At 49.8% G+C, this 140,184-nt stretch overlaps 5 protein-coding genes and 3 pseudogenes across 6 annotated transcripts; 6 read left to right on the top strand and 2 right to left on the bottom strand.

Annotated features, from left to right (window-relative positions):
* Positions 1-2,174, top strand: part of LOC101616568 — a 17,885-nt pseudogene extending 15,711 nt beyond the window's left edge.
* An 18,636-nt stretch (positions 2,175-20,810) lies between these two features.
* Positions 20,811-30,846, top strand: LOC101616564 (keratin, type II cytoskeletal 75). Its single transcript, XM_004649854.3, has 9 exons — positions 20,811-21,311; positions 21,751-21,965; positions 22,994-23,054; positions 23,605-23,700; positions 24,312-24,476; positions 26,431-26,556; positions 26,691-26,911; positions 28,110-28,144; positions 30,608-30,846. The coding sequence occupies exons 1-9, from the start codon at positions 20,811-20,813 to the stop codon at positions 30,844-30,846; spliced, it is 1,659 nt and encodes a 552-aa protein (XP_004649911.1).
* A 2,328-nt stretch (positions 30,847-33,174) lies between these two features.
* Positions 33,175-44,763, top strand: LOC101616871 (keratin, type II cytoskeletal 5-like). The gene is made up of 9 exons (XM_004649855.2): positions 33,175-33,633; positions 35,281-35,489; positions 36,471-36,531; positions 37,288-37,383; positions 39,909-40,073; positions 40,829-40,954; positions 41,459-41,679; positions 42,395-42,429; positions 44,032-44,763. The coding sequence occupies exons 1-9, from the start codon at positions 33,175-33,177 to the stop codon at positions 44,256-44,258; spliced, it is 1,599 nt and encodes a 532-aa protein (XP_004649912.1). The 3' UTR covers positions 44,259-44,763.
* A 5,579-nt stretch (positions 44,764-50,342) lies between these two features.
* Krt82 (keratin 82) lies at positions 50,343-63,045 on the top strand. The gene is made up of 9 exons (XM_004649856.2): positions 50,343-50,747; positions 53,019-53,227; positions 56,280-56,340; positions 56,942-57,037; positions 57,317-57,481; positions 60,878-61,003; positions 61,997-62,217; positions 62,386-62,417; positions 62,810-63,045. The coding sequence occupies exons 1-9, from the start codon at positions 50,343-50,345 to the stop codon at positions 63,043-63,045; spliced, it is 1,551 nt and encodes a 516-aa protein (XP_004649913.1).
* A 13,101-nt stretch (positions 63,046-76,146) lies between these two features.
* On the top strand, positions 76,147-83,749 carry Krt84 (keratin 84). Its single transcript, XM_004649857.2, has 9 exons — positions 76,147-76,698; positions 77,967-78,175; positions 78,997-79,057; positions 79,488-79,583; positions 80,528-80,692; positions 80,804-80,929; positions 81,561-81,781; positions 82,253-82,284; positions 83,412-83,749. Exons 1-9 carry the CDS (start codon positions 76,147-76,149, stop codon positions 83,747-83,749), a joined length of 1,800 nt encoding a protein of 599 aa, XP_004649914.2.
* A 16,179-nt stretch (positions 83,750-99,928) lies between these two features.
* On the top strand, positions 99,929-108,086 carry LOC101617737 (keratin, type II cuticular Hb5). Of its 2 annotated transcripts, none has more exons than XM_004649858.2 (9): positions 99,929-100,348; positions 102,607-102,815; positions 103,369-103,429; positions 103,551-103,646; positions 104,278-104,442; positions 104,684-104,809; positions 105,188-105,408; positions 106,827-106,858; positions 107,240-108,086. In XM_004649858.2, the coding sequence occupies exons 1-9, from the start codon at positions 99,929-99,931 to the stop codon at positions 107,431-107,433; spliced, it is 1,524 nt and encodes a 507-aa protein (XP_004649915.1). In that variant the 3' UTR covers positions 107,434-108,086. The 2 variants fall into 2 exon arrangements, with proteins under 2 accessions (XP_004649915.1, XP_045009240.1); XM_045153305.1 differs by having other exon boundaries at positions 106,827-106,862; positions 107,247-108,086.
* Positions 108,087-116,354: 8,268 nt separating this feature from the next.
* LOC101616265 lies at positions 116,355-135,858 on the bottom strand (annotated as a pseudogene).
* LOC101618043 lies at positions 119,608-120,490 on the bottom strand (annotated as a pseudogene).
* Positions 135,859-140,184: the final 4,326 nt, after the last annotated feature.

Below are 140,184 nucleotides of genomic sequence, written 5' to 3'. Positions count from 1 at the left end.
ACTACTGTATGAGGGGCTCCAGGAGACAGCGGGCAGGCATGGGGGCGACCTGGGCAACACCAAGCAGGAGACTGCAGAGATGAACCACACTATCTGGAGGCCAAGGTCACAGATCAATCAGGGCAAGAAGCTGCTATGTTGGGGACAGTGGTGAAAGAAAGCTTCGTGTCCTTGCTTGAGCACCAGACAGTCAGCAGCCACCAGGGGATGAGTGTTAGAGAAGAAAGAAACCCCAGAGAGACTCAGGCATGCAGTTCCTTAGGGAACACACTGGTCAGCAAGATGGTTCCAACTAGTTCACGCTTCCATCCCGCAGACCGAACCAGTCCCAGTTGCTCAAAGCTGCCTAATTATCAAGTTGTGCTTTTCTACAGTCTGCTCAAGGAGGTGTGAGGACTGAGGACTCACACAGGAGCCAGAGGCAAGTAAGAGACCAGGCCAGAAAACATGAAGAAGACTGTCACAAGTCTGCAGGAGGTGTGGGTGACAAGATGATGGAGCAAGAGGGGGGGACAAGGGAAGGTGGGAGCCAGGGCTGCGATAGCTTCTGAGGTGACAGGAGAGCAGGGTCTTGGGGTCTCCCGGGAGTGCTCATCTCACGTGGGGGGATCTGAGGAAAGCTAGTTCAGAATCCACATGTGGTCGTTATAAATGGACTTCAGGTGGCTTCGGAGACGGCACTCAACGCAGGCACATGGCTCCCTTCCTTTTGCTGTCCCTGGACTATTGCTCAGTACAGTGGGTCCTACATTAACCCTCTCCTCATGCACGCTGGTAAACTGAGATAAGCTCTTGTCAGGTTGTTGCAGAAATGAAAAGTTTTGGGGAGAATAAGAAGAGACATCATGATCCTGAGTTCATTCTCTGTTCTTCAGGCTGTCTGGAAAGCTCGACAGGAAAAACGAAATTATGGAGACCCACACTGCAAGGCCATTGTCTGTTGCATGTGTATGTGGGGGGAGAGGGCTGCATGCATGGATGCATGTTCATCTGTGCGCTGTGCATAGGTGTGTGTATGAAAGAAAGAGGTTGATGTTAGGTCTCTTTTTCAATTGTAGTCCATCTAATTTTTGAGACAAGGTCTCTTACTGAACCTGGAGCTCTCTGATTCGCCTACATTAGCTAGCCAGCTCCTTTCTCCTGTCTCTATATGCACCCTCTCCCCACAGTGCTGGCAGGACTGACAATCACCATGTTTAGCTTTTACATGGGTGGGTGCTGGGGATCTCAATGTAGTCTTCACAATTAGACCGCAAGCGTTTTGCCAATAGGGATATCGCTCAACCCCTGCAAGTCCACAGTGCTTGCTTTCCCCACCTACGGTGCCAGCCTGCAGTCTGCCATCACTGATGTGGAGCAGCGTGGGGAGATGGCCCTCAAGGATGCCAGGGGCAAGCTGGAAGGACTGGAAGACGCCCTGCAGAAGGCCAAGCAGGACATGGCCAGGATGCTGAAGGAGTACCAGGAGCTCATGAATGTCAAGCTGGCCCTGGATGTGGAGATCGCCACCTACAGGAAGCTGCTGGAGGGCGAGGAGTGCAGGTGGGTACCCACAGGCCCTCCACCCTGAGGGCATCGCCAGGATGTCAGGCAGTGAGCACATATGATCTATGGTCATAGTGGCTACTCAGGAGCACTGCCAGGTGGCTCTTAGTGAACTGTCCCAATTCAGACTCCCCACGGGGAAGTGGTGATGGCTCCCCAGGTCTCACCTGCTGTGTTCCTCTTCTAGGCTGAACGGTGAAGGCGTTGGACCAGTCAACATCTGTAAGTATTGAGTCTGCTTGTCTCCCTGCCCAGCCCTTGTGAGCTGGCTCAGCATTTGAGAAGTGGCTCAGGAGCTCACTGTGTTGTGTCCTTGTCCCTCCTCCACAGCTGTGGTGCAGTCCACCATGTCCAGCGGCTATGGCAGTGCCAGTGGTGCCGGCAGTGGCTCGGGCCTGGGTGGGGACAGCAGTTACTCCTACAATTTGTATTCTCTATTTCTCCTTATTCTGCTCTTCTTCTCAAACTGCCTTCATAGAGTTGTTCACCTTCAGAAAATCAGCAGTCATTATCGCATAGACCTAGAGACACCATTTTGTGGTTCTCATCTATATAAATCTGCCATAATTCTGAGAAGCTATCATATTCTCTCTTTAAGGAGCAAAGATATGTGTGATAGCACCCTGTAATGGATAGAGTCTATGGTTCTGTACTATTCATATCTGATCTGTTATATCAAGTATAATTAAAGTATAGAAGGAAACATTATTAAGTTTATTGCTCTATATTGGTTCAGACACTCTCTCATCCCTCATGTTGCTCATCATCCTTTCTTGGTCCCCATTTTCTCTTTCCTGCCATCAGTCAGCTTCATGTGATGTAGGAACACTGTGAATGCATGATCACTCATGACTCAGCCCTCTGAATTCAATGCTCTGCTCCAGTGAAGAGATGTCTAAAAAGCACTAGGCCAGGAAAGGAAGCTCTGCCCTTGTGGTAGTTTGAATGTGTGTCCCCCACAGACTCAGATGTTTTACTAAAGCTTGTAACTTGGGTCTCCAGCTTCCTATCACAGAGGAGGTGTTACAGGGAGGATCCTGGGGTCCAACCCAAAGGTGTATTTGGGAAAGGATCTGACTTCCAGTCCAAAGGTGTCCAGAGAAACTTGAGCTCTGGCTCAATGGGTCCATCCTTTGTAGAAAGGTGAGTTTCTTGGAGGCAATAAATTGAATGATCCTGCTTTTTAACCCAGTCTGCAAACCTATGTCTTTTGGTTGAGGCATTGAGGCCATTGATATTAAGAGATATTATTGAAAGGTGTGTATTTATTTTTGCCATTTTTTGTAGTTCTTCCAGTTTTTCCTTTGCTCTCTTGTATTAACTAGTTTTTGAGTATGGTTTGTTTTTTCTAGGTTCCTCATACGTGTGTTTTTCTTTTTCTTCAGCATGGAGGATTCTTTCAAGCATTTTCTGTAGAGCTGTTTTTGTCTTCAAATATTCCTTTAGCCTGCTTTTGTTGTAGAATGTCTGTATTCCTCTGTCTATTTGAATGGATAGCTTTGCAGGATAAAGTAACCTTGGTTGACAGTTGTTATCTTTCAGAACTTGGAATACATCACTCCAAGCCCTTCCAGCTTTTAAAGTTTGTGTTGAGTAATCTGCTGTGATCCTGATGGGCTTGCCTTTGTATGTGACTTGATTTTTCTCTCTAACTGCTTTTAATATATTTTCTTTAGTTTGTGTGTTTTGTAGTTTAATTATAATATGTTGGTGAGAGATACTTTCCAGGTTTTGTTTGTTTGGTGTTCTAAAGGATTCCTGTATCTGCATTGGCATCTCTTTCCCAATTTGGGAAAAGTTTTCTTCTGTGATTTTGTTAAAAATGCCTGCTATGCCTTTAGAGTGAAATTCTTCTCCGTCTACTATAACTTCAATTCTTATGTTTGGTCTTTTCATAGCATCCCAAATATCTTGAAATTCCTATTCATACTTCCTATTAGTTTGTCTTTCACTTTGTTGGACAGTATTAGATCTGCCACCTGGTCTTCTAGTTTATATAGTCTGTCCTCTCCTTCGTCTATTCTACTGGTGAGATTTTTCTACAGAGTTTTTTATTTCATTAACTGTGTTCTTCATTACTAGTAATTCTGAGTGGTTTTTTCTTTATTATTTCAATTTCCTTATTTATGTCTTGTATTGACCTCTTTATTTCATTAAATTTGTTTGAAGACTTTTATTCCTTTGATTGCCTTTTTCATTCCTTTGATTTTCTCTTTGGCTTCTTTGAACATATTTATAATCATTCTTTTTTTTTTTTGTTTTTTTGTTTTTTTGAGGTAGGCCTCGAACTCATGGCAATCCTCCTCCCTGTGCCTCCCAAGTGCTGGGATTAAAGGTGTGCACCACCATGCCTGGCTATAATCATTCTTTTGGAGTCTTTCTCGGTCATTTCTTCTAAATCATTCTCACTGGAGGTCATTTCTGATGCATTATTACTTTTTGGTGGATTTATATTGTCTTGATTTTTGGTTTTTCTTGTATTATAATGTACATATTTTTGCATCTTGGATCAATTTAATGCTTGGACTTTTCTAATTAGCTGCAGTATTATTAGATGTATCAATCAATCAGATGTTACATATCTTCAGGGTAGGAGCTTAATATGCTAGGTGTGGCTCTTAAGACTCTCAGAGTATCTACAAAAGTGACCCTAGATGTTGGGTTTGCCTGCTATGAGAGTATTCAAGTAGGCTGAGTGGAACAAAATACAGACAGATTGTAAAATTTAACTAAACAATGTACACATTCAATGAAAAACAGTACAGAGTATTTATGCAAGAGTAGGTATTATGACAACCAGATCCTGTAACAAAGTCACAGTCCCTTAGGGTGTGGGGAAACATACCCTTAATCCTGTCAACTAGGAGGCTAAGATTTCTGGTCTGTTGAGGGTTCCAAGTCAGCTTGTGACCAAGTGAGATGCTTCCCTAATAAACAACAGAAGAGGAAATAAAACCACTCTAAATCAGAAAGCAACAAATGACAAGCCAAAAATATAGCTTATTTAAGAATGACAAATCTGACCAGCCATCAGATTTAACAAATAATTTATCCTGACATGAAAGGTGCAATTAGCACTTTTGATTCAAGCCTATATACCAGGCTTATTTGGTGGGTACTGACCTGGAGTAATCTCAGTTACCTTTTGGGATTGTTTTGGTCTCAGTTATACTGCATTCCCACTTGGGTACCTCTTTGGTGCACTGTGGGTTCAAGTAGGCTGGCCTGGTCATTGGATCGCTGCTCTGGTCGCTGGTGCTGGGTGCTGTGAGCTCCCTTCCCCAGGTCTCTGGTGCTTGCTGGCACTTGTGCTGGAGGTATGGGAGGGGAGGCTGTGGATGGTGGCTCTAGTTCTCACGCTGGTCCAGATGACCCTCTACCTCATGAGCTGTGCTCCGCTGGTTGCTGCAGTCCTCCCTTCATGTTTCTTAAATTTGCGAGGAGCTCCAGTGTGAGTGGGGAGTCTCCTCACCTGCTTTTCCTGCAGCTCAGGCTGAGCCTTGTGGCTGGAGTCACGGACCCGTGACGCTGCTGCTGGAGCCGCTTCTGCCTGCCTATGTGGGCTCCGGGTGCTCTGGATCTCTCCTACTTCTCTGCTGCCATTGGTGATTTCTTATACACCTTACTTTTTAGTAAACGAGTGTATTCTGCTCTGCTAGTTTTTTTTTGTTGTTGTTGTTGTTGTTTTTTTTTTTTTTTTCTCCCATAGGTGCTTTGGCATGGTTCCTATGCCACCATCTTAACCAGAAGTGTTGAAAAAATTCTTAGAAAAGAAAGAAACATCCATCACAATAAAAACAGCCAAATAGCATAAGGACAGTGCCAGTTTGTAGCTGCAGCACAGACCCCTCACTGGGTCCCTAATTGAGTTGAGGTTTACCCTATTCCCATGAGTGTCCACAAGTTGGCAAGGGACTTGCTGCTGAAGGTTAGTAAGCAGAAACTTCGGAGCTAGGAGAGATTTCAGGGTTCAGTGACCAACCTCTCTGCCTATCATTGTAGCAAATCCCAAAACTCTAGGGAAATTTTCAATGTGCCTCTTGAGCATGTAAAGCCCCTGGGTCCCCTCACCTGATGAATACCCAGTCGTGAAGAGGCAGACTCGATGCCAGGTGCTTTGATGGCTTGGAGCAGGCCCACCCTATCTTGCACCTATGTGCAAGGTAGTTCTAGACAAAATAGAGGGGACCTAGTTACAACTAAATTTCAGATAAGCAACAAAAATGTAATATGTCTCCAATATGGCATGGGACACACTTTGTTGTTCATCTGCCATCTGTTTGGAGGTCCCATCCTGTACGTGTAAGTGCTGAGCTCCACGCAAGGGCAGCATTGTCGTGCTGTCGTTCTGGGCCTCTACTGACGGTGCAGACGCTAGGTCAGAACCAAACCTAAGCCCCTTTCCTGCTGTGGTCGGAGTAAAGAACACATAGAGATTATACAAGGGCATTTGTAGATTGGTTTGCATATCAGGACCTGGGTAGTTTAACAATGGTTGTCTGCATCCTGGAGGGGCAAAGAATGTGGTAGCTGCCCAATCAAAGAAGCCAGGCATGTCAGTTGTCCCAATCGGGCCCTGAAGTTTCAGAGGCTCCCCTGGGAGTCACTGATACTGAGTCCCTGTTGAAAGGCTGAAGAATGTAGCTGGGCATGGTGGCACACGCCTTTAATCCCAGCACTCAGGAGGCAGAGGTAGGAGGATCGCTGTGAGTTGGAGGCCACCCTGAAACTACATAGTGAATTCCAGGTCAGCCTGGACTAGAGTGAGATGCTGCCTTGAAAAAAAGAAGAAAAGAATGTGGCAGCAGACAATGGCAGCAACTGCTCACACACTCGGTGAAAGATCTTCCAGGCACTCACATACTGTCTTCCTCCAACTTCCTCCCATTCACAGGCCGCCGCATGGTGCTGTCCACATTCATTCAGGGAAGGTCTTTCTCCCAAGTTGCTGTCCCACAATTCCATCCTCTCTGTAAATGCTCTCAGAGACACAGAGGTGCCTTTCAGTAGTCCAACACCAGCCTTGGTCTGGTCTAACAGGGCAGTCCTAAGCTCTGCTCCACCGTCCTTGGACCTCAACCATGAACTGAAATGACAGGCAGAGGGGGATGTCAGTGGTCCCTGAAGTTAACAACCCAAACCAGCCACAAGGCTGAAGTCACACTCCTGCCTGAACACCTATCAGCTCAAAGTAGCCAGGAGCAGCTTTACATGTTCCCCTTAGTTCTTTCCATGTGTTCCCGTAATTTCTCAGGACTGACCTTACAGGACACAGGCAGCCATACCAGCTTGGCAAGAGCTGAGCTGTGGGTTACTCCAGAGGACATGGCATGCATTAATTATACTTACAAGATATTAAGAGGTCTGGGCTGGAGAGATGGCTTAGCAGTTAAGACACTTGCCTGCAAAGCCAAAGGACCTCAGTTCAATTCCCCAGGACCCATGTTAGCCAGATGCACAAGGGGGCGCATGTGTCTAGAGTTCATTGCCAGTGGCTGGAGGCCCTGGCATGCCTATTCTCTCTCTGCCTCTTTCTTTCTCTCTCTCTCTCAAATAAACAAATAAAAATAAAGTTTTTAAAAAATTTAGGTTGGTTCCATTTCCCAGCTATTGTGAATTGAGCAGCAATAAACATGGTTGAGCAAGTATTTCTAAGGTAATGAGATGAGTCCTTAGGATATAGCCTAGGAGTGCTATAGCTGGATCATATGGTAGATCTATTTTTAGCTGTCTTAGCAACCTCCACACTGATTTCCACAATGGCTGGACCAGATTGCATTCCCACCAACAGTGTAGAAGGGTTCCTCTTTTTCCATATCCTTGCCAGCGTTTATGGTCATTTGTTTTCGTGTGGTAGCCAAGCTGACAGGAATGAGATGGAATCTCAATGCGGTTTCAATCTGCATTTCCCTTATGACTAGGAATGTAGAACATTTGTTTAGATGCTTATATGCCATCCGTATTTCTTCTTTGGGAACTCTCTATTTAGTCCCATAACCCATTTTTCACTTGGCTTGTTTGATTTCTTATTATTTAATTTTTTGAGTTTTTTGTATATCCTAGATATTAATTCTCTATCAGATGTATAGCTGGCAAAGAGTTTTTTTTTTTCCCCCCCATTCTGTAAGTTGCCTCTTTGCTTTATTCATAGTGTCCTTTGCAGGACAAAATCTTTGTAGTTTCATGAAGTCCCAATGGTTAATCTGTGTTTTTATTGCTTGAGCAACTGGGGTTATGTTCAGACAGTCTTTGCCAAAACCAATATGTTGAAGGGTTTCCCCTACTTTTTCCTCTAGCAGTTTCAGAGTTTCAGGTCTGATGTTAAGGTCTTTAATCCATTTGGACTTAATTCTTGTGCATGGCGAGAGAGAAGAATCTATTTTTATCCTTCTACAGAAACATATCCAGTTTTCCCAACACCGTTTGCTGAGAGGCTGTCTTTTCTCCAATGAGTACTTTTGGCGTTTTGTCAAATATCAGGTGGCTATAGCTACCTGGACTTGCACCTGGGTCCTCTATTCAGTTCCACTGATCTACATGCCTGCTTTTGTGCCAGTACCATGCTGTTTTTGTTACTATGGCTCTGTAGTATAGGTTAAAATCAGGTATGGTGATACCACCAGCCTTATTTTTGTTGCTCAATATTGTTTTAGATATTCAATTTTTTTGTGTGCTTCCAAATGAATTTTTGGATTGTTTTTTTCTATTTCCATGAAGAATGCCATTGAAATTTTGATGGGGATTACATTAAATGTGTAGATTGCTTTTGGTAAGATTGCCATTTCTACAACATTGATTCTTCTGATCCAAGAACAAGGGGTGTCTTTCCATTTCCTAGTGTCTTCTGCAATTTCTCACTTGAGTGTTTTAAAGTTTTCATTGCAGAGATCCTTCACTTCCTTAGTTAGGTTTATCCTAAGGTACTTTTTAAAAATTTTATATGCAATTGTGAATGGGAATGCTTCTCTGATTTCTTCCTCTGTGTGTTTGTTGTTAGTATATAGGAAGGCTACTGATTTCCGTGTGTTTATTTTGTATCCTGCAACATGGCTATACGTGTTTATCAGCTCTAACAATTTGCTGGTAGAGTCTTTAGGGTGCTTTATGTATAGAATCATGTCAACTGCAAATAATGATAACTTGATCTCTTCCTTTCCAATTTGTATCCCTTTTATGTGTGTGTCTTGCCTTATTGCTATGGCTAAGACTTCTAGTACTATATTAAATAAAAGTGGGACTGTCCCTCAACTGACAAGTGGATAATGAAGATATGACACATTTATACAATGGAATTCTACTCAGCAATAAAGAAAAATGAAGTTATGAAATTTTCAGGGAAATGGATGGATCTGGAAAGGATTATACTAAGTGAGGTAACCCAGACCCAGAAAGCCAAATGTCACATGTTCTCTCTCATATGTGGATCCTAGCTACAGATGATTGGACTTCTGTGTGAGTAGGAAGAAAACTCAGTAGCAAAGGCCAGTAAGCTAGAAAAGAGATATAAAGGGAATAGAAAGGAAGTGAGGGGGTTACTTAATAGGATGGCATTGTATATATGTAAGAAGAAGAATAGATTAATGGGGGTGAAAAGGCTCAAGTGAGGTCAGGGGAAGTGTTTGAGTAAAGGAAAGGTGGAGGGAGGGCTAATCAAAATCTAAAAGCATATAAATAAATTATATGGAAACCTCCTTTTTTTGATAATTGAACACTCAGGGGCCATAGATTGTTACTGAAAAATATTCAGTGCCAGGGATGTGATAACTTCCAGTGAGTTGTTGGCTAGGGAGATTCCTGATGACCCCAAAACATTATAGGCCATTGCTGAGGCCCTTGGTTTCCCACCAGGAATAGATGGTAAGACTCTATTGCTGAAGACTCCACATTCTTGGGCTGTAAGGCCACTGAGAAATCCTGCTGGAACTGAGCTGATAACCTCCTCCATGTAGACCACTGACAGAAAGCTGGAAGAAGCCATTCTGCACGCATTTCAATGGGAGAGAGAGAAATCAGCAGTGAAGATACTCAACAGTGGACACTGCAAGTCTTAAATTTTGCCAGCCATGCTAAATGAGCCAATGGGTGCAATAGTGGCACATCTGTCATGGTGGAAACCAACTGCCCTCTAATTGGACTGGAGGCCCACTTCATGGAAGGGAATACATCCCTAACACTGAAAACTTAAAACAGGGGTAGTCATGAGCCCTAGGGTTGTAGTGTCTGCTGCTGAATGGCTAAATATATATACTATGCTTATCTACCTGCCCAGTAAGAACTTCTCTTAAAGTTCATAGCCACATATTAATGCTACTCTCACTTTTGGTAGAGAACCTTCTCTTTTCAGATGGCAGTGACCTTGGGATGACTCAGAAGGCACCATGGTGCTGGAAGGAAGTGACAGGAGAGCTCAGTACTGCAATATCTCTATCATACCTTCCAAGGCTCAGGGTCTATTATGGAAGAGGTGGCGGAAAGAATGTAAGAGCCAAAGGAAGGGTAGAACTCCTTACAACATGCTCCCCCCAGAAACAGAATGGCCTTAATATCCATAACTTCACAGTGCCTGACACTATCTACACAAGGCCATCATAATAGGAGGAAAAGGTCATGACATCAAATAAAAAAGAGATTGATTGAAAGGGGGGAGGGGATATGATGGAGAATAGAGTTTCAAAGGGGAAAGTGGGGGGAGGGAAGGCATTACTATGGGATATTGTTTACAATCATGGAAGTTGTAAATAAATTTTTTAAAAAAGATATTAAGAGATCTTAGCAAGGAAAATGGATTAAAATAACTAGGTCTAAATATTAATGGGCATTATTTTTCAGGTGTGAGAATGTTGGTGATTGTTATTTTCCTTTTCATACTTTTCTGCCAAATAATGATGAAGATCCTATATCTATCCATCCCATTGAAAAGCCACTTTTTTGTTATTGATGTTTTTGTTTTTCAAGGCAGGGTCTCACTCTAGCTTAGGCTGACCTGGAATTCATTATGTATTCTCAGGTTGGCCTTGAACTCTCAGCGATCCTCCCCTACCTCTGCCTCCCTAGTGCTGGGATTAAAGGCCTGCATTACCATGCCTGGCTTGAAAAACCAGTTTTATTGGCTCTGGAATTCACAGGGTTTTCTCTTTGGTTCCACTGAGCTTTTTGGTCTCACTGGTGTTCTCACCAAAGTTTCTCTTGCAGGTTGGTTTCCATACACTCCTTACTTATTTACTTTCAATGTTTGTTTTCTGGTTATGCTCTTATTGTTACATATTCCTATCCATTTTACCGCTTTTTGTATTGTGAGATTGAACCCTTTTTTTCATCATTATTTTTTTCCTTAAAGGTAGTACCTGAAAATACTGATTTCTATACGTGGATGTTGTACCCAACCATCTTGTTAAAGTTCATTCCTTCTTAAAGATGAGAACAACTACCAAAAACAACAACAACAACAACAAAACAAGCAAGGTTTAGCAGGGCATGGGCTGAGGTAGGAGGATCGCCATGAGTTCAAGAACAGCCTGAGAATACAGGGTGAATTCCAGGTCAGCCTGAGCTAGAGTGAGACCCTACCTTGAAAATAAAAAACAAAACAAGGCTTACAAAAGAGGGGGGCGGCTATGACAAGTAAGGGGCAGGGCAGAACCTGTGCTCTTTCCCTCTGCTGGGGAGGTCTGATCTCGCTCACACTCAACTCCATCTCCCTTGCTGGCTATGGGAAGGGCCACGCCTATGTCCTCCCCTCCACTCCACCCAGCCCTCCTTGCCTTGCTTGCCCTCTGGTGGAGATACAGCCGCGCTGGGGTGACAGAACGGATGCAGGAGTGGGGTTCCTTGCCTAAGTGGGGCAACGCTAGGTGATGACATCAGCTGGTAAAGTACACAGAGATGGCAAGTGCCAGACACTGTTTCCCCTGTCTCTTGGGAACCTCAGCCCACACAAAGAGGAAGAGAAATGAGTGCTGTTTCCCAGGCTGACTCTGTTACCATTCTTTTCTCTTGCAGCTCTGGATTCTAGCCAAGCTTTATTGTGTCTTCCTTCTTTCTGAGGGTTCGTCTCTGCCGCTGAGACCTTCTATCCCCTACTATGACTGCTCATTTATCCCCTGCTGACAAGGAATGAGATGTTACCAACATCAACATGAAAAGCGATCTTTAGAAACACTGTACCTTCATATGCACTCAGTAGCCCAACAATGACTCAAGAACGCAATCGAAGGCTGCCTGTGGCTCCGCAGGGTACTGCCCACTGAAGAACGATTTCAAGAAATGGAGGTGCATTAGTAAATGTGTGTGGAACTCAAGTGATTTTTTTTTCTACCTTTGAACAATCCTTCTCACTTGGAAAAGCCAGAACTACACACACACACACACACACACACACACACACACACACACACACACCCCACAGAGCAGGAAGCAAGGACAGCGGGCACAAATGTGCAGCTGGTGTATGAGCAGTGGCTGACCCAACTTCAGAGAGGTGAACTGGGTAGCAGCTCTCTAAGGGGAAATTTTGAAGATTTAGGGACATTCTGCTCTAGTATCAAATCTAAAATTGTACGATGCCTAAATAATATTATTAGGGTAGAGAACTAGATGTGTTTATCTTGTCGAAGCATAAAAAGCTCACAGAAAAGCAAAAGCACAGTACAAGTCCTACCCCCATTTAGTTCAGAACCATATCCCTTCAGTCATTCTGGAAGTCTTTGCAACTTCATGGAGAGAATATTTCCCTCTTTAGCGTTAGACCAAAGACTGAAACGGAACAGTATCCTTCTTAGTGAAGGTCTAGTATTTTCCCTGGTGGTCACAGCAACAGTAACAAGAAAACAACATATTGGTCTCCTACTGTGACTTTTTCCCCCTTTCTTCACACCTGCAATTTCCCAATTCAGTCATTTGTCATTTTCCTGAGTCTGGCCTCACTCCAGGTCGGCCAACTCTTGCTTAATAAATTTTGTTCAGGGTAAATGAAAGGCACTGTCCACCATTTTCGTCAAGGGAAATTCATCTTTCTCCAGAGCAGATGGGAGCCCGGCCACAATATGCACGGGGTAGCAGTGTCACGCAGAGGACGCTGGGACATCTGCCTTTGAGACCGTGGGCCACTTTGCTCTTTCCAAAGAAGGGAGGGGAGGTCAGCGTCCTGGAGGCTCAGGTGTGACCCTGCGTGCTCACTGGACACCATTTTTCCCATCAGAGTGCAGCAGCAAGTTTGGTTTCATACCCCCTGTGTTTCATGGCAATCGGTGGCACTTTGCACATCAGGAGAGCTGACTCATTGAAAAGCCCTCAACCAAGTCCATCTTTAAAGAGACTAATCCTCTTGTAACAATGAGTCATGACCCCAATTTTCCACTCTTCTGCATCTGTGCCTTTGGGTTTTTATACCTTTGAAAACAGAAGAGAGAGGGAGATGTTTCCGTGCTCTAGGTACTGTCAGTCACTTATTTCTAGCTCGATGGCTTTTTGTTTTTCAGTGTCATCATTGTCAAGGCCCCTATCTTTATGACCATGATGTGCAAATTTGGGCATCTGGTAGTTTGTTGGGAGGCAGGAACTTCTAGGCCAACACTGGGAGCCCCATGGAACCCAAGAACTATGAAGACACAGCCCTGCATCCAGAGGCCCCTGACCTTGGAAGCACCCAGATAAACAATACACCACATAGGAGTCTAGGTGTCACATAGGAGAGCAGCTGCCACAGACAAGATGGGTGCCCATGCAGCTAATAAACATATCCTCACCTCAAGCGTCTGGGGCTGGACTAACTACAACTTACTCTTGATGTAAGCCAAGCTAGGCTCTCTTAGCCTCAAGCCTATGCTCAGGATCTGCTTTCTGCTAGGCATCTGGAGCCAACAGGGTGATCAAGGCTCATCCGAAGTCCTCAAGGACCATGAAGAAACTGACCAGACTACTCACTGCCTGAATTTCATATGTTCTAATTTTGTCATATGTCATACATGATGGTTGCTTTCTATATGTCTTTTCTTTTTCTTCCTTGCATCCTAGAGAGCTCCAAGAGGGTAAGATCCACGGAGGGCATTTAACTCCCATCTTGGCACACAGGGTATCTGTATGCCATGGAAGCAAAACGCCGTGCAGGGTGAGGGGACCAGAGACAATAGTTATTGTTTCAGATCTACTCTCAGCTCACCACAGAATGGTGGGAGTCACTCTCCTCATTCATAAAACACCAGACCTCTATAATGCACTTTAGCCACAGTGAATAGCAAAGGTCTACATGCTGACCACACCTTGTTCACCAAGGGCAGGAGCTCCCTGGGTGTACCCCTAAAGCGACATCCTACCACTGAGGTCCACTGGGATGACCATGCCTCCTCCAATACATACCAGTGCCCAGTATATATGGTAGGTCCCCAACTAATGTGTCTTGAAAGAATAAACAAATGAGCAAATACCACTAGTTTGAAGGCTCAAGTCAGAAGCGACTCTCTAAGGTAAATGGAGGAGAAGGACACTAGGAAGCATGAAGGAGGAACCAGTTTTCATGATGTCTGAGTTCATGGACACCCAGGCAAGTGCCAGCCCGACAACTGCTTCCAGAGCTTCCACCCCAGCTGGTGACACACAGCCCAGGCTCAACAGCCACCTCCACACCAGTCGCAAGCCAATGAGGTGGTGTCAACAGCGTCCCTCAGTGTGCCAGTATCACCCAGCCCACCCAGTCTGTGCCCACAGGCCGTGGCTCCCTGCCAGGGTTCATCACACTGGGTTGCTAGGCACTGTGCTCCCTGCTCCCTTCAGAATGCTGCTGAGGAAGAGCCAGAGGTCTTCATGGGGAGCTCCAAGATCTCTGGGAGGGCTCCTCTCCTTTGAGATCAAGGTGTAGTCGCCCATGGCCGTGTGGTCGGCACATAGGCCTTTGCTGTTCAGAGGGGCTCTGGCAAAGTTCCTAAATCTCCTCATTATGGAGGTCATGGAGAGTGATGTCCCCCCACCTCTGAGGAAGAGCTGGAGAAGATCTCATTTCTTCTCCACTTTCCTCTCTCACCATTTCCTTCTGGTACTCTTCCTTTGCAGAAGTCAATGGATAGATTTGGGGGATAAAGCACCCCCATCCTGGGGACAAGGGAGGTCACTGAAGTGGTTGGAGGTTGATGGCCCAAGATGCACCTGGAATAGACTCATCTCAATCCACCTTTGAAACAATGGCATCTTCCCCTCTGCCAACCATGAGCTAGGGCTCCAGCTGAGTGTCACCTATCTGGGATCTACAAGGGAAGCTGGGGGTGGGGGGAATGTGACGCAGCAGGAAGAACAGGAAGAAGAAAGGAACAAGCCCAAGTGGCCATGTGGCTATCTAGAGATCTGTGCCCTCTCCAACGCATGATTCCTCATCTTCTCCAGGCGTCACAGCTCCAGGCAGGCCATGAAGCTCCTCCAAGCTTCTTTATTTTTCTTGGTGGATGTCCCCCAGTTGCCATCACACTCCTGGAGACTCTCATTGCATCAGTGCTCTTAAGATGTGTGTGTCTGTGCTGAACTTTGCCTCTGCTTGGTGGGCCTGACATGCTCGACCACGGAGGAAAGAGCCAGCTCTATCTTGTTTCCCGTAAACATGAACTTGGATAGAAAGAGCGCACCATTTTGCTACCAAAACTCTCTAGAAAGACTTGTTACTCATCCGTCCATCTGGGCCAAGCGAAAGCCCAGAGGAAGGAGAAGACTAGCTAAGTCTTGTCGCACATAAGCGCACATCCCAAGTGTTGAACTATGTCAGAACAACGAAGTCAACGGACACAGATAGCGCCCTTCAGAAAGTGAGTATCATTGCTAGACACAGGAGCAAACAGGACGCGGAGGGCCGAGCTCCTTAGAGGCAGGTTAGTGGTGTCCAGTAGACATGACAAAGGCTGGGAAAGTATGGCTGCTGTTGTGTAGAGTCAAGCTGGAAAAGTGCTTCTGGCCTGGCTGTCCAACACGCCTCTACAGCAGCAGCACGCTGTCCACACTCAGCCCTGAGGAGTGTGCCAGCTTGGAGACCCAGTGTGACTGTGCCCCCCAACTGCCCTAGCTCCCCTTCGTCGTCCAGTATGAGCTCCGAGAGGAAAGGGGTTTCTGTCCACTTGGCCTGAGATGTCGGCAAGCAGAAAGCTAAGAGGGTTCTAATGCGTTGGGCTGTGTCCTGGGTCCTTTGATGCTGTGCCCTGGGAATGGCCTACTCTAGGGAGGAAGTGCCCTCTGTCCCATGGCATTCCACCAGCCTCTTCTTCCCCCCTGGCCTGGTTGGAGGACAAAACAACTCCTCACCTTGAGAGGCCTTTCTTTGCTCTTCTCTCATCTTCCTCCGCTCAGCCCCTTGGCCACTCAATGCCACATCTTTAGGACCAACATTCCATCAAGGACCTCATGTCCCTCTGAGGACAGCAGTGAACACCCTGAGCAGGAGGGGCAGGCATCAGTGACGGGGCCCAGCTTATAGCACCAGAACACACCATGCCCTTGGACCCACCCGTCCTGCAAACATCAAGAGCACCTCTCCCAGGCAGGCCCAGAAACACATGGTCAGAGAGGTTGGAGGATACGCAAAGAGCAGAAAGGAATCTAAAGCTCTTGCTTTATGTTAGAAACATGTCACAATAAACCCCTCCCACTGCCGCTCTCGTTAGGGAGCTTGGCAGCCACATCTAGGGGAATAAGTACCCCAACCCTTGGAGACAGATTCATACCCAAGCCACCAGAAAGCCAGCACACTGATGTTCAGCTGACCCAAGGAATGGGTGGGAAGGGGCTAACACTGGAACTCAGTTTACTAAGCAAGTTTCTTGAGGGTAAGTTTTATTTTTTTTAATATTTTATTTATTTATTTATTTGAGAGAGAGAGGCAGGTCGAGAGAAGGAGAATGGGTGCACCAGGGCCTTCAGCCCCTGCAAATGAATTCCAGACGCATGCATCCCCTTGTGCATCTGGTTTACATGGGTCCTATGGAATCAAACTGGGGTCCCTAGGCTTCGCAGGCAAACTCCTTAACCGCTAAGCCATTTCACAAGCCCCTTGAGGGTAAGTTTTAAGCAGAATTACAAAGGAGGGGTTAAAAGCACCAAGAATCCTTAATAGCAGAAAGCAAAAAAAAAAAAAAAAAGATGTACATTTTGAGATTTTTATGAGACTGACACATTGCCTACTGTGCCTATCATTTTGAGATTTTTTAATGTATTTTATTTATTTGTTTGAGAAAGAGAGAATGGGCACGCCAGGGCCTTTAGCCACTGCAAACGAACTCCAGATGCATGTTCCCCCTTGTGCATCTGGCTTACGTGGGTATGGGGAAATTGAACCTGGGTCCTTAAGCCTCACAGGCAAATGCCTTAACTGCTAAGCCATCTCTCCAGCCACTAATTTTGAGATTTTTAAAGGGGATAGGATGAGCACGTATGAGATCCTGGCTTTGGGTCCCTAACATCACAAAAATAAGAAAAATACAAACTAAAGGAGTGGTGACGCTTGTCTGATGGGGATGTGTGGCATCCTAGGTACTAGATACTAGGTACTCCTTGCCTATTAGGACATGTGAATGGTCCCTGAAGAGGCAATGAAGGAGGAAGGCAGGGGAAAGATTTCTCCAAGCCATTGTAGCTCTCCAACAACGTGAGTGAGACAATCTGGCTTGGGCAATCGCCATCTTGGTAAAAAAAAAAAAAAAAAACTAGAAAGAGAAGGGGGGGAAAGGTGTACGTGAATGACCCTAGAGAGGTCACAGCTGTGGGCAAGAGGAATGCAAACAATGAGATGACAGTGAGAGGAAACGGGGTGTGGGGAGGTGTGGGAAAAGAAGACATGGCAAGCAGAAAGGCAGCCTGGAACAGCCACCCATAACCAGCTTGGAAGGAGGGAGCCAAGCCATCAACCTTCATTCTTCCTGCCCACCCCCAGCACACGCACACACTCACACCCCTGCGATGGGTGTGCCCCTGAATGGCTCCTGGGCCCTGCCTCACACTAGCCTTTGTTCTGCAGAAAGTTCCGCAGTTTATTCACTCTGCTCGAGAAACAAACGAGCGTCCTTGAGAGGCAGCTTATCATATAACCGGAGCGAGGAGCACAAAGGTGTTTATTCTTTCCGCTGGTGAGGACAAGCACGCACTGCCCCACCAGGACTTGGGTACACTAGCAACCTGATTGGAGAACTGTGCTTTGCTTTGCCTGTGTCAACAAAACCTGTGATTCACAAGCTTCCCTGTGGAAACAAGAGGAGTCTCGGGCAACTCCAGCTTGGAGAAGAGCCCCAGCCACAGGGAGGAGACGCCTCCAAGGACAGGAACCAGTGCTCCAAGTGCCCAGATGCCATTCCAGACAGGTGAGAGTGTCAGCCAGCCACGCGCAGAAGGACCGTGGTACCTAGCGCTGCTTCTCACCTGCTGTGTCTTGTCAGCCTGTCTCTGAATTAATCGTTGTGGGACTTGTTTCCTCATCCACACGATGAGGACGGAACCCTTCTCTCACAGTCTTGTCCTTCAAAACCACAGCAAGAAGCAGAGAAGGCAGGAAGATCAAAGAAGACCGAGCCATTTCCCTGTCAGATGCCCCATGGTAGAGATGAGGAGAGAGGGTGTACAAGAAGAGAAGCTGAGGAGCACTGTTCACTCCCTGTTGGCCCATGCTGTGGTGGGGGATATGGGGTACAGTCAAAAACATAGATTAGAAAGCTGGGCGTGGTGGTTCACACTTTTAATCCCAGCACTCGGGAGGCAGAGGTAGGAAGAACACCGTGAGTTCGAGGCCACCCTGAGAATACGTAGTGAATTCCAGGTCAGCCTGGGCTAGAGTGAGACCCTACCTCGAAAAACCAAAACAAAAATAATATGAATTAGGCTGGAGTTTTCCACTAGATGAAAACTTGGAGCTGTTCTGATAAGGGATGGAAGAGCTGGGGATCCCGGAGTTCAGAAAGGCAGTCAGTATAGGAGTCACCAGGGGGAGGCAGCTTCAAAGACAGCTTGACCATACCACCGTGCTCAAAAGTTATATCGTGGGCTGGAGAGATGGCTTAGTGGTTAAGCGCTTGCCTGTGAAGCCTCAGGACCCCGGTTCGAGGCTCGGTTCCCCAGGTCCCACGTTAGCCAGATGCACAAGGGGGCGCACGCGTCTGGAGTTCGTTTGCAGAGGCTGGAAGCCCTGGCGCGCTCATTCTCTCTCTCTCCCTCTATCTGTCTTTCTCTCTGTGTCTGTCGCTCTCAAATAAATAAATAAATAAATAAGTTATATCGTGTAGGTAGGGTCAGCCATCATAATAGGAGGAAAAGATCATGACATCAAAATAAGAGAGAGACTGATTGAGACGGGGAGGGGATATGATGGAGAGTGGAGTTTCAAAGGGGAAAGTGGAGGGGAGGGAGGGAGGGAACTACCATGAGATATTGTTTACAATCATGGAAGTTGTTAATTATAAAAAGTTAAAAAACTTAAGTTATATCATATGCTTCAGTTTTGTCTTCCCAACAAGACCACGAACTTGTTATTAAAAGAAAAGAATATGCATATGGTTCTTTCCATGATGGATATGTGGCTGGCCTTTCATCAATACTTGTATGCATCTAGGGGAGAACGATGTGAGGGGCTTTTACTTTACTTTCAACTTAAATAGGTGAGGAACTATTACAAGAAATGTCATCACAATCCCCAAATGATAGACACACATTAAAGCACAGAAAAGTTGTCTGATGAAACAGATTCAATCCCAGGTCTTTCTGTTCATACTACTTCTTTCCACGGAAGCAAAATGCCAGCTGGCCTCGATCATTACAAGAGATTGGCACATAAATGACAAGCATTGTTAGCCATGGTGGCGCACGCCTTTAATCCCAGCACTCAGGAGGCACAGGTAGGACGATCACTGTGTCTGAGACTACATTGTGAATTCCAAGTCAGCCTGGGCTAGAGCAAGACCCTACCTCAAAATACTAAAAAGGGGGCTGGAGAGACGGCTTAGTGCTTAAGGTGCTTGCCTGCAAAGCCTAAGGACCCAGGTTCAATGCCCCAGGACCCACATAAGCTAGATGCACAAAGTGACACATACATCTGGAGTTTGTTTGCAGTGGCTAGAGGCCCTGATGCACCCATTCTCTCTCTCAAATAAATAAGAAAGTTTTTTCCTCAAAGGCTGGAGAGATGGATTAGCAGTTGAGGTGAAGGCTATGCACCCATGTTCAACTCTTCAGATCCCACGTAAGCCAGACATACAAAGATGATGCAAGCACAAGGTTGCACATGCCTATTATGTGGCACAAGTATCTGGAGTTTGATTGCAGTGGCTGAGGTCCTGGCACACCAATTCTCTCTCTCTCTCTAAAATAAAATTTTAAAAAGTTTTCTTTAAGAAATGTCAGGCTGGAGATATGGCTTAGTGGTTAAGGCGCATGCCTGCCAGGTTCAATTCTCCAGGTCCCGTGTAAGCCAGATACACATGGTAGCACATGCATCTGGAGTTCGTTTGCAGTGGCTAGAGGCGCTGGTGTGCCCATTCTCTCTCTCTCTCTTTCCCTCCCTCTCTCTCTCTTTCTCTCTGTCTCAAATAAATAAATAAAAATAAATCTAAAAACAGAAAAAAAGAAAGAGAAACGTCATGCAAGTATGTGCACACAAACACACACACACACTCATGCTCCAGAAAATCACATGTGATCTGTCCAACAGCGCCTGGCTGCTTCTAGCAAAAGAGACGGGCCATCCACTGGGTAGAAATCTGAGGAAGATGAGCATCAACCTGGAGGACCAGCCTGATGGGATGAGAGCAGCTGGGCAGTAGCTCCTGAGAAAATTCTCAGGCACAGGAAATACACTACAAAAACAGGAAACAGCGAATTGCCGTCGCTGGTGTTGGCACAAGAAGGGAGTTGGTCCCAGGCCTAAGAAAGCGGTTCCGTAATGAGGCCGTGTTTTCTGAGGCCATTAGAAGAGGCATGATTAGGACATGACTGAAAGCAATTAACTTGCTTCTCACTGGTCTGCTGATCAAGTTGCAACTGGAAAGAAGTTTCCACGTGGAGGAGGGGGCGGGGAACCAACCAACCAGTGGCTTTTTTTTTTTTTTAACCATTTCCCGCAGGGTGCTGAGGGTGAGCTCAGGGTTGGCAGATGCCTAGGGGATGCCATCAGCAGCCCCCCCCCCTTCATTAGTCCTGCCCCACCCTTCGTGGAAGCCCATAAAAGCCCAGGGGCTTGCAGCGGCCCAGCTGCCTGGCTTCTCCATCCTTCGCGCACCCACCTCAGAGGCTCCTCTCACCCGCCCGTGTCGCCCACCATGTCCCGGCAGTCCACCATCACCTGGCACAGCGGCGGCCGCAGGGCCTTCAGCACCACCTCGGCCAGCACCCCGGTGGCCGGCCGTCCCCGCTTCAGCTCCATCTCGGTGGCTCGACCCGCTGGGAGCAGTGGGGGTCCTGGCAGGATGGGGGGCGCCGGCGCTGCCTTTGGAAGCCGGAGCCTCTACAACCTGGGGGGCACCAAGCGGCTGTCCATCGGGGGGTGCTCTGGCGGCGGCTTCCGAGGTGGCTTTGGCGGCAGGGCTAGCGGTGGGTATGGGGTCAGCAGTGCCTTTTCCCATGCGGGTGGTATTGGAGGAAGCCATGGTGGTCCCGGTTTCCCTGCCTGCCCGTCGGGAGGCATCCAAGAGGTCACCGTCAACCAGAGCCTCCTGACCCCTCTCAACCTGCAAATCGACCCCACCATCCAAAGGGTGCGGACCGAGGAGCGGGAGCAGATCAAGACCCTCAACAACAAGTTCGCCTCCTTCATCGACAAGGTGGGGGCTGGTGCCTGGCGCCTCCAGCTCGGAAGAGACTGCGGCCATTCAGGGTCCCCAGGGGAAAAGCCCCCATCAGAGAGAACCAGCCATGGACAGGGGCATTTCCAGATGGCCCACAGGACCTTGTAGAAATGACCCCCTGGTTCCCGTGTGGGAATCACCATCCGAGAGGAGCACCTCCCCTGTGCCAACTACCCTAGCCTAGAGCAACAGTGTTGAGAAACTGCCCAGGCACCCGATCTCCCCCATCGGGGCTCTGTCTCCCCCACAATGTCTATTCATTGAAACCCCTTGTCTTTGAGCGATTTCCTGGGCTTTCTCACTTAGCGATGGAGCTGGCTGCTGGTCATGGGGTGAAAGTCATCTTTTTCTGTGTCTGGGTCTGACTCTGCCTCGCCAGCTTCTCAAGCGAGGTTCATTCTCTCTGTCCCTCTAGGTGCGCTTCCTGGAGCAGCAGAACAAGGTCCTGGAGACCAAATGGAACCTTCTGCAGGAGCAGGGCTCCAGGACCGTGAGGCAGAGCCTGGAGCCCTTCTTTGACACCTACGTCAATGACCTCCGCAGACAGCTGGATGGCATCACTGCCGAGAGGGGAAGGCTGGACGCAGAGCTGAGGAACATGCAGGAGGTGGTGGAAGACTTCAAAGCCAGGTGAGGGAAAGACAGGCTCCTGGTGACGCAACCAATCCCAAAGCTCCTTTTTCTGAGAACTAAAGTGCAAAAGAATGAATGCCTTAACCGCTAAGCCGTTTCCCAAAGGGGAAAATGTGTGTGTGTGTGGGGGAAGGGTATTACCATGGGATATTTTTATAATCATGGAAGTTGTTAATAAAAAAAAATTGAAAAGGAAAAAAAAAGAATGATTGCCAGCTCAGCGAGGAGCACTGGAACATGCAGCCATGGCCCAGGAGGCAAAAATAGCAAGGGACCTTTATTCAGCATCGTTATTAATGGAGAGCCCGTTCTTACCTGTGTGCATGCCTGCAGAGGGAAGCCGACCTCATCCTCTAACAGAACACTGCAGATCATTCTGCAGGAAGCATTACTTCGCCTTTAGGGCACTGGCTGCACTGGACACAAGTTCAGTGAGTGAGGTGGCCTGCATTTCCAAGAAGGCATGGGCTCAGGAGTAAAGAGCAGTGGGAAGAAAAGGGGCATTCAAGAAGGCAGTCTGATTTCCCTCAGGAAGCACATATTGGCTTGTTCATCATTTGGACTGCTGTGGAGGAAGTAGTAGGGGACAGCAATGTCCTCTTAGCTGGCTTGAGCTCCACCTAACTACAAAAGAAGCCTGTTCAGTGGGCCCCCTGTGGCCCAGGGAGAATATGTCAAAAGGAGCTTGCCCCGCAGATTCAGGAGACACGTTGGGCACCATATATTTTTGACGATTAGGACTGTGCACCTATAAAGAGATGGAATTCCCCAAGGGCATAGTTCTATTCCCATAAGTCCATACTCATCTTCTAGCCTTATAAAAAGAAACTTAAAAACCAGCAGAAGAAATGATCTGTCTTTTATAGAGGATGAAATAGAGGTGATGTGAATCACCCCGAGTCATGCACAGGTCAGTGGAATCACTGGAACGGCCTTGAGGTCTCTTAATTCTTGCTCCAGCAGTTGGAGAAGAGTTAAGAGGAAGCCTTGCTCAATAGTACGCCCCCTCGCTCCCCTCTTTACAGGTATGAAGAGGAAATTAACAAGCGCGCAGCTGCAGAGAATGAGTTTGTGGCCCTGAAGAAGGCAAGTAGGAATGTCTCTCAAAAGAGATCCATCCCTGAGCTGACCGTCGCAGCACCAGGAGGAGGTGGAAATGGGAGGGCTATGCGTTTGAAACCAGACTGGGCTGCATAGGAAAACCCTGTCTCAGATAAACAGGGCACTGGTATAGCTCCATGGTGGAGCTCTCCCAGCACGTGCAAGGTCGGTTTGGTCTCCAGCAGCGAGAAGGAGGGAGTGGGGAAGAAGAAAGAGAGGAAGAAGGAGAAGAAAAGGCTCCACACTGAATTTTAGAATGGGGGCTGGTCTGACTCTGGGCTAACCAAGAACTATCACATCGATGCCAAGACTGTGTGGAGCGCTCAGACCTTTCAGAATGCCCCCCTGTGTTGAGGTTCTGCACTGCCATTACTTGGGTTAGCTCAGACAGCACAAGAAGCAGTCTCAGAGATCTCCCATCACCAGTCCCCAGACCCAGAGTTCTCTAAAATCCAGGCTGAATTGGGCCCAGCTTGTTTTGACTTCCTCTTCAGAGTTGGGGATCTCAGGGAAGCCTCCTGGGTTGTCTTTCCAGGACGTGGATGGAGCCTACATGAACAAGGTGGAGCTGGAAGCCAAAGTTGACTCCATGACTGACCAGATCAGCTTCCATCGGATGATCTTTGAGGCAGTAAGAGTCTGCAAGCATTCTTACTGCCCGGGTACCAGAACCTAGAAAGTAGAGGATGCTGCAGTGTTAGTCACTTAGCGTGTTGACCCAGCCTCTTGCCCCAGGCACCCCAAGCTGGGGCCTGGAGGAGGAAGAGGCCCAGAGAGAACAGAAGGGGACTTTAGCACGTAAAACTACCTCAACCCTGAGGCTTGTTTTCCCAGCACACATCATGGCAGGAGAAGCCTAGCAAGGCAGGATTACTGATTCCCAAAGCCTAGGGATGAAGTCGTAAAAGTTCAGAGGCCAACTGTGCCCCCACCAACTTGCTGGCCAAATGGCTTCTTGCCTTCTGAAGATAGCTCATCTTGTGCCTTACTCTATAGGTCTGTGGAAAAGGAGATAGAGGAAGGAAGTGATGAAGTCACATTGTTATGGGGAGGGCATGGTTCTAAGCATCATCCAGAGATAGGATGGGATCCCCTATATGTCTGGGAGCGCCCAGGAGACAGCTGGAAGGATCGCTAAGAGGGATACCAGAGAAAGGATTCTTAACCTAGGTGGTTAGTCACCTTGGAGATTCAAGATCCCTTCATCTTGCTCCCGGCTGACACTGAGTTGATGTCCTGTAGGAGCTGTCCCAGATGCAAAACCAGGTCAGTGACACCTCTGTGGTCCTGTCCATGGACAACAACCGCAGCCTGGACCTGGACAGCATCATCGCCGAGGTCAAGGCGCAGTATGAGGACATTGCCAACCGCAGCAGGGCGGAGGCGGAGTCCTGGTACCAGACCAAGGTGAGGTGGGCGTCTTCACGATAGGCCCGGAGTCGGTGTTCTCTGACACTCCACTCGCTTCCTTGCTTCTCTCGGGAAATGGCAGCACTTTCTTTCTTTCTTAAAACTTAGCAAAAGTAGCATTGATAGCGGGAAAATCTAGTTGAAATACTCAGGGAAACCTAACCATACATCTGTATGTTGCCTGAGCAATGCTAGGTGCTCAGAAGGGCCTTCATTGTCCCCACATCTCTCGTGATTGGAGGAGACTTGGAAAAACTCCAGATCACCAAGATGTAGTCATCAGGCAGGTCCTAAAGGGATGATTAATTCCATACATACGCTCTGACAGGAATGGCTTCAGGCTGTAAATAGCTAAATTGCAAACAGAGAATTCAGTCTGGAAAGCCATGAAATGGAGGGGGCGAGCACAGATGGTAAAAGGACAGCATTAACAACAACAAGAGTTTAGAGTTCAGGGAGATTCAAGTCTTCCATCCAATAGGGAAGCAGTGAAAGACAAAAGAGTGGAAAAGATTAGGAAAATAGTTACGTTTGAGCAAGCAGCCGGAGCACACACACACGTCTAGAAGAAGGAGGTGGAGATGACCATAGAGCACTGTCTGAAGGCTCAGATGGCCAGGAGTTTTAACCTGTAAGGATGCAATAGACCTGTGTGGTCAGCTCCCTGCCAACCCCAGGCCCTGTACACAGGCAACTGCTTGCTCACCTAACTCTGATTCCCACCCCTTTGTACTGCTGTAGTACTTTCTGGTTAGAAGTGTGGTAGGAAAGGAGGAGGTGGGGCTGGAGAGATGGTTTAGTGGTGAAGGCACTTGCCTGTGAAGACTAAGGACCCAAGTTTGATTCCCCGGTACCTACATAAGCCAGATGCACAAGGTAGCTCATGCATCTGAATAACGTGGCTAGAAGCCCTGGGGAGCCCACTCTTATTCTCTCTCATGAATAAATAAATAAATATTTTTTAATTTAATGGAAAAACTAGAAAAGAAGGAGGTGGCATGGGTCCACAGTGCAGCTCATTGACAGTGATCAGAGGCAGAGTGCACTTAAGCCCGCGAGGAAGTGGTTGAAATCGTCAGCAGACAACTCTCTGCGCTGTTGGGCTGTTGCCTCTTTGGGTCATGAGTATCCAGAGGCAGAGGAAGCTAAGCTGTCCACCACTTTCCGAACTGGACAGATGTTGACTCAGGCAGGAGCTCTCCCAATGGAGAAGGCGGTTTCCACGCCCGTCTGCTGGAGGAGGCAAGGCATAACTGCCCCTCCTGAGTGAGCGTGCGCTGGGCCCACACCTTCATGCCGAGAGCCACCGAGACTAGGGACTCCATCACATCAGAACTGGGTGGGTGTAGCCTCTGCCCCATGCAGCACGGTTTCCCTACCTCTACTCCCTGATTCTGTGTTGGTGTCTGCAGGGCTGCTAAAATTCATGGACACAGTCAGTCTGGGTGCGTGTTCAAAGCCTAGGAACCTTCCGGTGACAGTGACTGAGCTACTTCCTTGCTCCTAGAACTCACCACCACCACACTTCTGCCCTGGGGTCATCTCACAGGCTCTTTCCTCCATGTGGAATGTTCTCTCCCCAAGATGGCTACCTCCAGCCCTCTTTCCCATCCTTCAGACCACAGTCTGAGCAGATTTCCTTGCCCCATCTCCCCGCTTCCAAATCTCAGCCATGTTCCTTTGTAGCCTCTCAAGGGCCTTGTTCATTTCCTCCATGGCACTGACATCTCTTTGGAATATAAAATTGAAAAGATACCGGTTTGCTTAGCGTCTGTCTCCTCAGAAGCAGCTTGGGACGCAGAGGTCTATTTATGCTCCTGGGTCCCGCAAGCATCTCAAGAAATACCATGTGAAATGAATGAGGGAAGGAGAGTGAGACCAGTGAATGCGTGTCCTGCTCATGGTGCACAGGAATGGGACTAGCTGACTGTGTCTGCTCTGGTCCCATCAGTACGAAGAGCTCCAGGTCACTGCAGGCCGGCATGGCGATGACCTCCGTAATACCAAGCAAGAAATCTCGGAGATGAACCGTATGATCCAGAGACTGAGGTCCGAGATCGACAACGTCAAGAAGCAGGTAGAGCTCTGGCCGCGAGCTCCAGAGCATCCGTTTCTTCTGGGTCATCCTGCCATCTCCGAGGACTGCTAATCCACGGATCCTCACTGCCCAGAGCTGTCCGCAGGGCTCTTGATGTTCGCTTCTCTTTCCAGTGTACCAGTCTGCAAACGGCTATCGCTGACGCTGAGCAGCGTGGGGAACTGGCCCTCAAGGATGCACGGGCCAAGCTGGTGGACCTGGAGGAGGCCCTGCAGAAGGCCAAGCAGGACATGGCCCGGCTGCTGCGTGAGTACCAGGAGCTGATGAACGTCAAGCTGGCCCTGGACATGGAGATCGCCACCTACAGGAAGCTGCTGGAGGGCGAGGAGTGCAGGTAAAGGCAGGGCGCACCAGTCTTGTCGCAAAGCAAGTGAAGTCGCCCCAGCTACCCAGACAGTCCTAGGGGCTGAGGATGCTGTGGCCCCCTTCTCTACTAGAAAAGAGTGAAATGCAGGTGGGATTGGGCTGTGACAATATAGGTATAATTTTTCTCCCAGGTTTCTAACTCATCTGAAATATAAGTACACTTGGCGCCCGCCCCATAGACATCTAAGAGCTGAGGAACTAGCTCTAAGCAATCACGTTCTGCCAAAGGGTCATATGGCACATGTAAGAATGTGGTATGAAAAGGCTTGAACTTACAGACCCTCCACTCACTAGGTAACATTGGGAAAGTTGGTTCCCTCCTCTCGTCCTTTGGCAGGATGAAGGGACCATTGGACAATTAGGTGAAAGCTCACGGGAACGTGGTGTTCTGCTTGATGCCAGGGCAAGTCATTAACCTTCCCAAGACTCAGGGTTCCCACCAGTGAAATGGAATGATGGTCCTGGCCTGGCGTATAGGTTAAAGAGGACTGTGCATGGAGCTGTCAAGGCAATGCATGGTGTGCAAGCAGAGTTCAGACATGCCAGCTCTCCTTCAGCTCAGTGGCAAAGACACCGGCCTTGGACTCAAGTGAAGATGGCTTCAAGCCCAGCTTTGTGACATAGCAAGTTAATGAGCCTCTCTGGGCTTCAGTTTCCCCACCGTAAAACTGAGATAATAATACCGACCTAATAGGATTGTTGAGAGAAGTAAGTGGTGTGACATAGGTCCTCAGTAAATGCTAGTTCTATGTATGTGTCTAGGAACGGATGCCAGTTGCTAGGACAATAATGGACTGCTTGTTGCTATCATTGCTTTTATGACTCATATGATTCTCCACAGCACAACCTCAGTGCATGAGAAGAGTCCCTTGTTGAGAGAGAAGTTTTGTTATAGGAAACGTCCTGCCTTTCCACTGTTAGCAGTGTAATAAACCAAGGCGGTGTTTCTGAGATGATGTGTTTTCCTCCTGTGATCCTCAAACTCCCCATTACTCCATTCATTAGATTGTTGCCATTTTTAGAATTTCAACCTGCACTTCCTCTGCAATTGAAATAACACAAGGGTTTTCAATGCCCTTTTATAAAACAGTTGCCAAAAATGTCTTTGCAAATGCCTGCAAGATATTGGCCACAAGAGTGACCTTCCTTCTCTTAATCCCAATCAGGCTGAGCGGAGAGGGAGTTGCTCCAGTGAACATCTGTGAGTATGACACCCTTCCTGTGTCACTTGGGAGCGCATGTGTGTGGGGGAGAAGAAACAGACATGAGGCTTTAGAACAAGGGCATCCAACATTTGGCATCTTTGGACCACATTGGGAATGTCACAGGCAGGGTCCATTTTGAGTAGCATCGAGGTCTTAAGTCTGTTGGAAAGAATCCATGTTCGGCAAGAAAGAGTTTTGTTGTTGTTTTGAGATGGATCTCATGTAGCCCAGGCAGGCCTCAAATCCTCATCTACCTCTGCTTCCCAAGTTCTAGAAGAGACTTGAAGTTCACTATTCTTACCTCTTTGGGTATAACAGTGCCGCAGTACAGACCAGGTGATGGGAGGCTTGCCATAATTGTCCTGCATGGATTTAAAAAGCCCCAGCCAATGCTGGGCGTGGTGGCACATGCCTTTAATCCCAGCATTCAAGAGGCAGAGGTAGGAGGATCACTCTGAGTTATTGGCCATCCTGAGACTACATAGTTAATTCCAGGTCAGCCTGAGCCAGAGTGAGACCCTACCAAGAAAAAAAAAAAAAATCCCCAGGCATAATTCCCATCTCCATGATCCTGTACAGTCTCTCTGAGACTATGAATCTAACTTAGAGGAGACCACAGAAAGGAGCAATGGATGCAGACAGGAGTTCTGGAAATACAAGGTCTTCTTGGATGTTTGGAGTGAGCCTTCATGACAGGCACTAGGACAAGGCCAGTGGGATGGCCCCACCTCCTGAGAACAGTTTGCCAAGAGACTGCTGCTTGGCTCAGCTCTGCGGAGCATAGCTTCAGATACATGTCAGAACTCTTCAGGGCAGCCAGGCTGTATGGAACATGATAGTCACTTTATCTGTTCCAAAGCCCTGGTGACCTGTGTTATGCCTGAAAGAGTGGGCATCGCTCACAAAGTTCGGTGTTGACATTGTAGACCAGCATGAGTGACTGCAACTCACATCCTACAAGTGAGTTTGCATTTTTTTTTTTTATTTTGGTTTTTTCAAGGTAGGGTCTCACTCTAGCCCAGGCTGACCTAGAATTCACTATGTCATCTCAGGTGGCCTGGAACTCACTGTGATTCTCCTACCTCCACCTCTTGAGTGCTGGGATTAAAGGTGTATTCCAGCATGCCTGGCTTGAGTTTGCATTTCTTGATGAAGGATTTATAAAAGCCACATACAAAAAGGACTTATGGAGCTGGAGAGATGGCTTAGCGGTTAAGCACTTGCCTGTGAAGCCTAAGGACCCCGGTTCGAGGCTTGATTCCCCAGGACCCATGTTAGCCAGATGCACAGGGGGCGTACATATCTGGGGTTCGTTTGCAATGGCTGGAGGCCCTGGCACACCCATTCTCTCTCTCTCTCTCTCTATCTATCTATCTATCTATCTATCTTTCTCCCTTCTCTGTCTCTCTCTGCCACTCTCAAATAAATAAATAAAAATACTAAAAAAAATTTTTTAAGGATGTATATGAGCCAGTAGCTGCAGATGGCAGAGCTCTCTGAAATATCCTTTCTTTCCTAGTGTCTTCTGTCAAGTGATCTATAGACCTGTAAAGCTAACTTTGGGGGCCCGAGGCATACCTTAAGGTTACCTTTCTCTTGGATGCATCTAGAGGACTGTGTTGATTTCCTTCAGCTATTGCAATACAGTGCCACAAACTTAGATGCTTGTCTCCTGGTTCTGGAGGCTACGGGTCCAGTCAACGTGTCAGCAGGGTCCAGCTCCCTCTGAACCCCTTCCCCTGTCTCCTAGCTTCCGGCAGTGGTCACCGGTCCTTGGTCTAGGCTTGCAGCTGCCTCCCTTCAGTGTGTGTCCCTGTGACATGTGACCTTGCTTCTGGGTCTTTCACAAGGACACCTTCCCTCTTTCTCTCAGATCCTGTTTCCAAAAAGTGGAATTTCCTAGGTACTTGGGGTACTTGGGGTCAGGGGGTCAAGGCGGCACTTGGGAGACTACAACTCACCCTATGGCAGAGGCCAGCTTCTAGCTCAGTTATCTTTGTGCTGAGCCCACAGTCAGGTACTGATTATAGAGTGTTTATGGTGCTGTTTAAATTAGTAGGACAGGTTACTGGGAGAAAAAAAGAGGCAGAGTTGACTGGCCAATGGATTCATCTTTGTTGTATCCAGAATATTCCAGCAGCCGTCTGGGATTAGAATATCAATGTTGGAGGACACCAAGGAAAGAGCATACCTTCTGGGCTTCCAGAAGGAAGAAGATTCCAGAGCCAGGCTCAAGAGAGGAGACAGGCTCAGACGGAGCCGCGTGGAGACAGTGGCAGGGTCATGGGGAATCAGAAATGCCAGAGCTAGAGGAGAAGGGCAGAATTTCACTAAGCAGGGAGGGAGGAGAGAGGCCAGCAACCACCTATGAGGCCACCCCTCCCACCCCGAGGACTGCAGGGACAGCCCGTGCTTTCTCCCCCGCCAGTGACTGTGACGCTGTCCCCTCTCTCCCACAGCTGTGGTTACCTCCACTGTTTCCAGTGGCTATGGCGGTGGCAGCAGCATTGGAGGTGGAAGCCTGGGTCTTGGTGGGGGCAGCAGCTACTCCTTCACCACCAGCGGTGGGCACAGCCTGGGCACAGGCCTGGGAGGTTCTGGCTTCACCACCAGTAGCAGCCGGGGCCCAGGGGGCAGTGGCTCCAGTGTCAAGTTCCTCTCCACCACATCCTGCAGCAGGAAGAGCTACAAACACTAAGCTGGCCAGCCGCTGGCTTCCCAGCCCCCTGCCTTGAGATCCCTTTGCACTTGCACCTGGATGCCTTGTCCCTTCTGCCATCTCTCCTGCACCAGGACCCTGGGCTGCTGGGCAGCCTGGCACCCTGGTTAAGCCCATTTGTTGGAGGCTCCTGAGCGGTGAGCCCACCCTGTCTTTCCAGGCAGCCCCCGGCTGTTTGTGTTATTCATGCAAACCTGTTCTCTTCTCAAGTTCACACTCAGCGGGGCCTGCTGGGCTGCAAATGTTCCCCATAGCCTCACCCTCCATCCCAGAGGCAGTGATGGGGGCATCTGTCGCCTAGGCCATCTCAATGTTAGGCTGTCCTTGCTTGCCAGCGTCTGGCTACTTATAAGTTGCCAGCTGGAGTGAATACTTCTCTGTGCCCTCCCCGGAATGTGTCTATTAAAAGCATGTGTAATGTGTATGGCATTGCCTCTCTGTGTGCCACAGTCATGAGCCCAAAGCAGTTCTCCCCTGCTCCATCCAAACAGTGACTGGGGTGGCGTCAGCTCTTGCCCTCTCCCTGGAGCTGAGAGGGGCATGGGGGGAGCGCTGCCCGCCTCGCCCCCTCCAGCATCACCTGCTCCCACGACTCCTTGGGTCACTTTGTTTTGGAAACACCAACCTCAGGGCAGAAGCCCTGCCCATCCTCCTCCTCAAGACGTCATACAGGGCGATGCCACCCTCGCCCCAAACTAGCCTATGTTCTCAGACATCGCTGACCTGGGGCGGGTGGCTCCAGCCTCCACCAGCAAAGGGCCTGATTGTTTCCCTGACAACTTCCAACTTGCAAACCTGAGGAGAGAAATAACAGGCCAGGAGAGGAGTTAAAAGTCAGCCCCGGGGCCAGGTTGAGGAGCCAGTGAGCTCGTTAATGGTGGCTGGAATTGCAGGCGGCAGGGAGACACCCAGGAAGCACCCACATTCCTGAGTTTATGAGTCTCCTGGACCCCTCCCATTAGGCCTGGGCTGAGGTGTGCTCGGACTGAGTGGGCTCAGCACTCAGGAACCATTGTGGAAACGATGGGAACTGTGGACAGGGTTATGGGAATTCCTTATGCTGGGGCAGGAGCAGGGAAGGGAAAGACCATGAGTTAGTTAGAAGAGAGATTCATGTAAAAAAAAAAAAGTTGGGGGCTACAGGGATGGCTTAGTGGTTAAGGTGCTGCCCTGCAAAGTCAGAGGACCCAGGTTCAACTCCCCAGGACCCATGTTAGCCAAATGCACAAAGGGGTGCACGCATCTGGAGTTTGTTTGCAGTGGCTGGCACACCCATTCTCTCTCTTGCTCTCTTCCTTTCTCTCCAATTCTAATAAATAACTAAAAATATTTTTAAAAAATTTAAAAAGGGGCCCCCGCCGAGGATTGCAAGACAGAAAGAAATGACCCTGAGAGAAAATCACTGAATGTTCTGGTTTCCAGGAAGGGCTGACTAAGGTCATGGAGGACAGCAATGGAGAGACAGGAATGGGAGTGATGGCAAGGCTGTTGCTTCCCTAAGACAGGAATCCTCTCTGGTCATCTAAAGGTGTGACTTTGACAACTGTATGGAGCATGATGATTGCAGACATGTCACCCTGAGTTCTAACACTGGCCTGACATTTACCAGCCATATGATCTTCGCCAGGTTACCTGGCCACTCTGCTCTCCAATCGCTTTGCATGCATGCCAGGAACAAAACTGGCCATTGCTGAAGTGAGGGGAAGGGTAGCTCTCCATGGTATCTGCTCAAAAAGCACTGGCAATTGCTCCTCTTATTATCTTCCCACCCTCACAAAGTTGCAAGAATGAAAATCTAAAAAAATACTTGTGGCAGACCTGACATGTGATATGCATACAAACAATCCTCAATAAGTGGGTTTTTTTTTTTTAAAGGAAAAGAAAAAAGTGACTAGGATTGAACAGGCAAAGGCAGTTGCTTGGATCCAGAGGCCAGGAGAGGAGACTCGAGGAGACAGGGGCACGCAGCAGTGCGGGGTGGTGCGGGGGCAGCGTCTGCAGCCCGCACCTGGGAACCTGGGTTAACAGGGGGCTCGGAAACCAGCTTTCCCTTGGGCTGGACTCCCCAGGTCTGGTCCTGCCCAGGGCAGGGTGTTCCCCATGATGATTAGCAGCTAGGAAGATGGGCTGTGGCCAGACATGCCATCGAGATGAACTCAACAGAGTGGTCTTTGATCTCCTGGGGCCAAGCCCAGTTCCTGAAAGGAATAAAAGTCCAGGAGGGTCCCGGAGAGCTAGACTTTGAGCACTCTCCACTCCTTTGACATTTCCGCTCTTCTGCTCTACTGTCCGGCACCAGCTCCCACCATGACCCAGCGATCTTCTGTGACCATCAAGTCCGGGGGCACAAGGAACTTCAGCGCGGCCTCGGCCAGCCTCCTCCCAGCCTGCCGGCCTGGCTTCAGCTCTTTCTCAGTGTCCCAGAGTGGGAAGAGTTTGGGTGGTGGTTTTGGAACCAGAAGCCTCCATAGCTTCGGGGGTAGCAAGAGAATCTCTGGCTACCGTTCTAGCCGGGCCAGTTTTGGAGGTGCCGCCTGTGGGCTGGGTATTGGCAGCATGGGGTACAGAGTTGGGGGTGCCTTCGGTGGGTATGGATTTGGGGGTGGGATGGCGCCTGGAGCTGGGGGCATCCATGAAGTCACCGTCAACCAGAGCTTGCTGACCCCCCTGCACCTGGAAATTGACCCTTCTCTCCAGCGGGTGCGCAAGGAAGAGAGAGAGCAGATCAAGACCCTCAACAACAAGTTCGCCTCCTTTATTGACAAGGTAAGGGGTAGCTGGGGTGCCACCAGGAAAAGCAGCTGTTGTTAAGCTCTTTGGTTTCTGGGCTTTTCATGCGATTAGCTGTGTGCCTTCCCAAGAGCTGTGCATCTGATGGCAGGGCAGGAGCGCAACATCTCCAGACCCCAGAGCACCCTGACCCACAATAAAGACAGCGTTCCTTTCAGCGTTCCAGTGATCACGGCCTTGGCCAGACAGCACAAGGGAGGGGTTCAGTTTTGAGGAAAGTAGATGGAGGAGCAATGGTACCAAGTTCAAGAAAACGGGCTGGGTCCCTGACTCTTGCCTAGTTAGCACTAATGTCCTCCTGAGGCAGGGGCCTTTCCCTGGAGAGAGGGTACACCTAGAAAGCTCAGTGGGCAGTGAAGGGGCGCTCCGAGCCTTCAGCGAGTTTCCTTTGGTGATAGGAAATGAGTGTGTTCTGCTTCAGTCCAACCTACTGCATGACTGGTATCTTTAGGGTCTTTGGTATGGCAGAGAGCCCCACAGGACACAGCTCCGACAGGCAACTCAGTTGGACATTATTGGCTGGGAAGAGCAAAGAACTACTTAGACTTCATTCCTGGCACGTGAAAGGAGTACTACCCCAAGAGGCAGCCAGCTCGAGCTCCAATTTGAGCTCTTGCTGCTGGGAGAGTTAGCTTTCCTCTCAGGTCCCAGTTGGGCTGAGCAGATGACGGCTGGGGTTCCTGTGCAATGACCAATGCCTCATCTTGGGCAGCAGATCATTGCAAGAGTAGACATAATCAAAGACATCTTGGAGGCACCTGTTCTTGAATTTGTCCCCATGTCACCCTACCTGGCCTGGGTTATACCAACCGAAGTGTGGATCCCAGGAGCTGAGAAGGGCTTAGTTTTACCCTGGTTCTTCTGGAGGGGATGTAGGGCGTGACGGGATGGCACCAGAGAGGGACTTGGAGCCTGGGCATTCTTCCCCCAGCAGTGGGAGAGAGAAGAATGCATTTGCTAATGACCCCTGTGGAGATATTACCATCTCGGAAGTCGTGCCGACACTGCCACTCATTTATTCCCAGAGTGGCATTCCAGTTCCATTTTGTTGAAGTGGGGGGGTGGGGGTGGATTTAGGCATATTTCCCAGAATGAGGAAGAGATGGGATTAAATCAAGAAACCCAAAGGAGCAGCCCAAGATCACAAGGGACTGGAAGGAGCAGAGAGAGGAAGGGGATTGTTCTAGGCCACACGACTTAGTAAGAGACATGGCCGGCATTGTACTCAGGTCATGTCAACAGAAGTCCACAGTGAGCCATGCATGCTTTTCTGGAGTATGCAGGAAACTGAGTGCAGATTCGACATCCTCACAAACCTAGCCAGAAAGAACAGGCACAGATGAATTCCCTGCCATAATGTTCCTACTTATTTAATAGGAAATAGCGGGGCTTCTGTTAGGTATGCTTTTCCTAAGTCCCCACGTGATGACATGGTCAATAGAGCCAGACGGCTTCCAGCCTCTCCGGCCCTCCCCATTTTTTCCAAACCCAACCCTCTGCCCATCTCCCAAGCCTACTGCAATCCACAGCCCAGCCCCTATACTATGTGGGGTCCCACCTCCCAGAACATCTGGGGGACTACAACAAGGAAGCCGCCATGGTTTCCACCTCTGTCTGGCGCAGGTACGGTTCCTAGAGCAGCAGAACAAAGTGCTGGAGACCAAATGGAGCCTCCTGCAAGAATACAAAACCACCCGGACCAACCTCGAGCCCATGTTTGAAGCCTACATCACCAACCTGAGGCGGCAGCTGGACTGCCTGGGAGGAGAGCGGGGCAGGCTGGAGACAGAGCTGAAGAGCATGCAGGATGTGGTGGAGGACTTCAAAAACAAGTGAGTGAGCTCTCAGCCACTCCGGCTCCGAGCTGTGCTGCGGGGATCTGTGCAGACCTGAGCGGTCTCTGGGGAGGCTGGGAATGGGAAACAGGCTCTGACTTCCATAACTGTCCTATCCCATTGGACACATACTTGGGGCATGGGCTGGAATCCAATAACATAAAGGTAGAAAGAGATCCCAGGGGCCCTGTGGGCCAAAATGTTGCATCTTTGGCAAGCAGGGGCTGGAGTTACACCTGATATTGACTGCCATGGTCCCAAAGAGCTGGACATACTGCATATCCTTTAACCTCCACAGAACCCTCCCTCATTCCTCCTGTAGCATCTTCTTCTTTATTTTTATTTATTTATTTGACAGAGAAAAAGGGAGAGAGACAGAGAGTGAGAGAATGGGCGCTCCAAGGCCTCCAGCCACTGCAAACGAATTCCAGACGCGTGCGCCCCCTTGTGCATGTGGCTAACGTGGGTCCTGGGGAATCAAACCTGGGTCCTTTGGCTTTACAGGCAAACACCTTAACCGCTAAGCCATCCCTCCAGGCCTTGTGGCATCTTCTTATACGACTGCCTAGGACAAGGTTCAGCATGGCTGAAAACATTGAGGGACAAGGCGGGGGATTCAAGGTGCAGGAGCCAGGCTAGAACAGGGGCTACCAGCCAAGAAGGAAGAGGAACGGGAGAGGAGAAGGGGGGAAGGGGGGCAGGCGGGGACTGCAGTGTGCTCCTTCAGAGGACCCAGGCTGCGAGAGAAGATGCCACAGGAAGAATGAACGCTGGTTCCACTGTGCTGGTGCTTTCAACTTGAGTTTTCTGCGGATTAAAGTGGGGGTGTTTTTGATTTGGGATTTGGGGGCATCTAGGCACAAGGAGAGCTGCACTATATAGGCTATTTTCCAAGTTGTGCCCTCCCACAATTCCGACCTCCCTCCCAGGCCTCCCTGCACACCAACGGCCCCCCTTCTCTCTCCACCCTGCCCACAGGTATGAAGAGGAGATCCACAAGCGCACAGCGGCCGAGAACGAGTTCGTGGTGCTCAAGAAGGTGAAGGGCTCCCCCTGACTACCAACCCCTGGGGCGCAGTGCTTCCGCCACGGACGCGGGTCCTTTCCGTGCCGCCTTACTGAGCTTGTGCGACAAATGCTAGAAAGGAGCTCCACCTGGAAACTAAGGAAACTGAGGCCCGGGGGAGGTTTGCTTTGTTTTCTAGGGGTTACCTAGGCAGTTAGAAGCAGGTCAAAAATCCAGGACTCCCAAATCTGAGCTGTGGCTCAGGGTACCAGCCCTCCCCATCATCAAGGAGTCCAGTGCGCAACAGGGGAAGCCAAGCCGGCCTTGCCCTGAGCTTAGGATCCCGGACACTGAGGAAGGCTCTAGGGAGGGTCCTTGCAGGGATCAGGTCACAGAGTTGGGACATCCCGGCCCGAGGGATGGCAGAGGGAGGAAGAACAACTTGGGGAGCAGCAGCCTGGGAGACCGCACAGAGATGTGAGGACGGGTAACTATGTAGGATTGGGGGAGAGAGCCTTAGAGCACTCAGAGGCAGTAGGAGCCCCCAGAGTCCAGGATGGGGTCTTCTCATTGTGAGAGGTGACATAGGAGCCCCTTCCACGTAGTACCAACTGATGAGCAAGTGGGCATCTCTGAAGGCCCATTGACCTCCCCACTCCACAGCATGGGTCGCAGTCATGCCCTCTCACAGGAGCTAAAGCTGTCCCACTAGCTCAGGAGCTGACTGCCCAGAGCCATGGCTAACCCAAGGAGGATAGGCCCCGGATGATGGTCTGTTCTGTTGCCCAGGATGTGGATGCTGCCTACATGAACAAAGTGGAGCTGGAGGCCAAGATGGATGCCTTGATGGATGAGATCAACTTCCTAAGAGCCTTCTATGAGGCGGTGAGAGGCCCCTGCTCCCAGTCAGGAAGGCTGGGCGCTCCAGCTGGGCATAGAGGTTGCTGGCTCCTTCTGTAGCCTTCTTCCTGCTCCTTATTACATCTGCAAGATGTTGTTCATGGGGCAGAGGCTGGTGCTCTTGAAAAGGGAGAAAGGGGGCTTCTCCAGAATAGATGACACGTTCTAGAGGTAGAAAACTCAGCCTTGGGCAGACAGAACAACTGATGGTCACTAAATGTACAGGATTTCCTAAAGAACTGTCTCTCAGCCATGTGGCTCACCCAGCCCCGCCCAGCCCAGCCCCACTGCTGGACTTCCAAGCGCTGCAGATTGATGCAATTACACAAACCATTAGCAATCAACCAACCTGCAGGTGCTCCTGGAAGTGTGTAACACGATCCCCACTTCTCCTGAAGACATGATTCTGTAGTGCACCCCTGTACGCAAAATACTCGTCTCCTGGCTGCAGGGACAGCGTTGAACAAACATGACCGGTCCTTTCATTCCTTAGGTCTCAGGCGATAGTTGGAGAGACAGGCAAAAGGGAGAAGACAGAAAACGACTCCATACGGGATCGGTGGGGCAATAAGGAAAAATGCACTATGGAGTAAAGATGGGCAGGCATGGAGGAATTGAGGGCATGAGCCAGGAAGACAGAGTGGGACAGTGTACAGGATCACAAAGGACCCGGGATCTGGTGTGGATAGAGCAGAGGGCAGGTCGGGTTGAGGTGGAGTGGTGGCCTCCAGATGGCGTCGCTGATATGGCCAGCAGAAACGTGCCAAGAAGACCCAGAAGCAGGAGTGGCTGCTCCATGTTCGGTTGGGCACAGCCCACACGCCACAAAGACTCTTTCCTTCCTTTGCCCTGCTTATTCTCTTCTGGTTTCTAATTCTGAACAGGTCCACTGCCCTATAAGCCCAGGCAGTGAGACCCTCCGAGGAGGTCCCGAGCAGGAGACGTTATTTAGGAAAAGCAGCCTGCAGCCCAAGAGCTGCCATGTAACAGCCTGCTGAAGTGGGGGAATGTATGACCTGTCAGGAATAAAGAGGGGGTGATTTGGCTTTGGTGGGTGTCTTGGAATTCTCTGGCAAGCCTTGTTAGCCTGATGGGGACTCAGGAAGTCTGCAGTAGATAGGTACTTTCTAGCTGAGTTCCCAGAACTACTTTGGTGGTTGTGAAAACAGGTCACTGGCAGATTCACTGTGGAGTCACTATCCAAAACCATCTTCTTTTTCTTTTTTCTTTTTTATTTCTTTATTTGAGACAGACAGAGGGAGAGAGAGAGATACAGAGAATGAGAATGGGTATGCCAGGGCCTCTAGCCACTGCAAAGGAACTCCCAATGCATGTGCCACCATGTGCATCTGGCTTACATGGGACCTGGAGAATTGAACCTGGGTCCTTAGGCTTCGCAGGCATACACCTTAACCGCTAAGCCATCTCTCCAGCCCGCTTTTTAAAACAATTTTGAGTGTGTGTAGCATGTGTGGCACTGTGCGTGAGTGGTGTACGCACGTGTGTATGTGTCAGTGCAGTGCCCCATGCGCTTGCCTGTGAAGGCTGGAGGAAAACATGGGGTGTCTCCCTCCATCACTTCCCCACTTGTTTTTCCTTGCAACCGAGTCGCTTACTGACTCTGAGTTTGCTGTTCCCAAGCAAGCAGTTTTCCAGTCTCCACTCCCCACAGGAATAGGGTTACAGATGTGAGTGGTCATACCCCGCTGTTTACATGGGTGCTGGGGATTTGAACTCATGGTTTTGGACCCTCATGCTTGAGCAGGGAGCACACAACCACTGAGCAATCTCTCCAGCCCCTTAAAGCTATCTTCTGTGGGTATTACTGAATCAGCAGAGCGGAGCCTTAGACTTCTCTCTAGGGTCCTTTCTTTTTTTTTTGGTTTTTCGAGGTAGGGTCTCACACTAGCCCAGGCTGACTTGGAATTCGCTATGGAGTCTCAGGGTGGCCTCAAACTCACGGCGATCCTCCTACCTCTGCCTCCCAAGTGCTAGGATTAAGGCATGCACCACCACGCCCGGCTTCTAGGGTCCTTTCTATAGTTCCCAGCTCATTTCCATTTCCCATCCCCGAAGACCATAAAGCAATGCAGTTGGGAACCAGATGGGACCGACAGAGCTGGCCGCTTCTGACTCTGGCTTCTTTGCCGAGGGGAGGTTTCTGCTGAGTGTGAAGGGCTGGGCTTTCTCAGGGTGTGAGGCAGCTGAGCACTGGCAGCCAGCAGGCATGCTTCCTTGGCAACAGCAGTGGCTTCTGGAGAATTCCATCTAGAGTTACCTGTGCCACTGCAGAGCAGCCAGTGGTAAGGAGTCCTGTAAATTCAGTTGTATCCCCGATGTCCTTCTGAACCCTTCCAGAGCCAGCAGCTATCTAAGGAGGATTACCATCTCAAACACACATCTATGCACTCATGCAGACATCTGCACACTTGTACAAGAACACATGCACACACACACGTACGTGCACATGAATGCTCTGCCTCACCTCGCCCCTTTGGCTCCCATCACAGGAGCTGGCTCAGCTTCATGCTCAGATCTCCGAGACGTCCGTGGTGCTGTCCATGGACAACAACCGCAGCCTGGACCTGGACAGCATCATCGCTGAGGTCAAGGCGCAGTACGAGGACATTGCCAACCGCAGCCGGGCAGAGGCAGAGTCTTGGTACCAGACTAAGGTGAGGTGTCAAGGTCAAGTCAACTAGATAGGCATGGGGACCAGAGGTTTCACAAGCAAATAAAGTAAGAGCCTGTCCTCTCTAGGGTCCGAGTCTGGTAGGGTCCAAGAGGTCTGAGTTCGACTAGTCCTCACCTGTGTTTTGAGCACTACTCAAAGACAGCACCATCAAGAGCTAAGGGGGTAGCCAAACACGGGCAGAAGATGGTCAGAAGGCATCTCCTGTGTTCTGTGTCAGAGAAACAGGCACAAGTGGGCAATGTGAGCCATCAATGCCAACAAGAGGAAGATGGGGACGGTGGGATCACGAGGAAGGTTTAGCATCTTTTGGAGGAGAGAGATGGAGCTGGCTTGATCCAAAGCTCCCAGGCAAAGGCTTGACATGGGTGACAGAATGGGATTTCCCAGGAAGCAACCATGCGAGGTGAGATAGGGTGTCGAGACCAACGTGGAGGAAGGAGCTTCATGATCAGAAAGCTCTGTGCCGTGCTGATCTGGAAGGGGTAGCTGCACGGAGTCGGAAGGAGAGGAAAGAGGGGCCAGGCACATCTGTGGGTGGAAATGCGTACACCGGGGAGCGAGAGGGGGACAAAAGAAGATGCAGAGGGATTGGACAGACAGGGGCGATGCCCGGACTGCGCGAGCAGTGCATTGAAAGCCCACAGGGTGATGGGAGCCACAGCCCTCTCCCCTCCAGTCCCAGCGCCCATGGGCTGTGCACATCGCTAACCTGGAGTCTGTTCTCCTTCTGCCCAGTATGAGGAACTGCAGCGGTCCGCTGGGCGTCATGGGGATGACCTCCGAACCACTAAGATGGAGATCTCCGAGCTGAATAGAGCCATGCAGAGGCTCCGTTCAGAGATTGACAACCTGAAGAAGCAGGTTAGGGCTGAATCCCCCCGTCATTTCATCCTTGTCCCTGGCTCAGGGCACATGTGGCTCTGGGCTTAGTTCAGCCCAGGCACAGAGAAGTCTGTCAAGGGCCTCCCAGGAATGTAAACACATTCACCCAGAACCGGTCCTTCTACCTGAAGCCACACACGGCCAAGTCTGCCTTGTTTTATAAACCCGCTGTCCTGAGGGAACCATCTCTCACCTTGGCAAGGTCTTAATTCCCCATAGAGACAGAGAGTAATCATCATCATCATTATTCTTATGGTTTTTCGAGGTAGGGTCTCACTCTAGCTCAGGCTGACCTGAATTCACTATGTAGTCTCAGGGTGGCCTCGAGCTCACGGTGATCCTCCTACCTCTGCCTCCCGAGTGCTGGGATTAAAGGTGTGCGTCACCACGCCTGGCTTAAAGAAGTCTCCCTATTTTTAACCTAACCCACATCTCACTGCGCACTCTGGGAATGGTGTCCCAAACTCCTGTCTCTGCTGGCAGTGCGCCAGCCTCCAGGCCTCCATCGCCGACGCTGAGCAGCGTGGGGAGCTGGCCCTCAAGGATGCCAAGAACAAGCTGGCCGAGCTGGAGGAGGCCCTGCAGAAGGCCAAGCAGGACATGGCCCGGCAGCTGAGGGAGTACCAGGAGCTCATGAATGTCAAGCTGGCCCTGGACATTGAGATTGCCACCTACAGGAAGCTGCTGGAGGGCGAGGAGTGCAGGTAAGCCACTTTCTGCTCCCACCATGGCCCAAACAGATGCCACCAGAGTTATGACAGCATGCTACAGAAGCCACATGAGTCTCCCCAGTGCCAGGCCTCCAGATAGAAAACCTAAGATCAGAAACAGGGTAAAAATACAACTGTTGCCAGGAGTGGTGGAGCACGCCTTTAATCCCAACACTCAGGAGGTGGAGGTAGGAGGATTGCCGTGAGTTTGAGGCCACCCTGAGAATACAGAGTGAATTCCAGGTCAGCCTGGGCTAGAGTGAGATCCTACCTCCAAAATCCAATTTAAAATACACCAACCTCCCTCCCCCCAAAAGAAGCAACTGTACTTTCAGAAGTTCCCTCTAACTTCTGCTGAGTCCAAGCAAGGCCAATGCTGAAGCTGTGAGGAACAGGCTGTGACCACCCGGAAGGCCACAGTCAGGGTCACTGCTACCCAGGCCTATACCAGACACAGCCACCCTCAGGGTCAACTTCAAAGGCTCCACATGCTCTCAGAAGTGGCCTGCACTCAGACTGCCCTTCTCCACCTCCCTGACACAAGTCCCTCCTCCCGTATCGCTCCTTGCTCAGATGCAAGCCCTCCTCCAGGTTTCCCTTGCACAGTTGCATTAGCCTCCTGGAGGTCACGAGGTGAATGTAGTTGTTAACCACCGGGCTCTCTGGAACTTCTCAGCCATAACAAGTCTTCTCTCCCCAACTGCCACAGGCTGACTGGAGAAGGTGTCGGGGCCGTGAACATCTGTGAGTACATGCCTTGGGAAGCTAGGAAGGTGGGAGGCAAGATAGAATCCGCTAGTACCACCAACTGGGATTTGCTAAGTAGAAAATGAACTGGGCATGGATGCCATTAAGCCCCCCAACCAGGAGCTCTGTAGAGACCTCTCTGCTCTTTGTCCCTTCATCCTACTGAGTTCAAGAAAATGGAGATCAGAGAGAGAAGTGATCCTGTGGTTTTCTCTCATCCTGGGATAAGTCCCCCAGATACTGCAGGAGACTTGTCCCCCGCGGAGTGGTCATGATGGGGGCACAGGCCCAATCTAAACCCATGGGGGTTGGGACGACACATGCAGCCAGTGTTCCTGGCTCTCGACTGTTCTGGCAGAAACTGAAGCTGCCATGACTAACGAGAGCCCATGACACAGATAGGAACCGTATGGTGGGCTAAGCAGGTGCACTGAGCGAGTACATCAGTGACTCCCAAGAAGAGACCAGGAGGGGTGATCTCAAAGGGACTCACTCCCCCACCACCTCCAAGTCCCAGCGCTGATGAACAAACAGCCCAGCACTCTAGGTGATAGTACAGGAGGAGCCCTGAGCCCTGGTCATGGAAGTAAGAGCCCGAGTCCCAGGTGGCAAGGATGGGGAGGGAGAAAGGCCAGGAAGCCGGGCGTGGTGGCGCACACCTTTAATCCCAGCACTTGGGAGGCAGAGGTAGGAGGATCGCCGTGAGTTCAAGGCTACCCTGAGATGACAGAGTTAATTCCAGGTCAGCCTGGACCAGAGTGAGACCCTACCTCAAAAAACCAAAAAATAAAAAGAAAGAAAGAAAGAAAGAAAGAAAGAAAGAAAGAAAGAAAGAAAGAAAGAAAGAAAGAAAGGCCAGGAAAGCCTGACACCAGCCAGCAAAAGAATCAGGAGGGCCTCAAGGCAGAAGCAGACTCCAAGGGGAGGTCTGGCAATGGCTCCGGGTGTTTGACAAGGCTGGAAGCGCTGTGCCCTAAGGAACTGAGCTGGTGTCCCAGCAGGTGTTAAAGGGTCACCTCTTAAATGACAAAGCCAAGATTCCAAACCCTGAAGGTGGGGCTCACCTAAGTGACCTTTAGGCCTGTCCTGATGCACTAATCTAGGGGGCTCCCTCTCCAAATCAGAGGCATCGTGTCCCATCCACCATGAGAGCCCGTCCCCCTCCGTAGAAAGGGGGATAACACAGCATGGGAGCATAGGCCCTGGTCTATGACAGGCATGACCTTGGGCATGCGATGACAGTGTCCCCTGGGAGGATCAGCCCGGTCGCAGTTGTGAAAGTGCTTTGAGAGTCTAAAAAGCACCCCCGATGGATGTTTCGCACCGAGGCAGCCAGCCATGACAGCCGTGAGTCAGGCCCACCCTGCCTCCTGCAGCCTCAGGTGCTGGCTTGCTTCTAGAGGAAGGGACTACCTGGAACAAGACTCCACTGTGGAGGGGAGCCAACCTGGGGATGAGCCCAAGGAGGGGCACCCAAAGAAGCCCCTCCACCACCACCCCCAGGTCCCAGGGCTGATGAGCAGCCCAGCAACCTGGCAGTAGAGAAACACACAGAGAAGAGCAGTCACTGACAACCTCCCTTGTCTCTTCTCTCTACAGCTGTGGTGTCTTCGTCGGGGGGCACAGGCTACAGTGGGGGCGGCGGCCTCTGCATGGGAGGGGGCACAGGCTACAGCGGGGGCGGCGGCCTCTGCATGGGAGGGGGCGGCTACAGCGGGGGCAGCCTCAGCTACAGCTCGGCCAGCGGTCGCAGCGTGAGCGGCAGCAGCTCCAGCATGCGCATCGTCTCCAAGACTTCCTCCAGCAAAAAGAGCTACCGGAGTTAAGGCGTTGCCATCCTTGGAGCCACCCGCCACCCCCAGACCTCTCTCTCCCTAGCACCAAACCTATTTCTTAGCTGACACCCATGCCCACAATCCCCAGCAAGAGGCACTCCAACCCGCAAGTGGACTGCAAGTTTCAAGGTCACCTTGTCCATCCCCATGCCTCCAGGCAGGTCCTCAGAGAGACAACCTCACCCATTCCTCATCTCAGATCACTACAGGGTCCATTCTTACCCACACTGACTCAACTGCTCTGAGCCAAGACCTGGGCTAAGACTTTGCCCATAAGCGGTAGGGGTGCATTGGGGGGGGGGTCTTTCTCCATCTTTCTGACCCCTGCAACCATAAGAAATGCTTCCTGCTCAGTCCTTTGTGGAGACCTTGGTGCTCCAAGGAGTGCAGCCAAGTGCAGTCTAGGTAAAAGTGTGTGTGTGTGCGTGTGTGTGTGTCTTGCCTTTTCTCTCCTTTCTTGTCCTTACCTGGGCCCCAGCTAATTTTCCCCTGACAACTTCCACCAGCAGAGCCAATTGCCCTTCATGATAGTGACAACTCTTTTTGGGGGGGGCGGGGGAAGGGTTTATTTTGGCTTACAGACTTGAGGGCAAGCTCCACGATGGCAGGGGAAAATGATGGCTTGAGCAGAGGGTGGACATCACCCCTGGCCAACATAAGGTGGACAATAGCCACAGGAGAGCATGCCAAACACCCAGTATCAACTCTTGATTATTCATAATGGAATGGAATAATTTCATCTAGAACCCTACAATCCTCCATCACCTTTGGCAGCATTAAAGGATAGTTTCTAGTCAAATTTCTTCCAGCCAGTTTCTTTTAAGCTGACATTAAAAAAAAAAAATGATACCCTAAACAGGAATTGCCCCCGTGAAAAGTGGGTATGAGGGGACAGCTCACCCCCCAAATCCCTACAGAAGTCACCCCAGAAGAGAGAGTCCAGTCAGTCTGTTTGAAGAGTCACTCTGTTTGAACCTTCCTCAAAATAATGCCCAGGCTCAAACCTTTTTCTCTTTCCCTTGTCCCAGCCCCACCTCCCTTCTGGAAAGTTCTTTCCTGCTTACCTTGCCCTTTCTACCTGTCGCTCACGCTCACTCCTTTCTCTACTCATCCTCCACCACCTATGTGCCTCTGGTGTCTCGGGCCACCTTCCTCTCCCTCATTGCTCTTCCTTTCCTGTGGCTCCCATCCTTTCCCTGTGAGAACTCACCCCCTGCTTTCCCCTGCTGTTCAGCCTCAGAGGTGTCTGGGCGCTGCGTGAATGAGCTAGAACGAAGCTCCGGAAGCCCACAGGGCGGGACCCGAAACAGCGGGCCTGGAGGAGAGAGGCAGTCCTTGGCTTTGCCTCTTCTCCGCCCCAAGGCAGCAGAGAGTAGTGTGAGAGAACAGGAAAGGGCCTGCACTGAGGTTTGGCTGGAATCTGGCCTTCACGATAGTTTCCCTGTTTAGTCTGAAGAGTTGAAACCTTCAAACACCCACTGTGAGTTAAAGACCAAAATGCACATCCCAAAGGCAAGTAGATAGTCGCTGTTCTGCTGCATGTCAACGGGTTAACCGCTTCAGGGTACAAGCCAGCCTTCCCAACTGCCCTCTCCTCTCGTGGCAGCCTGTTTCCTGGAACCGCTTTAATAAAAGTCACTGAGCATCTAGGTTTTGACTGTGTCTTATCTCATGCCTACCAAGCAGCCTCAGAACTGGTGGGCTCTAAGAACACGTGCTTTCTGCACAACACAAGCCCAGTGAACCAACCTACCTCTGTTCCTGGGTCTCCGGGGCTCTGAGACTGTCCTAGGGCTTGGAAATAGTGGGGGGGGGGGGAGGGAGCACGGTGCGTCCACAGCTCTAGGGTGCCCTGTCCTCATGGCTTTGCTCACCACTCACTCTCATCTCCATAGCAGAGTTTGCTCTCTGGTGGGGCTGCTCAGCATTACCATAAACACCTATGGTGGTTTGAATGCAATGTCCCCCCATAGGCTCATGTGTTTTGTATATCTGGTCCCCAGCTGGTGGTGATTTAGGAGAGTTGTGGAATCTTTGGGAGGTGAACCCTTGCTGGAGAAGTGTGTCATTGAAGATGGAACTTGAGGTTTATTAGTCTAGCCCACTGGATGTTCCCAGGCTGCTTCCTCCTGCTGGTGCAGAGGTGTGATGCAGGCTTCCTGCTCAGGCATGTGTCATGCTTTCCCCACCATGATGAAACTTCCTCTCAAAACTGTGAGCTGAAGGAGCTGGAGGGATGGCTCAGTGGTAAAGGCACTTGCCTGCAAAGCCTAACAACTTGGATTCTACTCCCTAGTACCCACATAAAGCTAGACACAAGTATATGGACTTCATTTGCAGTGGCTGGAGGTCCTGGCCTACCCATTCTCTCTTTGTCTTCTGTCTCTACGTGCAAAGAAATAAATTTTTTTAAAATGTAAGCTGATGCTGGAGAAATGGCTTAGCAGTTAAGGTGTTTGCCTGCAAAGCCTAAGGACCCCAGTCCTACTCCCCAGGACCCATGTAAGCCAGATGCACAAGGTGGCACATATGTCTGGAGTTTGTTTGAAGTAGCTGGAGACCCTGGTGTGCCCATTCTCTCCCCCCCCCTTCTCTCTCAATTAAATAAATAAAAAGAAAAAAGCCTTTTCTTTTAAAAAAAAAAAAAAAGGGGGGGTAGGTTTCCATGATGAGCCTGACAAACAGCACGAGGGAGATGGAGACAGACACTGAGGACACTCAGAATGTACCAAAGCAGAGATACAGAAGCTGCTGACTTAAGGCACACCCACCATGGCTCAGGGAATTTTTCAGAAGAGGGGGCAGAAAGACAGTAAGAGGTAAGGGGGAAGGGAATATGCAGAGGTATTGCCCAAACCCACAATGACTGACGGCTGCTCTCACAACTCATAACCCACAGCCCATGGTGAATACTGGCAACCCCACTGAGGAGGGCCCTCAGTGGAATGGGGCAGGGAGGAGGGAAACGATGGTACCAACACATGATGTGTCCATACCAAGATTCTACTTAATAAAAGAAAAAAAACAGACATCCATAATTTACAATCCAAATCAGCTATCCAATGATTAAAATAAGAAGAATTGGAAACACACACAACCACATGTAGGCTGAAATCAACCCTTATATAAAGCTGCTTCTGGCCAGCTGTTTCTTCCCAGCAGCCAAGGTAACTGCTACGACACCAACCCCCTTAGCAGAATGCTCTTCCTGACTGTGTAAGGACACCCCAGTCCACCCACCCTCCTCCAAGCTCTCATTACACCCCTCGCCGTAGGACCAGAGTCATGATGACCAAGGAAAACAGTGTAAAATGATACAACAAGACAAGAATTTCCAAGGCACAAGAAACTTTTGAGTGCCTTACTGACCTGTTGGTAGCAAGACAAAGCATGTTGGTGGTGGATTTTCTAAGCCAGGCTTCTGATTGTATGAGACCAAAAGGAACAGGTTCCAATCCCAGATGTGTCCCAGACAAGCTCTTCACCACACTCTGATTCCCACCTTCCCTGTCACGGCAGCCTCAGAATTACATGAGAACATGGATGTCAGAAGCCAAGGTCTTGACAGTAAACCCTAATCAGTGTTACTGTTTGTATTTGTCATTTTGCTCGTTGCTGTGACAAAACACCTGACAAAGGCATTGTAAAGAAGACAGGGTGCCAGGCTACCTTGAAACACCAAAAAAAAGAAAAAAAGGATAAGAATAAGAAAGGGTTTATTTTGGTTCACAGTCTGAAGTTAAAGACCATCATGATGGGGAAGGCAGGAGTATGAAGCCACTGGCCACACTGCATCTGTTGTCAGGAAGCAGAGAGGAAGCAATGGCTCTTGGGTTTTGGCTGGCTTCTTCCTTTATATGTAGTTCAGAACCTCCAGCCCCGTGGAATGATACCGTGGTTAGGTTGGGGCCTTCCACCTTAATCAACCTAATCTAGAAACTCCCTCAAAGACAAGCCCAGAGGTTTGCTTCCACTGTGACTTGAAATCCCATCATGTTGACAAAACGTTACTCCTTGTCAATTTGATTCAAATACACCCATTTTAAGCCATAACCTTCCACCTCTTGTCCCCATGAGCTTCCGGCCATGCAAGATGCGTTCAATCCAACTTGAAGAATCCCCCTAGTCTTTAATAGCAGCAACACTGTTCAAAAATGGAAGAGCAGAGTCTCTTCTGAGACTTGGACAATGTGTTACCTCTCAGATTGGAAGACAAGTTACATGCTCCCAACATACACGGACACAGAGTACAAGCATTAGCATCTTCCAAAAGGGAGGAATGGGGGGGGGGCACAGCAAGTAAACACTGAACCAAAGCACAAGTGAAACCCAGCAGGGTAAACCCTGTAGCTCCATGTCCAGCCTCCGGAGCCTGTGGTGGAATCATCTGGGCTCTATCTTGAGAAGCCCTGCCCCTCCAGCTCTGTTGCCCGCAGCACCTGTAGCCTCTATTTTGGACCAGCTCCACTCTGTCTATAGCTGTCATCAGCAGACATTCCACGGCTCTGACATCTCTAGCATCTTGGGGTCTCCCCTGCATGGGGCTTCACGTTTATAGCTTCGTGTGGTGACATCTGTGGACATTCTTGTAGAACTCCAATCCCGCTGAACATTGCCTGACGTCATTGGCTCTCTGGAACTGTGGCGCATGACTCTGTGACCCTCTCAACCTAGCATTTTTATTTCTTTAAAAACAGTACCATGTGGACAACAATGTGGTCACTTCGTATCCACAGTCGGGAAGCAGAGAGGATGAATACTGGTGCTCAGCTGACATTTATTTATTTATTTATTTATGAGAAAGAGGCACGGGAGAGAGAGAAAATGGGCATGATGCCAGGACCTCCAGCCACTACAGACAAGCTCCAGATGCATGTGCCAACTTGTGCATCTGGCTCTACATGGGTACTGGGGAATTGAAACTGGGTCCTTTGACTTTGCCAGCAAGCGCCTTAACCGCTAAGCCATCTCTCCAGCCCAACTTCCTTCTTTTTATACAGTCAAAGACCTCCTATTATGGAATATTGCCACCCATAGTTAGGATGAGTCATTCTACCTCAACTAACCTAATCTAGAAAACTTCTTCACAGACAAGCTCAGAAGTTTGGTTCCACTGTGATTCTAAACCCCATCAAGTTGAACAAGATTAACCATCCTATCATTAGAGGCTCTTGACCTAGATAGCAGTCTCAGGGATGAAGAGCAAGGCCAGTCTGCCCAGAATAAGCTATACTACAGGGATGCAGGGAAAGAGGAGGAGAGAGGCTGGGGAGGGGGGCTGAGCATTGGAAAGAAAGCTTAACTCTCACATCCATCTGGAGTATTCCCAAAGATAGAATTGTCCCCAGAAATGTCCTCCTGCCAGATTGGTTATACCCTGAGATGGGATATTGCCATTGGCAATGCAGACCCCAGACCACTATGATTGGAGATGGAGAACACAAAATATTCTGGAGAATATCCCTTCCTCTCCTGTTCCCAAACGCAAGTCTCTCCTCCTGTCCCCCTACAGCCTTGGTGGATGAACAGGCCCTGGAATATCCCTTTGAGGCAACTGCACCAGAGCCAGAACCACCCCATGTCCTGAGCAGGGCCAAGGTCCAAACTGCTCCAGGGAGGCTCCTTCCTCCTTGGGGGTGTCTGGGGTCACCTGGGAGACCAGAAAAGACACAGAAACAGCCTTGGGCAAACAGAGCATCTTCAACATGCCCAACCTGCCCTCCTCCCCAGGGAAATCCCCACCTAAGAAATAACCCAAATTCCCACTCTCCCTTTTGCTGGACGCTGAACTACTTGGAACCACACACTTGCACCTGGTTAGACCCTTTCATGGCTCCCATAAACAAGGAAGGAGGGCAAATGGGAATTTTATAGGATCCTGACAGCATGGACCATTGGCTCCTCTTTGCTTTTGCTGCTCTAATTATGCACCCCAGTAGCTGCCAGTACCCCAAGCTCATAAACCTGATTTAGTGGTGATTAGGGGTTTGGCTCAGCCAAGCCCTCCAACCCAACCAGATAAAAGTGGGGATGCTAAGCCATGGTTGGGTCAGTCCTGTCCTCCATTCTCCCACCATGTCGTGCCGTTCCTTCCAGGTGGGCTCCAGGTGTGGCAGTCGGAGTTTCAGCTCGTGCTCGGCTGTCATGCCCCGGATGGTCACTCACTATGAAGTGAGCAAAGGGCCATGCCGAACTGGGGGCGGCGGGGCCCTCCGAGCCCTGGGCTGCCTTGGCTCTAGAAGCCTGTGCAATGTAGGCTTTGGGAGGCCACGGGTTGCCTCCAGATGTGGCCTGCCTGGCTTTGGGTACCGAGCAGGGGCCACCAGTGGACCACCGGCCTGCATCACCCCTGTCACCATCAATGAGAGCCTGCTGGTCCCCCTGGACCTGGAGATCGACCCAACAGTGCAGAGGGTGAAGAGGGATGAGAAGGAACAGATCAAATGCCTCAATAACCGCTTTGCATCCTTCATCAACAAGGTGAGAGGGCGGCCTGGGGGCCAGGCAGGGTGGGATCCACTGCAGAGAACCTCCTGGATCTGAATCTGTTGGGATTGATGGATAAGGATGAGGCTGTCCACAGACAAGCTGCCATTTGTCCATCGAGCATTCCATTACCACTCGACATTGAAAGTTTCTGCCATATATATATATATGCATATATATTAATATATACATACATGTGTGTGCATATATATGCATACGTGTGTGCATATGTGATGTATACATCGTATGTGTGAACATATACGATGTATACATCATATGTGTGAACATATACATACATGTGTGGATATATATGAAGATATATGTATGTATGTATGTATATATATGAATATATACATATGTATATACATATATATGTAAGCATATAGAATACATACATGTATGTGTGCACATAATACTAATATACTAATATATGTATGCATATATGCATATATGTGCGTGCATATATATGAATATATATTACAATATCTTCTATGTAACCCTGGCTGGCCTTGATCTTGCAGCCATTTTCATGCCTTTGCCTATTGAGTGCTGGGATTAGCAATGCACACCACCACACCCATCTCTTCTGATCTTTCTCTGGCTAAATTGCCAGTTGTCTCTGGGCAAACTGTCAGAGGTACGTCCAAAGTAATACTAGAAGAGATAGCCAAAAAGACCAGTAGTGAGTGTTCTTCCTCATGGAGACTGAACAATAGAACCATTTTCTGTGTGCCTAAGTGGAGAGAGATGCTTGGACCTGAAGGCAGAGGTGGGCACCATGACCCAAAATTTTCCATCAGCTTAGGCCTAGGATGAAGCAAAAGTTAATCAAACCCCAGGGCATGAGGTGGCTGTCACTGAAGTCTTGAATCTATCAGCAAGAGCTTTGAAGCTACAGGGAAGGGTGGCATGCTGCCTTTAAGAAGCGCTGAGCTAGACTGTCACCCCTTCAGCTGCCCCTGAATTTGTCCCCACAGCCCAGGGAAGCTCTTGAGTCAAAATCCATACCAAGGGCTAGGCTGGTGTTTTGGGGACCCAAACAATTAAGGCCACCATTTCTAGGTCAGAAATCAGGAGTCCTGGGTCTACCCCTGTTACCTTGAATACCTGTGCAAGCCACTCACAGCCTGGCCTCACAGATTCGGCTGACTTACACAAAGGTATTTTGGATGCTGGGCGTGGTGGTGCACCCTATAATCCCAGCACTCAGGAGCATCAAGAGATCAAGGTCAGCTTCAGCCGCATAGTGAGATTCAGGTCAGTCTGGGCTACATGAAGACCTTGTCTCCAAAAGCAGTTGTGGTTATGAACATTCCAACAAGGGGAGCCCTGGCCATCAAACTCCATATGACTGGCCACCTCCTATTGGTGTGGCCATTGAAACAGGGCAACATTTCTTCTGTAGCTATCTTAAGGCAAGGTCTGGTACAGGACCTCCCAAGTGAGCGCTGGAGCCTAAGATCTTTGTGTCCATGACTGGCCAGGACAGGATCAGCTTGCTCAGCTGTTTCCAATCTCAGTTTCAGCTCACAGAAATGGGAGAAGTGTGCCACAGCTGCCCACAGCTGGAACCTGGGCTTCTTGCCAAGGCAGTCACAAGGGAAAGGGCATACAGTGCTAGGGTGCAACCCTCAATCTGATCTTTCACCCTCAGCGCCCTGGACTAGAGCATCAGTCTCATATCGGCATGCAGGTGTGCAGAGCTTTGTCTGTCCACAGCCCCTGCAATGAAAGACTTGCAAGGAGAGGCATGGTCCAGCTCACATAGCCAGCAAGTGGCAAACTGGCAGAGCTGGCATGTGGGCCTGACCCAGGCCTCTTGGGACAATAGTCTTTCCATCTAACCATGTATCCCCAAGTGGAAGGTGTCAGTCCCCTAAGTTCTTCAAGGTATAAAAGACATAAAGACTCCTATACTTGGGTGCCAGTCTCTGCAGAGACGTTGGCCTTAGAAAATTATGGTGTGTGGGCTGGAGAGATGGCTTAGCAGTTAAGGTGTTTGCCTGCAGAGCCAAAGGACCTAGGTTCAATTCCCCAGGGCCCACATAAGCCAGCTACACAAGGGGGTGCATGCATCTGGAGCTGATATGCAGTGGCTGGAGGCCCTGGCATGCCCATTGTCTCTCTGTGTCTGTCTCTGACTTTCTCTGCTTGCAAATAAATAAATAAAATTTTTTAAAAATACTTAAAAAGAAAGAAAATTCTGGTGTGTTCCAAAGCACAGTCCTGTGCCTCCTGCCTGGTGACACTTGCTCTTGGCCGCAGGTGCGCTTCCTGGAGCAGAAGAACAAGCTGCTGGAGACCAAGTGGAACTTCATGCAGCAGCAGCGGGGTTGCCAGAGCACCATGGAGCCGCTCTTTGAGGGCTACATCTGTGCCCTGCGAAGGCAGCTGGACTGCGTGTCTGGGGAACACGGGAAGTTGGAGGCGGAGCTCTGCAGCCTCCAGGAGGCACTGGATGGCTACAAGAAAAAGTGAGTGGGCTCTACCTTCACCCCACTGGGGGAACCAGGGTGAGCTGTAGAAATCCTCCCAGCTCCAACTCCCCCATCTCCAGAAGCAGAGACCTGAGAACTTGGTTCAGTCAGTGGCAGAATTCGATGTGGTGACGTCGACAGAGCATCCCGTGTAATCACCTGCTTGGTACACGTGGAAGCCCAGAATTGTCCTTTCTTTCCCTCCCCCTTCCCAGCGCCGTGCCAGAACGAGATGCTTTCCACCTCTGCTCTAAACACGCCCTCTCACCTGCCACTTCCAAAGCCCCAGGTCTGCTCCAAGTTCATTCTCATCTTCTTCCCCCAGTCCCTCGGCAGACTAGGAGCTGCCTCCATGGCCCCTAGTGCACCCTGGGACTCTTCCCTTTGAGGGTTTGCAGCTTCTCTTCCCTTTACTTCATGAGTCCCTCTCAGTGTATCCTGCACCCCTCCAAGCCAAGTGTTCCTTCTCTTGACTTCTGGTTTCTGCAGCCCCGCCGTCACTTTTCACCATCACCACCTCCACTGTCAAGAACTCTAGCCCCCTCGGTGTGGACCCCCGGTGCCATGGGTGCTGCTAAGATCCTGCCCTCACCCACCCTCCCTCAAGGCAGCCTCTAGCTCTGCTTTCCAGAGCGGAGCAGGAGGCTGGTGAATGTGCCAGTGAGCTACAGGCAGGCAAGAAACTCTTGTACTTACAGGAGGCCGAGGCCCACAGAAGTTGTCTGCTAGTGAGTCCTAGGTGGGTCTGCCCTGGGCACAGGGACCCCTGGGAATGTATGTGGAGGAAGAGTGGTAGGGGCATTTGTCTGCTGAGGAGAATCAGTGCAGACAGACTTAAAGCAGCAGTTGTCAGAAGATGTGGGACAATGAATTAGAGCCATACTGGGGACATATTACTATGTGTCATCCATGGGCCTTCTCAGTGGCCAACACTATGCTGGGAAGTGTGGGTGCTCTAGAGAGGAAAAACGTGTCCTGGTGCCTCAGAATGCTCCATGCAGTGAATCCAGACCCCCTACATTTATATGTGAGCAGTTACTACATGGAGCAACAGAAGGGGAGAGGAACCCTTCCCAGTGCTGGGAAGAGGAAGGAGGGGGCAAGAGTATAGGAAGGCTTCCCAGAGGAGGTGCCATCTGCTTGTGACTTGGAAGGATAATGTCTCTTCAGATGGATGGCTTCTTTGAAAAGGAGAACCCAAAGCCAAGCGTAATGGTACATGCCTGTAATTCACGAGGCATAGTGGCACCTGCCATCTTTTGAGAGGCTTAAGAAGGAGGAGTTGAGTTCTAGGCCGGCCTGAGCTACAATAGTAGTTCGAAGCCAGCTAGGACCACATAGCCAGGTGCTATCTCAGAAACAATTTTTAATGAATTACTGATTCAATGAAAGTCCAGAGTAGACCTTGGAAACGAGGAACAGGAATCGGTGATTGTGGCAGGCTGTAAGAAAGGCAGAGGCCAGGGCTGGAGAGATGGCTTAGCGGTTAAGCGCTCACCTGTGAAGCCTAAGGACCCCGGTTCGAGGCGCGGTTCCCCAGGTCCCACATTAGCCAGATGCACAAGGGGGCGCACGCGTCTGGAGTTCGTTTGTAGAGGCTGGAAGCCCTGGCGCGCCCATTCTCTCTCTCTCTCCCTCTATCTAGCTTTCTCTCTGTCTCTGTCGCTCTCAAATAAATAAATAAAATATTTAAAAAAAAAAAAAAGAAAGAAAGAAAGGCAGAGGCCAGACCGTCTGCAGAAGCAACGCCTTTCTTGAATGGTACGCGGCACAGTAAGATTAAGAGAGCAGTTTATGCCAGGCGTGGTGTTCGAGGCCATCCTGAAACTACATAGTGAATTTCAGGTCAGCCTGGGTCAGAGTGAAATCCTTCCTCAAAAAACTAAAAAAAAAAAAAAGAAGAAGAAGAACACCAGTTTGTAACTCAAGATGAGCTCACTGGGTTGAAAACTGGGCTAATTGATTGAAGAATGAGCTTCTGCTGGTGTGCCAACTGTGGTGGCAAATGTTTGTTGAACACTTGCCCAGGGCCAGAATTGTCGTATTACTGACCTCAGCTAACTCACAAGAGACCATGAAAGCAGGACCCTGGCTAATCTCACTCTACAGGAACTGCTGCTGGGGGTGGTGAGGCCTCAGCCTGGCCAGGACTAGTGTATGGCAGAGCTGGGATTTGAACCTGGGTGGTGGGTTTCAGAGTCCCATGCCAGGGCTGGGCAGAGCTCTGCTGGTCCAACAAAAGACAGGCATAGGGAGGCAGAGGGACGCTTTTAATTGATTGGTGCTATTCATCAGGCTGAGTCACTCTAGGCTGGGTGAACCCCAACTCTGATTCCCTTTCCCCTGGGGAGCACTGTGTGGGCTGAGGAGCCCTTGGGGAGGTAGGAGGAAGTAGCCAGGCTGCCTCTGTGGTCTGATAAGTAGGTAATTGCTACCTCTACCACTAGGCTACTTACTGGTAGGGGCCTGACCTATCCCTCTTGCCCCCATCAAGGAAGAAGCAGGTGGTCAGCAGGGGTTGGGGGGACTCCAGAGCTGTAGCCAGCTCAGAGCAGCTCAGGAAAGATGGCATGCAGCAAGCATGGCCTTTTTCCAATTCCTGGAGGAAATGGCTAGGCGATAGCCTTTCCTCCACAGTAGCAATGAAGATGGCCTTGAGAAGGACTTGCAAAAGGATGACTCACCACAGAGCAGGCTGTAGGAGAGTGAGAAGGGATGGCTTGAAAGGTGGCTTTGAAGCCGGGCTTGGTGGTGCATGCCTTTAATCCCAGCACTTGGGAGGAAGAGGTAGGAGGATTGTCATGAGTTCAAGGCCAGCCTGGGGCTACAGAATGAGATCCAGGTCAGCCTGGAGTACAGCGAGACCCTACCTCGAAAGCCCCTCTCCCAAAAAAAGAAAGGTAGCTATGAGAAGCTCTGGTGACAAGTGTCTATCTCGAGACAGGGGGAGCAAGAGGGGTTCAGAGAGAAGGCTGGAGCTTAGGCCAACAGAGACAGTGTGCTCCCAGAGACCTGAGGCATGATTAGTCTACCTCCCTCCTTCCCATAGGTATGAAGAGGAGCTTGCCCTGCGCCCCTGCGCTGAGAATGAATTTGTCACCTTGAAAAAGGTGAGAGAGTTTGCACAGAGGACAAGGCGCCTGGATTTGTGTACATGGATATGGCCCCGGCCCATCCCCTAATGCACCCCTTTCCCTGGATCTCATGCGCTGGCCCCATTGACCTTGGGAAAGAGGAAGGCCAGATACTACCTACAGTCTTCCTTGCAATGAAGCAAGGTCTGGCTTCCACCCTCCAACGCACATGGGCCAGTGTTGGGGAAGGGTCATGTCTCCACCTGCCCGAGCAACTGCAGACGCGGCTGGTGCCAGGTCAGAAACAAAACAAACACTGACTCAAGCCCCCAAGCGCGAAGCAACACCGCCATTCCTCAGACCCGGCTGGACCTAGGCCCCTCTGCCGAAGAGCTCTGGGAAGGTCCAGGCACTCCCTTCACACCCTTGCTACAGGTGTCAGGCCCAAGCAGGGGTTCCAAGACTGGGACCCTCCCTCCCACTTTGACCCCATCCCCCTTTACTTTGTCCTGGGCTCAATGAGATCTGGCTGCATACCTGCCCCCCACCCACCCACCAGCAGCTCGCCCTGAAGGTGTCTGGCTGGTGGAAGGTGCGGCTTCCTCTGTCACAGTTGTGTCCCTGTGTTGTTGTGCAGGATGTGGACACAGCCTTCCTGGTGAAAGCCGACCTGGAAACCAACGTGGAGGCTCTAGAACATGAGATTGAGTTCCTGAAAGCCCTGTTTGAGGAGGTACCTGCTGCCGTCCACATGGCGGGTCAGCGAGGGGCTAAAACACGCCTAGGGCAGCGCAAGGAGAGAGCCCCATGCAAACTCAGGGAACAAGACACCCTAAGAGCCCAGCGTCCAGATCCGGGGTGCTCAGGGTCCTGTCGGAAAGTTCTGGATCACTAGAGGTCAGGGGCAAAGAACAGGAGCAGGGCACAGGAAGCAGAGTCCTGAGAGAGCTCAGAGCAGGCTTCCCTCGCTCCTGTGCCCCCAGCGCTCACGCCCCTGCCCCGGCCTCCCCAGGAGATCACCCTGCTGCAGTCTCAGATCTCCGAGACCTCCGTCATCGTGAAGATGGACAACAGCCGGGACCTGGACGTGGACGGCATCGTGGCTGAGATCAAGGCTCAGTATGATGACATCGCGAGCCGCAGCAAAGCGGAGGCGGAGGCCTGGTACCAGTGCCGGGTGAGGAGGGTTGGGACGTTTGGTGGCAGAGGCACACGACCAGGGGACGGGGAGAGCAGTTGAGGGAGAAAAGAGAAGAAAAGGGGACAGAAACAAAAGACAGGAAGCCGGGCGTGGTGGCGCACGCCTTTAATCCCAGCACTCGGGAGGCAGAGGAAGGAGGATCGCCATGAGTTCGAGACCACCCTGAGACTCCATAGGGAATTCCAGGTCAGCCTGAGCTAGAGTGAGACCCTACCTTGAAAAAAAAGACAGGAGGGCAGGGAGAGAGAGGAGATGGGAAAGGAGGAAGGTACGGGGGAAAGAGAGAGGGCCCATATGCTCTTTGTCCCCAGAAGCAAAGCACCTAATGAGGCCGGGCCATACCACGGTGGCAGAGAACCATACATAAACCCAGCCCTGTTATTTGTGCCAGGCCAGGTCTGTGCAGAGCGTGGAGAGGGACCCCACAGAAAGGCCAGGCCTGTCACCAGGGTGCTGGTGCCCAGCTCTGTTTGTTTGCAGGCTCTCCGGAGTGGCCCTCTGCAGCAGCGCGCAGTCAGTCTAATTGGTAGTGGTGGCAAAGCAGCTTTGGGGTGTGGGAGGAGGCCGCTGGCTTGGGTGTTATTTACTGATGGGAGAGCAGAAACAGTGATTAAGGGGGGGGGGCACAGTAATTAGGGGCTTGCTGGGAGGGCAGGAGGAGCCCTCAGGCAGCTCGATGGAACAAATACTGTCATTGCTGCCCCGACCGGGCCAGGCACTGCGCATGCAGTCACCCGCCCAGTGACCCTCGTGTGCCGAGCACGGTGCTGGGAGCTGTAGATCCGGAAGGGAATGGACAGACAGACAGCCCTGCCTTGGTGCCATTATTCTTCTTAGACACAGGGCCAGGGACAGGCAACACGACAACAAAGTGGAGAGGGGACGTGCTAGGTAGTGGTGTGGATACGGAGGAGGTTAAGTCCAGTTGAAGGGCAGGGATGCTACGAAGTGGCTCTGTGGGGTGGCTGAGGAAGGGGGGTGACACCAGGATATCTCTAGAGGAGACCGTATTCCCACCGGGAGACATGCATGCGACCAGCCACACAGATGACATGGGAACACACAGAAGTCATGAAGGATGAGCAGCAGGGTGAAGGGGTGGATGGAAAAGGCCACAAACTACGTCTGGGAAGGCAAGGGCACCGGCACCCCTCCTACTCCCAAAGACAAATAAGGCACCAATAATCAGAAAGCAGGGGAAGGGTGTGCGGGCCAGCACACAGAGGCAGGAAGGCCAGGTCCCTGGAGGGTCAGGCAGAGGGCCCGGCCCCTCCACAGGGCTGTGCTGGACGCTGGGTCTGAGGACTCTTGAGTGAACAGAGGGAACAAACCCTGGCCTGTAGCCAGCCCCAGTGACACAACCATGACCCCATCCATGACCAGCTCACCCAGCTGCCCCTCACCTGGCTGCCTTGCGTCAAGTGCACTGAGGGAACACAAACGCATGCCCCGTCCTCCTAAGTCACAACCACAAAGACAATTCCATTTATTAGGGATTGTGTTTAGCTATGAGGATCAAAAATCTAAAATTAAAAAAAAAAGTAAAAGTTGATTCAAATTTGAATTTTACTTTTTCTCAGATAACAAAGTATAAAAGCAGACTGCCCAGAATAACACCAGGTTTCTATGACAGCATCAGAGCCCCTAAATCTTTCCAGCTTTCTGTTCTGCCGTCTGAAACCCATGTTTTGCCTCATGTTGCAAAACAGCTGCAATGCCTCCAACATCACGTCTTCATATTAGGCAGGAGGAGAACAGAGGGGGAGACCATGCCACCTGAGTTGTACCCCACTTTAAGAGCTTCCTGGAAGTATGTTGCCATGTAGTTAGTAAGGGTGGACACATTTTCATTGTTGTCGTTTGTTTATTTTTCTCTCCCGAGGTCTATGTCTCTCATCCAGCACAGGGATGGTTTAATTGTTGGTATCCTCTGTGACACCCTTTTCCCCAGCCACCCTATTGACAGCCATGTTCCACAACTTCCCTGCCCTTCGCCCTAACTTACTTCCTCCGAAGCCACATCACTCCATAATACATGCTCTCTGTGTTTCTTTGTCATTTTTTTACTGCATTCCCCTGATCTTGTCTCTAAGAAGGAAACTGGTGCCAAGCCATGGCTGTCTGCTCTCTGCCAGCTGTGCAGCTTCCAGCACTGAGCTGGGCATGTAGAGAGCCCTGAACACCTACTGACTATAGTAGCTGAGGCCACGGACTCCTTGATCATCAGCCTGCTTTGCTCACAGGCCTCTGCCTTAAGGAGAGCAGAGTAGATGCTACAGGCTTTCCTACAGTAACCAGATTTTTAAAAGAAGAACCAAAGTGGTTTGTGCTTACTTTTTGTTTTGCATTTTCTTTCCCTAATTTTTTAATATTTTTATTATTTATTTGCAAGTAGAGGGGGCGGGGAATAGGCACGCTAGGGCCTCTTGACACCATAAATGATTTCCAGACACATGTGTCACTTTGTGCCTCTGGCTTTATGTGGATCCTGGGGAATCAAACTTAGTCCATCTGGCTTTGCAAGCAAGCATCTTTAACTGCTGCACCATCTCTCTAGCCCCCTGTTTTGTAATGTTTCCCAGCCACTATCAGAAAATTGAAAGTTAATTTTTTTTAATCCAGAAGTACTATATATATGTATACATACATATATATGATAGATAGATACTCTTCAAAATATGTAATATTAAAAACAAACTCCTCAGGCTGGAGTAATGGCTTAGCAGTTAAGGCGCTTGCCTGGGAAGCCTAAAGACCCATGTTTGACTCTCCAGATCCCACATAAGCCAGACGCACCAAGGTAGGGCAAATGCAAGGTTACACATGCCCACTAGGTGGCACAAGCATGTGCAATTCAATTGTAGTGACAGAGGCTCTGGCTCACAATTCTCTCTCTCTTTCTTTCTCTCTGAAAGGAAAGAAGGAAGGAAGGGAGGAAGGGAGGGAGGGAGGGAGGGAGGGAGAGAAAGAAAGTCCTCAAAAATTGGATTCAAATTGAGAAGGTGTAAAAGCAAAACACTGTTAAGCCAAAGGAAGCCATAACAGTACATTTTGTTTTGGACTATGCTGAGCCCCGGGCCAAACACAGAACCCTTCCAAGGTCCAGAGGGATATGAAAAGGGAGAGAGTCCTCTGGAGAGGTCAGGCTCTAGGGCAGAGGAAGGGACTAGTTCCAAAGAAAAAGGTACCAGAGGTTTGGGGAGATGTTAACAAGCCGGGAGAGAGAAGACTGTAAACAATACCAAACGTCTGTCATCACGACCCCAAGTTGATGACTGGAAAGCGGGCAAGGCGCCCAAGCGAGGTAGAAGCTGGAGAAGAGGCTGCGGACAGTGAGGAAGGGCCTGGGCTCTGAGCTCTCTGTCGTGACAGTATGAGGAGCTGAGGCTGACAGCCGGGAGCCACTGTGACAACCTCCGCAATCGCAAGAACGAGATCCTGGAAATGAACAAGCTGATCCAGCGGCTGCAGCAAGACATCGAGACTGTCAAAGGCCAGGTGAGGATCCCAAGGTGGGCTGGGAGAGCCCTGCCAAACTGTGTTCTCCTGCTGGGCTGCGGGGAGGGGGCGCTGAGCCCAACCCTCCCTGTGAGCACTGCTTAAGAGCAATGAGCCGGAGCCTCCTCCGTGAACAAGAAATAAGCCCATGTAAGAGCATGAGGCTATGTGCTGGAGAGATGGCTTAGTGGTTAAGCTATTGCCTGTGAAGCCTAAGGACACCAGTTCGATTCCCCAGTGCCCACGTAAACCAGATTCACAAGGTGACACATTCATCTGGAGTCCTCTTGCAGTGGCTGAAAAGCCTGGAGTGCCCATTCTCTCTCTCTTTCCCATAAAAAATTAAGATATATATATTTATTTATTTTTTTTTTTTTTTTTTTTTGGTTTTTCGAGGTAGGGTCTCACTCTAGCCCAGGCTAACCTGGAATTCACTATGGAGTCTCAGGGTGGCCTCCAACTCACGGTGATCCTCCTACCTCTGCTTCCCGAGTGCTGGGATTAAAGGCGTGTACCACCACGCCCGGTTTAAGAAATATATTTTTTTAAAAAAGGAAAAGCACGAGGCCATGTGACCAGCTGTCAGAGAGGAAGTAGCAAGGAGAAAGACACAAGGGCTCTCTGTGACGCAACAGTTCAAACCCTGACTAAATCCCAGGACTCTGACCTTCAAGTTGATGCTTGAGTTGTTCATAAAATCAGACCCACTCTATTCTACTCAGCTAGTGAAGATGAACCAGGCACTAACATCTATGGTTCCGTCCACCCCTACCCCCACCACCACTGCCCATTACTGAGCAAATCTCAGAGGAAATCTTGGCTCCCCTTGGAAGGAGCTTCCTGTTCCCAGGACGAGCCAGGTGTAGGATCCTCGAGCGAGACTCACAGCAAATTCCAACCCGGCAAGGCCCCACCATATATGTGCCCTGTTGGTCTGCCAGTCCAGCTCAGGACTCCAGAGGTCTAGTGATTCCTTTCTATACCGTCTTCCAGCGCTGCAAACTGGAGGGGGCTATAACCCAGGCAGAGCAGCAGGGCGAGGCGGCCATCGCTGATGCCAAGTGCAAGCTGGCGGGGCTGGAGGAGGCCCTGCAGAAGGCCAAGCAGGACATGGCCTGCCTGCTCAAGGAGTACCAGGAGGTGATGAACTCCAAGCTGGGCCTGGACATCGAGATCGCCACCTACAGGCGCCTGCTGGAGGGCGAGGAGCACAGGTGAGCTGAGCCAAGGATGGGCACAGGGGAGTCCATTATCCCACTGCTATTGCCATCTCACAGTTGTGGAAAATCTACAACGGAATACAGACCACATTCTTGGTGAGGGTAGGCGTAAGGGGCTTCTATTTAAGGCAGTTACCTGATTTCTTTACCTCCTCTCCCCAGGCTGTGTGAAGGCATCGGACCTGTGAACATATGTAAGTAGCTAAGCCTTGCCCCCGAGGCTCTGAGTCTTGGGATTTTATCAATCGAGATAGAAGGTCCATCTTCTTCCATTCAGCCCTTTGGAGCCTCCCACACTGCATGGGAGGGGGCTGCCTGCCACTCTGGCAGGGCTGTGCATGTCACTTTGAATGTCCCAGAGGCCCAAGGAACCACACTGACAAGAGGCTACTTTTCTGGAGGGGGGAGGAAGAATCCAAGAGACAAGGAGAGCCCGAGGAGAGAAGCAGGCATTAGGCCTAGCTTCGGCAAGGCTCAGGGAAAGCGGAAAAACACGAACTTCTAAGCACCGGGATGTGGCTGGACAGGGAGCCGCAGGAGCGGACGCACAGGGTGGGGTCCTGAGGGTGCCTCCCTGTTCCCACAGCCGTCAGCAGCTCCAAAGGCGCCGTCCTGTACGAGCCCTGTGTGGTGGGCACACCTCTGCTGAGGAGCGAGTACTGCCAAGCGGCCACAGGCGTCCTCAGAAGCAGCGGGGGCTGCAGTGTCGTGGGCACTGGCGAGCTCTACGTCCCCTGTGAGTCCCAGGGGCTCCTGTCCTGTGGCAGTGGGCGAAGCGCCAGCATGAAGCTGGGGGCCGGGAGCAACTCCTGTAGCCACTAGAGTTGGCACCGCTCCAGAGGCTGGGAACCAGGGCACAGGGCCCTGGGTGTCACATCCCCACAGGGATGAAGACAGGACACTTCGAAACCTTCCCTTCCCACAGAGATTCCATATTGCTCTCGGATACTCCTGATAGCTGATTTTGCCTCTCAAATCCATCCTAATCTTCAAAACTGACCTTCATGTAGCTGGGGGAAGTCCTGGGATGGGTGGGACACAGAGAAAGGCTGCGTTACTCCTGTCACTGGGCTGGTGACAATCAGCCCTAGTGTGGCCAAGACAATAGCGAGAGCCCCAACCACTTCCCACCTGAGTGAGAAGGACAAGTGGACACCACACAGTTGTGCTTTGTGGAGGGTTCTGTGCCAGTTTCTCCACAGAGCCAGCCCAGTCCTCTCTTACCTCCCTTAACCTCAGCTCTAAAGCACCCAAGAAAAGTCAGTATCGTACAGCATCTACCTGAAACACTCAAACGATAAAAGGGGATACCAGTAAATGCCATTCTGAATTCCAAAGCCAAGCGTCACAAGGAGGATACTGGGTCACTGGCTCATTGCTGGAACCCTCTATGCGCAGAGGCTAGGGAGCTGATCTTTGACCAGCAGTATTTACCTGCTTCTTCTGTGTTGGACTCAAACTACGTTTCCTGAGTTCACACTGATGGTGGAAAATGCCTTGAGCAGAGGGCAGGAGGCCAAGAAGTCAACACCGCAGAGGCCACCAAGAGCTGGCTTTGGTCAGTGGAGCCAGGCCCAGCCCACCCACCTCTTTTGTCGCTGTGCTTCTTGCTCTCTTTCCCGTAGTTCCCCTGGCTTTGGGGCTTTGGGACTCATAGGAACTTGATCTTCTTCTCCCTGTGTTATTGGAATGTGGGGCCCACTGCTCCAGAGACTTGGAAGCTATAGCTCGGGGATCAGAGAAAGAGAAGGTGATGCCGAGCTGACTCCACCTCCAAGGAGCCCCTCCTACAAGCCCCACCCACTAGGGTTCAAGTTCTCCTCAAGGAGCCTCTGAGTTGTCTGTTCTCAATAAACTAACTCTATTCCCACTGCAGGAATGGAAGATTTCTTCTCTTCTCTGGGGGGTGGGGAGGGGGGCTTAGGAGTGTGGTAAAGCCGAGAGGACTCGTGAGTCGCCTTCAGGGACCAAAGCTTGGGAACAGAAACTAAGGAGTTAGACTCATGGGAAAATCACAAGTGGTCTATGGAATAAATATGATATGCTACAAAGTTTTCCTAAATCCTACACATCAAAACCTTCACAACATTATGAACCACATGCACACTGCACGTAGGTCTCCCCAGGTCCCGGGTCCCTGTAAACAATCTATACGAAATCTACACACAGGGCACCCTCACGCCAAGACTTTAGCAGCCATCAAGCCTTGGGCTCTATTTATCCTGAACTATTCCCAGGGTCTGGACAGTCCTAGCCTGGAGAAGTTGATGAAGTTGGGGGTAGCCAACCCGGATGAAGTACCGGGACACCCCATATGCCTCCCCCCCATTTAGAGAACCCTTGGACCTGGAGTCAAATCTTGGTGGCAGCAGTTCCTCCCTCCACAAGGACCTAGTCTGCCTCTCCCCAGTGGCTCTCTGCCTGCTGTGGCTCGCCCTTGAGCCTCCCCTTCCCCACAGCGCACGCAAAGCCTCCATCCTGTGCAGAGCCTTGAGCTAGAGGCCCACTGCACTAGATGATAAAGAGCTCCAGTTTACCCAAAGGAACTCAGCCAAACCAGGGAGTCCTAGATAATGGTGCCAAGAGCAGGAGGACAAGGAGAAACAGCCCGTGATTGTGCTGGAAGCAGGTCAGGGAGGCTCACAGGGACGATGGCAACAGAAAAATGTGACAGGAAATCTAGATCTGCGGATTCTCGACAGCATGTTCACAGAACCTACTCGTTCACTTCTCCTTCCTACGATATATATGTACCTGTGTCAGGCCACCAAGTACAGACAGTACAGAGGTGACAAGGCAGTCCCATCAGTACCAAGGGCCCATGACAGGGATATAAGGTGACACAGCCATGGTGAACAGTATAGAAGTTCTTAAAACTGTCACACACAGGGCTGGAGAGATGGCTCAGCAGTTAAGGCACTTGCCTGCAAAGCCTAACAACCTGGGGTCAATTCCCCAGGACCCACATAAAGCCAGATGTATAAAGTGGCCCACATATCTGGGGTTGGTTTACAGTGGCTAGAGGCCCTGGCACATCCATTCTCTCTCTCTTTCTCTATTTTCTCTGTCTCTCTGCTTGAAAATAAATAAAAATTAAAAAGTAATTATTGGGCTGGAGAGATGGCTTAGCGGTTAAGCGCTTGCCTGTGAAGCCTAAGGACCCCGGTTCGAGGCTCGGTTCGCCAGGTCCCACATCAGCCAGATGCACAAGGGGGCACATGCGTCTGGAGTTCGTTTGCAGAGGCTGGAAGCCCTGGCGCGCCCATTCTCTCTCTCTCCCTCTATCTGTCTTTCTCCCTGTGTCTGTCACTCTCAAATAAATAAATAAATAAATGAACAAAAAATATTTTAAAAATGTTAAAAAAAAGTAATTATTTGTTGGGCTGGAGATATGGCTTAGAGGTTAAGGCACTTACCTGAAAAGTCTAAGGGCCCATGTTCTACTCTCCAGATCCCACATTAGCCAGACGCACAAAGGTGAGGCAAGCGCAAGGTCACACATGCCCACTAGGTGGTGCAAGCCACTGGAGTTTGATTGCAGTGGCTGAGGGCCTGGTGCCCCAGTTCTCTCTCTCTCTCCTGTCTCTTTCTCAAAATCATAACTTATTTTTTTAAATTATTTATTTATTTGAGAGCGACAGACACAGAGAGAAAGACAGATAGAGGGAGAAAGAGAATGGGCGTGCCAAGGCTTCCAGCCTCTGCAAACGAACTCCAGACGCATGCGCCCCCTTGTGCATCTGGCTAACGTGGGACCTGGGGAACCGAGCCTCGAACTGGGGTCCTTAGGCTTCACAGGCAAGCGCTTAACCGCTAAGCCATCTCTCCAGCCCAACTTATTTTTTTTTAAATCTCACACATAGGATTGTCTAGGTGGCCCACTTCTAGGTGCGTGCCCAAGAGAAATGAACATGTGTGTCCACACAAAAACTTGCTACACAATTCACAACAGCCAAGAGGTGTAAATAACCCAAACGTCCATCAACAGAGAAGCAAAATGGATCCAAAAAGTATAACATATCCTTATAATGAAATGCCATCTTGTCCCTGAAAAGAAAGGGAGCGCCAAAGCGTGCTGCGACACGGGCAAACCTTGTAATAGCACCCAAAGTGAGGGAAGCTAGTGAATGGCCACTGCCTATGGAACTCCATTCACACACAAGCGCAGTGACAGTCTAGAGCAGGAAACCCAGGGTGAGAGGGTGAGTTGTTTAGGACTGGCCAGGAAGGAGCCGGGAGCTGGTGAAATACCTAAAGGTTTCACTTTCAGTGCTCTCTAAAATTTAGTGTAGCGATGGCTATGAATCTGTGAATACACCAGAAGCTACTAAGTTCCTCAAATCGTGCATTTTAAATGAGTGGATTGTGTGATACAGAATGTATTCTAATGTCTCTTACAGGGGTGGGGGATTCATTATGACTGCTGTCCTTCTCATGAAAGATGGAGCTGGGGAACCCCCCCCCCCCCCGCCACACACACACACACACTGCCTGCATTAGTCAGGAAGACTTTGAAAGCTCTCTAAGAGCAAAAGGTGACAGGCCAGCCTGAACCTCAGAGGCCAGCGAGACTGAGGGGAGGGGACGGGAAGGGAGGGTCAGCAGCTGACAGCTGAGGCTCCCATACCTGCCCAGGGTCCAGCAGAACCTGCAATCTCAGAGCCACCCTCCCCACACCGGGAAAGGATGAGAAAGAAGAACCGAACCTCTCCAGAGCCTCGGTTCCCACTTGAAGCCTTGTCATGGTGCCTGTCGAGCTTCCTGCTGGTTAATAACTTGGGGCTCTAGAAACAAGGACACACCGCCTGGGGTCAGCAAACATGGAGATGCTAAGAGGCCCAGCCACTTCTGTCCACCGGTGACTACCCGAGGCCAGGAAATACCCACTGAGGTGTCCCACTGAGGTGACAAGAAGGAACATTGCCCCCTCCTCCAGTTCCCCAGTTCTGGCTTCCATTCTTTTGAGAATTTTCATTCCAAGACACTTGGCTCCTAATGAGTCTCTGCTTAGGGCTAAAGACTAGAACCTTCCAGTAAGCATTACCCAGCTCAGCACAGGATGCCAGCTCAGAGGCTCAAGTGCCACCTCTCCAAAATGTTGCCAGGGACTTCCCCTGCCCCTCTCCCTGCCCATGCTGTCCTGGCGGCTGCTCACTCTCTCTTCAGTCCAGGGAACCCCAGGCAGCAGAAAGTGCCCCCTGGTGGTGACCTGGTAGCTCTCATTTCATTCCACGCAGAAGCACCTGAGCTCAGCCCCACTGGGTGCCTGGAAACGGAGGAGCCTCCTCCAGGAGGCAGGGTGCAAGGGTCCTCAACCCCTGCCTTTCATTGAGCCCCGGCAGGGACAAGTGGGAGCAGCCCACAAAGGCGTGAGGAGGATGGCGTGACCGAGAACAGGCGCCCCTTGTTTCTCTTTGTTTGCCCGAGTGTCTCCCGGGCCCTTGCCCCTCCCTAGTCCCTGGCTACTTGCTCCCATAGAGCACTTCTTCTCCGGGCAGTCACTGAGCACCCAGAAACAGCCCTGGCAGGGACTTCAGAAACGGCATCACTGACTCACAAGGCTGAATGAAGCAAGAGGACCACAAGTTCAAGGTCTGCCTAGGCTTAAGAGAGTTCCAAGCTAGTCTGGGCAACTTAGAGAGACCTTGCCTCAAAATAAAAAGTGAAAACAAGGCCCAGTGTGGTGGCGCACGCCTTTGCAGAGGTAGGAGGATCGCCATGAGTTTGAGGCCACCCTGAGACTACATAGTGAATTCCAGCCTGGGCTAGAGTGAGACCCTACCTCAAACCAAAAATTAAAAAATAAAAAATAAAAAGAGGGCTGGGGAATATAGTACAGCGATAGAGTACTTTCCTAGAATGTATAAGATCCTGGGTTCAATCCCTAATACTGCAGAAAGAAAAAAAACAGGAAAAGAAGAGATGAGAAAGGAAGGGAAGGGAAGGGATTGGAAAGAAGAGAAACAAAGAGAAAAAATGGCATCTGAGCAGAGGAGAGGGAAGGGATCCCAGGTCGTGGGAGTGGGGACAGAAGGGCTGCCCACTGTCCCCGCGCTCCTGCCCAGTCAGCACACCTGAGCACACACTGTGCCTCTACTGAGGCAGGGTGAGCCCCACACCTTGCAAGAACGTTTCCACTCTGGACACGTGACACTGTGTGGGCAAAGTGAGGAACTGGAATCAAAACTGAAAAACTTGCCGGGCGTGGTGGCGCACGCCTTTAATCCCAGCACTCAGGAGGCAGAGGTAGGAGGATCGCCGTGAGTTCAAGGCCACTCTGAGACTACATAGTGAATTTCAGGTCAGCCTGGGCTAGAGCAAGACCCTACCTAAAAAAAAAAAAAAAAAAAAAAAAAAAAAAAAAAAAACCTGAAAAACTCGGCCTGGAGAGTTGGCCTGGTGGTTAAGGCATTTGCCTAAGAAGCCTTAAGGACCCAGGTTCAATTCTGCAGTACCCTTGTGGGCCAGATGCACAAGGTGCATTTTGTGGTGTTTAGAGGCCCTGGTGTGTCATTCTCTCTATATATCTATCTCTTAAATAAATAAGTGAAATGAGATTTGTTTTTTAAAGAACTCATCCTTCCTGGTACAGGGAGGGCAGCAAACACAAAAAGTTACTTCACCTCCTCAGGGTCCCAGACAAAAGGGGTTGCAGTCTGAGGGGGCACAGAGGTAGAGGTGCCGTACAAGAGAGGCCTGGGCTTCCTGCCAGCCTGGCTCCCTCTCTCAGAGGACTTGAGAGCTGACTTTCCTGGTAGGGGCAGGTCTCAACACAAGAGCCTCCTGGCCGGTGCCTGTCTGAAGCTCAAATTCCTCCCCAGGCAGATGAAAGCACCGTACGGAAGGTGACTTTCAGTGAAGCCTTCTCCGTACCTGGGCTTCCCCACCCATCCCTCTTCCCACACACACCCACATGCCAGGCCCAGCATGCCTGGGGTTCCCAGACGAGGCTCGGCTAGCCGGGAGGGGATTCCCCTGTCCTCCCCACTCTGTGTGTGTCCTTCCTCCCTGCCGCACGCGATAGCATCGCGATGACCCAGCAGGCAAGGCGCAGCACCACCGCTGAGGAGCGAGGCAGAGCTGCAGGATTACACCCAGGCTGCCCGACTGATGACAAGAGAAACTGTCTTGGCAGCAAAACCTCCAGCCCACAGTTGTCAGGGCAACTCCTCCCCCATCTCCACCCATCAACCCCTAGAAAAATGGCTGAGGGTTGAGTTGTGCATCATCTGGTGAAATGATGTCTCAGGTCTATAAATTGCTGATGGTGACAGGGTTCTGCTTGACTGGCCCCAGTCACTGCTTCCACCCTGCGTGCTCACAGTACTAGGAAGCTGAGGTGGGACAGCCCAGGAACGCTTAATGGGGCAAGGAGCACCTCACCACGGGGCATAGGGTGGAGGATGGGACTCGGGCAGGCTGCTCGGAAGTGGAGGGTGCTTTAAGCCAGGGTCCTAGCGGAGAGAACAAAGAAGGGGGGAGGAATAGCAGCAAGGGAAAACAATAGAGCATGGGATCCCCCACTAGGCAAGCCACTGTACCCACCCCAGAACGGTTACAGCGAATCATGGGAATTTGGTCTAGCTGCGTGCCATGCGTGAGGAAACTTCGGCTCACAGAGGCTAAACAACCCCCTGAATTGCACTCCTCTGCCATGGACCAAGGTGGAGTTTAACTAATAACAATATTTAGAATGGCCAGGGCATGGTGGTGATAAAAAGCTTTTGGTTTTGTTTGTTTGTTTGGTTGGTTGGTTGTATTATTGGTTTTAAGTTCCCTACAGACAAGCACTCCTTATAACCTATGCCACCTAAAGCAGAACCACTGTCCAAAGTCACCCTGCTGGCAGGCAGCAAAACCAGGATTAAACACAGGTCCTCGTGACTCCAACATAGGAACCAAGCCTTCTACTCTTGCTGGTGTCATCTCTGCCATCTCTCCAGCTCCTTCGCGTCCACCTCCAGTGAGGCACTCTGGCCCCCTTTCCAGTCCCTTGGAACTCTTTGCGTGACTTCGGAGGCATGCAGTGTTCTTTCCTCCAAGCGAACTCAAGCCCCAAGAGCCAGATCTGGAGTACAAATTGGTTTGATTATCCCGCGAGCTCTTAAACTCCTGGGCCCTAAGCATCTCCAAGGCCGCATCTGTTCATCCCCAAGCCTAGAGGCTTATCTTCCTAAAATATCTCCAGGGCTGGGGAGATGTCTTAGCGGTTAAGGAGCTTGCCTGCAAAACCCAAGGACCCATGTTCAACTCTCCAGATCCCACATAAGCCACCTGCACAAAGGTGAGGCAAGTGCAAGGCCACACGTGTCCACTAGGAGGCACAAGCGTCTGGAGTTTGAGATCAGTGGCAGAGGCCATGGAGTGAAAATTCCCCCTCTCTCTCTCTCTCTATATATATATATATATATCTATCTCAAAAATGAATAAATAAATAAATATATCTCCCAATCCCAAAATCCTTTTACCCGGTTCCTTGGTTCCCTTTCTCCTTTTGCTGTTAACTTTTGCAGTGAATTCGTTCATTCAACAAAATTAGACAGCACACCTACCCCACGGCCCCGCTGCACACAGGGGACCACAACACACAGCAGTGCTGCTTCTTAGAGCTGGTGCTCCAGCCTGCAGCCTGAGCCTTGCTGGAGAGGGGAGCGAGTGGTGAGCAGCGCCCAGGAGCAGATGAAAGGGAGGATTGAGAAGGATATGAAGCAGGAAGCTTCAGCAGTGGGGAAGAAAGACCTAGAAGAGTTGAGGCTCTGCTCAAGAGGAAATATTCCCAGCAGTGATATCAGCAAGTGAGTACTTGTCAGAAGCAGGAGCATCCTGCCTGATTGGTGGACAGTCACAGGCCAGGGTGGAAGGGCCAGTGAGGGGTAAGACGGTGGAGGGCCGTGGAGTAACTCAGAGACCTGGAGCTAGAGAGATGACTCAGCGGTGCCAGCACCGGCCTGCAAAGCCTAAAGTCCCAGGATTGACTCCCAGGACCCACGTAAAGCCAGATGCACAAAGTGGCATGACACATGCATCTGGAGTTTGTTTGCAGTGGCTAGAGGCCCTGGCACACCCATTTTCTCTGTGTCTCTCTCTTTGTGTGTCTGCTTTCTCTGTTTGCAAATATATATATGTATGTGTGGGTGTATACATATATGTGTATGTATGTGAGATAAATATAAATACATATGTGTGTGTGTGTGTATGAAGAAGGAGGAAGAAGAGAAGAAAAAGAACAGGGAGGAAGAGAAGGAGATGAGACCTAGAGCAGAGTCGCATGCCACCTTGGCTCTGAGGACATTGAGCACAGAAATAACATGATTTCCCTGGATTTTCTGAGGGCTCCCATGGCCTGACCTTATTGCTCAAACTAGTCTGAAGGAGCAGGAATAGGAAGCCAGGAGAAGAGCCAGAGGAAGAGCCAGGAGAGGAGTCAGGAGAGGAGCCAGGAGAAGAGCCAGAGGAAGAGCCAGGAGAGGAGTCAGGAGAGGAGTCAGGAGGGGAGCCAGGAGAGGAGTCAGGAGAGGAGTCAGGAGAGGATCCAGGAGGGGAGCAGGGAGAGGATTCAGGAGAGGAGTCAGGAGAGGATTCAGGAGAGGAGCCAGGAAAGGCTCCAGGAGAGGATCCAGGAGAGGAGTCAGGAGAGGATCCAGGAGAGGAGCCAGGAGAGGAGCCAGGAGAGGAGTCAGGAGAGGAGCCAGGAGAGGAGCCAGGAGAGGAGCCAGGAGAGGAGTCAGGAGAGGAGTCAGGAGAGGAGCCAGGAGAGGAGTCAGGAGAGGAGCCAGGAGAGGAGTCAGGAGAGGAGTCAGGAGAGGAGCCAGGAGAGGAGCCAGGAGAGGAGCCAGGAGAGGAGCCAGGAGAGGAGTCAGGAGAGGAGTCAGGAGAGGAGCCAGGAGAGGAGTCAGGAGAGGAGTCAGGAGAGGAGCCAGGAGAGGAGTCAGGAGAGGAGTCAGGAGAGGAGCCAGGAGAGGAGCCAGGAGAGGAGCCAGGAGAGGAGTCAGGAGAGGAGTCAGGAGAGGAGCCAGGAGAGGAGCCAGGAGAGGAGTCAGGAGAGGAGTCAGGAGAGGAGCCAGGAGAGGAGCCAGGAGAGGAGCCAGGAGAGGAGTCAGGAGAGGAGTCAGGAGAGGAGCCAGGAGAGGAGTCAGGAGAGGAGCCAGGAGAGGAGCCAGGAGAGGAGCCAGGAGAGGAGTCAGGAGAGGAGTCAGGAGAGGAGCCAGGAGAGGAGTCAGGAGAGGAGCCAGGAGAGGAGTCAGGAGAGGAGTCAGGAGAGGAGCCAGGAGAGGAGCCAGGAGAGGAGCCAGGAGAGGAGCCAGGAGAGGAGCCAGGAGAGGAGTCAGGAGAGGAGTCAGGAGAGGAGTCAGGAGAGGGGTCAGGAGAGGAGTCAGGAAAGGAGTCAGGAGAGGAGCCAGGAGAGGAGGCAGCAGAGGAGTCCGGAGAGGATTCAGGATAGGAGTCAGGAGAGGAATCAGGAGAGGAGTCAGGAGAGGAGCCAGGAGAGGAGCCAGGAGAGGAGTCAGGAGAGGAGTCAGGAGAGGAGTCAGGAGAGGAAGCAGGAGAAGAGTCAGGAGAGGAGCCAGGAGAGGAGTCAGGAGAGGAGTCAGGAGAGGAAGCAGGAGAAGAGTCAGGAGAGGAGCCAGGAGAGGAGTCAGGAGAGGATCCAGGAGAGGAGGCAGCAGAGGAGTCCGGAGAGGATTCAGGATAGGAGTCAGGAGAGGAATCAGGAGAGGATTCAGGAGAGGAGCCAGGAGAGGAGCCAGGAGAGGAGTCAGGAGAGGAGTCAGGAGAGGAATCAGGAGAGGAGTCAGGAGAGGAGCCAGGAGAGGAGCCAGGAGAGGAGTCAGGAGAGGAGTCAGGAGAGGAGCCAGGAGAGGAGTCAGGAGAGGAGTCAGGAGAGGAATCAGGAGAAGAGTCAGGGAGGAGTCAGGAGAGGAGTCAGGAGAGGAGCCAGGAGAGGAGCCAGGAGAGGAGTCAGGAGAGGAATCAGGAGAAGAGTCAGGGAGGTGTCAGGAGAGGAGTCAGGAGAGGATCCAGGAGAGGAGTCAGGAGAGGAATCAGGAGAAGAGCCAGGGAGGAGTCAGGAGAGGATCCAAGAGAGGGGTCAGTAGAGAAATCAGGAGAGGATCCAGGAGAGGAGTCAGGAGAGGATCCAGGGAGGAGTCAGGAGAGGAGCCAGGAGAGGAGTCAGAAGAGGAGCCATGGAGGAGTCAGGAGAGGAGTCAGGAGAGGAGTCAGGAGAGGGGTCAGGAGAGGAGTCAGGAGAGGAGCCAGGAGAGAAGCCAGAAGAGGAGCCATGGAGGAGTCAGGAGAGGAGTCAGGAGAGGGGTCAGGAGAGGAGCCAGGAGAGCAGCCAGGAGAGGAGCCAGAAGAGGAGTCAGGAGAGGAGCCAGGAGAGGAGCCAGAAGAGGAGCCATGGAGGAGTCAGGAGAGGAGTCAGGAGAGGAGTCAGGAGAGGGGTCAGGAGAGGGGTCAGGAGAGGAGCCAGGAGAGGAGCCAGGAGAGGAGCCAGGAGAGGAGCCAGGAGAGGATCCAGGATAGGAGTCAGGAGAGGAGTCAGGAGAGGAGGCAGGAGAGGAATCAGGAGAGGATTCAGGAGAGGAATCAGGAGAGGAGTCAGGAGAGGAGCCAGGAGAGGAGGCAGCAGAGGAGTCTGGAGAGGATTCAGGATAGGAACCAGGAGAGGGGTTAGGAGAGGAGGCAGGAGAAGAGTCAGGAGAGGAGGCAGGAGAGGAATCAGGAGTCGAGTCAGGGGACCCAATGAGAGTGGTGATCGTGAGCTAGCACAGCAGCCAGAATGGGCAGGGGGAGCTGGATCTGAGGTACTGGGGACACTGAGGGTAGCAGATAGAAAACATGAAGAAGAAGGGTGAGGGCCACAAGTGTGTCCATTGTCTGAGATGCTTGCAAATACCCAAAGGAGGTTGTCTGTGAATATACCCACTCAGATGGCAGGGCAAGTCTGTGTGGAGCTCTACTGTGGTGGTCATCAGTGGGCAGGGAGTATTTAAAGTCATGAGTCTATGTGACATCACTGAGGAATGAGTATAGGCAAGGAGGAAAGGTACAAGGGCTGAGCCTAGGGACACTGGGATATGTAAACTTGGGGGCATGAAGGGGAACTAAGAAAACTAAAAATAGAGTGGGAGAATGCAGTGTCACAAAAGGAAATGAAGAAGCTGGCTTGGTGGCGCATGCCTTTAATCTCAGCTTAGGAGGCAGACGTAGGAGGATCGCTGAGAGTTCGAGGCCACCCTGAGACTATATAGCGAGTTCCAGGTCAGCCTGGACTAGAAGAGTTTCTGGGCAAGAAGAGTTTCTGCTAACTACCCAAGCTCATAAATGCCTCTGGACTAGTGTGAGACCCTACCTCGAAAAACCTAAAAAGAAAAAAAAAAATGAAAGGAAATTAAGATGGCGTGTTGGGGGAGAAAGGATTGTGTCAAATGGTGCTGATAAATGAAGGGAGATAAGGACTGGGTGCAGACAACTGAAGTGAGCAGTGTGGAGGCTGCTGGGCATCTTGACAAGGTCTTGTAACTGATCTTTCTGCTTCTTGCTCTTAGACATATAGCGGAGAGCTGGGTCTGTAAAAAAAATAAAAAAACACTGCTGGATAGTTGTTGGAAAGCACCTAACTCTTTTACATGTTGAATTCCAAGCATCCAGGCAAACACATGTTCTCCCAGACTCAGGGCAAGGGGAATGAATCATATCCCATACTAGAATTTTAACAAGAGGTCAGGAGCAGCCACTTGTCCTGGGGTCCCGAATGCCTGTAGTTCTGTTGACAGCAGTAGCAATCTCCCCTTGTTTAGAACTTTTCATTTTGTATTTAGATGCTTTGTACCTCTGCATCCTAACCAATGAGCCATCAACGATTCAAGAAAGCTGCATGGGGCTGGAGAGATGGCTTAGTGGTTAAGAAGCTTGCCTGTGAAGCCTAAGGACCCAGGGTTCAATTCCCCAGGACCCACATAGGACAGATGCACAGGGTGGTGCATGCATCTGGTGTTCGTTGCCGTGGTAGGAGGCCCTGGTGTGCCCATTCTGTCTCTCTCTATCTATCTACCTCTTTCTCTCTCTCAAATAAGTCAATCAAATATTTTTTAAAAAGAAAGTTGCATGGACAGGACCATAAATCAGCCTCAGGGTTCACTTGGGGGCCCCCAAGTCATGTGGTTAACTTCACATAGACTATGTAGAACAGAGTAGACACTCTAGAAGCATTGAACAAATCTTCCTTGAATGTCTCAAATCAGAAATGAGTCTATACAGGTCCAAATGAGCCTTGCTCTAGATTCAACTCTTATGTAAACAGCCAAGTCTAATCTTGAGGAACTAAGTCACCTCAAAGGAGTTCTATCTACAGAGACGTAACAGGGTGCATTCCCTCCATATCATGTCTTCCTTGGGACAGTGAAGACCCTGTCTCCCACGCACATCCCCTCCTGTCTTGAGGGGCTTTGCTCAGCATAGTCGCATCCTTTGTGAGCCTCTGGCTGGAACTGTTAGCATCCTAACTTTCTGGTGGTTAGCCATACTTACAGTGAAAAAGCCTTCGGATTTATGACCAAAGCAAATTAATGTCCCTATAATGTCAATTGTGGTGGACTTATGGGGAAAATAGGACCATAATACTGATATGTTTATGTGTTTTTAATGTTTATAGGTTGACTGCTACGGCCTCATTTCTGATGAGAATAGGTGTGTCTGAGTTAGCTCATTGTGAAGGAGGTTACGGGCAAGAAGAGTTTCTGCTAACTACCCAAGCTCATAAATGCCTCTAAATGGCTTTTTTTTTTGTTTTTATGAGGCCAGCCCTCATGTCCACACACACATAAAAGGTGTGAGAGGGCTGCCGTAGCCTCAGAGGGATTCCCAGCTCCAGCTCACCCCGCTCTGTTTTGCTCCTCAGTTCTCACCCACAAAGCAGTCATGTCTTGCCGCTCCTATCGAGTCAGCTCTGGTCACCGGATGGCCAACTTCAGCTCTTGCTCAGCAATGGCTCCTCGGAACCTGAACCGCTTCCGGACCAGCTCTGTCTCCTGCAGGAGTGGCTCTGGCTTCCGGGGCTTGGGCGGCTGTGGTAGTCGGAGCGTCATCAGCTTTGGATCATGCTCACCTCGGATAGCAGCCAGAGGCCCTCGACCCATCAGCTGTGGAGCCGGCTTTGGAGCTAGCAGTGGGATGGCCTTGGGCTTTGGTGACGGGAGTGGAGTTGGTCTGGGCTTCCGAGCTGGCGGTGGTGTTGGTCTGGGATTTGGAGCTGGCAGTGGTCTTGGCTATGGCTTTGGTGGCCCTGGCTTTGGCTATAGAATTGGAGGAACAGGAGGCCCGGCAGCCCCCTCTATCACAGCAGTGACTGTGAACCAGAGCCTGTTGACTCCCCTCAACCTGGAGATTGATCCCAATGCCCAGAGGGTGAAGAAGGATGAGAAGGAGCAGATCAAGACCCTCAATAACAAATTTGCCTCCTTCATCGACAAGGTACCTGCGCTCACAGAACCTCCAAGTCTGGGGCAGAGAGAGATGAGGGGCCCTGGGCTGCTCTTCCCCCTCAAAAGAGCTAGCCTAGGTCAGGGTCACTGTCTTTGGCCCCAGATCCTTCAGACAGTTTCCACGGCCGTTGAGGATGTTTCTGGGTTTCTGTGCACTGAGCAAACACAAGCCAGGGGAGCTGCTGCCATGGAGACAGATGAAGGACGGTCTTCTGGAGGAAAGGGGACATCTAGATCTGAGGGCGTGTGGCCAGGCCAAACCCTACTGCCTGGTCACTTGGAAATGTCTTCCACACAGACAGGAGCATGGGGGCTTCTGCCAGTGTTGGATATCACACACTTAAAAGGTGTCATCCTTTGAGGTCATGATGTTCTTTTTTTAAATTTTTTGTTTTTATTTTACAGAGAGAGAGAGAGTAGAGAGAGAAAATTTGTGAGCCAGGGCCTCGGCCACTGAAATCAAACTCCAGACACTTGCACCACCTAGTGGGTATGTGCGACCTTGCACTTGCCTCACCTTTGTGCGTCTGGCTTACTTGGGATCTGGAGCATCAAACATGGGTCCTTAGGGTTCACAGGCAAGTGCTTTAACCACTAAGCCATCTCTCCAGCCCAGTCATGATGTCCTTTATGATTTTTTTAAAAGAATTTCTGATATCTGTGGCCTCATCTGTTCAGGCTTAGACAAGTAGAGAAAAGAATTGAATCATTTTCAAGTAAAAAGCAAAGAATTCATCTGTTTGACAAGGGCTACCAAGATTTGGCTAAGACTGAGGGGAATGGGAAGGTAACCCCTGGTAGATGATACAGTGCAAAGGATGGTGGTGTGGGTCACCCACCTCACAGACCATGCTGATGTGGAGATGGATGTGTGGGGTGTGTCTTGGGATAGGAATGAACTTCTGTGATCTGGTTTCTTTGTCTGTGACATGGGGAGTGGAGAAAAATATCAGAAAATCCTCGTCTAGGCCCACACAACTCGGCTAATGGGATGTCTAAGGCAGTAGACATGGTGAAGAGTTTTTAATACTTCCTAGTACCACGGTTCCCCCAGGGTACACTCCTCTGTTCTCTGAGCTCCGCTGGGAGTGGATGAGATCTGTTCTCTTCAGCTGAGTTAGAGGAGGAAGGAAGGGAACAGGGAGAAGAGCACTGACAGAACATGGTGAGGAGTGGTCACCATCTGAGGAGCTAACTGGCCAGCACAGTGGCTCTGTCCAGCACTCCACATGCCTTGTCTCTGACTCTTGGATTTAGGTGCGGTTCCTGGAGCAACAGAATAAGCTCCTGGAGACCAAGTGGAGCTTCCTCCAAGAGCAGAAATGTGCCCGGAGCAACCTGGAGCCTCTCTTTGAGAGCTACATCACTAGCCTGAGGAGGCAACTGGATATGCTAGTTAGTGACCAGACCCGGCTGCAAGCTGAGAGGAACCACATGCAGGACGTCCTCGAGGGCTTCAAGAAGAAGTAAGTGCACCCGGGAAGGCTCACACCGCAGCAAAGTGTTCTCTGGTCCCAGAAACTGCAGCCCAGTCCAGACTGAGAGGTTGCAAGGACACGGACTGAATGTCCCTCAGCCCAGGGATACATGGGTGACAGTGACGTGTAAAGAGAGATGAGAAAACCCTCCATGGGTCCTAAGGTAAAAGAAGTCTTTTTTTTTTTTAATTTTTTTTTAATTTATTTATTTGAAGCGACAGACACAGAGAGAAAGACAGATAGAGGGAGAGAGAGAATGGGCACGCCAGGGCTTCCATCCTCTGCAAACGAACTCCAGACGCGTGAGCCCCCTTGTGCATCTGGCTAACGTGGGACCTGGGGAACCGAGCCTCGAACCGGGGTCCTTAGGCTTCACAGGCAAGCGCTTAACCGCTAAGCCATCTCTCCAGCCCAAAGAAGTCTTAAAATTGGGCAACTTATCTCTACAACTACCAGCAGGATTGGGTCACTTGACCTCAGCAAGGGAGCCCTCTTATGCTGAAAACAGTGCTCACAGTCAGCACTGAGCTGGGTTCTCCTTCCTCTGTATGTCACTGTGATGGTCTTAAGTTGTTCCTCACAGAGGAGCACAGTAATGGCCCCGGGTCTCAAAACTCAAATCCACGTTGAGAAAGCAAAAGAAAATTTGGAGGAACTCAGGGCCACTAGCTCAAAGAAGGTCTTCAAGTCAGGACCAAGACGATGGCAGCATGTGGGTAACAGCAGGGAGTTCCAGCTCACAGAGGTGCAGGGACTCGGTGATAACTGGCTCTCAGTTCTGAGATCCCCCTTCATCTTCACCTTCCCAGGTACGAAGAAGAGGTGGCCTGCCGAGCCAGTGCTGAGAATGAGTTTGTGGCACTGAAGAAGGTAAGCGGGGAGGGGAGATAGGTCCAAGGAGAAGTCTGTGTGAAACACCCTACCCCAGAACCTTCCCAGAAAGCCCTACGCATCCAAAGATCATATCAGGTGCCCTTCAGAGTTCTGATGTGGACTCCGACTATTTAGATCGGGGTTCCGTGGGATCTAAAAAGGGGACCTCTTAAATTTCTTGGATTATCTAGGCTTTCTTTGCTTGTAAATAAACACTAGAGGATGTTCAGTGGTCCCTGGGGGAGTTTCCACATTGTAGCAGGGAAGAGGGCCAAGTCACCAAGCTTCACTGCCACTCAGTGACTTCAGGCCCATCCCACAGCCCATGGAAGCCGGGGGCTCGTCACCCATCCCCAGACCCTGCCTAAGTGGGAAGGGCGAACAGTGCACAGGTGGTGAGGAGCTCACTCTTCCTTCTTTTATGCAGGATGTGGATACGGCTTTCTTGAATAAATCCGATCTAGAGGCCAACGTGGATGCCCTAACTCAGGAAATTGAGTTCCTGAAGGCCCTGTACCTGGAGGTGAGGCCTCATCTTCCCGAAGCTTCCAATGACAGCTCAGCCTAGACGCCCTGAGGGCTGAGTCAGGATGGCGTGTTTCCAAACACTGGTTTCATACATTTCTCTCTGCCCCCACTCAATCCTTCATGCTCCGCCACTGTGTCTGCATGTGGAGAAGGTCAGGGGAACAGGCTTCTCCGCAGCCCAGCAATGGCTCAAATCCTCATTGGCTAAGCTAAAGACTGTGTCTTGGATGGCTCTGGCAAATTGATTTACAGAAAGAATAACAAGCATTTGATCTAATGAGCCAATCAGGAACCATTTTTGTCCTAATCAATCTGTTTGATGTGGAGTGGAGCCAGACAGGTTGTGATCCCAGCCATGGGGGAAAGGCTGAGCGATCCCTCTGGAGTCCTTGTCTTCCTCCATCTTGACCCTCTGGAAGAAAGTCAGGAAATTAAGACCATCCAGTCCCTGCACTAGTAGTAGAAGAGCATTGACAAATGTTCCCAGGTGGAAGGAGATTCCAAAAGACAGCCAGATATTTTTCTTTGAATGATCTCAGTCTTTCCTGAATTCCCTCGAACTACTAAGTTCTAAAGACGTATTAGCTCTCGAAGGCCATGACCAGCCACTTTTTGAATAAATAAAGCCCAAACTGATGTTTAGGCTCCAGCCTGAATACCTTCCTTCCACAAAGCCCTGTGCCCCCCAGGTCTCGACAGTCACCTAAGCAGAGGAGGAGGCTGGAGGGACACTCCCAACATATAGCAAAAGTTCTAAAGTCAAACTGAGATGCTCCTCGGCTGTGTCTTTCTGCACTCCTAATCTGGAGGATTTTGCTTTGTCCCAAACCAAGAAGCAACACTCTCTGCCCAGAACGCCATATCCTGAGGACCTTGTGGCAGAGTCCCAGCCTCTGACGGAACTCTGAGCCTGTCTGTCACGCTGCTCCTCCACTACAGGAAATCCGGTTGCTGCAGTCGCATATCTCAGAGACATCAGTCATCGTGAAGATGGACAACAGCCGGGACCTGAACCTGGATGGGATCATCGCTGAGGTCAAGGCCCAGTATGAAGAGGTGGCTAGGCGCAGTCGTGCTGATGCTGAGGCCTGGTACCAGACCAAGGTTGGCAGCAGAGGGCCAGGGGAGGGGGACTAGGTGACCTGGGGGAAAGGCTCAAGCCTTTAGTCTCAAACCTGACATTTGAATCCTCAAAACATCTCACTCTGTCCAAAGTATGAGGAGATGCGGGTGACAGCGGGCCAGCATTGTGACAACCTACGCAACACGCGGGATGAGATCAATGAGCTAACCAGGGTGATCCAGAGGCTAAAGGCAGAGATCGAGCATGCCAAGGCTCAGGTAGGTCAAGAAGAGGAAAGAAAGCGATGGAAGGAGAAGTGGGGAGGGCCCTTGGTTTGGGGGAGTCCTAAGTCTGTTGAGGTCAGGAACCCACCAAGACCTGGAAATGGGACTAGAGGGTACATCCAAAAGGGCTGCCTGAAGGAAGAAAATCTAAACTGAAAAAGAAAGGGGTGTGGTGGCTCACACCATTAATCCCAGCACTTGGGAGGCAGAGGTAAGATGATTGCCTTGAGTTCAAGGCCACCCTGAGACTACATAGTGAATTCCAGGTCAGCCTGGGCTCTACCTCGAAATACCCCCCCCAAAAAAAAGAAAGGAAGGAAGGGCTGGGCTAATTCAGAAAGGAAGGGGGGGGGGACAAAAAGAGCAGGCGACTCTGGACTCCGTGGGTCTAAGGCAGCAGAAATCCACAGGGTCAGCATCAATGGAATGGAGCCTACGAAAAGCATTTTCCACCCCACTGGTGACTGCAAACTGCATGACTGGGCGGTCACCATCTCTGGAAAATAGCCGCCAATAGTGCCATCCCTGGCCTAGCACCAGGTTATACCCCCAACAACAAGGGCAACCTGCCTGGAGAACCCCAGGCCCTCGCCAAAGCCCACCTGCAAAATTGGCTTCCCCACAGCGCACCAAGCTGGAGGCCGCCGTGGCTGAGGCAGAGCAGCAGGGTGAAGCAGCCCTCAATGATGCCAAATGCAAGCTGGCAGATCTGGAAGGTGCCCTGCAGCAAGCCAAGCAGGACATGGCACGGCAGCTGAGAGAGTACCAAGAGCTTATGAATGCCAAGCTGGGCCTGGACATCGAAATCGCCACCTACAGGCAGCTGCTGGAGGGCGAGGAGCACCGGTGAGCAAGCGCTCCCCCCGCAGCAGGCAGGGATGGGGTCGGATTTAGACTCCTGGAGAGATTAGCCAAGTAAGGGGAGGGGACCCGGTGAAGAAATGCTGAAACGAGCAGTCTCTAGAGGTGACCATATATTTTCCAAAAACATCAGTCAGTTGCCCTTGACAGGAGATTAGAAGGCGCCTTTCAGATCTGCACTGTCAAATCCAGTTTATAGACAAGTTGCATCAGGTCTTTGGGAGTTTTGCTTGGTTGGTTAATTTGTTAACATAAATAATAATAACACATGTCCTCAAATGTTTTCGTTCAGCAGTTTGGGTGTAGGCTCTAGGAACATGGCATTTTTCCAGAGGCAGTTATAGTGGGTGATGAGACCCACTGGGCCCTGGTCCACCCAGACAAGAAGCCCTTTTTCATAACAAGCAGGTTTCTGGGAATGACAGTCTATGTGAACTAGTTTCTTTCTCTTTCCAGGATCTGTGAAGGTGTTGGACCAGTAAACATATGTAAGTAACTTGTCTTTTTCTCAACACATGTCTTCTCTCTCCAAATTTTCGTTAAACTCTGGCTCACGTTAGAACCAGAAGGCCTGGAAAGACAGGGAATAAGACCATCCTGTCTTTACTAGGAGTGGGTCCCCAGTTACAAAGAGCGGTCCCAGGTGGGAGGAGGTTCCAGAAGACAGCCAGGCATTTCTGTTTGAACGGTCTTAGGCTTTCAAAGCAACCAACATTGAGACTTAGGCAGAATAGAAAGGCCAGTGGCCAAGCGGCGGCTCGTGCCTGGGTAGCAGGAACGGGACAAGGCTTAGCGGAAGTCAGCTTCCTGCTGCTGCCGCAGAGAGTGCTGGTTAGGCCCAAAGCATGCAGGGCTCTGTGCTGGCACAGCAAGGGAAAACGGGGCATTCTCTCTTCTTGAGATGAGGAGTCTAGCCACTGCCAGGCTAATGCCAGAAAGACTCCTATGAGGGGAGCCCACAGAAGGGCTGCGATTTGCTGAAAGTCACACAAGCAGCCAGGATCCACACCCGAATATCTGGCTCCCCCAAACACTGATATGCATGGAGGCACCACAGGACAGAGTACAACCTGGGGACAGCGAGCAATGGCCTTCTGCAGGAAGTCAAGCCCAGTGGAGGTCACAGATGGTGGCGAGAACAATGGAGAGAAGAGAGGGAAGAAGAGAGTGGGAGGTGGTGCAGGTGGGGAGCGCCTCAAAGCAAGGGTTAGCCGGTTTCCAGTCCTGGAGCGCAGAGGTATTCAGTAGGACTCAGTGAGGCTACAGAACAGGACCCTCCCCCGCCGCCAGTGGGGCAGAAGAGAGCTGGCCAGGGACTGGTATTTGCAAGGTTTCTTATTTGCTAGCCCAGGAGATATGTGGGAACAGCAAAGGGCACAACATAATGACAGAGAAATGCCCTGTGGCCCAATGGGGGACACCGCACCAGCTATCTAGTGACCCAGTCCATTTGGCCTCCCACAACCCACCTGATTCGGACCACAGACAAGTGGCAGCCAGTCTGTGGCCTCCTCCCACTTTAATCTGGATATGTGTGCAGTCCCAGTCCTTGCGTCACCGGGACAAGTGGATGGCGACTGCTAGAGTCAACCTCCGTGACCTTTCTTCTCCACAGCTGTGAGCAGCTCCCGTGGCGGCATGCTGTGTGGGCCTGAGTCCCTGGCCAGCGGCTCGGCCCTCTCTCGCAATGCTGGGGTCACCTTCTCCAGCAGCAGCAGTAGCATCCGCACCACGGGAGGGACCCTGACTTCCTGCGGCTCGAGAGCTGGTGGGGATGTGCTGAGTGGGGGTACCAGAGGCGGCTCGGTGCTCATGGGTGATGCCTGTGCCCCGGGTGTCCCCTGCCCACTGCCTACCGAGGGTGGCTTCAGTAGCTGCAGCGGTGGCCGGAGCAGCCGCAGCTCTAGCGTCCGCTTCTCGTCCAGTACCACCTCCCACAGGACCAGGTACTGAACACCCTGAACACCGAGCCCCGGACTGCCACTGCCAGAGAAGAACCAGTCGAATGCCCCCTGCTTCTGGTCCCCAGGATGAGGACTCTGGGCCTACTGAGTCGCTCTTCTTGCCAGAAACAGCCCTGGGCTCTCCCCAGGGGCTGCTGAACCTGCACCCTCCTGGAGGATTTTTTTCCACCCTGTAGACACACCATCCACAGCCCCCTGGTGCTGGCATTCCCTTGACACCCGGCTCCCTTCCTTCGGGTCCTCCTCAGCTTCCAGCCATCACACCTGGAGGAACGCTCTTTCAGCACAAAGAGCAGTGCTCCTGAGGAGAGGGAGGTGATCCAAAGCGGCACACAGGCACCATGGCCCTGTGGCTCTGCAGCCATTGCCCTGCTCTCTTGTTCCTCCCCGTTCCCTTCCCTGGCAGAAGACGCTTGTTCCTCTTCTCCTTGGCCCAGAAGGACACACAGTCCTGGTGGCCTAGGGCATCTCTGGGTCTCCACAATGGTTCTTCTCCAGTGGCCTGTCCCTCTCTTCCCGGTTGGTGGTGTATCTGGGGCATGTGAGGCAGGTGGTGTGCACGTGGAGAGAAGGCTCTGCAGCTCTGTGTGCCTGGTCTCTGGGTGGTGTGAGGTGAAGCCCAGCCCTGTCCCCTGGGGCTGCAGCAGGACTGTGTCCACAAGCTCCAGAAGGCTGGCAGTGGGTAGGTGGGTGCCTGCTTGTACTATGCTTCATGTTCTTGGGTTTTCAATAAACTTGCCGAGCTAACTTCACAAGGACTCTGGCCTCTCCTTCTGGATCACACTGAGGATAGGGAAGGAAACTCCCCAGAACCCAGCAGCCCTCCCTGCTGAGGATGCATCTAGGGCTGGTATCCTGGGCCCAGGGGAGGAATGGAGGAAAAGGGGCACGGGCTCTTCCAGGCAGGGGCTCACAGCTCTGCAAAACAGAGGTGACAAGGAGCTGAGGCTCTGAAAACAAGTTCCAAGGGCTGGAGAGATGGCTTAGTGGTTAAGCGCTTGCCTGTGAAGCCTAAGGACCCCGGTTCGAGGCTCGGTTCCCCAGGTCCCACGTTAGCCAGATGCACAAGGGGGCGCACGCGTCTGGAGTTCGTTTGCAGAGGCTGGAAGCCCTGGCGCGCCCATTCTCTCTCTCTCCCTCTATCTGTCTTTCTCTCTGTGTCTGTCGCTCTCAAATAAATAAATAAATAATTAAAAAATAAAAATAAAAAAAAAAAAAGTTCCAAGCTGCCCCCACCCCTGGTATCATCTTGTTATCATCTTGCCAAGCTGAACCCCTCCATTTTCCCTCAGAACCCCGCTTCTGGGCCCTCTGATGTCGCTGCCTGCTCTCTCTGACCTTATTCTTATCCCCTCCCACTCATTTATCACAATTCTTCTAGAGAAATCTTATACAGAAAAACGATCATGCCCCCCCTTACAGTCCTCAGTGGCTCCCCCCTGCCTTCCAGAAGTGGTCCAAGTTCCCTCACATAACATTCGAGCCCTGTAGGCCATGTCCACACACTTCTACCAACTTCCATCCCCTCACTGTATCCCCAATCTGACATCTTTCATTCATTCACCCAACAAATATTTGACAAAAGTCTATTATTATGCCAGGCCACATGTTGGGAAAATAACTGGTGACAAAACTTCATCTTTGCCCTCAAGGAGCTTCCAGGCCAGTCTGAGAGAGAAGGATACACAATTGACACTCAAGGTGCCAAGTGCTGTGTTATGAGTAGAATGGAGGCTGGTGAGATGACCCAGCACTTAAGGCGCTTGCCTTTAAAGTTTAACGACCTGAGTTCGAGTCCCCGTTACCCACATAAACCCATATGAACAAGGTGGCACATGCGTCTGGAGTTTGTTTGCAGGGTCTAGAGGCCCAGGAGCACTCATTTTCTCTATCTGCCTCTTTCTCTTTCTTAAATAAATAAATAATATTTTTTAATGTCTTTTAAAGCCGGGCGTGGTGGTGTATGCCTTTAATCCCAGCACTCGGGAGGCAGAGATAGGAGGATCGACATGAGTTTGAGGCCACCCTGAGACTGCATAGTGAATTCCAGGTCAGCCTGGGCTAGAGTGAGGCCCTACCTCAAAAATAAAAATGTCTTTTTGAAGGAATAGAATAGATGTGGCAGTATACAGAGACCAGTATAGTCTTGGGCAACATTAATAACTTACAGAGGATGTGATGTCCCAGAAGACATGCAACGGATAATGAATGAAGAAAGGCCCCACACAGAGGCCCCAGCATGTGCAAAAGTGCAAAAGCCAAGAGGTTGAGGGTGGACCTGCCTGTGGACCCCACCCTCAACCCAACTGCTGTGAAGCTTTCCCTGTTCAAGTCACTGTGTGATGGGACCAGGTTGTCATATGCCATTTAGATGGTATTGACAAGTTGACACAGGAACTCTCAGGTCCCTGTCATCAGGTTTCTCCTTTTCTCTCTGCCCTACCCCATGGTGACCTTACAGTCAGACTTACAGCGTTAAATGTCATGTCATTCATACGCCAGTGACTCCTGAGCTTATGTCCTCAGCTCCACCTCCCATTAGCTCCAGACCGCACATAACCAGTCATCTCTGCTTTGTGTCGAAAAGCATCCCAAACCAAACACATCCTAAGCAAGCGCTTCAAGTTCCTTCTTCCCCCCTCCACACTGCCCCTTTCTCATGAAGTCATTCCGCACTGCATTCAGCAGCCTAGGTCCAAGCCCTTACAGTATTTAAAATTTTTTATTTAGTTAGTTACAAGAGAGAGAAAGAGGGAGAGGGAGGGAGGGAGGGAGGGAGGGAGGGAATGGGCACGCCAGGGCCTCCAGCCACTGGAAACAAACTCCAAACGAATGCGTCACCTAGTGGGATCTGGCTTACATGGGTCCTGGGTAATCGAACCTGGGTCCTTTGGCTTTTCAGGCAAGTGCCTTAACTGCTAAGCCATCTCTCCAGCCCCTACAGTCATCTTTAATCTCTCTCTTCTTCCCGCATCCCCATATTTACTCCTTCAGCAAATCTTGCCAGCTTAGGCCTCCAGAAATAACCACAGCATTTGACTGCTGCTAACCGCTTCCACGGTTGGCTCCGGGGCCCAAGCCCCTATCACTCTTGCCTGGACCACTGCACACACCTCCTAACTGCTCTTTGCTTCTCCTTCCACCTTCCTCCAATCTGTTTTTTATTTTTTCATTGACAACTTCCATGATTGTAAACAATATCCCATGGTAATGCCCTCTCTCCCTCCCCCCCCCACACTTTCCCCTTTGAAACTCCACTCTCCATCATATCCCCTCCCCCTCTCAAACAGGCTCTCTTTTATTTTGATGTCATCATCTTTTCCTCCTATTATGATGGTCTTGTGTAGGTAGTGTCAGGCACTGTGAGGTCATGGATATCCAGGCCATTTTGTGTCTGGGGGAGCACATTGTAAGGAGTCCTACCCTTCCTTTGGCTCTTACATTCTTTCTGCCGCCTCTTCCGCAATGGACCCTGAGCCTTGGAAGGTGTGATAGAGATATTTCAGTGCTGAGCACCCCTCTGTCACTTCTTCCCAGCACCATGGCGCCTTCTGATTCATCCCAAGGTCACTGCCATCTTTCAGTCTGTTTTTGTAAGAGGGGCAAGAGTAATCCTGTTGAAACCAAGTCAAGCCCCGGGGTGTACCTCAGTGGCACAGCATGTACTCTACTGCATACCCAAGGCCCTGGGTTCATTCGATCCCCAGAGCTGAGGAAGAAAAGAAGCTCCAAATAAGTTCAAAGGGAACAGTGGGGGATGCTGGAAAGTAAAGAAAAGTAGGTCCGTCACAGAGAAGACACCGCTCAGAGAGGTGCCCAGGAATTTACTTTCTCTGCTCCCACGGTGCTGAGGGGGGCCCCAGCTGTGGAGCGGAGCGGCATCGGCACGGGTGGCTGAGACTCCCCGAGGCAGCGCCTCCTTCTTCCCAGAGGCACGCGGGGCAGGGCCCTGCAAGCAGGGCAGGGAAGCCCCGAGCTCGGAGGGCGGGGCCCCTGGGGCCGGGCGGCGGCGCCGGCGAGGAACCAGGAAGAGGGGTTCCTGCGAAGGGCGCGGAGGGGCGCGGGCGAGAGCGGAGCGCTGCAGCAGGAAGTGGCTCCGTGCTGAAATCCTCCCACTCGCCCGGCTGGCCTGAAACTTCGCCAGCCCGGGTGACTCAGGGCAGCATTGCAGAGGGCTCCGAGAGCTGGAATCGCACCGACACCTCTGCCCACGTTTCCGACGGGGCTGAAGGCGGACAGACGCGGGACGGTCCCCAGGCGGCGCGCCACCCCCCAGCAGGAGCGGAGTTCGCAGTTGAAACCCGACTGGGCTGATCCCTGACTGAAAACAAACCAAACCAAACCAAGCCCGAACATTCCCAGAAGAGTTTGGCTGCATCGAAGCTAGAAATCCCTTGGACAAGGAATCCGGGAGGGGTGAACCCTTCTTCAGGAGACAGTGCAGTAGCCAAGGTGACGCCATCTTGTCCTGATCAGGCCCTAACTCCACTCTGTGCCCGCTCGGGCGCCTTTCAGCCGCTAACCCCACCCTCACCCCGATAGCCATGTCCTCTCTGGCGGCACACTCAGGGCTTCCCATGACCCTGGCCGTGGCCCAGATGTTTAACGAAAATATCTGCAGAAGTACGATCGAAACAGCAGCTGTCACGAGGTTACCCTAACCTGCACCTGGCGCTGATGGCACTGTGGCTTTTGCCTTCATAAGCGCTGTATCTCTGAGCTTCGGGACCAAGAGTTCTTTCTGGCTCTCAGTCACCGGGTTCCGAAAAAGGACTCCCAATTGGCTTAAGAAGCTTGACGGTCGATAATTTTATGGCATGGACTACAGCAGAGAGACTTGTCAGCACATGCCCGCAGCAGAGGATGCAGATGTTGGAGGGCTATAAAGCACTATTGTAGCTATGCTCTATGGGATAAAGGGAAACACACTTGAAATGAGTAAAAAGGTTAGCTGGGCCTTGTGGAGCAGGCCTGTAATCTCGGCACCTGGGAGGCCAAGACAGGAAGATTGTTAAGTTCAAGGCCTGTCTGGAATGCAGAGTAAGTTCAAAGTCAGCTTGGGTGACTGAGCAAAACTCTGCCTCAAAATGAAAGTTTAAAAAGTGCTGAGACAGGGTTAGAGAGATGCCTTAATGGTTAAGGTGCTTGCCTGCAAAGCCTAAGGACCCTGGATTGACTCCCCAGGACCTACATAAGTCAGATGTACAAGGTGACACATGGGTCTGGAGTTTATTTGTACTAGTTGGAGGGCCCTGCTGCACCCATTCTCTCTCTCTCTCTTTCTCTCTCAAATAAATAAAATAGAAACAGCTGGGATAGGGATTAGGGAGAAGGCTCAGCAATTAAAGGCACTTGCTTGCAAATCTTCCAACACAAGTTCAATTCCCCCAGAACCCATATAAACCTGAACACAAACTGGGACATGTGTCTGTGATCCCAATGCGCCTACACTCTGATGGCAAGGAGAGTTGGAGTCAGGAGACTCCTGAAGCCCACGGGTCTGCTAGAATGACTCACACACAGCAGTAAAACAAAATGAGGGTGACCTTGTCTCAAAAAGAAAGCGCCAGCTGCAGAGACGGCCCAGCAGTTAAGGCACTTGCCCACAAAGCCCCACGACCACAGTTCCCTTCCCCAGGACCATGTAAAAACCAGATGCACAAAGAGATACATGTGTCTGGAGTTCGTTTGCAGCAGCTACAGGCCCTGGTGCACCCATATTAATTCATTCTCTCCTTCCCTTCCTCCCTCCCTCCCTCCCCCCCCCCCTCTCTCTCTCGCATGATGGTGCATGCCTTTAACCCAGAACTCACACTTGGGAGGCTGAGGTAGGAGAATTATTGTAAGTTTGAGGCCATCCTGAGACTACATAATGAATTCCAGGCCAGCCTGGGCTAGAGCGAGACCCCACCTTGAGAAAGAGAGAAAAAAAAAAAGTGGAAGGAAAAGGACAAACACCTTGATGTTTTCCTCTGACCTGCACATGTGCACAATGGCACATGCACCCAAACACACAGACACACACACACAAAAAAAAAAAGGGGGGGGGGGAGGCTGGGATGTAACTCAGTTATGAAGCACTTGCCTGGTATGTACAAAGCCCTAGGTTCAATCTCCAGTGCTACACACAGAAAGAAAAACGTTCTCAGCAGGAAACAGAAACTGTTAGAAACAAAATGAAGTGGAAGCTTTAGAACTGACTCTTGCAGTATCTGAAGTGGAGTGGACAAAGGGAAGAGTAACGTGGACGTAGATCACTAGATGTCATCCACCGGGAAGAGTAAAGGGAGGGCAAGGCTGGAAGAAGACTGAGGGAAACCAAGGTGCCATGCTGCGTGCACGACAGTAGTCTTTAAAATTACCAGAGGTGGTGGGCTGGAGAGATGGCTTAGTGGTTAAGCGTTTGCCTGTGAAGCCTAAGGACCCCGGTTCAAGGCTCGATTCCCCAGGACCCATGTTAGCCAGATGCACAAGGGGGCGCACGCATCGGCAGTTCATTTGCAGTGGCTGAAGGCCCCGGCGCGCCCATTCTCTCTCTCTCTCTCTAATGGCCTCTTTCTCTCTTTGTCTGTCACTCTCAAATAAATATACAAAAAAAAAAATTTTTACCAGAGGTTTCCCGTCAGAAGCCACAACAACCAGAACAGTGGAAAAGCACCTTAAAAGCACTAGGAGTTGGGATAGATAAGGAACTGTATTTTTTTTTTTTTGATTTTGTTTTGTTTGTGTTGCTGGGGCTGGAACTCACGCCCTCACCCATGTTAGGCAAGCACTTTAGCACTCAATTGCACCCCTCACCCTGTAAAGACAGATCTCTATGGCCAGCAAACATACCCTTCAGAAACAGAAGCTTACAGAAAACAAAGCAAAGACAGACATGCTCCAGCAAAGACTAAGAGAATCTTCCACCTGCAGATTTGCTCTGGGGAATAAAAAAAACAAGCCTAAATTCTTCAGAAGGAAGAGAAGTGGCCCCATGGGGAAGTGGTTAGGGCCAGGAGGGAAGGAGAAGCAGCAGAAAGCTTGTGGAGCTGCTTAATGTAAAAGACTGTTTTGCTTCCCTTATATTCTTTAAAATATGCAGAACTGGGGCTGGAGAGATGGCTTAGCAGTTAAGGCGTTTGCCTACAAAGCCAAAGGTTCCTGGTTCAACTCCCCAGGACCCATGTAAGCCAGATGCACAAGGAGATGCATGCATCTGGAGTTAGTTTGCAGTGGCTGGTGGCCCTGGTGTGCCCATTCTCTCTCCCTCCCTCTCTCTTTCTCTCTCTCTGAAATAAATAAAATATATTTTTTAAAAATATGCAGAACTGTTGAAAACAAAAAGCCTTGTCAGGCCATGGCGGTGTGTGCAGATGCATTATCTAATGCTGAAACGTGAAGTAGGGAGACAATGGAAGTGATCAAATACTACCTCTACACAGGCATGGTGACGTACTTCTGAAATCCCAGCACCTGGGAGACTGAGGCAGACTGAAGACAATTGCAAGTCTGAGGCCAGCCTGAACTACACATGAGTTCCCATGTAAAGAAAATTTGTACTTAAGCTTTAAGTAAATTAGAAAAGATTTCATGATAGATGATATTTAATATTGATTTTATCAATATATTCAATTGTACCTCAAGTACAATATTCAAGTAATCCAAATGAAAAGAAAAAGGGACAATGGAGAAGCAAAAGTCAGAAAGGCCAAAAAGAAAACCATAAGACAGTAGACCTAAGAAGGCTTGCGTTAATAAATTGGCTATATTGCAAATGGTCCAAGCATGGGACCAGGGAGGAAGAGCTCTCCTCTACTGTGCGCCATTTGACAGAGGCAAACCCGAGGCTCAAGAGGTCCCAGAACCTCAATAAGCCACTTGTCTCATCTGTAAAATGGGGACATATTTATGACCTCAAAGGCTCATTGTGAGGGTGACGCGCCATGGTACGTATGCAGTGCTTAGCCCATGGGCTGGTGCATAGTAGGTGCATAAACCTGTTGCTATTGTTTGCATGGCGGTGATAGATGTAGTGGGGTCCCCGGTTTCATTGTTGGTGGAGAATGCCTGAGACCAGCAGCCCAGAAACCACAGAGGTCCGCACAGGTATTAGTGGACAGCTTCCAACACCCAAACACTGACATCCTGGGCTGTCCACAGGCTGGACTTCCCTGCCCCAGCCAGAAGAAGCTTCTACCAGACCAACTGTGGACGTTTGCTGCCCTCTGCTGGCCGCTGCCTTCAGACGAAGGGGAGTAGATCTCTTCAAAAGATAGCAGTGAGGCGGAGGAAGCGGAGAGATTTTGAGGAAGCGGAGAGGTTTTCAAAAAGGTTTTACCAGCAACATTGTAGTTAAAACACAGACATTGCAGCCATCAATTAAAAAAAAAACCCTAAAGAAGAGCTCTGTCTACCTCCTCAGTAGCCCAACACGGCCCCTTTACCTGGCCTCTGCCAGTCTTCGCTCTCACAGGTGCTCAGAAAACCACCACCTGGAGCAAGAAATAGCCACGGCGGGGGACGGGGCTCTAAGGCTTGTGATTTTCAAACTGAGAGTGCTGCTCTGGGCTCAAGATCTGAGCCGCTCACGGGACGGCTTTTTCTAACTAGCTTCTGCTATCTAAAGTTCCTAAAATAGGCCTGGTGTGGCGGCACACGCCTTTAATCCCAGCACTTGGGAGACAGAGGTAGGATGATCACTGTGAGTTAGAGGCCACCCTGAGACTACATACTACATAGTGAATTCCATGTTAGCCTGAGCTAGAGTGAGACTCTATCTTGAAAAACCAATACTTACACACACACACACACACACACACACACATATACACACACACATATATATATATATATTATGGATCCTAAGTGTGGTGGCACATGCTTTAATCCCAGCACTTGGGAGGCAGTGGTAGGAGTATTGCTATGAGTTCAAGGCCAGCCCGAGACTACATAGTGAATTACAGGTCAGCCTGGGCTAGAATGAGACCTTACCTCGAATACCCCCTCCAAAAAAAAGATCCTAAGACAGCCATTCATTTGTGCATGTGTATATTCAACAAGTACATTCTTACTGACCACCTACTGTATTCCCAGTGCTGTTGGAAGTGAGCGGAACCCACCAATGAGCAGAACAGACACAATGCCTGCTCCTACAGGTTTATCTTGGAGTAAGGGGAGAACCTCACAATAAAAATACATGGGGGGGCTAGAGAGATGGCTTAGTGGTTAAGCACTTGCCTGTGAAGCCTAAGGACCCCAGTTCAAGGCTTGATTCCCCAGGATCCATGTTAGCCAGATACCAGGTACACAAGGGGACACATGCATCTGGAGTTCGTTTGCAGCAGCTAGAGGCCCTGGCATGCCCTTATTCATATTCTCTCTCTCTCTCTCTCTCTCTCTCTCTCTCTCTCTCTCTCTCTCTCTCCTTTCTGTCTCTCTCTGCTTGCAAAAGAATAATTTTTTTTAAAAAAAGAACATATAGAATAACTAAGTGAATTGTAGAGTTATGTTGAAAAATGTCAAGTGCTTTAGGACTTCTAAAAACAGGTCAGAGCAAAGACTGTTCTAGAGTAGGAGGACAGGTTACCGATTTCCTTAAATATATTTTTTAAAATTTTCAGTCTTATTTTATTTTATTTATTTCAGAGAGAGAGCGAGAAAAAGAGGCAGACACACGCAGAGAGAGAGAATGGGCACTCCAGGGCCTCCAGCCACTGCAAATGAACTCCAGATACGTGCGCACCCCTGTGCATGCAGAATCTAAACTGGGTCCTTAGGCTTTGCAGGCAAGTGCCTTAGCTGCTGAGCCATCTCTTCAGCCCCAGGTTACCAATTTTGTGAGAAGAACACAAGAGGTGATAGTTGAGCACAGACCCACGGGAAGCCACGATCAAACCATGTGGATGAGATCCCCAATCGAGCAGAAGGTACAGCCATGCCAAGGACCAGAGCCAGGCATATGCCTGGTGTGTTTAAGGAGCCGTGTGGCTGCTGAGAGTGAAGACTAAGAGAAAGAGACAAGGTGGGAGAGGCGGCAGTGGGAACACAGAGATCAAACCCTGTCAGCCATCCCTGGGACTCTGGGTGAAATGGAAAGTCAGTGGGATGTTGAAGAAGATGAGCCGCACTTGCCAATTTAACATGTGGCGGGTGGGGCAGCCCTCCTTACTTGAGACTGAAGTCTAGAGGGCCAGGAATCAGAAGCAGTGAGACCAGTGTGCACAGTCTCATCTAGATACATAAGTAATGCTCACCCACCTTCTGCATTAACGATTTCACATCTGTGGATCCAGACAATGTGGATGGAGAAACCTGCACCTGCACTGTGCACTGTGGGCTTTTTCTCATTCTTATTCCCTAAAGACCACATTTTAACAACCACTTACATAGCATCGATATTGTATTAGCTATGACAAGCAACTTAGAGATAACTTCAAGTATACAAGAAGGTTGTGTGGTGTGTAAGTAAATACTATGTCATTTTATGGAAGGGAGTTGAGTATTGGGGGATTTTGGTATCCTTGGGACTGAAATGACCCAAGCAGGTGTCCTCTCTGACCGAGCAGCCACAGGACCACAAAAGCCCCCAAGGGAAGCCATGAAGCTGTCCTCACCGAGTGTGTGGAAGGAGCCCAGTTCTTGGCATGGAAGAAGCGAGAGCAGGTCAGAAATCATTTCAACCAGAAGACAAGGGACCATCTTCTCCATCCTGGGGAGTTGGCAGGTGCTCATCTAGATGCACGGTGGCTACAGACCCCATTCCGCCCACCTTGGGTGTGGTGGTTTCATTCAGGTGTCCCCCATAAACTTAGATGTTCTGAATGCTAGGTTCCCAGCTGATAGAGATTTGGGAATTAATGCTTCCTGGAGGCAGTGTATTGTTGGGGGTAGGCTTATGGGTATTATAGCCAGTTTCCCATGCCAATGTTTGGCACATTCTCCTGTCTCTGTTGCACACTGTTAGCAAGGAGGTGATGTCCATCCTCTGTTCATGCCATCATTTTCCCCTGCCATCATGAAGTGTCCCCTCGAGTCTATAAGCCAAAACAAACCCTTTTTCCCACCAGCTGCTCTTGGTTGGGTGATTTCTGCCAGCAATGCAAACCTGACTGCAACAAGCATGTTGGTACCAGGAGTGAGGAGGTCATGTGCTGCTAGACACCTGACTATGTGGCTTTGGCCTTTGGGAGCTGATTTTCAAGAGGAATGTGGAAGGATTTGAAACCTTGGCCTAAGAGATGCCTTGCAGTGCTATAATTACAGCTTGATGGACTGTTTTGGTCAGAGTTGGAAGACTTAAATGCAGTAACAACTACAGACTGTGAAGTTTGGGATTATGAGGGTGAGAAAGAGCTTTGCTTGGACTGGACTAGAAGGAGTTTGTGTGAAAAGCTTGCTGTTATACCCATGTCTTGAGAACTTGTGCAGGGTTGCTTTGCATAGAAATGGACTGATGTGAGCAGAGGGATGTGGAACCGAAAAAATGAAATCTTTGGGCTAAAACTTTTGCCTGTTCAACTGTAATTATATGAGAGATTACAACCTTTGAGATTGGGCCAGCTGACCTGCAGTGAGGCAACAGGAAGAATGTAGATTCTTTTGAAGGGACCTGAGTGCTCAAGGAGTGTCCTGTTCTTCAAAGTCTGCTTTATTCCCCCTCCCCCAGATTAACCAATTGGCACCTTACCTGGTATTGTGGAGTATAAGAAATGCAGGAAAGAAAGGGTCATTGAGTTTGCGATGCAGTCTTGTGTTTTGGAAATGGCCATGGGTAGTGTGTAGCAAATTTGCTGGATGCTTGCATGGAGACCCCATGGGGCCATGAGGATGAACTGTGGCTTGCAGTGGAGATGCCAGGACCATGAGATGGCTGTTAAAGAGAGCTGCTGGCCCTGATGAAGTTTTCCAGGACTGTAAGTAGCCCAATTGGAGGGGCAGAATTGGAATTCCAGAGACTTGTTGTTGGTTAGAATTACCAGTCTTGGAGATTTGTCACTGACTAGAGTTGTTGGATTTGGAGCTACAGAGTTTAATGTTTGCCCCATTTTAATCTTGTATTGGTTGAATATTTCTTTGCTATGTCCAATGCCATCATTTGCAGTGTGAATGTGTATTCTGTGCCATTATGGGTTTGCGGGGGCGGGGGGTCAGGATTTTTTGGTATTATGGCTCAGTTAAAAGACCTTGGACTATGGGAATGTTTGAACATCATTGGGATTGATAAGAAAAACTATGGGGATGTTTAAAGTTGGATGAATGCATTGCATTTTACATCATGGATGGTTATCAGTTTATGGGAGCCAGAAGCAGAATGTGGTGGTTTGATTCAGGTGTCACCTTATAAAGATAGAATGCTAGATTCCCAGCTGATGGAGATTTGGGAATTAACACCTCTTGGAGGCAGTGTATTATTGGGGGTGGGCTTATGGGTGTTATGGCCAGTTTCCCCTTGCCAGTGTTTGGCACATTCTCCTGTTCCTAATGTCCACCTGATGTTGGCCAGGGGGTGATGTCCACCCTCTGTTTATGCCATCGTTTTCCCCTGCCATTATGGAGCTTCCCCTTCAAGTCTATAAGCCAGAATAAACCTTTTCCCCCACAAGCTGCTCTCGGTCGGATGATTTCTGCCAGCAATGTGAACCTGACGGCAGCACTGGGTCTCTGGACTCTTCCCCAGTCTCTAAAGGCCAAAAGCAAGGTCACGGGGTTAAGAAGCCCCTTCAAGGTCTGTCCCCACACCAACACAAGCAGATGGCACAGATTTGGAAGCATACTACAAAAAAAAAAAAATGTGGGCCGCAGAATTGAAGGGCTAGGTTCAAGGTGAGCCAACCACGTGGGCAGCTCCCATGGCCTTGCTTGGGATGGGCCTTGTCTATGGAGAGTGAGGAGCCAGCCACACTGATGGAGTCAGCAGACAGCCTTGGGGCCAGGCAGAGCACGATTGAGAAAGCCCCCATGCCTTGTCTGCTTCCACAGACCGAAGCAGGGGTACCAAGTGCAAGGCAAAGCACTAAAGGAAAGGAAGCAGCGAGGCCCTGGGTGGGGAAAACAGGCTGGCCCAGAGCGCCCAGCTTGGGCCCAGTAAAGGAGGAGGTGGTCAGACAAGGGCAGGGCGGAGGTGTGAGAGCCAGGGCCTGTGTGAACTGCAGCCAACTCAGAAGGGGCCTCCAACGTCCCCAGGAGCCCCAGGGTGGGCAGAGGCCTCTCTCCCTCAATTAGTCCTTGAAGACTTCCTATAGGAAGTGGCTTCCTGGGAGCTGAATAATCATGGCACAGTCACGGGCTCCCGAGTGGAAGTCCTGCCGGTAGGTGGGGAGTGCGAAGGTGTGGGGCCTCTAGGGGACAGGACCAAAGGCAGTGATGGCTGACGACGGCATTGGGACAAGGGGTGTGGCCGGAGAAAACTGGAGTCACCTGGGAAGCCCCGCGGGAGTCACCTTATGAGGCAAGGAGGAGAAGTCACAGACTCCCTCTCTGACTACATCACAACAGCTGCCTTGAACATTCCGGGCAAAGCTGTGACTGAGGAGAAGGCTTGGAAGAACAGAGAGGAGAGCATGGGGCCCGGGCAGGGTGCTTGGGCGATGAGCGAGATGCCTGGCGGTGTCCTCCTGTTCCTCTCTGAGATGGAAGCGTCCCCAGAGAGTTGTCCCTGACCGACCCAGCCTGTCTCTCTTGCCGGGCTCAGTCATAAGGAGTTTGGCCCCCTATCCCGTTTGCTCTCTGCCCAGTCTCTCCAACACAGAGCTCCATGGGAACAACTGGGTGCCGCTGTCACCCAGCACCAAGAGGACAAGGGTGGCAGAGCCAGCTGACCTCACTCCACACAGATCCCTGTGTAACTAGACCCTGGTTCCATACCTGCCAGTCCAGTACCAGTGCTTGTGATCTGAAGCGATGGGTCACTTGCTCCCCCCCCCACCCAGTCTCCGTGCTCAGGCACAGTTCTAGGCATAGGATGGAGGCACATTCACGTGTGTGTGTGTGTGTGTGTGTGTGTGTGTGTTTTCATTTGGGAAAGAGATGGACACACTAGCTCCCTCAGAATAATGCTTCCCTGTGCCAGGGAGACTAGGCTCCAGTAGTAGACTGGAGCAGATGGAGACTTCCAGGAGCTGCAAGGGGACTTCACGGACCAGCTAGGCCACCCTCTTCCAATGCCCCTCGGGGCTCCAGGACCACAACGGGTGACAGAGAGTTCACAATCCAAAGCACCACCACAAGACTATACCCCTAGACCCTGGATAGCCGGGCGCCACCCAGAGCTAGGGGCCGGGAGTCACATCCCCCGTGTTCCCCCAGTGCTGCCTCTCCCTCCACCCCCGGGCTCCACCCAAAGTTTTTATATGAGTGAAATCAGGCTGAGGAAAACATCAAGTGCAGCTTTGAAAGGGTAAAGAAGTATTGAATGTGCAGAGGAGGCAAAAACCTTGGGTGGGGCCGGAACAGGCCCCCGCTGCTGGGGGAGGGACAGGGGACATTTCCTACAGGAGGCAGTTAATTGCCTCTACCCTTGTACATAGATTTACTATCCCCAAAACATAGTCTCCCTTTACTCCTCCCAACAAAGAGGATAGAATGAAATCAGATCCTTACAGGAAACAGAGACTCAGAGATTTTAAAAAAGGTTCAAAGCCACACAGCTAGGGAAGGGCCAGGCTGAACCTTATTATCTAGTTTTAATTCAATTTCCCTGATTGCTAACCCCAGGAACTTTCCTATGAGAGATTGTGATGGAAGTGATTTGCAGGATCACCTATCCCCTCTCCTTCCAGCTGCCCAGAATCTTCCTGCCTTCCCTGAAGATCAAGGGTGGGTGTAAGACAGGTCTTCATCACCTTGATGTTAAGTGGAGACCTGAAGCCAACTGACCATGAACTGGTGGATAGACTCCTGGTACAGTGAAAAAGCCACAGGCAGGGTAACTGGCAAGATTTGGTTCTGGAAGAAGTGTCACTCTCTGGATGTCTGTGGAGCCTCCCCAGGGACAGAGACCACATCCTTGGTGTATGTGCCCAGTAAACATTAGAAGAATGGCCATCATTATCCTAATAAGGGGCCCAAGGACATGCAGGGAAGCAAAGGTGTAAGGTGTTAGAAGGCTTCAGCTCCCAGAGTCCCCAGGAGCCAGAATTCACCCTCCAACAAAAGCAAGCCGCCACCCCACCCCCATCTTCATCCAGACCAGGCTCTAAATGTCCCTCTAAGGGCGGCAGTACTAGGACATCCTGCTGGCAGGTTGACACCTGTGCTGATGGTCTTGGGATGAAGTGATGCTCACAGTACTTCCTAAAGAGCAAATGGAAGGGGCCCAGGGCAAGTGGATTGACAGGATTGGGTTGCCCCAAGGTCAGGTACTCGGATATTTTGGCCACATGGAAGAAAGTGGCCAAAGAGAGTCTCCCCATTAGCCACAAGTGGTCATTATGTGGCCATGGAAATTTCAGTGGTTTGTACTTTTGCTGAGTGAGAAAGAAAGGCTCTGGGAACACAGCTCTCTGGGCTGGAATCCAGAAGGTTCTAAGGGACCTGCTTCTCCAGCTCTCTGTCCTGGAAGGAACATGATCAAAGTGGTCCCCATGGTCCTGAGCCATCTTCCAGGAAGGGCTGTCTAGGTACACAGGGACGGTCTCAAGACGGTGATGGGCTGAGGCTGTGTCTTCATGGAGCCGGGTGACAGAGCCGGGGCGAGGGGCAGGTTGAGCCTGAGCCAGCCTGAGTCCCCAGACCTCTCCCTTCATTCCCAGACCACCCCCCCCCCCGCCCACAGTGCACCAAGCCTAGCCATCCCCAGACTGTTCTAAAGTTCAAGTCAGTCTCCAAGTGTGGGTTGAGGCCCTCTCATAGAGAATGGGTGAGAAAATTAATTACTTAATGCGTGCAGAGGAGCTTTGAAGATGAAAACTGCAAACGTACAGTGTCCCTAATAACATCTTCAATCCCTGCCGGAGCCCGAGCCGCCTCTGAGCTCACCTTTAAGATGAGTCCTCGCGGAGTTGCTGGCAACCTCCCCAAGCCCATAAACAACATAAAATGACTTTTCACTGCTTTTACGCAGCCAACCCCAGCTCTCCCTACCAATAAAAGGACCAAGGAGGATCAGAGAGACCAAAAGGATTCCAAGCTCACACCCTGCAGCCCACGCCGACCTCCACGGCCACTCAGACATCGTCAGACCCACACCATGTCCTGTCGCTCCTACAGGATCAGCTCAGGATGCGCCGTCACCAGGAACTTCAGCTCCTGCTCAGCTGTGGCCCCCAAAACCGGCAATCGCTGCTGCATCAGCGCCGCCCCCTACCGAGGCTTGTCCTGCTACCGGGGCCTGACGGGCTTCGGCAGCCGCAGCCTCTGTAACCCCGGCTCCTGTGGGCCCCGCATGGCTGTTGGGGCCTTCCGCTCGGGCTCCTGCGGCCGCAGCTTCGGCTACCGCTCCGGGGGCGTCTGTGGACCCAGCCCGCCCTGCATCACCTCCGTGTCCGTCAACGAGAGCCTGCTCACGCCCCTCAACTTGGAGATCGACCCCAACGCGCAGTGCGTGAAGCACGAGGAGAAGGAGCAGATCAAGTGTCTCAACAGCAGGTTCGCAGCCTTCATCGACAAGGTCAGTACATCTTGCGATCGCTCAGAGCACAGCTTGGCCCTGCCCTCCCTTGGGAAGGTCCCAGTCTATTGGGACTCCCATGTTTGGGACAGTAGAGGGAAAGAAATTCGGACTGATTAGCTAGACAAACCTGTTGTCCTAATTCGGTCTCAGCAAAGTTTTAGATGTGGTCTAGAACTCGAGTCTGCGGCATAAAGCGTTTCTGCAGCCAAGGCAACGTGGCCATAGCAGAGCTGTCCCCGTGTGCAGGGTGTGAAAAGAGTGGGGGATGAGCAGAGCATTAAGCACCGAGGTTCATGACCCCGCAGCATGGGCAGCGGCAAGGGCTCAGGGCGCACTGCCTCACCCAGAAGTGGCCACTCAGCAGCATGAGACCCCCCAGCTTCTGAACGCCAAGACGTGCCTCGTCAGCCTGCGTGAGGAGTCATAAGTTCCGGCAAGAACAGCACAGGCAAACAGTCAAAATAAATGCCAGCAGTTGCTATCGCTTTTTTTTCCCCCAAAGATAGTAGTAGAGGAGGAGGAGGAGGCATGACAGTTCACCAAGCTCAGCTTGGCAGGCTGGAATGGAGGCAGGGAGATGGCATGGCTGGCAGGGGACCCACCAATGGTGGCAGAGGGTCAACCATAACTTCCCAGGGGCTGTAGGGAGAGATGTTCTAGCAGAACAAGACAGACTTAGTTCAGGGTTCTGGAAATAGGGAGTGGCCTTCCGCCATCACATTTTCTTTACTGGCCTTACTTGATCTTCAAAATCACCTCGTTGGATGAGTGGAGCTGAGCAGGTTTAGGTGAGCTGCTCAGACATATCGTGTTGGCAGGTGAAGGCAGTGGATGGAGGACTCAAGAGACACTAAACCTTCATTGCACCACTGACCATGAACTGGTCGTGTCACACACCTTGGGAGTCTGTTACTCTGTCTGTAATATGGAGGATGTGGCATCTACCCCCACCACAGGATTATGATGGTTGAATTTCATAGATAAATGACACAGCCAGAGGCAAACAGACAGAAACTGACACAGACAGACAAAGGCATAGAAATAGACATAGACAAGGGCAGAAGTAGAGAGAAACCTATAAAAGTTAATAAAGAAGTAGATAAACATAGACAAAGACTTATATGTAGATAAAGACAGAGATAGACAAGACAAGCCAGGAATGGTGGCACACGCCTTTTATCCCAGCACTCGGGAGGCAGAGGTAGGAGGATCACCACCATGAGTTCAAGGCCACCCCGAGACTACATAGTGAATTCCAGGTCATCCTGAGCTAGTGAGACCCTACCTCAGGAAAAAAAAAAAAAAAAAAAACAGAAACAGACATAAAGACACAGGCATAGACAAAAAGAAATAGACAAAGACATAGAAATTAATAAATACATAGAAATAGGGCTGGAGAGATGGCTTAGCAGTTAAAGAACCTGCCTGCAAAGCCAAAGGACCCAGGTAAGCCAGATGCACAAGGTGGCACATGCATCTGGAATTTGTTTGCAGTGGCTGGAGGCCCTGGCATGCCTATTCTCTCTGTCTCTGTCTCTCTCTCTCTTTTTCCCTGTCTCTCCTAAATAAATAAATACATAATATTTTAAAAAACAAATACATAGAAACAAAGATAGAAATAATCAAATACATGGAAACAGACAAAGCAAAGAAATAAACAGATACAACCATTAAAATTAGACACATGACAAAGACACAGTGGACAAAAATAATGACATAGACATGAGCAAAGATGTGTGTGTGTGTGTGTGTGTGTGTGTGTGCGTGTTATGAAACAGGCAACATGCCGTGGCATCATAGAGTAAATACTGAGATGTGTTTGTTGCTTAAATGAATAATGAAGGGCCACTAGTAATTAAAGTACTTAAATTGACTTGGCACCCCTTGTACATGTTAGGGACTGTTTTAAGCACCTTACATGTATGAACTGGTTCAGTCTTCCCAACAACGGTGGCACTATTATCTCCCTTGTAGACGTAAAAAACATAGTACCAAGAGATTAAACAACTTGCCCACTTAAAGTGGCAGAACCGGAACTTGAACTAGCCCTTTGGTTATGAGCCAAGCCCAGATTGCTTTTCCTCCTACCCACAACTGACTCCCTGGGGAGGTGGGGTGGCTGGGAATGGGCCCCCTCAGATTTAAGCGCTCACTGAAATGCTCAGTGCTGTCTAGCCAGCACACAAGGGCAGGGAGCCCTGGGTGACCGGGCACCCTGCCCAGACTCTCCATGAGTCTCTCTTCCCCCGTGGCAGGTGCGCTTCCTGGAGCAGCAGAACAAGCTGCTGGAGACCAAGTGGCAGTTCTACCAGAACCAGCGCTGCTGCGAAAGCAACCTGGAGCCGCTGTTCAGTGGCTACATCGAGACGCTGAGGCGGGAGGCCGAGTGCGTGGAGGCCGACAGCGGGAGGCTGGCCGCGGAGCTCAACCACGTGCAGGAGGCCATGGAGGGCTACAAGAAGCGGTGAGGACGCGTGTCCAGGGGCCACTCAGAGGAAGACTGAAAGGCTGCAGCAGCTTCTTGGAGATTCCTTTCGTAGGGTTCCCTGCATCTCAGAGGGGCTGTCCAGTGGGACCCAGGTTTCCTCAGACCCCTGGATGCCACCCCGACTCTAGAAGGGCCTGTGAGTCTTAGAGCTGGCTTCCAGAAACGTGAGAAAAGGACTCTTCCAGAAACCCCCACAGCGATCTTTCCGTGCTTTTCCACTCTGGGCTCTGGGCTGTCACTGCCCACGCAAGGCTCTCTGCGGCTCTAGGATGCATAGATCGTTTTAGAATTGTGGGTGGAACGTGCATTCAGGAGTCCATCCCAGAGGCGGAAGGTCTGGGTTGGATCCAGCCAGGCTGAATCAAGGCTAGCCCATGAGCAGTGCATACATAGATCACCCAGAGGACAAGATCATATCAGGAAAGTGTTGATCCCTTTTTGACCCCTGGAAATAGGTGGCTAGGAGCTGGCTAGAAGAGCAGTCAAGGCATGAACTCTGAATGCCAACCCTTCTTTCCCCCATATCCAGGTACGAAGAGGAAGTGGCTCTGAGAGCCACAGCTGAAAATGAGTTTGTGGTTCTGAAGAAGGTGAGGGGCTGCTTGCAGGGCAGGGAGGGCGAGGACCCGCCTGTGTCACCCCCAGCATACTCCAGTCCCCACAGGACCAGACGGTCTCCTGCGAGCACGTTTCTCTCTTTGTCCCCGCCAGGATGTGGACTGTGCCTACCTGCGGAAATCAGACCTGGAGGCGAACGTGGAGGCCTTGGTGGAGGAGTCAACCTTCCTGAAGCGCCTCTATGAAGAGGTGAGAGGGGTCTACCAATCAGCTGGGGCTGGAGAAGGGGAAGCACAGTGACAAGGGGCAGAGCCAACATACATCCTTGATCTGCATGCACTCACCATGGTACCCCCGAGGGTGAAGAGATCACTCACACACATATGAGAGGGGCCCCTGATAGAAGCGTGTGTTGTGGTGTGTGTGTGTGCACGCGCATGCTTGTCTTGGCCAAGTCTGTAATCACACAAGCAAGAACGACAATGGCCTGTGTACTTGGCCTCTCTGTGTGTACAAACACCTCCACAGGTTGGAGTGTGTTCACGTGCTGGTCTACGGATGGAAACTAAGAAGGGGTTGCCACGTAAGGAGGTGGACCAGTCCCTCGTTCTGTAGTCAAACCCAGCTCCCCTACCCGGTGACTCCAAGTCAGGCCTGTCTCACACTTCTCCTACTTGTGAAATCGCAGGCTTCCCTCAGGTGATGTCCAGGACCCCCTTTAGCTTTGTTGTTTTATACCATGAATGAAGGAGGTGGGGGAAGAAATCATGCCTTCTTCCTCACCAGTGCCCAGCCTCTGGGGGTGGACGCTGACCCTAGGGATGGGGTGTGCACTCCAGAGCCGGCACCGGAGGCAATGCTCTGGCTGTTGGTCCTGTAGGAGATCCGAGTTCTCCAAGCCCACATCTCAGACACCTCGGTCATCGTCAAGATGGACAACAGCCGGGACCTGAACATGGACTGTGTCGTGGCTGAGATCAAGGCTCAGTACGATGATGTTGCCAGCCGCAGCAGGGCTGAGGCCGAGTCCTGGTACCGCACCAAGGTGAGTGCCTATTAGACAAGGCGCTGGGCGTGACACAAGGTACCTATGAGGAAAGGCTTGCTTCCCCTAAGAGTGGTAAGAGAAGTACTGACAGCTCGCTCAGTCTGGCGGAGGAAGTCATGGGCTGCCATGTATGGATGCGCAAGACGAGGGCCGCCCGACCTGCGGTCGTGGGTGATGAGCTGAGGAGGTGAGTGACCCATCCTGCGCTCCATGAGCACCTCTGCTCCCCACCCCCCAGTGTGAGGAAATGAAGGCCACGGTGATCCGGCACGGGGAGACCCTGCGCCGCACCAGGGAGGAGATCAACGAGCTGAACCGCATGATCCAGAGGCTGACGGCCGAGATCGAGAACGCCAAGTGCCAGGTAGGCTGCAGGAGGACCCCAGTATCCAGCACAGGCAGGCGGCAAACCAGGAGTGCAAAGGCCTGGATGCCCATGAGAGAGCGGGGACTCAGAGAGAAGCAGGGGCTTCCCCAAAAACGCACGGCCCTCATGCTGGGACAAGAGGGATCACCGACTTCCAACAGGGCTCCAGCCCCCTTCCGCGGCCACCCTATGGGGAAGCAGAGGTGGTGAAAAGTGCATCTGTCCCTCAGCCCTGTCAACTACCTGGCCAGGGTCCCCTTTTCTCCAGGACTCTCCCTTTCCTGTCCTTGCTCCCTGTGCTGGGGGAGGCCACAGGGTGCTCCTCCCCCGACCGCCGCCACTCCCTTACCTTGTCCTCATATCTCCACCCCACAGCGCGCCAAGCTGGAGGCCGCCGTAGCCGAGGCAGAGCAGCAGGGCGAGGCGGCCCTCACTGACGCCCGCTGCAAGCTGGCCGAGCTGGAGGCCGCCCTGCAGAAGGCCAAGCAGGACATGGCCTGCCTGCTCAAGGAGTACCAGGAGGTGATGAACTCCAAGCTGGGCCTGGACATCGAGATCGCCACCTACAGGCGCCTGCTGGAGGGCGAGGAGCACAGGTGAGGCTAAGGGCACTTGGAGGGAGTTCTTTGACAGAGGCCACATTGCCCTGATGTGCCAGGTCAGACCTCTTAATACTTAAATGGGAGTTGGAGGGGGGAGGCCTGATCCTCCCGCAGTGAACTTTTCTGAGCCCAAGTATAACCCATAAATCTGACAATGTCACTCAAGGTCAGGCCTTCAATAATAATGCGTATTCTGTGCCAAGTGCTCACTTAAAATCCTCCAATCCCACGAGGTAGGTACCATTCTTCCCATCTAAAGCCAGATATCAGCCCAGTGTTCAGTACCTTTGCCATGGTCAGGACATTGCAAGTCATGTGCCTCTAAAACCCTTTTTTTTTTTTGTTTTGTTTTGTTTTGTTTTGTTTTTCGAGGTAGGGTCTCACTCTGGCTCAGGCTGACCTGGAATTCACTATGTAGTCTCAGGGTGGCCTCGAACTCTCAGTGATCCTCCTACCTCTGCCTCCCGTGTGCTGGGATTAAAGGCGTGCGCCACCACGCCCGGCTAAAACCCTTTTTTGCTGCATAGCTTCCCTTGATGCTGAGCCCATGTATAATAATAACAAGGCACCCTGCGTGCCCATGGTTCAGTGTCATCCCTATCAGTTATTCTTCTCATCACTGGGACAAAAGCATGATTGTAGAAAGCAATCCAAATAACGACAGGACACTGTTATTCACCTTTTGAGCAGAAAAGAAAACAGCAACTTAATGAAGGCTTTATTTTGGCTCATAGCATGGCCTTGCAGTCCGTCACGGGGGAAGGCACGGCAAAAGGGAGACACAGTGCACTTTCTCCTTTTCAAAATATTTTTATTTATTTATGTGTGGGCAGAGAGAACGAACATGTCAGGGCCTTTTGCTGCTGCAAACAAACTCCAGACGCATTGGCCGCTTTGTGTTTCTGGCTTCACATGGGCGCCGGGGAGTTGGATCAGGGCTGGCAAGCTTTGCACACAAGCCGTGATGAATCATTTCCCCAGTACCACGTTCTCCTTTCTCTTCACACTGAGACACCAGGCATGGAATGGTGCCACTCACATTTAAGGGGGATCTTCCCACCTCGGTTAACCCAATCTAGAAACTCCCTCATAGCATTTCCAGAGATTTGTCTCCTAGATGATTCTAGGTCCTGTCGCACTGACATTGTTTTAGCCATCACGGTCCCCAATGTACTGTCACATACCTGGAGCACTTGAACCCATTCTCCTTGCTGCTGAGTGACACTGGCACTGGGGCGGGGGGAGGGGAGAGGGGAAGCAATGCAAGGAGGTTTAATTCCACTCACGGCTACTCAAAACCAGGAAGACTATCGTCCTGGGGTAGGGACTGGCCTCCTCAGTACCGTTCAGGAAACTGTGTCATAAGGAATCCAGCTCAGTGGCTGCAACTGACTGAACTACCTTTCTTCTAGGCTGTGCGAGGGCGTGGGCTCCGTGAATGTCTGTAAGTACCTCCTTCTAGAAAACATGGCTTTTGGGGGGCAGGCAAAACTGAACCATTGCCCTATCACATTGATCCTCAAATGTTCCCCCCAACTGAGAAAAGGACTTTCCTCTCCTGGGGGGGTCCTTTCTCGGGACCACTGAGAGAGGTTGAGAAAACAGAGGTTGGAGTCCACCCAGAAGTACAGGCCAGGGAAATGGGTCCAGGAGTCTTCCCATCCTTCCCGACGAGCTGTGGGGCTGGAGGAAGTTCACCCGCAGTGTGGACCACCTGTCTCTTGATGGAGGAGGCAGCCCTGCAGTGTGACGCCCCGAGGAGCCGGTGGTGGGTGGGTGAGATGTCAGCAAGACCCTCATCCTGTGCTGTTCCTCTTCCCAACAGGCGTCAGCAGCTCCCGAGGTGGAGTCACCTGTGGGAGTCTCACATTCGGCACCACCCCAGGGCGCCAAATCACCTCGGGCCCCTCAGCCACTGGGGGCAGCGTCACAGTGATGGCCCCTGACTCCTGCTCCCCCTGCCAGCCGCGCTCCTCCAGCTTCAGCTGCAGCAGCAGTCGCTCGGTCCGTTTCGCATAACGCTGGGGTCTCCCCGACCAGCCACCTGCCTGCCTGCAGCTGCCCCAGCGCGGAGCGGTGTGTGAGTGGAAACTGTGTGCTTGCTTCCAGAATCTTCCAGATGTTCCGACAGGGGCAAAGAGCTTTGGGGCCTCTCTCCCCCACCTTATCCCTCTGGGGAGCCATCTCCCTGTTCCCCTCTGGTTTCCGTTCTAGAGTCATCCTGAGCTCTCTGCTCTACTCCACCTTACCTTCAAAGTCCTCTGCCCCATATGTGTCTCCCACAACCTCTCTTGGAACATCACCACTCCTCCAGGGTGGCTGGGCAGCGTGCAAGTTTGCCTTGCCAGGTCAAGGCATGATCCTAGTCACATAGCTCTGTCCTCCACAGCCAAGAACCAGGGGGGAAGCCCCTTGCCCAGCAGCTCCTGCTCTTGGTCCCAAAGATATGACAAGCTACTACCTGTCACTGATCGCGTTTCGCTCACCTTCCTTCCTCTGAGGTGACCTCAGACTCCTCGGGCGACCTGCCGGCAGAGAGGCCAGCTGTGCAGGGCAGCCTTCTGCCTCGTCCTGGCTTTACACCTTCACACATTTCAAAAACCCCGAATCTACTCTATGTCTCCCCTTGCCAGGTGCAGGCAAAGACTGGTGGGGGGATGGAGAGAACCTTGAGGCCTCTTTCTGGTTATGACTGTCTGTGGGTGCCTTGTTTTCTGTGTTGAGCCCATTGGTGTTTCAATAAATGCTGCTTTGATGCAAGTGTGTATGATCTGCGCGTCCCAGTCTCTCCTCCCTGCCTGCCTCAACTCCAGCCGGCCAGTTCTAGTCCGGCCCTAGGCAAGGACTCCCGAGCCACCCCTGCGATGCTGTCTGTGCTGTCCACTCCCACAACCTGATCGATTTGGTCCACCTCTGACCCTACTGGCCTGGACCACAACTCCAGCTGACCCCATAAAATCTCCTTCAAAAGCCACTGTCTTGCCCTGTCCTATGCTTCACATGCCAAGCAGCCTGAGCCTCATCCCAAGGACACTGCTGTGCCCCTCCTCTGGACTCCAATGGCTCCCTAGCACAGGCAAGCACTTCTTTTTTTAAAAAAAAAAAAAATTTATGTGTTTATGAGAAAGAGAGAGAGATTGATCATGCCAGAGCATCTAGACACTGCAAATGAACTCCAGATGCATGAGCCACCTTATGTATCTGGCTTTACTTGGGTACTGGGGAATCCAACCTGGGTCCTTAGGCTTTGTAGCAAAGTACCTTAACTGCTGAGCCACCTCTCCAGCCCAGCATGCACTTCTTAAGGTAGTGCCAGCTCCTCGTGTCACCTCGTCCTAGCTACTCCTCACCCAGCAAGGTCCCCCAGACCTGGGCTCCACACCAAGGAGAGTTTGCCCTGTGAGGCTGGGCGATCAAGGCTCTCCAATCCCACGTGGACACATGGGACAGCCCCGTGCCTCCTCCTTTGTCCTTACTCACTGCTTTCTTCTGTCCACCTTACCAACCAGCCCCTCTGCCTATGTTCCTCCCGGCAAACAGCATCTAGAGTTCTAAGGACCTCTGCTTCTGTCTCCATGGCTCCAGCCAGGGGCAACCAAAGGGTGTGTCTAGAGCCTGGATCAAGCTGGAAGTTTCTTGAAAGTAGGAAGTATCACCTTCTCTGAGCCTCCACTAGGCCCCAGGACATGCCAGGCCTGGGATGTGGGAGATGAACTCAGGCAGCTGGGAAAGCAGAAGCCATAGACACCAGCCCTCATGGGCTGGGCTGCAAGTTTTCATGAGAACACGTTAGCCATCACTCTCATCAGGCAGATACCGGTCCTGATTCTCCCCATGCCCATCCCCAGCTTCTTTCCATGGGACAAGGTAAGACCGTGGTTGAGAACTCTGCCCAATCCTTAATTCGAGCTCAAAGGGTTGTAAACTCTGGTCCCAGGGCCGCTCGCTATTGTCCTTGAGGTCTCCTGCCTGCCCGTCCTTCTTCCTGGCTCTCGGGCCTTGACGGTATACTTACAAGCACAACGCTCAACCACAGTGAAGTTAACTTCATAAGCTAGGAAATGTGATGGAAATGCAAGCCCCAATTCTGCCAGTTCTTCCGGGTCTGGGTGAGACCTCAGGCACCAGTCAGGCTCCCAAGATGTACCCTTTCCAGCTCCACCGCCTTCTGTGGCTCTGGGTGCTAGAACGGAGGGAATCCATGCTGGGAGAAGACAAGTTCATCTCCCCAAGGATATAGGATGAGGAAAATTGAAATGCTTAATCTTAGACACAAAATGTGACTCCTATCCCTGACAAGGGAAACAGCCAAGGTTAGAAGACATCAATAAGCTTTTTAATGTTTCCAGGCTTCCTATACAAAGGCCTGTCAGTGAACTCAGTGAGCCAGGGGCATTCATGAGGAAGTGACCGTCTCTCTCCCATGGTCCTCTAGGGCACAAGCAAGGATTCAGTCAACTCTTCTGGCCAAAGGGCTCCAGTGCCACCACAGCCCTCTTCTGATAAAAGCTGCATTCCCTGAGCAAGGCAACAGAGCCCATCCAAATAATAGATATTGAAGTTTTATTAGAAAAACTTAAGAAGTGCTTTAAAATTGAGAAATCAAAGGAAAACAAGTAACCCAAATGGTAAACAGGGTCAGCTCACTTTCTCTTTGAAATATCACACGTCAAGATAACATCTTCATCAGACAAAATCAGATCTTTGCAGTCAAGTCTTGTTTAAATATTCAAACAGTTCTAGTGAGTTTGAAAGAATGGGCTCTAGGGCTGGAGAGATGGCTTTAGTGGTTAAGACACTTGCCTACAAAGCCCAAGTATGTTCAATTCTCCAGATACCAGGTAAGCCAGATGCACAAAAGTGGAGCAAGTGCAGGGTCTCACATGCCCACTAGGTGGTGCAAGTGTCTGGAGTTCAATTTCAGTGGCTGAGGCCCTGGCATGCCAATTGTCTCTCTCTCTCTCTCTCTCTCTCACACACACAGACACACATACACACACAGATTCTCTCTCTCTCTCTCACTCTCACTGTCTCTCTAATATATATATATATATTATACTATATATATTATACATATATATTATATATATATATACATATATTATGGGTTCTTCCAAAGCAGCCGTAAGCTTGGTCTGGGTTGTCTTGCCCCGCCCCTTAGGCTGCTAACCCTCCTCTACCATCTCAAGTGCCCCCGCTTCAATCACTCTCACACAGTCCGAAGATGTCCTGTTCCCAGAGTCGTTCACTGTTCCCTGCCTGAGTCTCTGAGGTCACAGGAAATACAGCTTTGTTTCATTGTTAACCTGAGCCAAGCACGGTGAGAGGTACACATTAACTCTATACCAAGAAAGCTGTAACGTGAGTTCCACATGGATGCGTCTGGGGCTCTCCTCTCTGCATTCCTCACATACCTCTATTGCTCTCTGGAAATGCAGACATTCCAGGGCGACCACACAAAGAGTTTTGTTCACCAAGCATTCTAGCAATTAGAACATCAACACTCAGTTCTGTCCAGGTGTGAGGACCTGGCTGTGAGAACCGGCATGCTACTTTCCTGCCTCCTCCAGACCTCACCCTTGTGACCCTAGAAATCCCTGCTCATTTCCATTCTTCTCAAAAGCCAAGGAAGCCCCACTGCACCCCATGATCCCACTGAAGTTAGTGGACAGTGATAGGAAAGACAAGTGGCCAGGGAAGGGAGAGGGGCAAGGAGGGACAGACAGTGGGAATGTGCATTAAACAGGAAGAGAATGCCAAAGCGTGGATTGAGAAACGTGGGTCCTGTTTCTATTACGCTGCTCCCGACACTGATACCATCACCATCATGGCCTCTGCCACTAGCATTGCCAATATTGTCATCACTACCATCATCACCATGGCCACCACCACCGCCACTATCACCACCATTATCATTACCATGTCACTATCACCACTACCATGGCCAACACTTACATCATTATCATCATCACCACGACCACCAGCATCACCACGACCACCAGCATCACCACGACCACCATTGTCACCATCACCACCACCATCACCACTCCTACCAACAGCACTGCCATGATCACACTCATCACTGCCTTACCAAAAAGAAACACAATGCCTTCCCCAAGTTTACTTATTCCAGAACAGCAAGTGCTCTACAGACCCCCTTCTTTCCTCAAAGCTAGTCTGGTGGCCCCTTTAACCTGTGTTTACCCCTGCTCAAACTCGGTGCAGCCCAGACCAAGATGTGTTCAGGATAAGCCCCCATGAAAGCCTCTTGTTCCAGGAGAAGACAAGGGGAGTACGTCACTGCTAACAGAGTTCTGTCCCTCCTAGTCCAGGCACTGGGTGAGGCTTAGAAGACAATGGTCAGAAATAGGGGCCCTTGACATGCTGAGCTGGAGGAGCCATGCTGGAATCAAAGTTCCTGACCTTCTCTCCCATCCCCGCTGTCTCTGGATGTTTTCTTCCTGTATGGCTATGGAAATGTTTTGCAAAAGAAATTATGGGGCTGGAGAGACTGCTCAGTGGTTAAATCTGCTTGCTTGCTAAAGCTGACAACCCAGGTTCAATTCCCTGGTCCCCAGCAGGTAAAACCAGAAACACATTGGGACATAAGGGTCTGGAGTTCATTTGTAGCACACCCATTCTCTTCTCTCTTTTCTCCTTTCCTCTCTCCTCTCCTTGTCTCTCCTCTCATCTCTCCTCTTCGCTCCTCTCTCTCTCTCTCTCTCTCTCTCTCTCTCTCTCTCTTTCTGTCTGTCTCTCAAATATTTTTTTAAAGGAATTTTATTATCATGGTGGTTTGATTCAGGTGTCCCCAATAAACTCAGGTGATCTGAATGCTAGATTCCTAGCTGATCTGGGGGAATTGAGTCCTCCTAGAGGCAGTGTATTGTTGGGGGGCTTATGGGTATTGTAGCAAGTTTCCCCTTGCCAGTGTTTGGCACACACTCCTATTGCTGTTATCCACCTGATTTTGGTGAGGAGGTGATGTGCACCTCTGTTCATGCCATAATTTTTCCCTATCATGGAGCTCTCCCCTCGAGTCTGTAAGCCAAAATAAACCTTTTTTTTCCCACAAGCTGCTCTTGATCGGGTGATTTCTGTCAGCAATGTGAACCTGACTTCAACAATAAAGTTAGTACCAGAAGTGGAGTGGTGTCACTGCTGCTAGACACCTGATTGTGTGGCCCTTGGCCTTTTTGGAGTTGATCTTGGAGAGGAATATGGAAGGATTTGAAATCTTGACCTAAGAGACACCTTGCAGTGCTGTAAGTACAGCTTGATGGACTATTCTGGTCAGAGTTGAAAGACCTGAATGCAGTGAGAACTATGGACTGTCAGGTTTGACTTGTGAGGGTGAGAAAGAGCTTTACCTGGACTGGGCTAGAAGCAGTTTCTTTGAGAAGCTTGCTGTTATGCCTGTGTCCTGAGAACTTGTGCAGAGTTCTTTCACATATAAGCAGGCAGGTGTGAGCAGAGGGATATAGCAAAGAAAAATAAAATGAAATCTTTGGGCTGAAACTGCTGCCTGTTCAGCTGCAATTGAGAGATGACAACCATTGAAATCAGGCCAACTGACCTGTACTGAGACAACAGAAAAAATGCAATCTTTTGAAGGGGCCTGAATGCTGAAGGAGTGTCCTGTTCTTCAAAGTCTGCTTTATCCCCCCCCCCATATTAATAAATTGGCACCTTACCTGGTACTATGGAGTAGGAGAAATGCAAAGCCCCTTCCTGGGAATCGCATTAGATAACCTGGGAAGATTAATCACCAAGGAAGAGCAAAAGCTAAGTATCACAGTGTCCAGACAGACTTCGTCGAGTCTTCAGAAAGCAGCTCTGAGTTCAGTGATGGGGTTCCGGAGAAGGGGAGTGGAAGCCATATCTTTGTTGCAGTACATTTCTTCCTTTGTCCCCTCCCATAATTTGCTGACATCTGCCTCCAAGAACCTCAGGCTCCTAATTTCAGTTTTAGCTCAATAAAATAAAATATCACTATCTGATTCTCGGAGTCTTGTATTTTGTGGCTTTGGTGAGCACATGCACGTTAATAACTTGAGAGGCTCTTTCCCCTGTTTGTCCAGTGTTAGCCCACCTTGGCAGACTCTTTTGGAAACTTCAGACAGAAAGTGCAACTTACTCTACCACTGTCTGCCTAATGAGGCTGTGGGGATATGTCTGAAGGCAGAAGAAGGATTTCATGGCCAAGGAAAGCTAAACCAAGGATTTGCAAAATTTACAGATGAAATGTATACTTATGTGACAAGGTACCTTCTACATATCTGGGTCTTTTGTAAAATAATAATAATAATAATAACCCTTTTGAAGTAATCCTGGCCAACAAGTTGACTTTCCCTCTCATTCTCAGAAAATCAGATTCATTAACCCATCGGCATTTTTTTTAAATACCTTTTATTGATACTCTTAAAAAGTAGAGTTATACCTGTATTAAAAAGGACAGAAAGTCAGAAATCATCTCATCCCATCCAGCCAGAGGGATTCGGGGCAGGCTCTACCCAGACCCCTGGCAAAATGGCTCCAGCAGAGCTCTGAGACTTAAGCCTGGATCCTCACAGGAGACTAGTCTTTCCTGCCTATGCTAAGATCCATCCAGGACTCTTGCAGAGCAGGGGCGACAGGGGTATGCCACATTCCATCTCTTATCTCCCTAGTGTCCACCGCTAGTTCAGCAGGACCAAGGAGAGCTCCCGTTCAGGAATGTCAGATGAGCCGCAGTGTTGAGCCTGAAGGAACAATTAGGGGGTGCTAGGGAATTGGATCAGGAATGTGAGTAATGGAATTCTCTACTTGAGTTTGTATCCTGGGCAAGCTATGTAGCCTTAGTATAATCATTTCTTTGAACCTTAGTTTCCATGTCAATAAAATGAGATAATCATATTGTTGACACACAGATGTTTGATTTAACATAGGATACTGTCTCTTTCTTATTTTTTAAATATTTTATTTTTATTTATTTATGAGAGAGAGAGAATGAGCATGACAGGGCCTCTAGCCTCTGCAAACAAACTCCAGATGTATATGCCACTTTGTGCATCTGGCTTGCATGGGTTCTAGGGAATCAAACCTGGGTCCTTAAGTTTCGCAGGCTAGTGCCTTAACTGCTAAGCCATTTCTCCAGCCCTGACTCTTCTCTTGTTGGCCTTTGCCCCGAGCTCTGGTGCATGAACCATAGCTTGCAGCAGAGGAAGGGGAGAAATGCAATGGGGTTAACTAATCTGATCCTCTGAGAACCAGAGGAAAAGTCACTTCGACGACCAAAATCATCTGACTTTCTTCTTCACTCTGCATATTTGAACCAGTGGCCTTCCAACTGGTTTGCACAGGAATCTTCTGGAAGCTTTTCAAAGTTCCCATTTCCTGGGCTCATACCTAGAACTTCTGGCTAATACATACACCAGAGATCCCAGGATTTCATATTTGGCAGGTACCTCACCGGGATCCAGATGCAGGTGGTCTCGCATGAACCACACCTGAGAGACACCAAGACCTCCAAGGTGCTGTGTTTACATGATGCCAGGCACTGTGAGGTCATGGATACCCAGGCCATTTTATGTCTAGAGGGGGCACATTGTAAGGAGTCCTACCCTTCCTCTGGCTCTTACATTCTTTCAGCCACCTCTTCCACATTAGACCCTGAGCCTTGGAAGGTATGATCGAGATGTTACTTGGTACTCCAGTCACTTCTTTCCAGCACCATGATACCTTCTGAGTCGTCCCAAGGTCATTGCCATCTGAAAAGAGAAGATTCTCTACCCAAAGTGAGAATAGCATTAATATAAGGGTATAAATATTAAGAGAAGTGATTACTGGGCGATTTGATAAACATAGTATATATACTTATCCAGACATCAGCAGATGTTACACCCCTAGGGCTCATGACTACCCCTGTTTTAAGTTTTCAGTACCAGGGCTGTATTCCCTCCCATGGAGTGGGCCTCCCACCCCAACTACAATATTGTGAACTCCACGGCTTCCCCACAGCCAGTATTTCCATCCTAACATCAGGATAGCTGGGGCTCTCCTAGAATGTCCCCTGTCCCAGAACAAATGAATAGCTTCCCTGAAATCCAACTCCACTGTCCTCCCCCTGCCTCCTCAATGCTGAGACAACATCTGCAGACCTTCTCAGCCAAGAATGAAGCCCAAAGATTCTCTCACATGCTTTACAACCCAGGGCTTACACTGTGAACAATATAACTCCACTAAATGGAGGGCTGGAGAGATAGTTTAGCAGTTAAGTCACTTGCCGGTGAAGCCTAAGGACCCATATTCAACTCTCAAGCCAGACACACAAGGTGATGCAAACGTGCAAGGTTGCTCATATGCACAAGATTGTGCATGCATCTGGAGTTTGATTGCAGTGACTGGAGGCCCTGGCGCACCAATTCTCTCTTTCTCTCCCTGTCTCACTCTCACTCATTTAAATATATATATATATATTTATTATATAATATATATATATATATATTAAAAATAAGAAGTAGGGCTGGAGAGATGGCTTAGCGGTTAAATGTTTGCCTGTGAAGCCTAAGGACCCCAGTTTGAGGCTCAATTCCTCAGGACCCACGTTAGCCAGATGCACAAGTGGGCACACACATCTGGAGTTCATTTGCAGTGTCTGGAAGCCTTGGCGCGCACATTCTCTCTCTCTCTCTCTCTCTCTCTCTCTCTCTCTCTCTGTCTCTTTCTCTGTCTGCCTGTCGCTCTTAAATAAATAAATAAATAAATAAAATTTAAAAAATAAGTCGAGAGTTACTTCTAGGTACCCTGAAATAGAAAATTGCTAAACTGGCATTTGGGCCACAAGAGGAAAGATGACCCCACCCCCTCTCCACAAACTCCACCATCAAGAGTCCCACTTGTATCTATGAAAACCGCACCAATCTTGCACTGGGGCAGGTCCCCATCACAGAGGGGGAGCATCAGGCACCTGTGCTGACAGCTAAGTCCCTCATGCCAGGAGGGATGGGGGAACCAAGGTTCCCACAGACTATGCCAACCCGGGAATGACTCACACCTGTGGACGGAGACACCAGGTCAGATATTTCTCCACATCTGACCCCGAGCATTTTAGAAACACTGATAAATTCTCTTCATACTCCAAGGGCCCAGCAGCATGAGTCTTTTTTTATAATCACAGGCAAACTTCAATCAACCATATGTGTCCTGAGGGAACATGGTTAGCAATTTGAGCATAGCACTCCGTTCTGACCTGACTGATGTTGAGATATGTTCATGCAGTAGATAAGCAAAAGCTGATGGTTCACACTGGAGAAATCACCTAGAAATGCAGCTGCTGGGAAAGCGAGGGTGGGGCGGCTGGGTCAGAATCAGACACCTGGCCTAGGGGCTATGTAGACAGTGGGATCCTAATGACCAGGAGTTGCCAGCTGCCTGCACAGACCCCAGTATATCTAAACTTAGAGCTTCTTTTTATTAAAACATGGGGTCAAGTGAGGAATGTTCTGAGGAATGGAGAGGCTCCTACTTTGCAGGACCAATTAGAGGGGTTGGAATTGGTTGCCTTTATCAATGTGAGCTTCATAGATGCTCCAGTTGGATTCAAGTAGGGGACAAAATATTTGGGAACCAACCATCTATTTCCCCAGAGACTTCAGTTCTGGTCTCCCTCAGCCGGTGCCCCATAGCCAGAGGTTCAGTTCCCAGTTAGATGTACCCTAGCAGACTGTAGACCCCCAAGGAAGCCACGTACCCACACACCCAACTTACAGATGTTGAGTGAGCCCAGGCCTGCACACAATCTGTGAGGGAGAGGAGGCCCAGGCCAACAGAGCTGACTTCTGAGGCTTGAGCAGCTGACTTGCATCATTTTAGCCTAGCCACCAGTGGGCAGTGTTCTGGGCAAGCCACTTCCCCTACTGGGCCTCAGTTGCCCCAACTGAAAAATGGGGACATGGTAAACCCCCATGATTCACTTGAACTGACCCCAATTTGGACCTTCTCTGCCTGAAGCACTACAGGGACAGGAAGGGACCCCACGTCTTCACCGGCTCTCCTCGCCCTCCAACATTTTCACCTAAGTGGCGATCTCGATGTCCAGGCCCAGCTTGGAGTTCGTCACCTCCTGGTACTCCCTGAGCAGGCAGGCCATGTCCTGCTTGGCCTTCTGCAGGGCCTCCTTCAGCCCTTCCAGCTTGCAGTGGGCATCGCTGAGGATGGCCTCGCCCTCATGCTCAGCCTTGGCTATGGCGGCCTCCAGCTTGCAGTGCTGGGGAGAGAAGAAGGAAGGAGCTTGAGGGATCCCTGCTGGGTCCAATGGCCGTGGTCACCCTATTTCATCACTATCTAATAATGGTCACTTTTGAATTTGATACTTACATTTTTTTATTTATTGAGAGAAAGTCAAGCAGATAAAGAGATTGAGGCACACCAAGGCCTCCAGCCACTGCAAATGAACTCCAGATGCATGTGGCACCTTGTGCATCTGGCTTATGTGGATACTGGGGAATCGAACCTGAGTCTTTAGGCTTCACAGGGAAACACGTTAACAGCTAAGCTATCTCCACAGCCCCTGAACTTGATACCTTTTAAAAAGAAATACATGAATGGAAGATTGGATAGGTAGAGAAATGAGTCCATTTGGAGCTCTTTTTCCTCATTTTGTTTTCTGGGGTTTTGATGATTTTTTTTGTTTGTTTGTTTGTTTTGCTTGCCTTTTGTTCTTGGTTATGTTTTTTTTTTTTTATCATGGACATTTGCTTTATTCAATTTGTTAAAAGCTGTTGACATTATTGCCCACAAAATAAGTCATAGAAAAAAGTTTCCTATTTGAAAGATTACAAAATTTAATTATGAGAATCAAGCAGTGGTTATTAGTCATAACAATCTACTTTGATAACTCTGACGTGTACAGATGCTAGTTTTTAAAGAAAGGTAACAAATACCAATTCAACTTTTATAATAATATTCAGGATCTGCATAAACCCAATTCTAGACATAGTTCAATACACAAGGCAAAGAGGATGACTGTAATAATAACCAATAATTAAGCTAAAGGCAGAATTTTTTTTAATTAGTAACAATAACTTGTAGTTTCAAATGTCTAATACTACATAAAAAAGTAATCTATTTTTCTACCTTAGACCAAAATTAAATTTCATTTTTCCTATCTAAATCTACTCTTTAACATTGAGGTAAATCTGAATTCATGTGACATACTCTTCCAAAACTTCTTGAATCCTGCTTTAGAAATTCTCATGTTATACTTAGGAATTATTTACAGTTTTTCTTCAGATAATTTTATTAGGTTAACGGACCTATAATGGGGCCATAAAACTACTAATAATGTGAAAATAAAAAGGCATTCATTGTACAAAGTTCCTGAATGTGCAATATGTAATGGGATCACAGAATCTATGTATATATATGAATCACTGAGATTTAAGAAATTAAGTTTACTTTAAGAAAACCTATTCTATTCTCTTTGGAGCAGAGGTTGTAAAATAACAATGTATCACAAAAATATTAAGTATAAAAGCTCTAAAACAAACAAATCATTACCCTTACTTGACAAAAACTGTAACTTAAAGTAAAAAATAGCTGGGCGTGGTGATGCATGCCTTTCATTCCAGAACTCAGGAGGCCGACATAGAAGGATCGCTGTGAGTTAGAGGCCAGCCTGAGACTACATAGGGAATTCCAGGTCAGCCTGGGCTAGAGTGAGACCTGACCTCAAAATAAAAATAAAAACAAAATAAAATAACCCAACTAGATCATTATTGTGGCCATGTAACTTTGTGTTGGGGTGGGGGAGTGGGTTTTTGCTGAGGTGATAACCATCTCACTCCTTATTCTTGTCCTTTACCAAACTAATCAGAAAGCCACTTCCAAAGCTGCCTTTCTTGTGGTTATTTGGCAATGCCTCCAAATCTCGAAAGCAAAAGAACCCACTAAAGTGAAGAGGATGAAGACACTGTGGAGATGTACAGAAAGCCAGTCGAAGAGCGCATGACGAGAAAGAAAATAGTCTAACGACAGCTGAGCAGTAGTCTACCCTCAAAAGACACAGAAAATAAAAAGGTTCGGAGCCTGTTACTCCTCTGGTGCTTCTTTCACACTGTCTTCCATTAGAAGACTGTGGGAACAAAATTTCAGACTCTGAAAAGTTGATGACAGGAAGAGAAGCTAGGAAACTGAAGAACTGGTAAACCAGTACAGCAGAAGCTTTAGCTGTCAATGAGTTTCTTTGCTCTTGTATTGGCAATGTCGATACGATCTTTGTGGGTGTCAGCCTTTTCTGTGATCCGCTGTATTTGTTGATTTTGAGCATCAATTTCATTGCCCATATCCAGGGCCATGTTCTTTAATTTCCAAGGATACTTCCCATTTGAGTCAGGTTTTCTTTTTTTTGTTTGTTTTTTTTCTTTTTTTTTTATTTAACTTTTATTAAAATTTTCCATGATTATAAAAAAATCCCATGGTAATACCCTCCTTCCCCCCCACTTTCCCCTTTGACATTTTATTCTCCATCATATTACCTCCCCATTTCAATCATTGTACTTACATATATACAATACCAACCTATTAAGTACCCTCCTCCCTTCCTTTCTCTTAAGTCAGGTTTTCTTCCATCTCATCGTCTTTAGCATTATTAGTTATGTGTTTAACGTATATCCACCAGTAGCTGCTCCTGTGGATGTCTGCTGAGGTTGACCATTGGTTACTCGGCCTGGTTGCTTCAATACAACACTATTAGGTGAATTGCTTCCACCATCTCCCCACGTTGCCTTATAGGCCTTTCCAGACTCAAAGTTCTTTGTCCGATTACAAGGGCATACTCAGAGTCCACAGCACTTGTTGAGTTCTGTCAAAGTCTTCTCAGCCTCTCTCATGTCTTTATTTATTTGGTCCATGCCTTCTTCTATGTGGTTTAATTGTTCCCCCTGCTCATCCAGTATAGTGGTGGTCTTGATTCCTGCATCCTGAGATTCAATGGCTAACCCCAGGATTCTCCTCGTACTTTCCAGAGACTTATCAGTCATTTGGTGAGCCCTCAGCTGAATTTCTTCTGGTGACAGATTATCCATGATGAATCAAAACTCTATCAGGCACAGAAGTGGAAATGTAGATATTCGAGCGGTTTCTTCCGGTCACTGCTCTCCGGCCCCTCCCGTAGCTCAGTCTCTCCGAGACCAGAGCTGACTGGGTCCTTGGTTATGTTTTATTTTGTCATGTTTTGGTTTTTGGGTTTGGAGACAGGGGCTCCCTATTTAATCCAAGCTGGTCATGAACTCTATATAGTCCCGGCTTGCCTGGAACTCACGCTGTAGCCCAGGCCGGCCTCAAACTCACAGTGATCCTCCTGCTTCTGCCTCCCAAGTGCTGGGACAATAGGTATGCACCACCAAGGCCAGCATTCTTTCCTTGGTTTTTGTAGCACTTTCCAATTCACTTGGTTTCACAAATGAACCAGCAAAAGGAAAATACTAATCCTGGAGTAGCCCAGACAATAACTAGTGATGTTAGCATGTTTGTGCGCTGATGCTAGTTTACAAGGCACTTATCTGACCTTCAAAGTTACCCTGCAGGCTTGTCAGAGCAGGCTTGATTTATTCTTATAGAAGAAATTGAGACTCCGAGAGGCTGTGACTTATCCTAAGACAGGCCAAGCCAGGTTTTCAGAGGCCACCGTGCAGGGTCCCCTGCCGGGGTTCAGGGGGCACAGCATGCTGGGGAGAGGGCCATTTCCCCGTGGTAGCTTGCCCCTGTTCTTCCTGCCCCACCGCGGTACACATGAGCCAGGTCACAGTGAGGACCCCCTCCCACGGTTCCCTAACGCAGCTCTTTCATTAACAAGTTACCTGCAAAACATCTTGCATTATGGTTGAAACCAGCCACACAGGAGAGGGTGGGAACTGAGTCAGGAATATGTGCAAACTCCACATTGCAGGTATCACAGAATCAGGGAGAGGATGGGTTGCATAATATTTTCTTTCTATATATAGAAAAATTAAATTAGAACCCTCTTCACAGTTACATATGAAAAAAGTTCAAATGGACTAAAAACCTAACTATGAGAAGCAAAGCTATAAAACCCAGCAAAAGAAGATATGGGAGTATAGATCCGTGGCCTCCAAACTTCCTAGCAAGGAGTGGTGGCACACGCAGAGATTACCTTGAGTTCGAGGCTAACCTGAGACTACAAAGTGAATTTCAGGTCATCCTGGAGCAAGACCCTACCTCAAAAAAAAAAAAAAAAATCAGAATTTAAAAACAAAATACTTCTGGGCTGGAGAGATGGCTTAGTGGTTAAGGCCTTTGCCTGCAAATCCAAAGGGCCTCGGTTAGCCAGGATCCACGTTAGCCAGATACACAAAGGGGCACATGTGTCTGGAGTTCGTTTGCAGTGGCTGGAGGCCCTGGTGCACCCATTCTCTCTTTCTCTCTCTCCCTCTTTCTCTGTCCAATAAAAAAATAAAAATAAAATTTTTTTTTCAAAAACTTCCTAAGTACGGACCTTTAAGGAAGAAGCAACCCACCAGCATGACATTCAGGTTGAAGATTTCTGGTCAATGATGGACATTGACCAACACACAAAAACAAAGGGTACATTGAGACAAGACCAGTGCTTTGCAGCATGAAAAGACAAAGGATCACGATGTAAGTAGAATGGACCAGGCAGTGCTGCAGACCACCAAGATAAAAGAGAGGATCCCAGGAGAAAGGGAGCAGATTGCCCAGTGAGGCAATTCTTAGAAGTGAGCATGCGGAGGTATTCCACATCACTAGTCAGCCAGGGAATTTAAAAGTGACTCCTGGGCTGGAGAGATGGCTTAGTGGTTAAGCACTTGCCTGTGAAGCCTAAGGACCCCAGTTCGAGGCTCGATTCCCCAGGACCCACATAAGCCAGATGTACAAGGTGCCGCACGTGTCTGGAGTTCGTTTGCAGTGCCTGGAAGCCCTGGCATGCCCATTCTCTCTCTATCTGTGTCTTTCTCTCTCTCTCTCTCTCTCTCTCTCTCTCTCTCTCTCTCTGTCACTCTCAAATAAATAAATAAAAATGAACAAAAAATATTTAAAATAAATAAATAAATAAAATTGGCTCCTTGGTGCCAGTGTGCATCCATAGGATCTCCAGAACTGGAAAGCGCCCATACTGATGCTGAGACGGGATAAAAGGCAAGTTCCCTGGCACAGTTGAAATGCAAAGGGGGTGGTTGTCGTGAAGAAAGAAGGAAAGCCGAAACCAGACGTGAGGCGCCAGATGTGCCCGTGGGAGCTCCTCATCCCCACCTGCCGCTTGGCGCGCTCCACCTTGCCCGTGGGCCTCTGCGTGATGCGGTTCAGCGCACTGAGCTCCTCCTTGCTTTGCAGATTTTCGCCTGGCTGGGTCACTGTGGCCTTCATCTCCTCGCACTGCGGGTTGAGAGGCAGAGGCAGACACCCGGGCTGGTGGGGCGCTGGACGTACAGCGGAGTCTGGCTGACCAGCCCTATGTTTTGCGGGGGCCCCCCGCCCGGCCCAGGCTCTGTCTGGGGCCTCACACGCAACCCTCTGGAGTACAAGGGCTCCTGACCCAGGTGAGCGTAGGACAGTTCAGCAGCCCTCCTACCTGAGTCTGGTACCAGGACTCAGCCTCGGCCCGACTGCGATTGGCAATGTCAGCATACTGAGCCTTGATCTCAGCCACAACCACATCCATGTTGCACTCCTGGCTACTGTCCAGCTTCACGACCACTGAGGTTTCTGAGGTCTAGGACTGGAGGTAGAGGACTTCCTGTGGGAGACACAACCAGTGGCCTGAGCATCAATCCCACCTTTGTGATAAGTCCAACAGCAATTCTAACTCACACACTTTAGGAAGAATTTAAAAAACACCAGCAACTAGGGACATTTTAAAAGTGTGATTTTCCAGGCCCAGAAAGCCAAGCGCCACATGTTCTCTCTCATATGTGGATCCTAGCTACAGATGACTGGGCTTCTGCGTGAGAATGAAAATACTTAGTAGCAGAGGCCAGTAAGTTAAAAAGGAGACATAAAAGGAAGAGAAAGGAAGGGAGGAGGATACTTAATAGGTTGATATTGTATATATGTAAGTACAATGATTGTGATGGGGAGGTAATATGATGGAGAATGGAATTTCAAAGGGGAAAGTGGGGGGGGGGAGGGAATTAAAATGGGATATTTTTTTATAATCATGGAAAATGCTAATAAAAATTTTTAAAAAAGAAAAGGAAAGGAGAAAATATAGTACAATCATAAGCAGTATAAAAAAGAAGAAGGAGAAGAAAGTTGCCTTGATATCCACAACCTCGCAGTGCCTAGCAATACCTTCACGAGACCCTCATAATAGGAGGAAAAGACAATGAATCAAAATAAAAGACAGACTAATGGAGAGGGGGAGGGGATGTGACGGAGAGTGAAGTTGTGAAGGGGAAAGTGGGGGAGGAGAGGGAATTATCATGGTCTATTGTCTATAAGTATAGAAGTTGTCAATAAAAATTATACATTAAAAAAATAAAATAAGAGAGGGGATATGATGGAGAATGGAATTTCAAGGGGGGAAGCGGGGAGGGAGGGTATTACAATGGGATATTTTTTATAATCATGAAAAATGTTTTAAAAAATTGAGAAAAAGTAAAATAAGATTTAAAAAATAATAAAATTAAAATTTAAAAAAGTGTGGTTTTTTTAGAGGAAGAGATGGGGGCCCATAGCCAAAAGTCGAAGAGACTCCCACAATTGCCTGAACCGGCAAAGGCAGTGGTGTACGCGTGCAGGGAAAAGCGCAGTCAGGGCCGAACTACAGCAGCTGCTGGGGCTATTGTGCGACCCTAATCCACCAGAGGCCAGAGGCAGAGCCCCAGATCATTCCAGCTGGGCCTGCACAGTACCCGAATTAATCCACGACTTACCAAACTCCACCCCAGGCCATGCTGAGTGGACAGGGAATGAATCACAGCTCTTCTAATCCTTTTAAAGGAAGGACACTGTGTTCATGGAGGAGGCCTTAATCACTAGAAAAAACCCACTGCGGTTAGAGGAGAGATGGCTGGCCCCAAGAGAGGAAGGAACACAGGACTTTCCCCAGAACCCAGTCACCAGAATAGTTCCCCAGTCTAAGAAAACCCTGTCCCCTCTTGGGTTACCTCCTCAGACAGGGACTTCAGGAAGACAGTCTCCTCCCTCAGTGACTCTATATTGGCTTCTAGCTCCGCCTGGCGCAGGTAAGCCTTGTCTGTGTCCTGGGGAAGATGGACAAGAAAGGGTGGGGTGGGCGCATGGGCTGGAGCCCCACGCTGCCTCTGCACCCTGCAGTGGTCCAGAAAGTCAACTCCCAGCCACTTCCCTGCAAAGCGTTAGCACTGAGGGCTTCCAGAAAGCAAAGTGTGGTGTTAGAGCCCAAGATGCTGGCAGCTACCTCTTAGCAAACAACCCATACAGCAAAAAAATAGCAGAGCCCAGGGCAGGAAACATCTGGCCCTGAAGAGCCTCCTCTTCTGCCTGAGAGACCAAGTCACAAGCCCAGCAGCGGATCAGCCACCCTTCTCTCTCCACGCCACAGTGACTTATAAATACAGGTGTGGGGAAACTGTTAAAGGGCACACGCTTACACTTTTGCTCCCCAAGTTAAAACAGAAAGGCAAGAAATGGCTTAGCAGTTAAGGCACTTTTTCTTGCAAAGCCAAAGGAGCATGGTTCGATTCCCTAGGACCTATGTAAGCCAGATGCACAGGGTGGCGCATGCATCTGGAGTTTGTTTGCAGTGGCTGGAGGCCCTGGCATGCCCATTCTCTCTCTCTCTCATAAATAAATAAATATTTAAAAATAAATAAAGTAAAATAGTTAACCATAAACAGTTTTTCCTATTTTGTTGATGGTAGTGGTTGTTTTCACCCTCTCCTATGGCACTGAATAACATCCCCACTTACAGAAATCACTAGCAAGGCTGAGAGCCAATGCCCCACACCTCCGATCTGGGAGGCTAAGGGGAACTCATGTCCATAGGAGAGGGCAATGAATTTCGAAGTAAACAGTCTAGCAAAAGGGAGCTTACTTCTGAAAGTCCAGCAGCAGCCTCTCAGGTCTACTTAAGACACTCTCACCAAACCAAGGACCAAGATGGCTTCCGCAGCCAAGCATTTACCAGCAGGCTAGAGAGCCTTGTCACCAAACACCGGACTCATGGGACCATGAGCACCCAGTTACAGTCTCCAGTGTCCATGACTTCATCCCCATGGGAGGCACTTACTTTCTTCAGCAGCACGAATTCGTTCTCAGCTGTGGCCCTGAGGGCCAGTTCCTCTTCATACCTGGGGAGAGGGAACAGGGGACAATGTACTACAAACTTCCCTAGTCTCCCCTTACTTTGGTATGCCTTTGATAAAAAGCTTGACCTCTCTGAGATTACATTTCTCAGACACAAAAAGCCCATTCAGGGATGGAGACATGGCTAAGTGGTTAAGGTGTTTGCCTGTGAAGCCTAAGGACCTAGGTTCGATTCTCCAGTACCCACGTAAGCCAGATGCACAGGGTGGTGCACATGCATCTGGAGTTCATTTGCAGTGGCTAGAGGCCATGGTGTACCCATTTTCTCTCCCTCTCTTTCTTTCTCTCCCTCCCTCTCTCTCTCTCATAAATAAATAATTTAAAAAGAAAAAGTCCTGACAGAGAAAGAGGGAGAGAGAGAATGGGCATACCAGGGCCTCCAGCCACTGCAAATAAACTCCAGATGCATGTGCCCCCTTGTGCATCTGGCTTATGTGGGTCATGGGGAATCGAACCGGGGTCCTTTGGCTTTGCAGGCAAATGCCTTAACCCCTAAGCCATCTCTGCAGCCCAAAAGGAAACTTTAGATCATACTGTTATGTTTAAACCAAAGACAGGTGTCATTAATTAGTGGCATGCAAACAATTTCCAGGACTCTGAAGTTGCAGGCAGTCATAACTCCATCTATCATTGATGATAAAACGCACCTTTCATATTCTAGCATCTCTGAAATCACACGTTGTAATTACTGGTACACAAGACACTGCTGTGCCTCTCAGACAGTCACCTTAGGTTCACTGAAATTCAACAGCGGTGCCAGCTGACCTGCACTGGAGACGTACTAGGTGCCAGACAGCACAGTGGATGAGACACTCCCTTCATGCCCACATACTCTTTTTTTTTTTTAATTTTTATTAACATTTTCCATGATTATAAAATATATCCCATGGTAATTCCCTCCCTCCCCACCCCCACACTTTCCCATTTGAAATTCCATTCTCCATCATATTACCTCCCCATTACAATCATTGTAATGACATATATACAATATCAACCTATTAAGTATCCTCCTCCCTTCCTTTCTCCACCCTTTATGTCTCCTTTTCAACTTACTGGCCTCTGCTACTAAGTATTTTCATTCTCACACAGAAGCCCAGTCATCTGTAGCTAGGATCCACATATGAGAGAGAACATGTGGCGCTTGGCTTTCTGGGCCTGGGTTACCTGACTTAGTATAATACTTTCCAGGTCCATCCATTTTTCTGCAAATTTCATAACTTCATTTTTCTTTACCGCTGAGTAGAACTCCATTGTATAAATGTACCACATCTTCATTATCCACTCATCTGTTGAGGGACATCTAGGCTGGTTCCATTTCCCAGCTATTATAAATTGAGCAGCAATAAACATGGTTGAGCATGTACTTCTAAGGAAATGAGATGAGTCTTTTGGATATATGCCTAGGAGTGCTATAGCTGGGTCATATGGTAGATCAATCTCTAGCTGTTTTAGGAACCTCCACACTGTTTTCCACAATGGCTGGACCAGATTGCATTCCCACCAGCAGTGCAGAAGGGTTCCTTTTTTTCCACATCCCTGCCAACATTTATGATCATTTGTTTTCATGATGGTGGCCAATCTGACAGGAGTGAGATGGAATCTCAATGTAGTTTTAATCTGCATTTCCCTGATGACTAGTGACGTAGAACATTTTTTTAGATGCTTATATGCCATTCGTATTTCTTCCTTTGAGAACTCTCTATTTAGCTCCATAGCCCATTTTTTGATTGGCTTGTTTGATTCCTTATTATTTAACTTTTTGAGTTCTTTGTATATCCTAGATATTAATCCTCTATCAGATATATAGCTGGCGAAGATTTTTTTCCCATTCTGTAGGTTGCCTCTTTGCTTTTTTCACTGTGTCCTTTGCGGTGCAAAATCTTTGTAATTTCATTAGGTCCCAGTGGTTAATCTGTGGTTTTATTGCCTGAGCAATTGGGGTTGTATTCAGAAAGTCTTTGCCAAGACCAATATGTTGAAGGGTTTCCCCTACTTTTTCCTCTAGCAGTTTCAAAGTTTCCGGTCTGATGTTAAGGTCTTTAGTCGATTTGGACTTAATTCTTGTGCATGGCGAGAGAGAAGAATCTATTTTCATCCTTCTGCAGATATTTATCCAGTTTTCAAAACACCATTTGCTGAAGAGGCTATCTCTTCTCCAATGAGTATTTTTGGCATTTTTATCGAATATCAGGTGGCTATAGCTACTTGGGCTTACATCTGGGTCCTCTATTCTGTTCCACTGATCTACATGTCTGTTTTTGTGCCAGTACCATGCTGTTTTTGTTACTATCATGCCCACATACTCTTAAGTGTGTCCAAAGGTCTCCCTCTGCCACCTTTTTTTTGTTCCACAGCCAAAGAAGGAAGGAAATAACTTGTCTGAAGGTTACGGCTGGCTCCACCATCCCTGTTTTTATCTCTAAAGAAATCATGTGTAGAGATACATTCTTACTTGATTCTATTAAGTCCCAAATAAAACATCATAAACATTTTGTTTAGTTGAAAAAAAAAACAAAACAAAACAAGTCCATCCAAAGGACACTAGACTCTGATCCCAGCTTGGGCTGAAGTCTCCGCAAGGCCTACGCAAGTCATTTAAACTCTCTGCACCTTGAGCAATAAGCAAGGCACAAAGTCAACAGTTGCAGAATGAGTGAAAGGCACTCAGATGCTCCCCAGAGCCTTTCAACACCAACACTGTACGAACCGCGAAGCCCTCGGAAGCCACCCTGTGAGGTTCGGATCCTCCCACCCAACCACCCAACATCCCAAGACCTGGATTCCTGGAAGCCTCCCCCCACTCCACCCCATCCAGGGCATTTCCTCTCTACACTGGCCTGGCCCTAGCCCACCAGTGACGCCTCCTGCCTGGAGCGGTGCAGCCTAGCTGACAGCCAGAGCGCGGTTTCCACGCAGCTTTCTTCCTAATTACAGGAAGATACGGGCTGCAGTCAGCTCTCAGCTCTATAATTACTATGCCTCGCAGAGCCAGAGTGGGAGCCAGACTTGGACGCCTGCCCGCTGAAAGGGGGGTGAGCATCTGCTCCGCCCTAAGGGAAGGAAAAGTGCCCTCTTGTGTCTCTCAGGATGTAAACACTGGTCTTCTGGCACCTAATGCCCAAGAGGGTTAGGGTTAGGATGACTGGGACGGACTGTTGTCACTTCATCTTTAGTAGGGCCGGGGGTGTCGGCCAGTGATACAGCACTAGGCTAGTATAGGAAGGCCCCAGGTTCCAGCAGTGCAAGATAATAATAACACCACCAAACTGTCTCTCTCCGTTGTCTACAAGGTAAGGAGGGACAGACTGACAAGGAATCAGTGAGCTTAGATGGCTTTAGCCTAAAGCAAGAATTTACACTGTGGAACTATGCAAACGGAGAGCTTCACTCCTTACCCGCAGAGCGAGCAAAGAAATAAGCCACTCTTCATACGTGGAAGGCTCAGAGCTCGTTCTCAAGATACTTCTCCCAGGGCCCTTCTCTGCCCACGCGGCCAGCGCTGCATGCTCTCCTCCCTGGTGGGCCTGAGCCTCTGGCTTCATCCGTCCTATTTCCATGCCTCACACTGGGCCCTCAAAGTCCCATCACCCTCCTCCCAAGCTGGGGATTTTCCTCTCCTCAACCTGTCTCCAGGCCCCAAGATGGGACTGGGATTGCTGGGAGCTGAGGCTAGACAGAACAAACTGATGTCAGAACCAGCTGATAGGCAGTAAGCCTCGAGGACAGTGACATGGCCATGCTTCAAGCCTCCTCTACTCCTCAGACCTGGTCCAGCCCTGTTGTGCTCACCACTTCTTGTAGCCCTCCATGGTCTCCTGCACGTGGTTGAGCTCCGCGGCCAGCCTCCCGCTGTCGGCCTCCACGCACTCGGCCTCCCGCCTCAGCGTCTCGATGTAGCCCTCGAACAGCGGCTCCAGGTTGCTCTCGCAGCACGTGCGGTTCTGGTAGAACTGCCACTTGGTCTCCAACAGCTTGTTCTGCTGCTTCAGGAAGCGCACCTGCCACAGGGGAAGAGAGACTCAGGGGAACCCTGGGGAGGGTGCCTGGTCACCCAGAGCTCCCTGCCCTCGGTGATGGCCCCAGCACCACAGCAGCTGCAGCCTTCCAAAGGTAATAATCAGAGCAGGGCATAGTGGCACATGTCTTTAATCCCAGCACTGGAGAGGCTGGTGTGTTTGAGGCCACCCTGAGACGACATAGTGAATTCCAGGTCAGCCTGGGCTTGAGTGAGATCCTACCTTGAAAAACAAAAAGGAAAAAAAAAAAAAAAAAGGTCATAATCATGCCCCAGGTCACTTCCCCTTCACTCATCATCCCTCCCAGAAAATGCGCATGAATTCCACTCACCATTCATTCTGCACAAAGCAAACTTTGTATGGTAAGTAACAGCTCGGCAGAGGTATGCATGCCCCAAACCCCTGGACCTATGAATGTGCATAGCCAATGGGATCATGCCATTGGAGCTGAAGACTAGAAGATCTTTCTGGATTATCAAGGTGGGCAAAAAGCAGCCATAGGATTGTAATGGTTGTCATCAAGAAAATAAACAACAGCCAGACAGGGTGGTGCACTCCTTTAATCCCAGCACTTGGAAGGCAGAGTTAGGAGGATTGCCATGAGTTTGAGGCCACCCTGAGACTACATAGTGAATTCCAAGTTAGCCAGAGCTACAGTGAAACCCTACCTTGGAAAACCAAATAAATAAATAAAATAAACAACAGATATGTAGAAAGAAAGGAACCCTTACACAGAAATATGAATTAGTCCATCCACCATGAAAATCAGTGTGGAGGTTCTCAGAAAACTGAAATTAGAACTCCAAATGATCCAGTCATGCCACTCCTGGGCATATACCTAAAGGAATCTATGTCAGCGTACCATCAAAATACAGAATACCAGTGATTGTGATGGGGAGATAATATGATGGAGAATGGAATTTCAAAGGGGAAAGTGGGGTGGGGGAGGGAATTACCATGGGATTTTTTTTATAATCATGGAAAATGCTAATAAAAATTTTAAAAAAAATTTTAAAAAATACAGAACACCTTCACTGACTGCTGTACTAGTCACTATAGCCAAATTATGAAATCAGCCTGGGTGTCCATCAATGGGTGGACATAAAAAGAAAATATGGTATGTATACACAATACAGAATTTTCAACCACAAGGAATGAAATTTTGGGGCCTGAGGAGATGGCTTAGCAGTTAAGGCACTTGCCTTACAAAGCCAAAGGACTGAAGTTTGATTCCCCAGGACACATGTAAGCCAGATGCACAAAGTGGCCCATGCATCTGGAGTTCATTTGCAATGGCTAGAGGCCCTGATGTGCCCATTCTCTCTCCCTCACTGTCTCTCTTTTAAATAAATAAATCAAATAATGAAATATTTTTTAAAAAAGAATAAAATTTTGGGCTGGAGAGATGGTTTAGACATTAAGGCCTGTGAAGCCTAAGGACTAATGTTTGACTCTCTAGAGCCTACATAAACCAGACACACAAGGTAATCCAAGTGTACAAGGTCACACATGTGCCCAAGATGGCACACACATTTGGAGTTCAGTTGCAGTGGCTGAAGTCCCTGGTGTGCCAATTCTCTTTCACTCTCTCTCTTGGTCTCTCTCACTGTCTCTTTCTCACTCACTCTCTTTCTCTTTGATTTAAAAAAGAAACTTAAAAAGAATGAATTATTTTAGGAAAATGGATAGAACTGAAAATCATGACATTGAGCAAAATTATGTGGACTCAGACAAATGCCAATATTTTCTTTCATATGCAGCATCTAGACTTTTTAGCAGAATAATTTAATTTATTGCTATAATTTTATTTGGTTGTTACAAAATCTATATATATATTAAAAAGGGAGGGCATGGAAGGCAGCCAGAAGAGCAAGAGTTATTTTCAAGTTACCTAAAGTGCCAGGATAATTCTAAATTATATTTTAACTTTTCCAAGAAGTGAAATAACCTACGTGGGCAAGAGATACATTAAGGCAAAGAAAAGTTAGGGGACAAATATAAGCCATAATGAGATAAGCAGACACATAAAGAGGAAAAGACTATCTTGCTTTTAATAAATTGTAATGCTTTTGGGGGAAAAAAAGGTGACCAACACCAAGCTAAATGTCACATGAAGAGAAGAACCAGGCTTCAGAGGTTGATGGGACCTGGACCATTTCCACATCTACAGGTTAATGGGCATGAATGGAAGTGATCTCTATGAAAGAAGTCTGCGCCATGACGGCTTCTCTAGTTCCTACCCAGCTTGGCCACAGCAAAGTCAAGTTTTATCAAGTTTTCCTTTTTGTGCTGCCCAACTGCGGCTTCTAAGCAATGACATATGGGTGACATGGATGCGTCACTCTTTCTTGTCCCTTCATGTCAGGCCCACAGAAGTGCTTAAAGGGAGAAGTATTGCACTTGCTATTTAGATTTGAAAAACTTGCTCCCAGCCACCAGACCTGCCTACTATAGTTTGGCATTCTCTGGGCAGAAAACATATAGCTACTTCTGAGCAGATATTAGTAAGAAAACAACATGATTTCACATTTTGAACATTTTTGGCTTTAGTCATTGCAACAAGAAATAAATCAGATTCTTTTTTTTTAAATTTTTTGTTCATTTTTTATTTATTTGAAAGCGACAGACATAGAGAGAAAGACAGATAGAGGGAGAGAGAGAGAGAGAATGGGCGCGCCAGGGCTTCCAGCCTCTGCAAACGAACTCCAGACGCGTGCGCCCCCTTGTGCATCTGGCTAACGTGGGACCTGGGGAACCGAGCCTCAAACCGGGTCCTTAGGCTTCACAGGCAAGCGCTTAACCGCTAAGCCATCTCTCCAGCCTAAATCAGATTCTTGGTGATACTTCCCTAAGTAAAAATCAAGAGTTCTCCTTTGATGCTCTTGGGGAGCCAGTGTAAGAAAGTGACCAGGGATTTGAGCCCTGTCACTCTTGAGTACAGACTGTTGCAGAGGTAGGAGCCAAACACAGCTTTAAGATAGTCTGGTCTAGGTAGGGAAGCCAAACGAGCTTCCTGTGGGAAGGGAAGTGGTTCCCCACAGGATAATTTTTTATGTTCATAAGCCCTGAAAGAGAATTCAAAGTGAGAAAAGTCCATAACAAGACCTATCAGGCTGGGATAAATGAGGGAATAGGAAGAAAGACCCAGAACCCCACTTTCCTGAGCCTGGAGCTAGCACTGTCCACACAGCATCCACTCCCTGAACTAAGCATCGAGATTTTTAAAATATTTTTTATTAATTAAATTATTTATTTGACAGAGAGAAAGAGGCAAGGGGATGGGAGTGTCAGGGCCTCCAGCCATTGCAAATGAACTCTAGACATATATATGTGCCACCTTGTATGTCTGGCTTATGTGGGTCTTAGGGAATTGAACCTGGGTCCTTTGGCTTTGCAGGCAAGCGCCTTAACCCCTAAGCCATCTCGTCAGCCCATCAACTTTTTTTTTCAAAGATACAAAAAGATGACTATTTAGTATGAGGAAGGGGGCCAGTGGAGAGGCGGGGGAAACAAGCGAGAGTAAGGGGAGGGGTGACTATGATAAGAACACATTATGTGCATCCATCAAAATGACATTATCAGGGCTGGAGAGATGGCTTAGCGGTTAAGCGCTTGCCTGTGAAGCCTGAGGACCCCGGTTGGAGGCTCCATTGCCCAGGACCCATGTAAGCCAGATGCACAAGGGGGCACACGCATCTGGAGTTCGTTTGCAGTGGCTGGAGACCCTGGCGCGCTCATTCTCGCTCTCTCTATCTCTATCTGCCTCTTTCTCTCTCTGTCACTCTTAAATAAAAATAAACAAAAAAAATTTTTTTAAATGACATTATGAGAGCTGATACTTTGAACAATTAATGCTTAATAATATATTTCAATAAAATATTTTCATAAGAGTCTTTTAAAGTGGAAGAGGAGAAGCAAAAGAATGACAGGGATGCTCAGGAGGCACAAGTCACCGTCAATGCACCGTTACCAGCTTTGAAGACGGAGAAATAGGAACTGCAGGCAGCCTCTAGAAGCGACCTGTGGAGGCCAGCCAGCAAGGAGCTGGGGCCCCGGTCCTGCAGCCAGAAGCTCTGCAAGGCCAGGCCTGTGGCTGGTGAAGAATACCTGCTGTGCCACCCTCACCAGGCAGCCATGCCCCTCAGTTTGGCTTTTCTTTCTCATGTGACCTGCCATACCCTCACCTGTTTGCCCATCAACTGGCAAACCAAGCTGTTTCCTCTCAGGACAAACACCTGGGAATACAAGCCTGGCACAAAGAACTCACAGCTGTCCACGTTTGTGGGAAAGGAGCTAAAACCCTGCTTATCCAAAAGGTTCAAGACCTTGGCCTACAGTGTGCCAACCCCGGCCAGCCATCTGCAGCCCTCTCGCCCACTGTGCTGCGGCATGAAACCCTCTACAGCAATGCAGTTTGTAGCTTAAAGCTCAGCACAGTTTGGAGCCTGAAGAAGGACACTGGCCGGGGGGCGGGGGCGCGGGGTGAGTGGCTGTCAGCAATCTCTTGGGAAGGGAAAGCTGGTCTGGCATGAGTCTCTCCCCAGAACTGAAGAACTGAGCCAGCTCGCAATGAGAGGGCAGCACCCACGGGTGAGGCCCCTAAGGCCATATGCAGAGACACACTTGGGTCTGCATACCCAGAGCCGTCTCTGTGCTCTGGAGCCAATGAGAAACACACTGTCTCCTACAGCCTCCTTCCAAGGCACACAGCCCACCAAGTAAACCACAGACTAGATTCCACCCTCCCTTCCCCTCAGCTTGGGTGCATGCCCTGTGCCATGAGTGACTGTCCTAACTCTACAGTCAGCTTCCCCACACCTGTGGAAGACATGGCCCACAGCATGTTAAGAATGGATGTGCAGAGCTGGAGAGAAGATGGCTTAGCGGTTAAGACGCTTGCCTCAGAAGCCTAGGGACCCAGGTTCTATTCACCAGAACCGACAGAAGCCAGATGCACATGGTGGCACATGTGTCTGGAGTTCACTTGCAGTGGCTGGAGGCACTGATGCACCCATTCTCTCTCTCCCCCCCTCCACTTCATAATTAAATAAAAATACATAAAATAATGGATGTGCATCCAGCCATAGCAACACATGCCTGTAATCCTACCACCTGAAAGGCAGAGGCAGGAGGACTGCAAGCATGAGGCCAGCCTAGGCTCTGTAGCGAGCCCCAGGCCAGCATGGCCTACAAGGTGAGAAAAGAATGGACAACACCTTGGCCTGCAGTCAGGAAAAGCGTTCTAGGAGCATCTCTGTGGGTCACCTCACCACCTTTGATCCGTATAAGCGTAGGGGCACAGTGCCTTAGGCAGAGAAATTCTGAAGTTCACAGTCTCGCTAGGGTGTCCCCAGCAAGGGGAAGAAAGGAAGGAAGGAGCCTCCAACACTTCTTGGTGCTGGCTCCACGCTGGGGTGACAGCATCTCCTCTGAGTCAGCTGTGTGCCCCCCACCACCAGCAGGTGCCCTCCTGCAGGTGGTATCTGGAATCTGGAAGATGGAGCCACAGGCCCGTCTTGCCGGGTAGGCTAGCAGCAGCAATCAGCCCTCTGTTCTGTGTGGTGGGTTCATATTCATTATTGCCCTTGACTCACAGTGATATTTGAAAGCCACATTTGGGATTCAGGCACACAGAAGCCAATCCATCATTGGAGTCTAAGCCCCATCCTCCTAAGCCAGAACTCTAAGGAAAAGCACACAGACTTGCTGAGCTCGGCCACATTGTGAGGCAGGACACCCACCTTGTCGATGAAGGTGGCAAACTTGTTGTTGAGGCACTTGATCTGCTCCTTCTCCTCATGCTTTATGCACCGCATGTTGGGGTCCACCTCCAGGTTGAGGGGAGTGAGCAGGCTCTTGTTGACAGTCAGGGGGTCCTGGGTCCACAAAGGCCTCCAGCCCCATACCCAAAGCTGCCCCCGCTAAGCACGAGCCCTCTGTAACTCCCTCCCATCCAGGGGGACCCCACAGCACACAGGCTTCTCATCCTCCCAGGATGTCCCCCGCGGTAGGCCACCCCAGTGACAGAGCTGTGAGCCCCTGGCTTAGGCACCACGGCAGAGCAGGAGCTCAAGTTTCTGACCCTGCGGCCAGAGCCAAAGTGGTGGGAGCGGCTTGCCATCCCTCGGCTGTGTAGGACAGACCTCAGGAACACGGAGGACAAGGTCTTGTGTGGACATCAAGTACCACTCCTGCCTTTTATCGGGCCAAAGACAGGCCTCCCAACCACATAAAAGACAAGGAAATGGTGAGTGGCATTTATGAGCATGGGAATGCCACTAAGCAGCCTTAGACAGAGCTGAAACTCGCCTCTCTTAACAAGCATGTCAGGGAGACCCCATATCACAATAAACCTGACCTTGACACTTTCCACATTGCAGGCCAAGGACTTACCAAATCTCCAGTTTCCCTCCTACGCAGTGCTTCTGAAAGGCCCAAGAATTCAGAAGCCCAGAAATACTATCACGCTCCAAAGGGAGCTTAAGTGGGCCCCTGCATACCTCAAACTCCAGGCTTTACTCTCTGTTGGAAGCAAGTAAAGAATCCCTCTTCTCATTATATCAGAGCCCGCTCCTAATATAAAACTAGGTAAAAAGGGTATGAGATAGCCCTCAAGGATGGGAAATGAGTAATGAAGTGAACCACTTATTTGGTTTCTGTAAATAGCCCACACCGTAAGCCTTAGTAGCCCGCACCATAAGCCGTAGCAGCCTGCCTCAGACCCCCAAGGTCACAGGAGACTGATACCACACTCTGCTACCCCCACCCAAGGACCTGCGCAAATGCTGACCTCCAAAGTCATAGGAGACTGATTGGTCCACAAGGGGCTTAAACAAATTAAACTAATTGGCTTAGAAACTATGGAGTGGCACAAACTGACTGGCTCGCACCCCACGGGCTCCTGATGTTAAAAAATGATTGGTCTAAGGCACAGGCTTTGTTAGAAACCCTATAAAAACTGTCCCGTTCCTGCATTCGGGGCTCTGCAGTCCTCTACCCCTGCGTGGTGTACGACTGTGGGCCCCAGCGCGCTTGGAATAAAATCCTCTTGCAGTTTGCATGAAGACCGCTTCTCGCGAGTGATTTGGGGTGTCGCCATATCCGGGCAGAGAGTGGGGTCCCCATTTTGGGGTTCCTTCACTTCCATGGGGAATCATTAACCTGTAAGGTCAGGCCCACGCTCGGCTATAACCTTCCTGGGACTGAAGAATCCTACATACCACTCAGTCCCGCATGGCCACCCTTCCTGGCCAGCACACGTGGAAAGACTTTTTAAACCTTTCCCTGTGACTGCCCCTCCCCACACTCCACTCTGGAGCATGGCCACTGGAGTTTGGGTTGTCCTCAAAGGCAGGAAATGTATCTATCTGCCTTCCTGTCCCCTGGCCATGAGCACAATGGGCTCTTCAGGAAGCCTGGCTGGACTTAATGACTGAAGCAAGACGTTTTTAGGTTCAGGGTTTACAACGGAAGACCATGATGGGAAGTTTCCTGGACCCAAGATTTCACTGTACTGGGGGAGAAGGAGAAGAAAGTCAGTAAGAGAGAAAGAGGGGAAAGAAGGGAGAGAGGAAAAAGAAGGAGAGGGAGAGAGAGAGTAGGGGCAGAGAGGGGAGAAAAGAGAACTGGAGAGCCTAAATTGAGAGTGAGGTCAAGGAAGAGGGCTCTATGGACAGAAGAGAGAAATGGCCCTGTGAGGGAGGGGCCTTGGGTGGTGTGCAGAAGTAGGGACTGGAGGGAGATGGCCTTCCCTCCTCTTAGCTGAGAGGTAGCTTCACTTCCCATGCCCAGGATTCAGGGCCAGTGTCCCAGGGCAGGCATGGCCAGGCGACAGAGGAGAGGGCATATGGGTAGACAGTTCTGGAACTCTAACAGGAGGAAATGGCCAACAGCTGGGCAGCTCCATCTTGTCCACAAGTGCAGCTGGACCCAACACATGTCTGGCCAGTGGCTGCCTCAGGAACAGGCAGATGCTGAGGAAGTCTAGCAATGAAATCTACCCTCAAGGAACCCAAATACCACTGAAGAGACCAGACAGGTTGTTAAAAAATAAAGTAATGTGGCTGGAGGGATGGCTTAGCCATTAAGGCATTTGCCTGCAAAGCCAAAGGACCCATATTTGATTCCCCAGGACCCACGTTAGCCAGATGCACAAGGGGGCAAACACATCTGGAGTTTATTTGCAGTGGCTAGAGGCCCTGGTGCACCCATTCTCTGTCTTTCTTTATCTCTCTCTCCCTCTTTCTCTCTGTCAAATAAATTTTTTAAACATTGAAAAAATAATAAAGTAACAATTTGTGTTTGAAAAGAAACAATAATCGCATCAATGAAAATGAGCAGCATTGTCTCTTAGAGCACTCAGCTTCTGTCAGTAAGCATAACTTAATTGAGGAAAACCAGAGAAGTCTCAAAAGGATACAAATGAATTGAAGGTAAGTCAACAAATACAGGATCTTAATAACCAGCTAATTAAGCTTAATGAAGACATGATAAAATGCAAGAATGAACTCCAGGAAACATCAAGAAAGTCAGACCTTACTGGCATAAAAACAGAAACATATAGCTGGGCATGGTGACTCATGCCTTTAATCCCAGCACTCAGGAGGCAGAGATAGGAGGAGCACCATGAGTTCGAGGCCACCCTGAGACTACATAGTGAATTCCAGGTCAGCCTGGGCTAGAGTGAGACCCTATCTTGAAAAAAACAAAACAAAACAGAAACATAGACCAGTGGAACAGAATTGAAGACCCAGACCTTAGACCAAGTAACTATATCTACTTGATCTTTGACAAAGGTACTGATGAAGTAGATTGCAGAAAAGACAGCATTGTCAACAAATGGTAATGGACAAATTGGATGACCACCTATAGAAAAATGAAACTAGACCCACACATCTGACCATACAGAAAAATCAAGTCCAAATGGATTAAAAACCTCAATATAACTCTGAAATTCTTCAATTACTGGAAGAAAAAATATAAGGAATTCTCCATGATATAGGAGTAGGGAAAGATTTACTGAACAAAACCCCAGTAGCCCAGGAAATTAAACAATCTCTCACCAATGGGATCTCATGAAGTTAAAAAGCTTTTGCATAGACAAATTTGCCATAAGCAGAGCCAATAGATTACCCACAGAATGGGAGAAATTTTTCACCAACTATACATAACTGACAGAACTGTAATATCTAGAATCTATAAAGAACTCAAAAACCTAAACAATAAAAAAATCAAACAGGGGGGCACACGCATCTGGAGTTCATTTGCAGAGTCTGGAATCCCTGGCATGCCCATTCTCTCTCTCTCCCTCTAGCTGTCTTTCTCTCTGTGTCTGTCGCTCTCAAATAAATAAATAAGTATTTTTTTTAAAAAAAATTGGCTCTATAGAAGTGTTGAAGAGTTAAAAAAAAAAGTTTAAAAAAAATCAAACAGCCCACTGAAAAAAATGGGGAAGACAACTGAATAGGGAATTCTGAGAGGAAGAAATACAAATGGCTAACACACACTTAAGAAAATTTTCAACATCCCTAACCATTAGGGAAATGCAAATTAAAACAACCATGAGATTCTACCTTACTGCAGTAAGGATGACAATCATTAAAAAATCAAATGACAATAAATGTTAATGAGGATGTGGAGAAAGATGAACTCTCATTCACTGCTGGTGGGAATTCAACCACTATGGAAATCAATATGGACATTCCTGAAAAAGATGAATGTAGAACTACCAACAGCTATTCCCTTACTGGGTATTTACCCTGAATGCGCCATGCTTCACTATAGAGGTATCTGCTCAACCAGGTTTATAGCTTCTCGATTCATAATAGTTAAGAACTGGAATCAACCCAGTTGCCCATCACTGGATGAGTGTATGATAAAGTTGCAACACATTTCCACAATGGAATTCTGCTCAGCAGTAAGAAAAAATGATACAATGAAATTTGTAGGGAAATGGATGGACTCAGAATAAAGCATATTCAGCAAACACACACAGTCACAGAAAGCCAAACACTGCATGTTCTCACTCATCTGCAGTTCTTAACCTGGACAAGCTTGAGTTGCTGGCACACCAGATAGGCAACTTGAGGCCCAGACAATAGGGATGGAAGGGTTTGTGGAAGGGAAAGGGCAGGAGGAAAATAAATATAAAACGAAACCCAAAATGAACTGGTACCATAGAAACCTTTCTCCTTGAAGGTAGACTAAGAGATATAACCCTCAACAGGAGCATAGGGGGAACACCCAAAAAGAAGGGCCCAGAAGAGTGAGGGTAGTCTAACCTTAAAAACTTTGGCTCTGACCTGTAACTCACAGAGCCAGAAGTAGGTGCTGCCCACAGTGAGCTGTAGGCTGGAGAGACCTACGAGGTCCCCAAAATGAGACAGGCTTCTGTCAAAGTACTTGATTACCCAGCTGAGGTAAAAGGTAAGACCCTACTGCTGAAGAC

The sequence above is a fragment of the Jaculus jaculus genome, chromosome 6, assembly GCF_020740685.1.
Source record: "Jaculus jaculus isolate mJacJac1 chromosome 6, mJacJac1.mat.Y.cur, whole genome shotgun sequence".
Taxonomy (NCBI): Eukaryota; Metazoa; Chordata; class Mammalia; order Rodentia; family Dipodidae; genus Jaculus; species Jaculus jaculus.
This window is presented reverse-complemented; position numbering and strand designations above follow the sequence as displayed.

What these genes read in the sequence shown, in the direction of transcription:
- LOC101616564 (XM_004649854.3), top strand. Translation starts at nt 20,811, where the DNA reads ATGTCCCGGCAGTCCACCATCACCTGGCACAGCGGCGGCCGCAGGGCC. An exon ending in AGTTTGTGGCCCTGAAGAAG is followed by an intron (nt 23,055 to 23,604) that starts GCAAGTAGGAAT and finishes TTGTCTTTCCAG; the next exon opens with GACGTGGATGGAGCCTACAT. An exon ending in TCGACAACGTCAAGAAGCAG is followed by an intron (nt 26,557 to 26,690) that starts GTAGAGCTCTGG and finishes TTCTCTTTCCAG; the next exon opens with TGTACCAGTCTGCAAACGGC.
- LOC101616871 (XM_004649855.2), top strand. Translation starts at nt 33,175, where the DNA reads ATGACCCAGCGATCTTCTGTGACCATCAAGTCCGGGGGCACAAGGAAC. An exon ending in GTGGAGGACTTCAAAAACAA is followed by an intron (nt 35,490 to 36,470) that starts GTGAGTGAGCTC and finishes CCCTGCCCACAG; the next exon opens with GTATGAAGAGGAGATCCACA. An exon ending in TTGACAACCTGAAGAAGCAG is followed by an intron (nt 40,955 to 41,458) that starts GTTAGGGCTGAA and finishes CTCTGCTGGCAG; the next exon opens with TGCGCCAGCCTCCAGGCCTC.
- Krt82 (XM_004649856.2), top strand. Translation starts at nt 50,343, where the DNA reads ATGTCGTGCCGTTCCTTCCAGGTGGGCTCCAGGTGTGGCAGTCGGAGT. An exon ending in TTGCATCCTTCATCAACAAG is followed by an intron (nt 50,748 to 53,018) that starts GTGAGAGGGCGG and finishes TCTTGGCCGCAG; the next exon opens with GTGCGCTTCCTGGAGCAGAA. An exon ending in TGAAAGCCCTGTTTGAGGAG is followed by an intron (nt 57,038 to 57,316) that starts GTACCTGCTGCC and finishes CGGCCTCCCCAG; the next exon opens with GAGATCACCCTGCTGCAGTC.
- Krt84 (XM_004649857.2), top strand. Translation starts at nt 76,147, where the DNA reads ATGTCTTGCCGCTCCTATCGAGTCAGCTCTGGTCACCGGATGGCCAAC. An exon ending in CTCGAGGGCTTCAAGAAGAA is followed by an intron (nt 78,176 to 78,996) that starts GTAAGTGCACCC and finishes TCACCTTCCCAG; the next exon opens with GTACGAAGAAGAGGTGGCCT. An exon ending in TCGAGCATGCCAAGGCTCAG is followed by an intron (nt 80,930 to 81,560) that starts GTAGGTCAAGAA and finishes GCTTCCCCACAG; the next exon opens with CGCACCAAGCTGGAGGCCGC.
- LOC101617737 (XM_004649858.2), top strand. Translation starts at nt 99,929, where the DNA reads ATGTCCTGTCGCTCCTACAGGATCAGCTCAGGATGCGCCGTCACCAGG. An exon ending in ATGGAGGGCTACAAGAAGCG is followed by an intron (nt 102,816 to 103,368) that starts GTGAGGACGCGT and finishes CCCCATATCCAG; the next exon opens with GTACGAAGAGGAAGTGGCTC. An exon ending in TCGAGAACGCCAAGTGCCAG is followed by an intron (nt 104,810 to 105,187) that starts GTAGGCTGCAGG and finishes TCCACCCCACAG; the next exon opens with CGCGCCAAGCTGGAGGCCGC.